General features: G+C 41.5%; 2 protein-coding genes across 5 annotated transcripts; one reads left to right on the top strand and one right to left on the bottom strand.

Annotated features, from left to right (window-relative positions):
* Positions 1–12578: 12578 nt before the first annotated feature.
* PIGT (phosphatidylinositol glycan anchor biosynthesis class T) lies at positions 12579–24356 on the bottom strand. Of its 4 annotated transcripts, none has more exons than XM_075177529.1 (12): positions 24087–24356; positions 22281–22458; positions 21210–21337; positions 19573–19673; positions 19413–19499; positions 18897–18984; positions 17925–18022; positions 16434–16605; positions 15662–15862; positions 15214–15379; positions 14004–14087; positions 12579–13875 (listed from the first exon to the last, which is right to left on the bottom strand). In XM_075177529.1, exons 1-12 carry the CDS (start codon positions 24307–24309, stop codon positions 13623–13625), a joined length of 1779 nt encoding a protein of 592 aa, XP_075033630.1. In that variant the 5' UTR covers positions 24310–24356; the 3' UTR covers positions 12579–13622. The 4 variants fall into 4 exon arrangements, with proteins under 4 accessions (XP_075033630.1, XP_075033631.1, XP_075033632.1 ...); XM_075177530.1 differs by having other exon boundaries at positions 16434–16602; XM_075177531.1 differs by having other exon boundaries at positions 24123–24356.
* A 29163-nt stretch (positions 24357–53519) lies between these two features.
* On the top strand, positions 53520–111203 carry SNTA1 (syntrophin alpha 1). The gene is made up of 8 exons (XM_075177536.1): positions 53520–53829; positions 67863–68048; positions 85345–85543; positions 104588–104774; positions 104889–105019; positions 107271–107467; positions 109463–109650; positions 109811–111203. Exons 1-8 carry the CDS (start codon positions 53574–53576, stop codon positions 109901–109903), a joined length of 1437 nt encoding a protein of 478 aa, XP_075033637.1. The 5' UTR covers positions 53520–53573; the 3' UTR covers positions 109904–111203.
* Positions 111204–144179: the final 32976 nt, after the last annotated feature.

Here is a 144179-nt window from a genome sequence, read left to right as displayed (position 1 = left end):
AAAAAAAATCGGAGCACTGAAAACCTTTTGGCTAAGATCAAGTGAGTACCTGTCTGAGTTAGGGGTAGTGAGGTCCCCCTAAAAGGGCAATGGTAAAGCTTGGTCTAATGCCAGTGGAGCTTGGAATTCGAGAAGCCTGTGCCTCCGGGGAACAGGGCCCGGAGGTGTCCTGAAAATGAAAATGGTGGTGGCAGTCACAATCACTGGGCACAGAGTAAGGCATGAGCACAATGCACTTGAGAACCCTGTATCACTGTTTTATTTCTCGGTGCTGGCCTTTTGGCTGGATCAGAAATTCTATTAACCCCCCCCCCCCTTCCCAGCCATTAGGCTGGGACTTGAGGGCACTTTTTTATTTTAAACATAAGCACTTATGACACAGCAGTTTTCTATGGGAATTTCAGTTAGTTTGATTTTCGTTTGCACGTTATGGGTTTGGGCATGACCCTTATGGGCTGCACTCTTCCTAGAAACACACCACATCTGGTCAAGCCACTTAGTCCTGAGAGGACTGATCGTAAGAAGTCAAAGGATTGGAGAAGGTAGAATAGTGATGGATGAAGCCAAAAGTCATCGGATTAGAGAAGGTAGAATAGTGGGGGTCGAAGGACTGGAGAAGTGCTGATTACAGGAATTGAGAGAAGGCATTTGTGGCTGTTATTGGGAACCATTTTCAGACAGCTGTCATCTGGAGCTAGTGCCACCACGTTTAGGAGCACACTCTGGATGCGACCCTCTAGGATTGCCAGAATGTAGCCTGTAGATTTTGGCGGGCAGTGCAATGAATGAAAATTGGTTTAATTAATCCAAGATCGGTCTTAAGGACTGAAGCCCTTCCAGATCTGCGAGAGTCAAGGATCGACTGAAAAATATATTCTTGGTGGCCCCCTACCTCCACTGCAGGAGAAGGAACCACCATTTATTTAGGAACTGGATCCTTCATCATCAGTATCAGAAGGTAAATGTGGAACACCGGACGGATATGAAAGGAAGGTGGCAGCCATAGCCTGTATGCTACTGAACTTATCTTTCCACTGATTGGGTATGGACTCATGTACTTAGGCCCCAGTTTGAACAAGGGTATCTTCAGGGTGATGTGTCGTGTGGAGAGCTATACTTTATCATCCACAGAGAACATGGATCCGTCTCCTCTGGCCCAAAAACTTTTTTGGTTAGCTACCACCATCTTCAACTGCTTCCACAGCCTTTTCCACAGACACTGCACATGTTTGTCTGCTGAAGGAATCCTAGAGGTGGCATATGAAGATGAAAAGACCACAGGATGGAAGCCGTGGTTGACATAGAAAGAAGATACCCACGTGGAGTCCTGCACCAGAAGAACTCTGCCCATGCAAACAATTGGGACTAATCATCCTGGACATCCAAGACAAAGCACCAAAGGAAATTTTCAATGGATTGGTTGCACCCTCCATCTGTTTATTCGACTACGGTTTGTACCAAGACAAGAAACGGAGTAAAATTCCTGGCCCCTTGTAAAAGGCCCTCTAAAACATCGTTACAACTGAACGAATCAGGTTGTAGTCTCCTCACAGGTCCAATTTGGTGAAGATTGTGGCTTTACAGAGCCTTTTGAAGAGGGCCAAGGTCAATAGGAGGGGGTTCCAATTCTTAATTTTTATTTAATGGAGCCCCTTGATAATCGATGCAGGGTCTAATGGAGCTGTACTATTTGCTACGAAAAGAAGCCTGCATTGTCAGGGATCTGGGTTCCATGATGAATTCTCACTCTACGTTTTCCTGTACATGGTGGTCATGTCCCTTGCTTTAGGTTCAGATAGCAAGCATTCTTGCCAGCCAGAGGTATGGAGCCGGGCAGTAAGTCGATCGGCCAGACCCATGTTCTGTGGATTGGGAGTGCCTCTGCCTGCTCTTTGCTGAATACTCTCATGAACTCTTGGTACTCCTTCGGCAGCCTGTTTGGTCCAGTCTTATTACTTTGGGTAGTTGTAAATAATGTTGCCAGTCTAGCTGGTTGTAGGAAAGTGTCCCTCCATCCTTGCATCTGTTTTTCCTTCAGTTGATCTCTCGGTTGTGTCTGGATGGCGCTGAATGAGATCAGCTTTAGGTGACTGGAGCCAGGAGGACACTTCAGCACCTTAATGACTCATCGGTTACCAAAGCTGGAGTTATGGGTTGTCCACCAACAGCTTCTTTGGCTATTGAAGAAATAAGCCTACGCTCGGTATATCCCATATTATATATGGTACCAGCAGCATGGCTCCAAGCCCGCGCTCAGTATATTCCACATTATAAATGGCACCAGCTGCATGGCAATATAAATGCCCGTATATTTATACAAAACAAAAAAGACAGTTGTTGTCGGTGCTTATCCTTAAAACTGCATATCTGTGTGTATCTAACAATATGAAAACATAAGGTATTCGTTCATATTTTAAAGCCTACATTCCAACTTCAAGAGCATCTCATTATATACAGGTCATACATTGACCTCTATGCTTCAAACACCATTAAAATGCAGTTAAAATCAGATGCACTCATCTCCCAGGTATAGGGGTTACATCTAGTAAAGGCTGAAAGCCACACCCAAATGAGCCTTATAGGCTTCATGGACATCTGCTAAGGCAACATAAGTCAATATTTTGAAACAAAACCAGAAAAGAAATAAGCCTGCACTCGGTATATCCCCATTTATAATGTGGGAAATACCGAGCATAGGCTTATTTCTTATAAGTATAAATAGCTGATGATGATCATGATCCTGTCACTGTACGCAAATATGGCACCCACATTCTGAGTACAGTATTTGAGAGATGTTTGTAGCTGTCATCTGATGCTAGTGTTGTGAATCCTGACACATTCCCAATAGTTACTCCTTGTCGTGTATTGTGACTCTTAGACATTTCCAAAACATTTTACTGTATGGGTTAAGCATGCATCAGTTTATGTTTATATTTTTATATCTTATGCTAGTCATTTACCAGGTCCCTCCAAGACACATTAGAAATGATCCAATACATTCATGAGAATCATGATACATTTAAAGAACTTATAGATTAGGGAAAGTAGAAGTTTTTTTAAGTTCTTTGACTTCTAAATTCAGCCCATTGAAGATTACAGTCTAATTTCCTAACACACACACACACACACACACACACACACACGCGCCGAGAGAGACTAGTGTCAATTTAATAACAGCCAATTAACCAAATTTACATCATTCTGCCACTATTGGATGGAGAAACATTAATAAAAAAATAATTTAGAAAACAATGGTATGAAGCTGTATTGAAGAGCTAAATAATAAACACCAAGGGGTAAATGTATCAAGCTGAGAGTTTTCTGGCGGGTTTGAAAAGTGGAGATGTTGCCTATAGCAACCAATCAAATTCTAGCTTTCATTTTGTAGAATGTACTAAATAAATGATAGCTAGAATCTGATTGGTTTTTCAAACACGCCGGAAAACTCTCAGCTTGATACATTTACCCCCAAGTGAATGAAGACCTTAAGCTAAAGAGTGGGAACATGAAAAAGTCAGAACAAACATCAAACACAACCTGACTGTTCCCTGGAGAATAAAACAGACAATCTGTTCTTACACCAGTATTTCCACAAAGAATGTTCATATTTCCATATGGTTATATTGCACTGTGTCTTACACTTGTGGCTTGTGGATTTGGATTCTTTTTTAGTCATGGTTCCCACATGTGAAAGATCGAGAACAGTCATTTCCGGATGCATGTTAATCTTTTCATCGTTGGAGTGCCATGTCATCATCAATATATAAATTCTTGGAATGTTTCATATCATCCTTCAGACATATCCCCATTACTAAGTATTATAAAGTTATGCATTGAACACTGTTCTTCTTTTAGGGGATTTCTCATTACATAAATCAGGAGTTCTTTACTTTTGTCGACCTTAAGTCTTGAAGTCAGCTTTGGGAGTCATGGTTCAGTTTGATTTAAAGGTGTATTTTATTTGAATGACATTAAGTATATGTTAATAGCAATAATAAATATAAAACATTTTCAGATTTTTACAAAATAATGTGCTAGAAAATTAGTTACTTGTACAAAATAGTGACCACCCACACCCCATTCATTGATAGCTATTGGACAAAGCATACCTCATTCACTGATAGCTAGTAGACAAAGCATATTCCATTCACTGGTGACTAGTGAGCAAGCAAACCCATTCATTGATGGCTGATACTCTGCTTCCTCTACTCATGAAATCATACTACTGGGTTCCAGACTTTCTATTAGCTTGGATTAGACAGGCAACTGTAGTCCGATTACAGTAACTTAGTGTTCATATAGTTGCGACCTGCACACAGAAGCATATACACCTGTCCCGAAAAGGTGTGTATATCTCTTACTGGCGTTGGAGGACTGTTACAACTATACGGAATGTTGATGATGATATTCAGCACCACTATCTAGCTGCTTCTGATTGGCTAATTACAGATTGACCTCTCCAGTTGAGTACTTCATTCATTAGTATGGCTGTTATATTGTACATAACATTATGGTTCCATTTGGACTGTGGCATTAAAAAATTTTTTTACAGGGGAGAATACAAGATGTCTTTAATTTGATTGCACTTCACTTTGGTATTTCATATTTGTGTTGGTATAAAATTAGATTTTTATAGTGGTAGAAATTAGCTCAAAGATAGCATGTGGTCAGTGGCTAGGGGTTTGGTGTGAAATGAAGTTCTCCACCCAGCAAATTCAGAAGTTAAACATACAAATACTTTATTTCTCAGTCAAATAAAAAACACTTGGCACCCATTTAGGTCAGTGTCTCACTTGTTGGCCATTCTCTAATCAGTGGGCAACTAGGTTATCGCTTATTTTCTTTAGTGGTTGCACAAAGGAATACAAAAAATCCTATATTTCTGAGGTTCCCTCCTCAGGCAGTTACTCGCTCTCTGTCTTCAGGCCTCTCTGCCTTTTGCAGGGCACACAATGGTCCCTCACGCAACTGTCTTGTGATCTCTCTCCAACAAGCCATCTCCTCAGCTCCTCTCTGAGCCATCTTCTCAGACCTTCCACAGAACACACAGCTTCTCACTGAGCCCTGTACAGATAGGTGTTGGTCACACACCTTTTCAATCCTTTGTGTGAGGATCTCAAACTTCAGGGCCTGAACAGTCAACAAACTAGCACCATCTACTAGCACTGCCTGCAACCATCACAATTGTTAATGGGCTTTCACATTTCTTGATAATACTGTCAAGATAAAATTCTCTGTTGTGTATATAGCATTTCATTACATAATTACATTGTATTGCAAATTTAGCATTTACTACTAACACTGTCAAACTACATCTCTACGCTTACACTATGCTATTGTGGCAAGTACATCCTGAGGTAAACTTGAAGCATATACTAGTATGGTACAGCTGGACTCATCGCGAGATGTGTCTGACTGAACATATACACGTGCACGTTTTCACACATGGATCTTTTCCTTCTAACGTTCAGGGCACAAATGCGTTCAACTCTACATGAGCTCCTTTGAGTTCACAGTAGTATAGGAAACAGAGGACATTCAGCCTACTGAAGCTCAGAATGATAGGTAGCCAGGGTTACATGACATCTTAATTCTGTTGTGTACAGGAGAGGAACAGGATAACAATTAATACTTCAATAAGCACGGTAGAAACACAGTAAATAAGTGTGACTGATAGTTGTCAGCTTTGTCCGGGTCACTACTTCACTGGATCTCAGTGGAATCTGGACAGGACTACACATAATGGATGCAGCCATTTTCTAGGCTGAATGTCATCTATTAACTAGGAATAAGTAACATCTCTGGGGTACTGCATGCCCATCAACATTAGTTTAGGGCTCCAAAGTACCATATTTACTATCCAGCAGCTTGGGAATTTAAATTCAATCTGCTAACGATGTGCATCAGTCTACAAGCACCTTAATTGCGTGCGGCTTAACCCAAACCACATGCAGTTTATTGGAAACCACACATGCCATGCTACTTAGCATCTGTCCCATTACTAAGTAGTATTGGCCCCCTCTGGCTATCTCTGGCCAGTGGGTACCAGGAAACATGTTTAAAAAAAAAAAAAGTGCCCCCTTATCTTCTAACATTATTGCCGCATTCCGACTATTAATACATTTAGTGTACCCCATTCTTACCTATCAATATTTATACTGTACATATTTCAGTTGTGTGCAATTTTAAACTGCTTCCGATCTGTCAACCCTGCATATATTATGTGCCGAGGCTATTAATTGCCTGTAATGTACGGAATCCTGGATTCGGCTCATTGTTCTAGATGCATACAGCCATTTTTTAAGGGCTGAATTATTTTCTAATCCTGAGTCAAATCCACCAATGCTTCCCCTGACAACAGATGTAATGGTCACACTTACCTGTCAGCTCTGCTATCACTTGCACTATGTTGTGGTCTTTAGGTCTTATGAACAGTAAGAGCTCATAGACCTGTATGCAGAGGCAGATCCAGATAAAAATGACAGGGAGGGTACCATAATACAAATATATTGCTACCAATGGACCAATTACCAATATAGTATAATGATAGGCTGGCACAGGCAAGAAAAGAGCAGAAAGGCCACAGACCGCAGCAGATATTAACAGGTTATCGGCATCTTAAATCAGCACTTTATTTAGTAAAATGCAATTTTGTGAAATAGGAACCATCTTTCACACTGTTCCTCTCCTTCATCACACTGCTCCCCCTATTTCATCACACTGTGTCAGGATCCCCAGTATGAATACTATGGAGAGTTGTGGTAGTGAAAACAGAATGTCTTTATTATAGAACACGGATCACACAGATAATAAATAGGAGCAGTCAATGGTTAACAGTATGTACAGACCATAGGAGCAGCAGGTACAAGACAGCAGGAATACCAGGTATAGTCTGGACTTTACAGATGCTGGATGCACAATGAGTGAAATGCAGATACAGGTTTCTGGATAACCAGGTTAGCTGGGAAGCTGGAGCAGGAAAGACTGGTGTCCAGGTATACAGATAAAGTGCAGGAGCAATGAGAATGAATTACCAGGTTAGCTAGGAGTCACAAGGCAGTGGCTGATCCATGGGAGAATCAGGCAAGTCAGGGATCAGAAGCCAAAAGATCCACAATTTACCAGAGAGTGAGCAGGAGCAAGATCAAATGAAGCCAGGGTCTCGGTTGCAGAAGCAGGAGTCAAATACCAGGGAGACTTCAGGATCCAAACAGCAGTTTTATAGGGAGACCAGCAGCAACAATAGACAATTGATGAACTGGCTCAGATTGCTGGAAAAGGCAGTCTCTTAAAGACCAGTCACAGGTGATTAGGCTCCAGGAGTGATGAAGACTTAACCCCTTGCAGGCAGGATCAAACAAAGGCTGTGCACTCTCTAGAGAGGAGATACTGAACTGCAGCCTGAAGCAGATCACGACACACTGTTCATCTGACTATGCTCTTTCATCACACTGTGTATACCTTCATCAATTTTTGTCCCCTTCATCACACCATGCCCCTTCCTCAAACTGTTCTCCTCTGTTCTTTGCTTACTTTCCTTTGACCTTTTCCTTTAGCTTTTTCTTTTCTGGCAGCAGCTCCTCACTGACAGCATCAGGACTGTCATGGAGTGTTTCAGACTGAAGATCACCTGCAGGTATTAGCAATGCTACACAGGGAGGCGCAGAGTCTAACACACCACTGATCTTCACCAGGGACCCCCGCAAGGGAGTTTGGGTTGCACTGCAAGTGGCGTGCAGGTCACAGCCCTTCCAGGAAGCTACCAGCGAGGTGAGTGGTGAATAATTGTAGTCGTACAGGCAGGAGTCATAACCGTGCGGGCAAGCGAGGTACCAGGGAGTGGATAAAGCGAAGTCAGAAGGCCAGGAGTCAAACCCAGGAAACACCAAACAGGACAGAGGGGGATGCAATGCAAAGTCAAGACAAGCCGGTTCGGTACACAGGAAATCAGGCAAGGAACTATAAAGGATACAGGAGTGCTGGAGCATAGGGAGACCTAGATACTCTGGCACCCTAATTGTGCCGAAGTCTCCCAGATATAGAGTTAGCTGTAATTTCATTGGTGGACAAGGGAATCGGCGGTCAGCCACGCTGACCGCCAACAGGAAGCCAAGGAAGCGCATCCCATTGCTGTAGCAACAGCCGCGCATGCGTCCAGCCGGAGTAAGCGTCCCATTGCCTGGCAACGGGGCGCACAGGAAGGAGAGAGCAGTGTCCATCCCCGGGAAGGGAGAAGCGGGGACGGCGCCTGACAAGGATGTGCTCGTGACGTCACTCCCGACAGTCACAATCAGTGAGACGGAGAGAGCAGGGTGCTGGAAAACAACGACAGGGGGACACGTGCCCCGCCCTCCTCCGGATCACCCACTGTATGACTCTGACAGCAGCACTGTGCTCCAGCAGCTTCACGTCGCTCTGAAGTTTATTTCAATAAAATAAACATTTCACTTTTTTTTTTTGTTTAGCCTCATACAACGCTTGCACCAGACTGTGGGTACTCTTTTTTTTTTTTTTTTTACAGGTGGCTCTTTTATGTGCAAAATGTACCTGCAAATGTGCTTAATAGTGCAACACAGAAGTGCAAAGCAATTCCAATTAAAAGTATAGGATAATGCCCAATCTCCAAGTAAGTGAAAAAAATTGCAGAGTTCAAATGGCCATGCAGCCCTCTATACACCCCTGAAAGTGCACCCTTCTCCACCCCCTGAATCTTATTACACTAATCTTGCAAAAGAGGAAGCACTAGAGCTCTTATTTCATACCTTTCAAGGAGCACCTTCTTTACTCAGTCCAACGCCTCACTTCTGCCTACGCAAACTGCTATTCCTTTGTAAATTCCAGGAGGTAATCTAGGGGTACTTTCACAAATCAAAGTGCATTGTGGAGTGGAAATTTTGCGCTTCATAAATGATGTCCACTATTTTTTTCAACAAGAGACATTTAAAACTTTTTGTTTTTTAGGTTAGCTAATTCTTGACTGCCACCTAGTGTTTGTACTCAGACTGTACATGTACACTGCTGGTGAAATCAACAGTATGCCACTTACCCACTGGCCTCGAAATCTTTCATGGATAATACCCGCTTGCGGTCGGGAGCTGTGGCATTTTTGAGACACTGCCTGCTCTAATTATTTGCATTCACTACAAGTAACACAAGGGGGTCATTGGAGTATCTTCGATTGTCCCTAACAATGTAGGATAATTGACAAGGAGCAGGGATGTCAACTAAACCCCTTTTCACTCAGTAGATATTTGTTCAACTTCCTTACATAGTACCGACATTCTGAAATTGCTAACTATATCAACCCAGTAAATGTGGCAGAAAGGAAAAGATTCTCTTTGTCTGCAGCATTTCAACTGCACTTATCTACATTAAGGTGCCAAAATTCCTCAAAAACCACATTTTATTTTACAGGACAGGATTATTTAAAAGAGCTACAGGGGTAGAAAGGATACAGTGGTGTTCCCAGATTTGTGAGGATAGGAGACTAATAGACCTTTCCATCAGACAAAAGGATTTGAATTATCTGCCACCGCAGAAGCTGGTGAGATCAGGTCTCATCCTTATAATTGGATGCACTTTGCATCTTCCATTGTAATAAAAAAATTCAAACATACAAAAGTGACATGTAATAAAAACTGTCCTGACATCTCTCCAATCTCATGATTAATTTAAGGCATAAATGAAGCTAAACCAATCAGGATATTAGGTAATAAATGGAAACGATGCATTTCCTAGGTCTAAACGACACGATTCTATTCTGCTTTTATTCCTACTTATTAAACCGTTCCATCAGTGTTCATTTATCTGGATACAACTCCTCTCAGTTGGAGTACCACAAGGCTCAGTCCTTGAACTACTGCTCTGCCATTATCTATTTATACCACTTGTAATAAACTCCTGTGGGTTTAACAGATATTCAGTTGACATTTGCTAACTGAATGTCTGTCATTGTAACTTGCCTGTCCTATTACCCTCAAACTCCATCTTTCAAAAACATACCTTACAATCTTTCACAGCACTACAGAAACTACTAAAATATCATCTCTATTTCTTTTGATCACACAAAAATAAATCCTACCCCTCAAGCTCTCTGCCTAGGTGTCTTCCTTGACTCAGAACGATCCTTTATTCCCCACCTTCAATTTGTATTTAAATCATGTTACGTACTGATGAACATGGTTAGAATACAAATGTATCTCACACGGCAAAAACCTTACGTCATGCACCAAGAGGGTCTCAGTTACAGTCAGGACCGGATTAAGCCGCCCCCCACTCCAAGCACTTACCTCTCGGTTTCCTGTCACTGTAGTCCTTCCACGGCACACCATAGTCTCAGTCTCACGAGATTACTGAGCGCCACAGAAGGACTACAGGGACAGGCTCAGCATCAATAATGCCGCTGAGCACTTTCCAGGGCCCCCTGGATGCCTGAGGCCCCTGGGCTGTAGCCCAGTTAGACCCAGGGTACAGTTAGGGGCAAAAAGGCACAAATTTGCACTGCACCTGGACAAACCATGTTGTGGTGCAAATGCAAATGTTGTTACATGCAAACACATTGCCTGTTTCCGCATGTAGCACACAGATACGGTGGCAGCTTTAATCGGAGTTGAGCTAGGACATGCTGTCCCCCTCATAACGTTAAATCTGTCCTTAATTTTCAATCTAGAACGTAAGCGCTCATCAGCAGGGCCCTCGCTCCTATCGTTTTCCTTATATGCAATTTTGCAGATTGTATTGAATACAAAAAAAATGTTATTTTGTTGTATGTCATACTTACCAACTCTTACGGAATGTCTGGGAGACTCCCGGATTCCAGGTAGGCCTCCCGCGAGTGTATGACAGTCTCCCGCATCTGCCAACTTCACTAGGAGGTGGGCAGAATTTGACCTCGCCCCCTGCTGTAAATTGACGCAATTTGCTGAGCCCTGATCTCCCCCCCCCCTTCCCCCCAAGCTTCCAGACACAGACTTCAAGAAGTTGGCAAGTATGTTGTATGTTCTATCCCCCTATGTACAGCACTGTGGAAGCCTTGTGGCACCTTATAAAAGATAACCAGACTTTTATCCCTACAGTCTTAGGAATATGAATATCCAATATAAAATTACTTCTATCAACATACAAAGCCATTTACAAAACTGCGCCAACATTCATCACTTTCCTTGTCTGAAAATATCTTCCAACTCAGCCCCCTCCACTCTACCCACAATCTGTGACTCAATACCTGCTCCTGACTACAGGACAATTTTTTTCCCCTCCCCTTCTTGTTTTGGGCTCAGGATGAATGCGTTATTCCCTCTCTTTATCCTCCTTCTATACTCAGATCATAAAGCCCCATACAGCACTTTCTCCACATTGTAATCTGATTGCCTATTCGTCCAGTCTCTGGCTCTAAACAACTTGTATCAAACCTTTAATTTTCCTATAGATTGTAAGCTTGGAAACAGGGCCCTCTTTGTCCGTTTCTTAATATCCAGTCCTGTTATATTACTGTGGTTGGTATCCAGTTGAAAAGCAAGAGGAACCAATATGTAGTGGTCCAAATCCCCATTTTATAAGTTTACTTTAAACGTATACAACATTTTTACAATAGAAATTTAAAACTTACAGCGTTCATGGGCAGGTATTATCCAGATGCCAGTACATTTTTCACCATTGGTGTTAAAAACGTATATTTATCTTAGTATGTTCTAAATGGTCTAACTTTAAAACCACTATTTTTGCTGTTAAAATTTCTAAAGTTTACAGTTTGACTTATAACAACATTATGAACATGGCATTCTAAAGAATCCCCTACCCTGGGAGATTAGGCCATTCACTCACTTCCTAGTGAAGTGGGCAGAATTTGGAGCCTCCATGACAAGATTCTCTGGTAATTGCATCATTTTGGCCCAGCACCCACAGTAAATAACATCATTACATTGCAGGGCAAACACCCATCTCCCACCAGGATATCTCAAGCCAAATTCCAATGCTCTTTACCCCACACCTGTTGGAAGCTGGATGCACATCAAGTCGGAGAACCCCCAACACCCCCAAGTAAAATGTCTGTTTAAGAGGTCTTCTAAAGTAGACTGGCCCACCTTGAATTAAATTACAATTTCTAAGTTACTACCAATTGCCAGAACACTAGTTTAAAAAGGTCTCCAACATTTTGAAAGTGTTGCAAAACATAAAATGATAAAAGTTCCTTTAAACACATAATACTTACTATTAAGGAGGTGCAAAACTATTTTTAGTAAAGACCCTGCTTAATCTTAGTGTAGTTGAACAGTTTTTCACGACATGACATAAGGAAAGTCTACCTCTTCCTAGTAAGAGAGCCAGATTGTTAAAATAAAATCTATTTAATTGTGTCTTATAGCAGAAAAGGCAAAATCAGGGAGAAAGCCAGTTCGTCTAATTACTGCTACCCCAAATATTTACCTCTTTATATAATCCCCCACATGAGCTGTTCATGCAAAAGTCACACACACAATGGCTGCTATGGGTCCATTAGACGCTAGGGAGCTATGGGACAGTTTTTCTGTCAGTTATTCTAAACATTTGATTGGTAAAGCAAGTAACACACTTCAAAGTAAATTTTCTTAAAACCTTTTATTTACAATACCATAAGTTATCCCAACCCAAGAACTGATGAAGCGTGCATCTTATTTATGAGAAAACAAAAATTGTATCCTGGGAAAAGAGATCCATGTTGTAACCTTGATTTTGCAGAAATCCATCTAATAACCACATTGTGTTTGCAGCCTGTTACTGGGCTGTCATATTTAGAACTGAACTGGATGTTAAACTGACCATGCAGCTGTTGTCTACACACAGGCTGCCAAAAAGGAGCATTGAGCCTTATTTTCCCCACACCATTCACCTTTAACAGTGGAACTCTGCAATAGGATTTGATCTTACTATAGTTAGTAACATGCAATCAGGCACATCCTCAGGAGGGTGGGGGGCACTTTTGCATCACACACCTTCCCATTTCTCCTTGAACTAGCGACATCACTGAAATCAAGAGAATGCAGACTAATCATTCACTGGGAATTAGTAGCAACTACCTCACTGTTTTCTAGTGAAAGCAAAGGCTGCAGTCTCATGAATAGAGAACTATTTCCACGGTATGCATGTGACAAGTGTTCTTCATCTAAAACATCGGTATGTCCTGTTGGACTTTAAAGTGTAAGTGAAAAATTATGTCAACTGTGTTAACTTAGAAATGTGAGTCCCAAAATGTACAGTATGCACTTTCCTACAGCTCTGCCCCATACACATCTATTTTTACTCTGTCTCGGGCAGTATGTTGGAGACGTACAGTGTGGTAGATACCACAAAGTTTGAGTTTGTAAAAAACTCAACATTCCCGATTACACTGAAACTTCACAGATCATGTAACAAATGAGGAATAAGACATAATGTTTACGCAAATTAAGGACCAGAAAACCCCCCCCAAAAAAACAACCTTAGACCACGTCTGTCGCAGTTAATCAGTGCAGAACTGGTGCACGGTATATAGCTGATGGTAGTCTGAACAACAAGGGAAACAAGGCTCTCTGTTTCTCAGCAATTACATCTTCATTCAATGAACTAAAATCAAGTACCCAGGATGATAAAACCCTGACTTAATATCACAGAGAGGGAACGCCGCGTAATCTGCGTATTATATTGGCTAGCTTCTTAACCAGTCCACCTTGCTGGTTGTCTTCCACTTGAAAGGTCCTTGTGAGAAGGTTGTAGAAAGAGCCATAGCCTACAGCCACCACTGTACAAGTCAGACAGATGACATTATAGGGCATACTGAAGTCAGGTGTTGGTAGATTTACCAATAAGGGCTCAGTGTATAGCCGGATGAAGTAACTGGAGCCGTCCGAGGATGGGAACCTGGCAGGCAGAAAACGGAACAGGTTTGTTATAAATGTTGACATTGGTAAATTCGGTAAATCTTCTTTAACAGTTCAACCTGATATTACTGCTAGCTGTAATGAACGTTTCTAAACAGACAAACTTACAATGTGGAAAATAGTGGGCTTTTCTCCATCTCATCCGTCCTCGTGTTAAGAAAACTAGGGATCAGGACACTCAGCACAGACGGACTACAAAGAGAAGAAAATGCGTTAGAATAAGGATTCTGTCTGATTATCCTGCAGGTGCAGCCAATTCAAATCCTGTGTTTATTGCAAGTATGCCTGTTTGCAGCCATTTCTTTTACACCAGCTACAGGGCAGGTGTAAATGACGGCCGATAACGAGAGCCGATCCGGCATAGTCCTAATTAAAAATTACACATTTATCTCAGTAGCTCCAAGATATGTATGCATTTAATATTTACTATAAAAAAAAAAAAACATTGTATGCACTGTATTCATTGAAGGGATCTTTAGTGAATATAAAATAATTTATGAAAATATAAAAATATGGCTCATTTGATTTTTTTATATTACGTTATTTTAATTTATCAAAAAATAATAATTTTGTGCATTTTGATGTGAGGTCATTGTATATACGCTCAAGTGTATATTTCAGTGTGTTATGTGCAGCTATGTACAGCAAGTACTGTTTTACAGAACAGATTTGCACCCATATTTAAATCGTAACATATCTTAAGATACGATTTGAATACGTGCGGAACCTTGCATGCTCTGTTTAAACACAGAAATTATGTCCAAGTGGCGTTCTGACTTAAATCAGGCCATTAGTGGTTGATGATCTAATCCATTTCAGACTTACCAGGCCAATGTCAAGTAACTCATTGTTAGACTAAAAGCCAATACAAAGATTTTATTTAAATAAACTAAAAAAAAACCACAAAAACAAAATCAAAACAAAGACCTTAAGGAAATTATTGCTCCATTTACTTTGCAAAACATTCAAAAGGACATGCTGCCATACGTCTCAAAAACTATCCCACATCACAACTCCCTGATCAACAAATAAAAGACTTTGCTTTATAGGTACATATTCTACAGCAGATTGTTTTAACCCCTTTACACAGAACAACACTCTTTCCTCTGCATTTGTCTTGTGCCTTTATCACTTGCTATCTGTAAAGGTTTCTGTATTTCATCCAAACAAAAGTAGGGAATTTGGCCAACGCTCAATATGAAGAGGGGAGAATGGGGGTTTGAATCAGTAGTTTGCAGAGCACAAGATCTAGGGATATCCAACTCATTTTATTCCTCCTTAGAAGCTGAACAATAGGGGGAGCAGCAGGGTACCTCACCTGATGTAGAAGCCGTGGTTGGGATCAGGTGGGTACTCCGTCCATTTTAGCAGTGCCCTCTCAAATTCTATGCTAATCTTGGTGATGGAGTTAGGAGGCAGCTGAATTAACATCTCTAACAAATGTGGGCGCTGGCGATCTTTTGCTGGCTCATAGTGGATGTAGCCTAGTGGTAGAGAGGGAAAGCACAATGAAAGAGTAGGGTGAAAACAAAATATTACAGTAGTGTCACATAAGGAGGGATACATTCAGGTTATATGGGCAGATTAGCCATGTACTGCTTTCTAACTGCAGTTTTCTAGATTATTTGAATTCATATAAGAATCTAAACCTCCAAAAACTTCACCTGTCGATCACAACTGACCAGTCTACTCTATTGGGTTTGCCAACACAAAAGGGTTTGTCACATCAAGCTGTAACAGCTGCTATTGTAGCCCCATGTACTCACTGGGTTTGTTTTCTTTGCCCTTGGTGATGATTTTCAGTGTGTGAACATACAGGCGGAGGTACCATGGAACAGTCTCCAGCAGCATGACAGGGAAGGCTCTGTATGGGTGGTTGTTATAAATCATGGTGTTAATCACTCCAGTCTGAAGACCATAGCCGCTAACATAACGTTCAGCATGGAAGACAGGGGACCGTGGCTGACCTAGCAGAGGCAAACAGAGTGGGAAATAGAACAAGTGCTCAAGTTAAAAGTAATAAATAAAATAACACACTTTAACCTACATTATTTACTTCAACAGAGTTTTGTACAATTCAGTAGTATGTAAATACCCAGTTACTTCTAAAAAACTAGCATATTGTTACGAGGCTTTCTAGGTCCACACTATGATATCCAATAGTCTCAATGCACCAGTGGCCATCAATCTGTTTCTTCTACATTTTAGCACAATTACCTACTAAGATCCATCTGCAATAAACGGTGGGTAAAGTGAGCAGGGTTTTAAAAAGAATTGAAAGCTCTTCTCTACATGAAATAGCAACCAGTGCTTCATTGGCTATACACTATGAATACTGGAACATTTCCTCATAACTTTATTGGAGAATATTGCCTTTTAGAGAATTTGAGTCAGTCCCTCTACCCACTAGTTATTTAATAAACAACCTGTAACTTCTCTATAGATGGACCATAGTAGTGCTTAGGAAGTGGACAGACTTAGCTATTAGTTATTCCATAAAACTACAGGTGCCTTTATGCGTTTTGCATGTTTGCTCACCTGAATCCGATGTGCCACCCTTCCACTTCAGTGCCACATTTAGGTTTCTAGATGTATTGAAGAGTTCTGGTTCTAGAAGGTCATACAGTGTATACACTCTCTGATCCCCATGGACAGGGACCTCAACATCCAAAGCCGAGGGAGGAGTCACCTCAAACAGGTCGACCTCCTGCTGTGTGGAAAGGGAAAGTCATGTAGTCTGCACCACCATACCAATAGCTACCTATAGTCCATATGGAAAAGAACAGTACAATTCTGTAATACAGCCTTGTAGGGATACCGCGTAGATAGTGTATGCAGCGCACAGTTTCTTGCTTTCTTCCTGGGCAGCATAACTATTCTACAGTAAAGAGTTCTCCTCACAACATTAGAAGTGCATTATAGCAGCCAACCAAAAGTGTCCAATATTTAAATTATATAGAACCCTCTTAATCATTTAGAAACAATGTTCATTTTTTGCTTTTTTAAAGGACACCCCCTTTTAATTGCTGGCCAGTGAAAATTGCCGACCACCAACAGTGTTAACATGTCCCGCCAGGCAATGTTTTGCTGACTGCAGTAGTGGCTGTGCAGTGTGTAGCACACTGCTGCTGGAACCAGGCTAAAAATGGACAGTCTCTGGTTCATGTGGTTCCCAGGCAACAGATTACCTGACCTTTTACTTTAACTATACATACTGTTCACCTCTTTATATGTTGGCCAGCTAGTCTGACATCGATTGCCCCAATAACACCAACCAACCCTTCTATTAAATTCAAATTCCACCCACTTCCCTTTTGGCCAATACTTCCTACATTCAAGCCACACTTGCGGTGGGAGTGATACTCCCTCCCTCTCAAATCATTTTTTCCACCTCATATGCGCTGTGTCACCATATGGTAAGTTTATAAGCTTCACTACTAAAATAAAAATCTGTAAAATAAAACAAAAAAGTTTCAGGGGTTGCCCTAACTACATTACAATAAGTAGGCGAACAATCATGGATAACTTATGTCCCTATTTTTCCTGCTCTCCTAAAGGTAATGCTTATAAATAATAATTGTACTAATAATATGCTACCAAATGAAAGCCCAACCTCCAAAAACAATGTAAAAAAAACACGAAGAAAAACCAAATATACAAACTTGGGTAAACCATAAGACAAGTTTAGTCCCATTTAAGCCGATGCACCCAAAACATGATGAAATTTGGCCCAGGCATGAAAGGGTGAAAATAGTCTGGTTAACAAGTGAATAATGGGGTTATTCATCTGCATTCTTGTGTTTAATACAAGTGACCATTTCCATTTGGCTTCTTTAAAATAGTGCATTGGTGGACTGCATTAGAACAGTGCCTCCACTGGCCAGAATAGGTTGCAGAATGCCTTGGGTAAACTTTATTAAAATCCTGCATGAATATCTACAAAATATCCCTTAAAGATAGGTATTTTTATTCACAAGGTCCCTTTAAGTACTCTGCTACAACATTACATGCTCAGTGGGTTTAGTCTACCTTGTCATATCCAGAAGAGTCCACATAGATTCTACTTTGTGTTGCAAGTGGACAAGGCTCGGTTACTGTTCTAGTGAACATCTTAAAAAGCGACCAATCTGAAAGACAAACAAGTATGCCACCAATTGATATAGGAATTAAAACCTTTATTATATATAAAAGACCAAGCTCTATAAGCCATCTAATAACCAAGTTCAATTAAGTACCTGAAGTAACATGAGTGTCTACTATGCCGTTTCAAACTGATATGTTAAGTACCATGCAAGGAGTTTGCCTTACATTACTCTGGAATGGGAAAGGACACAAGGCCATGCACATATAGACACACATACTGTTTCCTTGTGCTGTTCCATGTGTAGATACTGGTGATCACCTGGTGCGTGAATACAACAGAATTTAGAAAGCATTCTGTGCGTGATTACCCGTAAACTAAGTGTGTGTTTTTTTTTAGGCATGCCCGTAAATATTGAATGCAAGCTATGGGATGTGCCTGCCATATTAGATAGAAAATAGAAAAAAATATGTTTTAGGTAGAGCTGTTTAAAGTCCTGGGAGCTTTGAACATTGCATTGTCTAAGTACTCCTTCCCATATACGGCTTTACTCCACCAGACTCCCACTGTCAGCATTGGCAGACTCAATGTCCAAGCAGATAAAGCAGCTAGAATGCAGGTGTGCTGTACACAAGCTCCCGGTTTGAATGGGCTGCCTCTTCTGTTCGATCTGGAGTTGAATTTACTATATACATAGTTTTCATTGCTACCGGTCTCCTTTCCTTCCTGACAGCACAAGAGGAATGGGGTGGGGTAGGGGGGGGGGGGGGGGGGGTTCATTTCTTTTGTCTGCCAATCATGGGGACCCAGGATGACGGTTGTCATCTTAAAGCATATTGTCCCTTAACCGCCAAGTTACACATCTATAAAATACATTGATTGGCTTTGCCTTTTAATCTCAAATACTGTATTACATATACCTTTCTTCCCCATTCCATTGGTATACATATCGAACACCACAGTTAAGGTTTGCCTCAACTCCCAGGAAACGCTTGAGCAATCCACATCCTGAAAAAAGCATGATATAATGGCATTTAGATCAGGTTTACAAAACAATGAGCCAATTAGTGGGCCTACAGTAGAGTGTGTGGTTTTGCCAGTCCTAAATAGTATTTCATTTAAACGTAATCTTTTATATAGATCACATGGACACTGTTTGTATTGTGCAAACAGCATGAATTCTATATTTTGGACAGACCTTCCATCTACTTTCTGTTGGCCAATAATTGTAACTTTCTAGAGTGAATAAATTATATATAAAAAAAAGACTACAGAAAATGTAATATTACACTTTTCGCTCCGAACATTAGTTACACACAAACTACACAGATTAATGTCCCCTATTCGTACCAAATTTAAAAAAAACAAAACCAAACAAACAAACAAAAAAACAAAACAAACAAAACACATGCATGTAAACCATATATAGCCCTTACCCTACAAACTGGCCTGATATGCACAGACTGGGAGTGATAACTGCTGTAATACAGACGTTCTGCCTCGAGTAGGGAAGCCAGGCCCACCTGTGGAGGGAGGGATGGAGAGATATTAAACAGAGCTTTTGGAACAAGGAGGAAGAAAAATGTGAGAGGTTACCTTGGAACCACAGGGCAGCAGCTTCTTCCACGGAGTGAGATTTTCTGTGCATACAATCTCTCTAGGCAGAGTAGCATATCTTAAGAAACGGTGATCTGTAACTGCAATGTGGGGGAAAAAAAAAAAAGCAATGACCACATTGAGCTAGTGGTGGAGCGCCCATTACCAACTGGGGCATTAGCCGATTTTATCTGTCAATGGCAAAAAAAAGTAAAGATTCTATCTCATATTCTCTTAAGTAGGACTCTTTACAACAACATCTGCAACTGCCCTGTTTACCATGGAACTGTCCTGATAAGTACCCTGGCTTTTGCACAGAAGTTGACTTATGGTCTATCTACAGTTCTCAATAAAGGCAGGAAAACAATCCTTACATTAATGTGTACTCTTTCTGTAAAACAAACAAAAAAAAAAACAAACAAAAAACAAAGGGCCAGATGTAAACAATCACAATAAACAGTATTGGACAAATAATATAGTGGGTTCTTCAAATAGAACTGGTAGGGGATGTGAGAAAATAGAGGGGAGTGGGAGAAGGAAAGGAATAGGTACATGACAGGAAGGCAATAAACGAACGATATACAAAAAAATAACAATGCAGGTATAAAGATGAATATTAAGGTCTACTATTAAATGTGAATATATTTTATTAGTACTACTACTACTACCTTTTGCTATTTTGATTATTGCTTAAGTTTGACCACACTTCTGACAGGCTTTGACACTTTATAAATAACTATATATTGCTGACTGCCACCAACAACTTACAGGTTAGAGGATTTAAGGAAAGGTTATACAGGGGTTTAAACAGAGACTTTGTGTTAGTATATTCAATAATACATTTAGGCCCCATTTAAAAAAAAAAAAAAAAAAAAATGGAGCTCACAAATTACATTTCAGCTAGCATCGCAAGAAAAACTCAAGCTTTGAGCACTAGGGAGTATTTGGAGCCAAACATATCTAAAAGCTTGTATGGGAAAAACTGGTAATGTGCGCAGATCCCAGAGTTCCACTCTAGGAACTGCGGATCAGGTCAGTGAAAACTTTACGAATACATGGGATTGATGCTCTAATATTACATGTGATTTGCATAATTTATCAATTGAAACTGTACTTTAATTCTAAATGCCATCTTTTACAACTGTGTTATTTGTAAGGAGACAGAAGTATTGCAAAACTTGTCTCTGAACTGACTGCTGTCCAATGAGTAACAAATCTTGTTCTAATATTTTCCCTCCTTATTAAAAAGGAGCTGACCACCCCATCTTAATATAACCAGCTCCATATGTAGCTAGTATGGGCATGTTCTCCTGTAAGCCAGGATCACACTGCATTCAGCTAACTTACACTGCAGCATGTAGAAGTCAGGATGAGTCTTCTACAACACAGCTTTAGTGAAAAGACTGGACAGATTGAGATGCCCAGCACTGTAAATTCATGATGCAAGCAGGCTCACAGTTTTGGGTAGGGGGAACAGGGTACAGTTTTTATATGAATTATATTAAGAGGCTTAGCCAAAAGCACAAGCTTTTAAATACAGTAACTTAATAAATACAAAACACACTGTTTGTAGAAGAGGTCTATAATGGAGGGAGAGATAGGAATGCAAACTAATAGATTGGTAATACTATGCTCACCATTGGCTAATCCCAAAGGCTTGAAGGATGCAGTTGGAGTCACGGTGTTAGTTGAGTCAATGAAGTTTAACGAGGCACAGAAGATTCCTGACAAGATGTTTGTTAGTTCCTTCCAATTTTTGTCGACACTGGAAAAAAACAAACAAAAAGAAAAAAAGGTTAAATTATGATAACTCCAGAAAGCATACTAAAATGACAATCAAAATACAAAGATTTTGACTTCTAACTTCAGCCCTCAGTAGAAACTATCTATTAATAATTATTTCCCATGCAACAGCCCAAATAAAATGGTTTATAGTAAGTTCAAGAGCCTTCCTGTGGCTTCCAGCTCATTGACTAATTTAACACATTCCTAAAACACATACACCGTGCAGGAAGCCATTTTGCTGGATGAAAATAATTTAAGGCTTGATTCATTAAGGATCTTAACTTGAGAAACTTCTCATTTCAGCCTCCTGGACAAAACCATGTTAAAATGCAAGGGGTGCAAATTAGTATTCTGTTTTGCACATAAGTTAAATACGGACTGTTTTTTCATGTAGCACACAAATATCAACTTTAAATTTCAGTGTACAAATAAGCTATCAAGTATGTGTGCTACGTGAAAAAAGTCAGTATTTAACTTATGTGCAAAACAGAATACTAATTTGAACCCTTTGCATTGTAACATGGTTTTGTCCAGGAGACTGAAATAAGAAGTTTCTCAAGTTAAGATCCTTAATGAATCAGGCCCCAAGAGTGGAAATGATTAGTTCACCAAATACTGGTGAAAATACTGAAGGGATACACCAATTTTTTACTAGTATTATTAGAATGGAAACAAGACCGATGTTACATTTTTCTCCATTAAGTGAAAGTTAATAGGGGGTCTTATAAGATTCAGGTGCCCTCTCTTCTGCAGGTGGGGAATGGGGTATTCAGACCTGCATATATAACTATAAGCATGAAGTCTGGAACTATTAAAGATTTCTGGCTGTGTCTCTGGCGTTCTTTGCAAGCCACTGTAAACAAAGGCCAGTACCACGTGCAGTAAAATGTAGCTATAAAGTTCACACAGACATTAACACTTACTCTGTGACAGAATCCTGAAACCAGACCCAGAGTTCAGCTCCAGCAGGTGCTTGCAGGAGAGGTGGACCCCATGATCTTGTGTGCCAGAATCCCCGAGTGAAGGAAAGATGCAGCTCCTGAATGGAGTATTTTGAGATCACCTGGCCCAGAACCTTGGGAAATAACCTGTAGTGAGAAACTGAAAGAAAAAGAAGGTGATTAAAACAGACAAACAAATAAATCATTGAGAAACCATAAAAGAGCACAAATGCTCTTTTGCATACCTGCATTTTATGGGGAAGCGTATGAGTTTTCAGATAGTGATGGCTGCATCTGCAGGGTGCAAAAGTGTGCACCGGCTGATAGAAGATGGATTTTGAACAATTATTACCCCTGCACATTTAATGGATCATTCAGCAACACGCAAAGCTAGGGACACAGTGGTTTTATGGGGGCCTTTCACTGACACCCATTTAGTAACAAGTAGAAGCACTTGGACACAAACATTCATAATAGGTTCGCAGTTTTTGTGGTTCATAATTAACCTAATTGTAAAGTGCTATGGAATCTGCTGGCACTATATAAATAAAAGTTGATGATGATGAACCCTTACTAGTAACATTTGTTTAGAACATACAATATAGCCTACTTTAAAGGCAAGTTTCTATTCGCAATAAAATATAACTTACATGTTTGGCTACCGGCATACTGCTTTGTAAGGTCATAAGAATATGCAAGATACCCAAGCACAGAGTCAATAAATGAGAGGCAACAGAGAGATAGACAGAATGTAAGAGAAACCCTTATTTTAGTAGTGCATGTCTATTTCCAGAAAGGTCAGAAACTGACTAATAAAAGGTATCTGGTGTCAACATTAGTTGGGGGTCTTTCAGAAATTGACAATTAATATTTTAAGGGTATTGTATTCTGCAGCAAGAAGTTATGGTGTGGCCAAGGTAGGCCTGCCTGCAATGTTCACAGAAGTGTTCTGGTGCGGACCCTGTACCCATTGCATGCCAAATATCTCCCATATACACTGTTGGTAGAAGAAAGGATAGAGGTAACTGTTCTCTTCATGCCACTGGGATGGTACAGTATACTTTATGTAGCCCTGTTTTAGTGTAAACCTCAAGAAAATATGGACAATGACTGCGATCTGATAGTTTGTGCCATCACCAACCTACCAAACTAGTTATGCCTTATAGGATCATGCCATTCTGCAAGATCTATCAAATCTGTCAGCATATCCATTACACTTTTGTTGTCTTGTTTCAATACACACTCCATGGCTGTGAGCCATTTATGAAATGCAATGAGTTTCAAGATAGGGTTGGGGAATCAACATGAAAGGCATAGGAGGTGGTAGCATGAAAAGAAGCTGCATTAACTACTTTTTTTTAGTTATAACTATCAGAGGATAAATCATGACTGATTTGATAAAAGAATGAATGCTAAAGAAATATAATGCACTGTTTAGAGTTCACCAAAATATTTACAGCTGCCATATTACAATAGAAAAACAAGGACACTATGCTGAATCTATACAGACATAATTCTCAATTTAACCGCAATTACATTGTGCTTTAAACGTGCCCTATGATGACCAAGTTATATGCCATAAAAAAAAAAAGCTGATCCCTGTATGCAGTACACAGAACAGAATCTGTACAGTGCAAATGTTCTGTATTACAACTATGGTAATGCAGAACAAGGGACAGTAGTCAGATATGGATATGCCAATCAGTAGGAATGTGGGTGTGGGAGTCACTAATATACTATACAGTGCAATCTGTGCGATGAGCTCTCCCCCTGACCCAAGGGACGTGCTCTTACAGCCCATACTGGGCCTCCTCCTGCTGTCACCTTTCTCATGCCGCAAGTCGAAGTCCAGGCGCGTCCGGAACTGAAAAGTGGCGGCGATGTCTCCGGACCGCAGCGGTGTAAGGAGCAACTCCTCTCTGAACGAGTCCCCATAAGGTAAGTCTGCGGTACTCCCATCCCGCACTGCGAAGAACACAGAGATCAGAAGCAGCAGCCACACACCATCCATCTTTCACCTGCTCATTACTTCCGGTTTTCCCCTACCATCGCCTGAAACGGACCAATCAAGTTCAGCCTGCCTCACTACAGCTAATGAAATAAAACAAGGGCGTGGTTAACATACGTCATCCATCAACAGTTCATGTTGGAATTCAATTAAATGAATGACCGGAGCTTTTTGATCCGATCTCAGCGCGCCAGGTCCAATCAGAAAACAAGCTGGAGTTACTAGGCAAATTTGTTAGGAACATGCGCAAGAGGAGAGCGCTAATAGGACTGATGAATTTCACGCATGCGCAGTATAGCAATTTTTCCAAGGTCCCATTGGGAATATTTTTTACCTTACTGATTTACCAGCATTTCTGACCTAAAATGCAAATGACTTTGTATAAAGCAGTTTGCTTGTAACTGTGTTTACATTTTTAGTGGGATTTTTTTTCTGTTAGGACTCATACATATATTCTTCATCAATGTTTATTTGTAAGGCGCACAAATTCTGCAGCACCGTACTGTCAAAAAGCAAATCATGTGGATATGAGCTGTATGGAGGGAAAGTATTGGTGAGGGCTTCGTAGGTGAGGATGAACAGCTTGAATTGAATTGTGGAGGGAATGGGCCATCTTGACAACATTATGGGCCCCCGGGCAAAGCAGTGCACTGGGGCCCCTATATATCTATCTATCTATATATATATATATAGATGTATAGAGATACAGATATAGATGTATAGAGATATAGAGATAGATATATGTACTTGCTCAGTGACCCTTGAAGGTTTTTTTTGCAGGTTTTTTTTTTGCAGGATTTTTTATTCTAATTAAGAGCCATGCCTATGGGGCCCCCTTGCCCGTGGGGCCCCCGGGCACCTGCCCATCGTGCCCAATGGAAAAGATGGCCTTGGTAGCCAGAGATAAGTACTGGTCAAGGGAATGAATGTGTGGAATGAGTGGATGATGACACCAAGGCAGCGGACGTGAAGAACTGGGCAGAGCGTGATATAGTCAACACTAAGGGAGCTGAAATCAGGGGTAATGGCATTGGTAGGGGTAAAGATAATGAGCTCCCTTTTGGACATAGCTTGAGGTAGTGCTGAGACATCCATGTGGAGATGCGAAAAGGTTGATGGACATGCAGGATAGGAGAGAGGTCGAGGAAGGAAAGGTAGATTTCAGTGTTATCAAAATAGAGGTTGTAGTTGAGTCTGAAGGATCATTTAAGTTAACCAAGGGAAGACGTGTACAGTGAGAACAGCAGAGGGCCGTGAACAGAGCCTTGAGGGACACCTACATATAGAGGCAGAGGAGGGGAGTAGGAGGTAGAATTAGATGAGGTGAAGGAACAATCAGAAAGGTAAGAAGAGGGAGATCGACAGTGTCAAAAGCGGGGGAGAGGTCAAGAAGTATGAGCAGGAAGAAGTGTCACTTTGACTTGGCTGCAACAAGATCATTGCTCACTTTAGTGAGGACGGTTTCACTGGAGTGAAGAGGGCTGAAGCCGGATTGTAGAAGATAGAGTGGGTGTACAAAAAGTGGGAAAGGCAGTTGAAGACGAGCCGTTCAAGATGTTTGGAAGCAAAGTGGAGCAGAGAAGTGGGGTGGTAGTTGGAGAAAGAAATGATGTTTTGAGAATAGGCGAGATGAGAGCACATTTTGAAGGCAATGGAGAAGGCGGTGGTGGAGAGGGATAGGTTTAAGAGGTGAGCTAGATGCCTGAAGGCATCTGGGGAAAGGGAGCAGAGTTAGGGCTTCTATTTATACAGATGATTGATCTCCATGGTTAGAGCTTCCATCATTTTGACGGGACACCCATCTGTCATGAGCGCCTGTTTACCCCACTGCAAGTGCTTCTGATGGGTCGGTCATTTAGGTCCGATCCTCCTATTGTCGACCAGACATGGTGTGGAACATGGCACACAAAATCCTTGATGGGGAGGGATTGTGCGGACACCCCGATCTGGCATAATACTGCTTTACCTGAACTAAACAAACTAAGTAATGAGAACTTTTGGCGCCGTCTCGGGGGGTCTGCATTGGGCCACCTTTATGAAGCCAATGTGTTCAAATCTTTTGCGCAGCTCCAGCAAGATTTTCACATTCCCCATAATGCATTCTGTCATTACTTGCAACTTAGGCATGCCATACAGTCACAATTTGGCAGCTCCCCTCCCACACTTTCAGTATAAGAGATGCCACCTAATGTGACCGTTTTCAACAAATTCACCTCTATATACTACACAGGGTGTAGCACACCCTGACTTCATTGGTTAGAATCGGTAGGGGACAAAATACAGACTGGCCAAGGTGCGGCTAGTTGGGTTGTGACTTTTGGCACCTGTTGTGGGAGTGTCAGGGGGTATATGCCTTCTGGACTAAAGTGTGGGATTGTATTGATGACACAGTCTGGGGTCCCCCCTTTGACTCCTAAGGTTTGTTTTTTTTGGTATCTCCCTGGAAGATAGTTTGAATAGACCTCTATTTTTATCCTCACAACCTTAGCAAAAGTTGTTTTAGCGTGCACTTGTTTCGCAAAAGAAAACCCAGATTTGTATAAATGGAGAGCACTGGTAAATGATACTATGAATCATGAGAGAGACGGATGAATCACAAATATCACAAAATATGGTCTCCATGGTATGACTCAAGACACAGACTAAATATATCAAGGAATGACCGCAGTCAGCCCCCTTCACCCTAGATTTGTCCTCTTTTTCACTCTCCCCTCTGCGGCTCTTCCCAGCCTCGGAACCAGGACCCCCTGCGCTTGTTCAAACTCTGCTCCCACCTGTGTAATGAGGACTATTGTAATAACCAATGTCTGCTCATCGCATGTGTTGCCATAGCCTTGTAGGTTATTATGGTCTCTGACTCTGCATTTTGTATTTCGGTAACTGTATCCACGTATTCACCTAACTCACCTGATAGGATGATGATTGCTTTGTATTGACCCCACTGTAACTACGGCTAATCTCTGTTTGTATTTTTTTTTTCTTTTCTGTTTATTCAGTCTTGTGTATCTATGTCAGTCTTGTATGTTTTAAAAATCAATAAAAATTTGCTTGATAAAATAAAAATACAATAGTTATAGGAACCTATTTCTATTTATCCTGTTAATCTGGGTGCTTCAAGGGGAAATAACCATTGTGGGGTAAATATTTCAAGAGGTGACTGAGGAGACTGTCCTGCGAAACTCGAGACAAATGAAAGTCCTATCTATGTGTCCTTAGTGCTCCTGCGGAATGCACTATGTTCTATTTTGGTGCTATTCATTATGCTATTCAGTTAGTGGGAATATACATTTACCATACAAACCAATGATTTGCATAATAACTGTCTGGTTAGCTGCACCCACAGTGGCCTTATCTGACTTAACTGCATTTCCTAGTGATTATGGGCACATAGGCCAGTCAAAAATATATTAGATATATACATTTATATAAAAATAGATTTGGGGGTGACAGATAGGGTTTCTTATGTCATTTTTATATAAGTAAATATCTGTTATTGAATGAACACATTAGACTCAAATAAGGAAATACAACTTCCCATTAATGTACCGATGATTATTTTCACACTGTTAGTGTAACCTTAGGTATTTGCTATAACTCAAACTTTTTAATTAGCAAGTTCACTTTAAGGAAACACCTGAAATTCAAACCAAATTTTTTTTTTCCAACAGGAGATCCATGTTACCTGACATTTGCTCAGGCCGTAAAGTTCAATCGATACTTCCTTTTAGGTCCTACAGGAGGTAAGACAATTATAGAAAGCTATTCTCACCTATCTGTAAATTGGGTGCTTCACAAGTATCAGGTGGAAAAGAGGGGAGACTGCTGGTGAAACCATAATACATGGGGGCCCTAGCTGTGTCATGTGGATGGCAATAAAGCAATGGGTTACAGGACAAAAGCACAAATGCACCCAACTTTATGGGGCATTGTGTAGGTTTACAGACCAAGAAGGCGGCATGTGTTGAAGAAAGTTTGCAAGAAATGGCCAGATCAGGGCTTTCCTTGCTGAGTGCTCTTCCTTTTGCTCCCACATGGAAAAAGATGTTTTCTTCTAAAAACAAAACAAACAGATTTCTAGACACACTTCGAGTCAGTGGCGGATCCAGGGGGTGGGGGGGGGGGGGGGGGGGGGCGATCGGGGCAATCACCCCCCCTAGCAGGGGCTTGCTGCCGGCGGCTGCACAATATGTGCAGGTCCGCTCGGCAGTGACAGTGTGCTGCCCGGCTGCTCTGATTGTGTTTAAAAGCCGGGCAGCACATTGTCACTGCCGAGCGGACCTGCCCATATTGTGCAGCCGCCGGCAGCCTTGAAGTCAAAAAGGGGGCGGGGCCTAAATTGCCCCCCCTAAATCGCCCCGGGTAGGATACTTTTCTAGATCCCCCCCTGCTTCAAGCAATGTAATTGTAACATTCCTTGACACCTGTATTTCAGAGTGTCGTAGTTGAATATGAAGTGTGTGCTCTCTCAGTCTTCTCTGTAACTTTTGGTTATGTGGTAGATAGACACTTCTGTCGCGATCCTCTGAGAGGGACACAACCATGAGGTAGCATTGGCCACCTCCTAGTATCTCTGGCCAGTGGGTACCAGGGAAAATATTGAATAATGTACCACCTTTTCCTCTAATATTAAATGTATTTTGTCCCGTACCTACTTTAAATTAATGTAGTGTGCCCCACTCTTTTATTCCCTTTTGGCTAACCCGCCTACTGAGTAGATAGACAGCCAATCAGGAGCAGTCCCTCATTATTACAATGAGAGACTGCTCCTGATTGGCTGTCCAGCTATTCAGTAGAAATGTTAGCCAAAGTTCAACTCATTTCCGATGGGACTTAGTATGCAGCAGTTGCGTTGTTACTAATGTGTGTTTTAGTTTTTTTTTTTTTACAAGCCAAGGGATTATGTCGGATTCCCCTAGCGGATTGTGACAGTTGTCAAGTTGCACAGCTTGTGCTGTAAGGGGAGGGAGGACTGTTTTGCATTGCTTTTTTTTTATCACAATGCCAAGCAAGATAGCTCAAACTCCAGTGGTTTGATCAATCTTGTCTCTCAAAACCACCTCTTCTACTTTGAATGTTTTGCTGGCGGTTTTCCCAGAGATTTTGAAAACTGCAGCTTAGTAAATCTAGCTGTTTGCATTTTGATAATTGTAAAAATCGGGATGGAAATCTGTAGAGTGGTGTTTTTTTAAAACTGTTGTTTTCAGACGTTTTACTGGTGGTTTGACCTTTAGTAAATGCGGCGGTTTTGAAACAGTCAGAAAAACTGCAAAAATCCAGTGGTTTAAACAAACCGCCCTTTAGTAAATCTAGCCCTTACTGTTACTTAAAACACATATCCTGGAGTCTTGAAGAAGTCCAGTCCCCACCAGGGGGCAGCATGGTATACTAACATTACTATTTTAGGGCTGCACCCATTTAAACTATAACCTGACCATTTTTAAACCGTAGACACCATAATGAGCCAGAGAAGATGTATCTTAGGTTTAATGGACCTGCAAAACAATAAAAAAAAAAATCTATTATTGCTCTATCTTTTTGTTGCTATGTTTTCTTGTGTGAAATAGACCATTTATATGTTGTATACAAGCTTTTGGTAGAGAGCTTTTTATATTTATATTATGTAAGATTTTACTAGTCATTAGTGAAACAGATAAGATCATGTGGTAACATTGTTTTGCATTGTTACAATTTTATGGGAGTAGTCCAATTTAGGTATTTCCTGTGTTAAATAATTGTGGTTAATTATGTCTCTTTGCTGCCACTGTCATGCCCTGCTTACTTTGTACCCCTCCTGCATGATTTAAGTTAATTTACATGTGACTGGCACTCTCAAAACACAAGATACCTCTGTTTGCATGACATAGCAAGCTTAGGTAAACTTTATTCCTACAAGCAATGCAGATGCTTTCTAAGCATACATGCCCACTTTTAAGATTCCTCCCCCAGAGAAGTCACGTGACATGGGGCAGGAGGAGGGTGTGGTGACATTTCACGTTATAGCCCCGCCCCCACTACAAAAAGCCAAAATTCACGGCATTGACTGGTGGGGTGAGGCTTGATGACACGATTAAGCCCCGCCCCCTCCATTCACTGACCTTAATTTGCCACATTTTGGGAGTTTTGCCTACTCTTCCGGGAGTCTGAGGACTCCCCGAAATTCGGGAGTGTCCCGGGAATTCCGGGAGAGTAGGCAGGTGTGCTTCTAAGTCAAGCACAAAGTAAGACATGTGGATACCAAAACAATCTAATTTCTTTAGCTGAAAATATAGCGCAATGCCATACCTCCGATTTAGGTGGGACAGTCCCGATTTGAGGGCTCCTTGGCACTGCCCTGTTCAGGACAGGTTTGTCCATCAGGTCAGATGCTTAAAAGCTATGTCATTGTGACTGCTGAGCAGGTAAACGGGTGCAGTATCAGTATGTACCTACCACTGTTGATCGTGACAATGAAAGAGTGTTGGGCACTGGACAAATTCCCTGGATTTAGTCACGCACTCATTATGATATGCCCGAAACAACGTGATGTGGCCGCCTCCCTCTTTCCAGATTCCTGATGCTTCAAAGATGGGAGTTGAGGCAATGCTATTATAATGATGTCTGTATTATTTCTTTTAATATAATCTTTTAATAAGCAATGCAGCTCACACTCGTAATTGAACACAAATATGCAGAAAACTATAATTCTATATGCAGAATAAGCAATGTTCATTTACAGAATTTTTAATTAAAACAAGTTTATATAACATCATCATCATCATCATCATCATTTATTTATATGGCGCCAGCAAATTCCGTAGCGCTTTACAATTGGGAACAAACAGTCAGACAGAGGGGTAAGAGAGCCTATATTTTAAAATATTGCCTTTGCTACTATAGTAACCATGTAAGGGAATTTATGAGTTCTTAATCCATGGTGATGGAACTCTGCATGCAAGTTGTGTTCGCTATCATAAGGCTTTCCAAGAGGTTGTTGATGAGATTCATTACATGTGCTTCAATAAATTTGTTTAGTAAATGATTTTAATATGACTAGGAGTGGGAAAAGGGCGCATAGGGATAAGGGTAGAGGGGGGGGGGGGATTAAACCCGATATAATGGTATTTATATTGAGGTTGATAGAGCATGTGATGAGCATTCTCCTCCTGAAGCAGCTGACGAGCTGAAGGAGGAGAACTCTCATCTTATCCCCACACAACGCTGAGAGACCCCGGAATAAGGGGCTTAAAAGAAACCGCTACATGCACGTTTACACTTATGTGAGTTGTTTTTAGTCTGCTATTATTAAACCGTTTTTACGATGTAACACTATTGTTGTTCCTTTCTATTTTTTGCATGGCATGTTAACGGAGAAACAAAGCTGGACTAAGGAGAATATTGAAAAAGAGACTTTGTATTATGGACCCTTGTTTGTGCAGACATTGTCATTGGAGCCTCTTAGTATTAGTGAGGATTCAACTCTGATGTGATGTTATGTTGCACTCACCTATATAGTCATTAGTTCAACAGATATTCATTAGCCCCATAGGAAGATTGTGCTTTTCATCACATGCTCTATCAACCTTAATATGACTATCATTTTATCATGTTCAATCCCCCTTTCCCCCCCCACCTCTACCCTTATCCCTATGTGTCCTTTCCCCACTCCTAGTCATATTATATATTTTATACGGGTCGTGAGGCAACCCCAAGGGGTCTATGGCTGCATCTGAGTTCCCTTCCCAAACCTGGAGGAGCGCAAGTCCAGTTATTATATATATACAAGTTAACCCGTGCATGATACTCATGCATTCTAGTCAAATCAAGCTACTTAAGGTGTTAAAAAGGTTCTTGTCATGCATTTGGGCCATAGCCCAGGCCTCAACCACCAACCACTCCCTACTGTCACCCCCGGCAACCACCAACCACTCCCAACTGTCACTTCTCCTTCAAGAAATATATATATATATTTTTTAATTCTTTATAAACACTTTTAACAATTAACAAATTAAATTAACAAATTAAAAACATCTTAGTATACCAAATTTCAGCCCTTTCTGAATTTTTTTACCCACACACACACTAAGAATTTAGTAGGTCGGTGTATAACTCCGCCCAGCAGGTGGCACTGCAGCTTGGTTTTATTTTTTCCACACACACACACACACACACACACACACACACACACACACACACACACAGACAGACAGACTAACACACGCCACTAGACATTTATATATTATATATATATATATATATCTTTGTAAATGTTTTTGTATGCCACACTGTTTACAAAAATTTACATCAGGCTCAGTGAATGAAACGAATTTGTACAGTTTTCCAATTAATGAGCAGTTGAACGGCATATACAGTGACCATAAAAAGTATTCACCTGTTTTATATTTTCCACCTTTTATGTTCTTACAGCATTGAATTAAATAGATTTATTTAGGAATTCTTACTACTGATTAATGCACAATACTCTGAAGTGTCAAATAGAAAACAACAGCTTTTTTCTTAATTTGTTACAAATGATAAACTATACTAATTGATTGCTAAGGGTTTATGCCTTGGCTGAGCTATACCTTATTAAGCAATCCACTTTATTTGATTTTAGTTCACTTGTGTATAATATGAGTCTTTCAGTTCATTTAAAATAAATACACCTGTGAGGGTTCCCACAGTGGGATAGTGCATTTCCAAACCTGAGCTTCATCATGAATTTAAAACAATATTCAAAGCTAATTTGAGAAATTCTTGATGAAAAACACCTATCAGAGGTAACATATAAGAAGATTTAAAAGACTTTTAATCACTGTCAAGTCCATCAGAAAAATAGAAAGGATGTGACACAACTGTCAATTTGTCTAGTAGAGGCTGTCCTCTAAAATTAAGCATCTATGTGAGAAGAACATTTGTTAGGAAGGCCAAAGATATGCCTTCTATGGCAGAGAAAGGGCCCAGGATTGGAGACTTTCAAACTAAGTGGAGGAAGATTTCATGATCTAATGAGAACAACACTGAACTCTTTGGCCTTAACACGTGGTGCTATATTTAGCACACTAAACACCATCGCTAGAACAATATCCGTACCATAAAGAATGATGACAGGAGCATCATAAAAAGAGTTCCTCAGTGCAACTTCCAAAATATTGAGAGACAGAAAACAAAGTGTGTTCCAATTTTATGTGAAATAATGTATATGGTCACCTAATAGGATAATATCTGTCACTTTTCATGAAACAAGGTAGTTTTGTGGTTAGTAGATCAACTCCATTGTAGATCCCCTCCATATAGAGAAGTAGAAAAAGATATGTTACAGATGCAGAGCCGGATGCATCTTGAGATTGTATACGCATGGGCTAAAATACACAATTTTGCATGTGTATTTTTGGACTACAAATTACGACCAAGTTGCATTCAACTCTGCATCAAGACCATAGTGCTCTCTATGTTTCTCTTTGTAGCTAAAAACTGTATAGAAGTCAGATGCACTCACCTGGGTAGACCAGTTTTTTTCTGGTACAAGGAGGTATTGTGGATCAGGAGTCGGACAATATTTTCAATGGAAGGCCCTTTGTACTAACCTGGTGCACGTCATGTGGTAAAACTCCCTTACCCCTCAGGCAGAGTTTGCCCATGAGCCTTTGGTGCCGCATACACCACTCCCCCATACCAAGTGCCTACTCCGAAACATGCTCTGTTTAGAATGGAACTCGGAAGATAAGGGAGAAGATGTTTGTGCCAAAAAATTCCAGCGCTGGCTTGTAGGGTGCCCCAGGTTATCACGGTAGCGTCCTGCCATGTTTATTAGACTTACCATGTTTCGCTCTGCACAAGTGATAAGTGTTATAAAGACTGTCCCACTGTGCTATTACTCTCATGCATTATATAATGAGCTGTAATTAAGTGGGTGGACCAAAAGTGAATTTGTTTGTTTTATTTTGTCCAACATGTGCATTTCTATCTTGCATGCGATCCTGCTAATGGTCGCACAGTCCCCAAACCAAGAAGTAGGCACACACCTATGTATACACTCGGTAGGTAAATAGTGGCGTTATTGTTAGAATGGGTGGCATTCATTTAGACCTGTAATCAGATACGATTATACTATTGGCAGTTTGAGAAGCCAATACATTAAAGGTTGCTGCCTGTTAATATAACTATCATATAACGATCATACTTTTTTTGTTATAATAATGTGTTTATTGGTGGTTTGCTAAAAGGAAGCAAAATAACGTGTGAAAAATGTTAGTGTTGCCAACTAGCGCTACGACTACATTTTTGATAATTCCTACAACTTCTCTTCACCTCCTTACACTTACATCAGCACCACGGTAACTTCCCTTACTTTTAGTCACTTACTAAAACATTATCTTTTTTTCTTATCAAATTAAAATGTATCTTTGTTTGCAACAGAGAGTACTGGTGAAGAGTTTGTTTCAAAACGTTTAACTGATCTCCATGTAACTTAACGTCAACATGTGGCAGATCCAGGCCCGGCGCTCCCATTAGGCAAGGTTAGGCACTTGCCTAGGGCGCCGGGCTCTGGAGGGCGCCCTCCAGAATGAAAATTACTTTAAAACTGTACGGCGACCGCTGACCATACCTGTCACGGCCGCCACACAGCATTCAGATGCACGGGGGAGGGGGGAAGAGGCTATTGCTCACCACCGCCGCCTCTCTGCTCCGTCTCCTCCCCTCCACTCACTAGTGTCAGTGAGTGGAGGGGAGGAGACGGAGCAGAGAGGCGGCTGTGGTGAGGTAAGGAAAGCTGGGGTGAGGAGGGAGGAGGGCGCCGTTTTTGCGGGGGAGGGGGGGGGGGGGCGGCGCCAATTTTTTCAAAATGCCTAGGGCGCCATGGACCCTAGCACCGGCCCTGGGCAGATCACATGTATTTTCAGTTGCATTTCAGACAACTGACAGTCACTTTGAAGATGACTAATAATAGATTTAGTGAAAAGAAAGGGGAAGGTTCATTTGTGTAGGAAGACAAAGCAAAGACAAGAAATGGATATTTGAGAAATCATACAAGATGGATATTTGTAACTACTTCTCCAAACAAGCTGGCCTACTTTATTCTTTGTTCAAAGTTTTTTACGTGATATATATATTTTTTTAGTGTTTTGAGATTCAAGGTCAGAACTGTAGACAGTTTGGTGTTTTGCCAGGGATCATTAGTGTGTATGATATGAAACTTAGATATAGATGTTATGTACACATATTTGTACTAGGGATGAGCGCACTCGGATTTATGAAATCCGAGCCCACCCGAACGTTGCGGATCCGAGTCGGATCCGAGACAGATCCGGGTATTGGCGCCAAATTCAAAAGTGAAACTGAGGCTCTGACTCATAATCCCGTTGTCGGATCTCGCGATACTCGGATCCTATAAATTCCCCGCTAGTCGCCGCCATCTTCACTCGGGCATTGATCAGGGTAGAGGGAGGGTGTGTTAGGTGGTCCTCTGTGCTGTTTAGTTCTGTGCTGTTTAGTTCTGTGCTGTTTAGTTCTGTGCTGTTTAGTTCTGTGCTGTTTAGTTCTGTGCTGTGCTGTGCTGTGCTGTGCTGTGCTGTGTTCTGCAGTATCAGTCCAGTGGTGCTGTGTGCTGTGCTCTGTCCTTCTGAGGTCAGTGGTGCTGCTGGGTCCTGTGCTGTGTCCTGTTCAGTCCAGTGGTGCTGTGTCCTGTGCTCTGTGCTTCTAAGGGCATAGTTATTTCCCCATTATTCCCAAGTTTTTAAAAAATAAAAAAAAAGTAAAAAAAAATAAAAAATTAGAAATTAAAAAAAATATATATAATTATAACCAAATGTGCAAAACCAATCCAGCAGTATAAGTCCATTGGTACTGCAATATTACCAAGTTCACACATTCTGCAGTATCAGTCCAGTGGTGCTGTGTCCTGTGCTCTGTCCTGCTGAGTTCCGTAGTGCTGCTGGGTCCTGTGCCGTGTCCTGTTCAGTCCAGTGGTGCTGTGTCCTGTGCTCTGTGCTTCTAAGGGCATAGTTATTTCCCCATTATTCCCAAGTTTTTAAAAAAAAAAAAAAAATAAAAAAAAAAAAAAAAATTTAAAAAAAATAAAAAATATATAATAATTATAACCAAATGTGCAAAACCAATCCAGCAGTATAAGTCCATTGGTACTGCAATATTACCAAGTTCACACATTCTGCAGTATCAGTCCAGTGGTGCTGTGTCCTGTGCTCTGTCCTGCTGAGTTCCGTAGTGCTGCTGGGTCCTGTGCCGTGTCCTGTTCAGTCCAGTGGTGCTGTGTCCTGTGCTCTGTGCTTCTAAGGGCATAGTTTTTTCCCCACTATTCCCAAGTTTTTTAAAAATTAAAAAAAAGTAAAAAAAAATAAAAAATTTAAAAAAAAATAAAAATATATAATAATTATAACCAAATTTGCAAAACCAATCCAGCAGTATAAGTCCATTGGTACTGCAATATTACCAAGTTCACACATTCTGCAGTATCTTGTGCTACATATAATGGAGACCAAAAATTTGGAGGATAAAGTAGGGAAAGATCAAGACCCACTTCCTCCTAATGCTGAAGCTGCTGCCACTAGTCATGACATAGACGATGAAATGCCATCAACGTCGTCTTCCAAGCCCGATGCCCAATCTCGTAGTACCGGGCATGTAAAATCCAAAAAGCCCAAGTTAAGAAAAAGTAGCAAAAAGAGAAACTTTAAATCATCTGAGGAGAAACGTAAAGTTGCCAATATGCCATTTACGACACGGAGTGGCAAGGAACGGCTTAGGCCCTGGCCCGTGTTCATGACTAGTGGTTCAGCTTCACCCACGGATCTTAGCCCTCCTCCTCCTCCCCCCCCCTACAAAAAATTGAAGAGAGTTATGCTGTCAGCAACAAAACAGCAAACAACTCTGCCTTCTAAAGAGAAATTATCACAAATTCCCAAGGCGAGTCCAAGGGTGTTGGTGGTTGTCAAGCCTGACCTTCCCATCACTGTACGGGAAGAGGTGGCTCGGGAGGAGGCTATTGATGATGTAGCTGGCGCTGTGGAGGAACTTGATGATGAGGATGGTGATGTGGTTATTGTAAATGAGGCACCAGGGGGGGAAACAGCTGATGTCCATGGGATGAAAAAGCCCATCGTCATGCCTGGTCAGAAGACCAAAAAATGCACCTCTTCGGTCTGGAGTTATTTTTATCCAAATCCAGACAACCAATGTATGGCCATATGTAGCTTATGTAAAGCTCAAATAAGCAGGGGTAAGGATCTTGCCCACCTAGGAACATCCTCCCTTATACGTCACCTGAATAACCTTCATAGTTCAGTGGTTAGTTCAGGAACTGGGGCTAGGATCCTCATCGGTACAGGGACACCTAAATCCCGTGGTCCAGTTGGATACACACCAGCAACACCCTCCTCGTCAACTTCCTCCACAATCTCCATCAGATTCAGTCCTGCAGCCCAAGTCAGCAGCCAGACTGAGTCCTCCTCAATACGGGATTCATCCGAGGAATCCTGCAGCGGTACGCCTACTACTGCCACTGCTGCTGTTGCTGCTGTTAGTCGGTCATCTTCCCAGAGGGGAAGTCGTAAGACCGCTAAGTCTTTCACAAAACAATTGACCGTCCAACAGTCGTTTGCCATGACCACAAAATACGATAGTAGTCACCCTATTGCAAAGCGTATAACTGCGGCTGTAACTGCAATGTTGGTGTTAGACGTGCGCCCGGTGTCCGCCATCAGTGGAGTGGGATTTAGAGGGTTGATGGAGGTATTGTGTCCCCGGTACCAAATCCCCTCGAGATTCCACTTCACTAGGCAGGCGATACCAAAAATGTACAGAGAAGTACGATCAAGTGTCCTCAGTGCTCTTAAAAATGCGGTTGTACCCACTGTCCACTTAACCACGGACATGTGGACAAGTGGTTCTGGGCAAACGAAGGACTATATGACTGTGACAGCCCACTGGGTAGATGCATCCCCTTCCGCAGCAACAGCAACAGCTGCATCAGTAGCAGCATCTACAAAATGGCTGCTCATGCAAAGGCAGGCAACATTGTGCATTACAGGCTTTAATAAGAGGCACAACGCTGACAACATATTAGAGAAAATGAGGGAAATTATCTCCCAGTGGCTTACCCCACTTAGACTCTCATGGGGATTTGTGGTGTCAGACAATGCCAGTAACATTGTGCGGGCATTAAATATGGGCAATTTCCAGCACGTCCCATGTTTTGCCCACACCATTAATTTGGTGGTGCAGCATTACCTCAAGAGTGACAGGGGTGTGCAGGAGATGCTTGCGGTGGCGCGCAAAATTGCTGGACACTTTCGGCATTCAGCCAGTGCCTACCGCAGACTAGAGGCACATCAAAAAAGCATGAACCTGCCCTGCCATCACCTCAAACAAGAGGTTGTGACGCGCTGGAACTCCACCCTCTATATGCTGCAGAGGATGGAGGAGCAGCAAAAGGCCATTCAGGCCTACACAGCCACCTACGACATAGGCAAAGGAGTGGGGATGCGCCTCAGTCAAGCGCAGTGGAGACTGATTTCCGTGTTGTGCAAGGTTCTGCAGCCATTTGAACTTGCCACACGAGAAGTCAGTTCCGACACTGCCAGCTTGAGTCAGGTCATTCCCCTGATCAGGCTGTTGCAGAAGCAGCTGGAGAAAGTGAGGGAGGAGCTGGTAAGCCATTGCGATTACACCAAGCATGTAGCTCTTGTGGATGTAGCCCTTCGTACGCTTTGCCAGGATCCGAGGGTGGTCACTCTTTTAAAGTCAGAGGAATACATTCTGGCCACCGTGCTCGATCCTCGGTTTAAAGCGTATGTTGTGTCTCTGTTTCCGGCGGACACAAGTCTACAGCGGTGCAAAGACCTGCTGGTCAGGAGATTGTCCTCTGAAGAGGACCGTGACATGCCAACAGCTCCACCCTCATTTTCTTCCACATCTATGGCTGCGAGGAAAAAGCTCAGTTTTCCCAAAAGAGGCACTGGCGGGGATACTGATAACATCTGGTCCGGACTGAAGGACCTGCCAACCATTGCAGACATGTCTACTCTCGCTGCATTGGATGCTGTCACAATAGAAAAAATTGTGGATGATTACTTTGCTGACACCATCCAAGTAGACATGTCAGACAGTCCATATTGTTACTGGCAGGAAAAAAAGGCAGTTTGGAAGCCCCTGTACAAACTGGCTCTATTTTACCTGAGTTGTCCCCCCTCCAGTGTGTACTCGGAAAGAGTTTTTAGTGCAGCGGGGAACCTGGTCAGTGAGCGGCGAAGGAGGTTGCTTCCTCATAACGTTGAAAAAATGATGTTTATAAAAATGAATAATCAATTCCTCAATGAAGTACAGCACTGCCCTCCAGATATTACAGAGGGACCTGTGGTTGTGGAGTCCAGCGGGGACGAATTGATAATGTGTGATGAGGAGGAAGTACACACTGTAGGGGGAGAGGAATCAGAGGTTGAGGATGAGGACGACATCTTGCCTCAGTAGAGCCTGTTTAGTCTGTACAGGGAGAGATGAATAGCTTTTTTGGTGTGGGGGCCCAAACAAACCAATCATTTCAGCCAAAGTTGTTTGGTAGGCCCTGTCGCTGAAATGATTGGTTTGTTAAAGTGTGCATGTCCTATTTAAACAACATAAGGGTGGGTGTGAGGGCCCAAGGACAATTCCATCTTGGACCTTTTTTTTTTGCATTATATGACCAATCAGTCGTTTGCCATGTTCAAAAAGTAAAACCAAATTTAAAAAAATACAAGAAATTAAACCAAAAGTAAAATGCCGTGTCATAATTTAAAACAAGAGGTATTGACGTGCTCTAAAACTACTGTATTGTTGTTTATATTTTATAAACACTACACTTGACAGCTTGAGTCTTTCAATAAAAAAGTAACTGTCCATTGCACGAATATTTGCAACAGGGACAATTTTAGGGTTAAGAAAGTCAACTAATAACACTTCGACGCTGTCTGTCTTTATAAACACTACACTTGGAAGTTGGAGGAGGTATTGTGGCCCCGGCACCAAATTTACTACCGGGGCCACTCCACTGTGCAGTCCATATTTAGGTGTATCAGATATTAAACAACGGTGACAGTTGATGCCCAATTTTTTAATTATATTGTGGCCTCGGTACCAAATTGTGTACCGGGGCCACCACACTACGCAGTCCAGATACTTGTTTGGTGGAATTCAGACCAGTTGAGGGTTTTATTATTATATTGTGTGGACCACTCTATCTATACCACACTACAACTCTATACCACTCTATTTCATACTTTAATTCTATTTCATACTTTAATTCTATTTCATACTTTAATTCTATTTCATACTTTAATTCTATTACTAATTAATTACCATAAAGAGGAACAAAATAAACCAATTTTACCAAAAGTATAATATGACTTAGACTTACAAACACTACACTTGAAAGATCGTGCCTTTAAATGAAAAAGTCAGTCTTCATTGCACGACTATGTGCAACAGGGACAGTTTTTTGGGTTTACAAAGTCAAACAATAACACTTTGACCCTGTCTGTCTGGGATCTCAATGACGAATTGTCTGTACCATGTTTGGAGGAGGTATTGTGGCCCCGGTATCAAATTGGGTACCGGGGCCACCCCACTATGCAGTCCAGATACTTGTTTGGTGGAATTCTGACACGTGGAGGGTTTTATTATTATTATATTGTGTGGACCACTCTATCTATACCACACTACAACTCTATACCACTCTATTTCATACTTTAATTCTATTTCATACTTTAATTCTATTTCATACTTTAATTCTATTTCATACTTTAATTCTATTTCATACTTTAATTCTATTACTAATTAATTACCATAAAGAGGAACAAAATAAACCAATTTTACCAAAAGTATAATATGACTTAGACTTACAAACACTACACTTGAAAGATCGTGCCTTTAAATGAAAAAGTCAGTCTTCATTGCACGACTATGTGCAACAGGGACAGTTTTTTGGGTTTACAAAGTCAAACAATAACACTTTGACCCTGTCTGTCTGGGATCTCAATGACGAATTGTCTGTACCATGTTTGGAGGAGGTATTGTGGCCCCGGTATCAAATTGGGTACCGGGGCCACCCCACTATGCAGTCCAGATACTTGTTTGGTGGAATTCAGACACGTGGAGGGTTTTTTAATTATATTGTGGCCTCGGTACCAAATTGTGTACCGGGGCCACCACACTACGCAGTCAAGATAGATAGATGCGTATTGCGTATCATAGATAAAGTACATTCAGTGGTGTGGGGCAAATTGAAAAATATTCAAAATGCACTGACATTATCAAAAACAAGAGGTTGTCACACGCTAAAACTCCAACATGTATATGATGGAGAGGATGGAGGAGCAGCCGTATGTGTAGTGTAATGCAGATCTGTTGAAGGTTTTTTATATATTTTATTGTGGTGCCCAGTGCCCACTCCTCTACGCAGTCCAGGTACAATTATTGGTGCGAATCATAAAAGTTCAGGGTTTTTAATATATTGTGGTGACCCACTCCTCTACGCAGTCCAGGTACAATTATTGGTGCGAATCATAAAAGTTCAGGGTTTTTAATATATTGTGGTGACCCACTCCTCTACGCAGTCCAGGTACAATTATTGGTGCGAATCATAAAAGTTCAGGGTTTTTAAGATATTGTGGTGACCCACTCCTCTACGCAGTCCAGGTACAATTATTGGTGCGAATCATAAAAGTTCAGGGTTTTTAAGATATTGTGGTGACCCACTCCTCTACGCAGTCCAGGTACATTTATTGGTGCGATTCATAAAAGTTCAGGGTTTTTAAGATATTGTGGTGACCCACTCCTCTACGCAGTCCAGGTACAATTATTGGTGCGAATCATAAAAGTTCAGGGTTTTTAATATATTGTGGTGACCCACTCCTCTACGCAGTCCAGGTACAATTATTGGTGCGATTCATAAAAGTTCAGGGTTTTTAATTTATATTGTGGTGACCCACTCCTCTACGCAGTCCAGGTACAATTATTGGTGCGAATCATAAAAGTTCAGGGTTTTTAATATATTGTGGTGACCCACTCCTCTACGCAGTCCAGGTACAATTATTGGTGCGATTCATAAAAGTTCAGGGTTTTTAATTTATATTGTGGTGACCCACTCCTCTACGCAGTCCAGGTACAATTATTGGTGCGAATCATAAAAGTTCAGGGTTTTTAATATATTGTGGTGACCCACTCCTCTACGCAGTCCAGGTACAATTATTGGTGCGATTCATAAAAGTTCAGGGTTTTTAATTTATATTGTGGTGACCCACTCCTCTACGCACTCCAGGTACAATTATTGGTGCGAATCATAAAAGTTCAGGGTTTTTAATATATTGTGGTGACCCACTCCTCTACGCAGTCCAGGTACATTTATTGGTGCGATTCATAAAAGTTCGGGGTTTTTAAGATATTGTGGTGACCCACTCCTCTACGCAGTCCAGGTACATTTATTGGTGCAAATCATAAAAGTTCAGGGTTTTTAATATATATTGTGGTGACCCACTCCTCTACGCAGTCCAGGTACATTTATTGGTGCGAATCATAAAAGTTCAGGGTTTTTAATATATATTGTGGTGACCCACTCCTCTACGCAGTCCAGAAAGATACCTTGTTGCAACGTTTTGGACTAATAACTATATTGTGAGGTGTTCAGAATACACTGTAAATTAGTGGAAATGCTTGTTATTGAATGTTATTGAGGTTAATAATAGCCTAGGAGTGAAAATAAGCCCAAAAACTTGATTTTTAAACTTTTTATGTTTTTTTCAAAAAAAATCCGAATCCAATACCTTAAATCCGAACCGAGACCTTTCGTCAAGTGTTTTGTGAGACAAATCCGAACCTCAAAAATAACGAAAATCCGGATCCAAAACACAAAACACGAGACCTCAAAAGTCGCCGGTGCACATCCCTAATTTGTACACATGTTGCTTTCTTATAGTTATATATCATTGGTTATTGGTGTGCTTGCTAAATTTATGATGTACTGTGTACAAAGTGTACTATGTATGTAAGTAAATTGTATATACATACCTGTTTATTGATTCTTGAGATTTATCTAAACGACATAGGAACACTATGTCAGATTGCTTTAATTGCTTTAAGTTAATTAATTAATGTATGCTTTTTTATTAATAAAGGGATCTCTAATCATTTAGTATTCTAAGTGACTCTCATTTTTCTACAACAATTATTTGGTGTGAAAATTACTCTGTTTTGGTATGCTCTGCGTAAGGAAAAGATGTCTGTCCTCTTGCAAAGCAATCCATAAGGATTGGTGTAGTATTTCAATGCTTATTTGAATTTATGGCAGGTGTGGAGACTGGTTTTACATCTATATGAAGAGCACATGCTGCTGTATTGTGGATTCCATATTGTACTTCTAGGTGTGCATGGGCTGGATGTCAGGGCTGGTGAGGGTTTATAGGCAGGACCGGATTAACCTGAGGTCTAACTGGGCTACAGCCCAGGGGCCTCGGGCATCCAGGGGGCCCCTTGACAGTGCTCAGCGGCATTATTGATCGGGCCGGGGGCAGCCCTGGCCCGGTCAATGCTGCTGAGCACTGTCACTGTAGTCCTTCCGCGGCGCTTAGTGATCTCCTTACTGAGGAGATCACTGAGTGCCGCGGGAGGACTACAGTGACAGGAGGAGAACAGAAAAAGGTAAGTGCTTGGGGAAGGGCGGTGGGTGGCGTCTATCAGTGGCCCTCTATTGGTACCCAATATGGGCTTGCATCAATGCATATTGAGTAAATTGAGAACTAATAAGTATATATAGAGAGAGAGAGAGAGAGAGAGAGAGACCTTTCAGCTGGTTTTCCTTTTCCATTGTAATATTAATATATATTATTTTAATTATTCATTTTTTTAAATACACCATATTGAATGTTTAAAGCATGCTTCCATATACATACATGTAGTCACAGCAAAGGATAACATGAATATACAGTAATCCCTAATATCAGTTTTGTGCTTATAACAATGTGGTATCATAAATATTTAATATTACTGAAACAAATGATTAAGCAAGGAGGAAAGGGGGAAGGGAGGGTATTTAATGAAAGGATATCTCGGAAGGGAGGCTGGTGAATGAGGAAGCCAGGGAGGATGCACCTAGTACCAGATCCAACTGAGGGGGAGAAAAATATTTTTTTTTTTCTCGAAGACTCCATAAGAAGTTCTGTTTAATTTAAAATCTGTGGAAAGAGTTTCACAAATTTCAAACTTCAAGAGAGGCATCAAAATGGTCTACTTATGGCTTCCAGATTCTGGTGAAAGAGATCACTGAGTGTCAGAGGATACATATGATGTATTCCATTATTATTATTATTATTATTATTATCGTAGATCACTAAGGCGCCACAGTGCTCTGCAGTGCAGTACAGTAGGGAAAACAGGACATACATAAAACAGGGACATAAAAGGTAGACAAAATAAACGCAGACATGAAAACAAAGTGTATGGAGGACCCTGCTCATTAGAGAGCTTACATACTAAATGGAAGAGGGCACAGCTGAAACAAGAGGAGCTAGTATGGTTCAGAGTGAATATTGGGACAGTCGTGAGGGTGCATTAGTGTGATTAGTGTTATTGAGGATATGGGATTACAGCACTGGGTAGGAGTCAGCAGGAACAAATAGAAACAGCACTAAAGCAGCAATAGAATACAAAGCAACACTGGGGAAAGCTCTACAGAACACTTGTACCAGGAATGTAGTAGCAATGGGAAATAATGTAACTCTGGAGATAACACTGCAGGGAAACTTGTACGAGGAATGTAGCGACAATGGAATAATTTGGTACTGGATAGAACTCTGCAGGAACGCTTGTACCAGAAATGCAGCAATCTATTCCAACAATAGTGAGCCAGGAAGCAAGGCACTAATCAGAGATAAAAGTTCTAGCACCACCAGAGTGCACAGAGCAAGTTTAAAATGAGACAGTGATGAAGAGGGGGCAGTGAGGAGACCTATTTGCTCATGTGACCAAGTCTTTAAAGCAACAGCATGCACGTGCCCCCATACATGCAACATGAGAGCCGTCACGGGACGCCGCTGGGGGCAAAGACCCAGCAGCACCGCAAAGCCGAAAATAGATCAAACCATCGCAGAATAAATACTGTCGATATTTTGGTTGGCTCTTTAATGCCCAGTGGCTGCACAGCAAAAGAAAAGATGAGGGTAGAGGGGTGACTATAAGCTCCTTTAAAATAGGGTTGTACATTAAGCTCTTGGTTAGGTGAACCCCTGAGTCTATTTTTTTAAGATGTGTTAAGCCAAAAAAAGGCTCAGTTACCAATTCACCCAATTTATCAAAGGGTTAATACCTGATAAACCACAGATTAGCTTTTTGCTTCTTGGCCAGTGTCTCTTGGAAAGTTAACTCCATCTGTGGATGGTGTTAACCTGCTATTTGGCCACTTTCAGCCCCAGCAAAGAGGAGCATCAATGAAGAGAAACCCCTTCGTGATCCCTCCCAGGCAGGCTGCATAGTCCTCCCTTCCAGTCTTTTGCTGAGTGCTATAGGCCACACAGTGCTGCCCTTCAGCCAAGTACAAAGATGTACAATAGAGCAAGAAAGGACCTATCCACACACAATATGAAGTGGTTTTCAGTGTATGGATCTATACATGATGTGTGGACTATTGATGGCTAGGACCTGCAGGTTTAAACAACCCCCACCCCAACTCTGCCATGACAAACCAACCAGCTGGTACAGGAAAAGAGCTTAACATTATAATGGTATCCTCACAAGTGTGCATCTGCATATTCTGCATTTAGTAAATGAGCCTTGGGGGTATATTTGCTAAACGGTGGTTCCGACAAACCGCCGGTATACTTGTCATATTTTAAAATGCCAGTTTTAATGAAGACACAACCCGTCAGATTTTGTCTAATTAGTAAATATAAACACTAGTGTCCCTATCTCATCTTCTAGAATTGACCATATTTTAGAAAATACTTCTCTCCTGAACCGCCCTGAAACCTTTTACTCACTCGTTTTAATATTTCAACCATTTTAAAATGTTATCAATCAGCAGGTAAACATCCCATTCCCATTCCATTATTACTTTGTGGGAGAAATTGTAGGGTTAATGTTTATTTGCAGGAATAGCGGCAACCAATCAAAAGTGCTATTTCCAGAAACTGAAATTTTTGACATATCTATATTTCTTGGTCTATAATTATTTCGGGACAGGCTGCCCTCTTCATGAACAAGAATCACCAGTAGCAACCAAGAAATTATGTTAATAAATAGATGGTATCTGGTGGTCCCTCTTGCCCTTACTCCCTGCTTTGTGCCCTTTACATATAAGAAAGGGCTTATAATTTATTGCTATAATAAATACGTAACTTAGAAGCCAATGTTTTCATGAGCAAACTTCAAATGTTATATTGTTACCAGGGGAAGGGAGCATTACAATTTGGATTTTGATGATGCTTGAAACCAGGCAAACCTAAATAAAATAATTTCATCTTAGCTTCTCATAATATATAACTGAAAGATTATTCTCGTTTTGAAGTGATAGTAAATGCAAAAAAATTAAACACAAAAGCGAATTAAAGAATAATCTGTGCTAGACTAATCTACATGATTTCTACATTTGCAGCTTTTGATGAGCGGAACTTGCATGATCTCCATAAAAGCTGGCTGTACTAAATAAAGAAAATTGTAAACAAATGAGGTAAATAAAGGGCAGCTTTAATATACACTGTTGCTAACAAGAGCAATTTATATTGTTTTTCAAGTAAGTGACGGGATGTGGGACATAATTCCACAGAAATAAAGCACTGCATGTCAAAATGTATTATAAATACACAAATGTTCTTGTCATTGCCTAATTTCTTCCTTGTTGGTAGATAGATTAGTGATTATAGTGAAAAAGTTAATATTTTATAATGTACAGTACACTAATAAAAATGTTTATATTAATTTGTGTATGGGGGTGGGCATTTACATAGTAACATAATAACATAGTTGATGAGGTTGAAAAAAGACACCAGTCCATCAAGTTCAACCTATTTTGGATCTCCTGCGATCCTGCACTTATATTTGAAATTAATCCAGAGTAAGCAACCGCCAATCTGTTTCAATTGTGAAAATCCCCCCAGAACAATATTGCAGTCCTATTTTTACCCTAAATTCACTACTATCCTTCATTTTAAATTAACGGTCGTATCCCTGGATACATCTTTCCGCTAAAAATGTGTCTAACCCTTTCTTAAACATATCTATTGAATCTGCCATCACAACCTGCCCTGGCAATGAATTCCATATCTTGACTGCCCTTACTGTAAAGAACCCCTTCCTTTGCTGGTTGTAAAATGTCCTCTCCTCTAACCTTAGGGGATGACCACGTGTCCTGTGTATGGTCCTTGGGGTAAAAAGTTCCCATGAAAGCTCTCTGTATTGACCCCTAATGTATTTGTACATAGTAATCATATCTCCCCTTAGACGCCTCTTTTCTAAAGTAAACATGCCTAAACTGGCTAACCTTTCCTCATAACTTAATGACTCCATACCCTTTATCAATTTTGTCACCCTTCTCTGAACCCTTTCTAGTTCCAAATTATCTTTTTTATAGAGTGGTGCCCAGAACTGTACTGCATATTCAAGATGAGGTCTTACCAACGATTTATACAGTGGCAAAATTACACTGTCTTCCCTTGCATCTATGCCCCTTTTTATGCATGCCAATACTTTGTTTGCCCTTGCAGCTGCTGCTTGACATTGAGCACTATTGCTAAGACTACTGTCTACGAGCACTCCCAAATCCTTTTCCAATATAGATTCTCCTAAATTAATTCCATTTAATTTATAGATTGCGTTCTTGTTTTTGATCCCTGAATGCATAACCTTACATTTATCTGTGTTAAACCTCATATTCCATTTGGCCGCCCAATCCTCCAGTTTATTTAAGTCCCTCTGTAGAGAAGCTACATCTTGCTTTGATTTTATTACCTTACAGAGTTTAGTGTCATCTGCAAAATAGAAACTTTACTCTCTAAACCATCACCATTTAATTTGCTGCTTCAGGCAATATAATGAATAGGTCAGTGCATTCCAAACTTTCTCAGTTCTAGGCACCCTTATGGTCTCCATAATTTTTTCAAGGCACCCCTAAGCCAAAATAATTACTAAGTACCGCCCCCCTGCATTGCTTACCCAGCCGCAGCACCCCTGTGAGATCGCCGTGGCACCCCAGGGAGCCGCAGTGCACAGTTTGGGAACTGCTGGGTTAGGTCAACACCAGCTAGTACTATATGAGACAATAGGGTAGCAGGTACATAATATGGACACTAGAGGGAAGCACATTTTAAAGTATTGCTGGGCACAATTAAAAAGAAACCTCACAACCCAGTCTAATCTATTCAAGGCTTTTCTTTTTTGACAACCCCATAGCATAATTTGGAAAGGGGCATAGTTGGCACACTAGTCTCCCTGGACTACCCCCCCCCCCACCCTCTGTTTTGCAGGGACCATCTCTGAGCATACCTGGTCTGGCGCATGTGCCGACTCTGAAGAAGCATTTGCTCTTCTCTTTTGAGGCAGACCCGTAGCGACGCCACCTTTTGTAGCTCCACCACTGTGTATGTGTATATATATATATATATATATATATATATATTTATTTATTATTTATTATTAGGTTCAGGAGAGAGAGAGAGAGATTGAAGGGGACATTTAGAAGTGGAGGTATAGAAATTTAGGAGTGGCGCTATGAAAAATTTATTGGGAATATAGGTGAATATAATTTGATAGATTTACAATAATGGCAGTAGGAGAAGTAGCGGTATGGCCCCTGTATATATGAAGTATTTACAGTATGTGGTGTATATTGCTTTGTAGCATTAGAGCAGCAGTACATTTATAACTGCAGTGTAGAGGTTTGAGATTACGACTGGTTTTTATAGTATATGACTAATAAATAATAAATATATGACTGCTGGCTATGTGTTAGTGGTGTTAAATGAAATGAGGATAAGCGGTATTGCAGAACCAGTGGGAAAAGTAAGCGAGATGACAGTCTATGGGTATGGATGGCAGTATATTGATGTGATATAGTGGTGTTAAACGAAGAGTAAAATTCCAATATCCCTCGACTGAGGTCTATGCAGTAAGAGAGAGGGGGGTGTGGGTGAAAACCGGAATTGCCGGAATGATTTGGCTCCCTGCAACGCCCTCTGCTGCTTGGTGTCTTGAGTGAAGCTTGTTGTGTTTTCTCTCCCTATATAGAGCATTCTGTTCTGCTGCACAGATATGTACTCTGTAATATGTGGAACAACTATTCCACACATTATAGTGCACATATATTGTATTGTGTGTGTCTGTGTCTGTGTGTATATATATATATATATATATATATATATATATATATATATATATATATATATATATACACACACACACACACATATAAACATAATGCCTGAATGTATTAGGGATGTGCACCGGCCACTTTTGGTGTCTCGTGTTTTGTGGTTTGGATTCGGATTTGCTTGAGGTTTTGGGTTCGGATTTGTTTCGCAAAACACCTGACGAAAGGTTTTGGTTCGGATTTAAGGTTTTGGATTCGGATTTATTTTGAAAAAAACATAAAAAGTGTTAAAATCAAGTTTTTTTGGTTTGTTTTCACTCCTACGCTATTATTAACCTCAATAACATTCAATAACAATCATTTCCACTAATTCCCAGTCTATTCTGCAGAATCAGTGAACTTTGTAATATTGCAGTACCAATGGACTTATACTGCAGGATTGTTTTTGGATATTTTTTTTCAATTTCTTTTTTTTATAATTATTTTTTTTTTATAACTTTTTTTAAAAATTTTCGTGCTGTGCTGTGCTGTGCTGTGCCCTTCTAAGGGCATTGTTATTTCCCCAGCACATCACAGCACAGCACGAGATATAGCAGGACAGAGGACCACCTAACACAACCTCCCTCTACCCTGATCAATGCCCGAGTGAAGATGGCGGTGGCTAGCGGGGAATTTATAGGATCCGAGTATCGCGAAATCCGACAGCGGGATTATGACTCAGAGCCTCGGTTTCAGTTTTGCAATTGGCGGGACTACCCGGATCTGTCTCGGATCCGGCTCGGATCGGCAACGTTCGGGTGGGCTCGGATTTCAGATATCCGAGGATGCTCATCTCTAGAATGTATGTTGGAATGGAGAGCTGAGTGCATTACCCATCCATTCCAGCTGCCAGATTGCAGCCCCAAGTACCTTAACCACCATTCCGTCTGCCGGAATGGAGCTCTGAGGACCTTACCCATCCGTTCTGGCTACCAGAATAGGTCTACCAGTACATTAACCATCCACTCCAGCTGCCGGAAAGGGGTTTGTGAGTACCTTACCCATCCATTCCAGGTGCCAGAATGAGTCTGCGAGTACCTTACCCATCCATTCCGGGTATCCAAATTGGTCTGCGAGTACCTTACCCATCCATTCTGGGTGCCGGAATGAGTCTGGGAGTACCTTACCCATCCATTCTGGCTGCCGGAATGGAGCTCTGAGGACCTTAGCCATCCGTTCTGGCTACCAGAATGGGTCTGCCAGTTCCTTACCCATCCATTCCGGGTGTCCGAATGGGTCTGCAAGTACCTTACCCATCCATTCCGGCTGCCGGAATGGGTCTGCAAGTACCTTACCCATCCATTCCGGGTGCTGGAATGGGTCTGCGAGTACCTTACCCATCCATTCCGGCTGCCGGAATGGGTTTGCAAGTACTTTACCCATCCATTCCGGGTGTCCAAATGGGTCTGCGAGCACCTTACCCATCCATTCCGGGTGCCGGAATGAGTCTGGGAGCACCTTACCCATCCATTCCGGGTGCCAGAAAGAGTCTGGGAGTACCTTACCCATCCATTCCTGCTGCCGGAAAGGAGCTCCGAGGACCTTAGCCATCCGTTCTGACTACCAGAATGGGCCTGCCAGTACATTAGCCATCCATTCCGGCTGCCGGAACGGGTCTTTGAGTACCTTCCCCATCCATTCCGGCTGCCGGAACGGGTCTGTGAATACCTTACCCATCCATTCCGGGTTCCGGAATGGGTCTGCAAGTACCTTACCCATCCATTCCGGGTGTCCAAATGGGTCTGCGAGCTACTTACCCATCCATTCCGGGTGCCGGAATGAGTCTGTGAGTGCCTTACCCATCCATTCCGGCTGCCGGAACGGGTCTGTGAGTACCTTACCCATCCATTCCGGGTGTCCGAATGGAGCTCCAAGGACCTCTGTATTTCATAGCTATATATTCTAGTTATTCGTTCTACCTGCCTGAATGTATGTTGGAATGGAGCGCTGCATGCATTTCCCATCCATTCCAGCTGCCGGATTGCAGCCCCAAGGACCTTAACCACCATTCCGGCTGCCGGAATGGAGCTCCGAGGACCTTACCCATCCATTCTGGCTACCAGAATAGGTCTACCAGTACATTAGCCATCCAATCCAGCTGCCGGAACGGGTATGTGAGTACCTTACCTATCCATTCCAGGTGCCGGAATGAGTCTGCGAGTACCTTACCCATCCATTTTGGGTGTCCGAATGGGTCTGGGAGTACCTTACCCATCCATTCTGGCTGCCGGAATGGAGCTCCGAGGACCTTAGCCACCCGTTCTGGCTACCAGAATGGATCTGCGAGTACCTTACCCATCCATTCCGGCTGCCGGAACGGGTCTGTGAGTACCTTACCCATCCATTCCGGGTGCTGAAACGGGTCTGCGAGTACCTTACCCATCCATTCTGGGTGCCGGAATGGGTCTGCAAATACCTTACCCATCCATTCTGGGTGCCGGAATGGGTCTGCGAGTACCTTACCCATCCATTCCGGGTGCCGGAATGGAGCTCCAAGGACCTTAGCCATCCGTTCTGACTACCAGAATGGGTCTGACAATTTATTAGCCATCTATTCCGGCTGCCAGAATGATGGGTAAGGTACTCAGAACCCCAATCCAGGATCCAGAATGATTAGCGATGGAACTCTGAAATCCATTCCGGCACTTGGAATGGATGAGTAAGGTACTCGCAGTGCCTTACCCATCCATTGCGGGTGCCAGAATTGAGCTCCGAGGAGCTCTGTATTTCATAGCTATATATTCTAGTTATCCGTTCTACCTGCCTGAATGTGCTGAGTGCATTACCCATCTATTCCAGCTGCCGGAATGCAGCCCCGAGGACATCTATCTATCCATTCCGGCTGCAGAAATGGGTCTGCGAGTACCTTACCCATCATTCCGGCTGCCAGAATGGGTCTGCAAATACATTGTCCATCTATTCTGGCTTCCAAAATGGAGCTCAGAGGATCTTAACCATCCATTCTGGCACCTGGAATGGATAATTAATATAAACAAAACCTTATTCCGACACACAGAATGGATTGCTAAGATACTCAGACATCTATTCCGGCACCCGGAATGAATGGCTTAGGTACTCAGAGCCCCATTCCGGCAGCCGGAATGGATGGTTAGGGTACTCTGAGCCCCATTCAGACTGCCGAAATTTTTGAATAATATACGGTACTCAGAACCCCATTCCGGCACCTGAAATAATTGTCTAGGATACTGAGAGCCCAATTCTAGCAGCCGGAATGGATGGTTAAGGTGCTCGGGGCTGCATTCCGGAATGGATGGGTAATGCACTCAGCACTCCATTCTGACGTACATTCAGTCAGGAAGAACGGATAACTAAAATATATAGCTATGATATACAGAAGTATATATAAATATATTACGTATATATATATATATATATATATATATATATATATATATTTTATATATATATGTATATATGTATATATATATATATATATATATATATATATATATATATATATATATATAAAAAATAAATATATATATATATACACACACACACACACACACACACACACACTAAAATATATATATGCAATAAAATAAGTGTGACAGTTGTTCCACATATTACAGAGAACATATCTTTGTAGCAGAACAGAGGGCAGTATATAGGTGTTGTACAGAAGTAATATAACAACACCTGTATGCAGAAATTGGAAAGGCAATACTAGGTGGGTGGAATAACATTGTGCATGCATTTGGATGGGTGTAGGACTGTCAGTGTATATAGTACTATCTGGATATGGGAGGATAATAGGGCGGTTCTAGCTATGTGTAGCCCCAGCCCAAGGAGGTTTTCCTCATATACCCCTCCCTTCCCCACTCCCAGCTTGGAGAGGTTTTCCTCCTGCCGCCCCCCTTCAATCAATCCCTCTGCGGGCACACTAGCCATGGCTTCCCCTGCCAGGGCTCAGAGGAGTGGATTGCTGGAGCTGCGATGTCCCGGGGAACGCTGGACCCGGATACTTCTACTGCTTGGGGAAGAAACTCTGAGCTTCACCCCGGAGCCGGAGCCTGGGGCACCAGAGGAGAGAGCAGTGAATGGGGGGGAGACTACAGGGGGTGTCCCGGACTCAATTATCAACCTGCGGAGGACAGTCAGAGTGGTCAAGCAGGAGGCAGGGGGTCTGGGGGTCAGCATCAAGGGTAAGACATATATACACTATTCCTAATGTACTGCTCTAACCTCTCACATTCTATTTATAAACTACATGCAGTGTTCTTTAACGGAATTATTAATATCCATTACTCATATAGTAGATAGGGATATAATGTACACAATAGCTGCAGTAGAAACTAGCAGAAAAGTATCACTGTTTGCCTAAATATTTATGCAGCTCTTGTTAAAAAGTAGCAATAGTTTTGCACTGTGAATACCTGTGTTGTGGGCGAGTATTTGATGTATTGCTGCCAACTGTGGGACAGAATAAAGCCAACCACTCAGACATATGTACGTGTTAGCTGACAGCTAGAAGTTTTCAGGAAATCAAGACGTTTACTGGACTGAACTTTATGGCAGACTTGTTTTCTGTAAACAAGCTGGTATACACAGAAAGCGGAATATTAAGGAAACATTCCTGTGAAAAAAAGTGTCCAGTCACAATCACAAGGCTGCTGTTTATCAGGCATCCCATGGGGGAGGGTGGAGAGAGGGGAATGCTTCTTGATAAATCTTATGCAGTTTTGGGAGTGGAGGGGGGTCAATGTAAGCTTTGATAAACAGTCGCTACTAGAAGTTGCTTGGCTGTTGCAGAAACTGAACAACTCTCAAGGTGATGGGGACATAATAACAATTAACTTTCACTATCTTTTGTGACAATCATCGACACTAATCTATGCAAATACACCTCACTAGGGTGGATCGTGACAGACTGGTTAAAGTTACACTACACGCTACATTCAGTTTAAATAAGGGTCATGAGATGTCGCATTCAGTGTCTCTCCTTTCAGATCACCCTGTGCCATGAAGGGTAGCTCGCTCTCATTGGCTAAGGGACGTCCCACACTGTGATATTGGGTATCCAGGGGGGTGTGGCACTTTTCTACTAAAAAAAACTGGTCTTTCAACATGTTGAACAGCACTCCCTCCCTTCTTTACTCATCCTCCTCAAGTTCTTGGCAGAGAGAACCCTTGTGGGTAGTACTATGGTGGTGCCATTGATACTACGATGCCATCATTATGCTCTGCCACTTGTACTGGATGCTAATTAGTAACTTAATGTGAGCCCTTTTAGCTTATAGACCTGCAATACCCTCCAAAGGAATGGCTGAGGCATTTCTTCTGTAGTCTGTTATTTATTGTGCTTTTGACATGCTTGTACCAATACTTCCTTCCACATCTCCCTTGAACTGTGATTGCAAAGGTCTGTTTAGAGACATCTTGGGATAGATTTACTAAGCTGCAGGTTTGAAAAAGTGGGGATGTTGCCTATAGCAACCAATCAGATTCTAGCTTTCATTTATTTAGTACTTTCTACAAAATGACAGCTAGAATCTGATTGTTTGCTATAGGCAACATCCCCACTCTTTCAAACCCGCAGCTTAGTAAATCTAGCCCCTTGTATCTTAAATAAGTATTTGCTTCACTTCTCTTGCATTAATTATATTAAGAAATGTGCAAGAGGTTATTATTTAACACTGGGGGGTAAATGTATTAAGCTCCGGGTTCTTCAACACCCGCGAGTTCGGCGTCTTCGGCGTTTAAACTTAAAGCGGCGCTGCCTTGTAATTCCCTTTACAAGGCAGCTCCGCTTTAAATTTAAACGCCGAAGACGACGAACTCGCGGGTGTTGAAGAACCCGGAGCTTAATACATTTACCCCTGGAAGTCAGTTACGAAGCACAAAAGAAGGCAAGATGCCTGGCACAGGTGCGCATACAGATCTGCCGAAGGTCATGGGTTTGTGGGAAAAGATGGCAGCACAGTGGCTTAGTGGCTAGCACTTCTGCCTCACAGCACTGGGATCATGAGTTCGATTCCCGACCATGGCCTTATCTGTGTGGAGTTTGTATGTTCTCCCCGTGTTTGTGTGGGTTTCCTCCGGGTACTCTGGTTTCCTCCCACACTCCAAAAACATACTGGTAGGTTAATTGGCTGCTATCAAATTGACGCTAGTCTCTTTATCTGTCTGTCTGTGTGTATGTATGTTAGGGAATTTAGACTGTAACCTCAAATGGGACAGGGACTGATGTGAGTGAGTTCGTTGTACAGCGCTGCGGAATTAGTAGCGCTATATAAATAGCTGATGATGATGATGATTTATGGAGCAGAACTTTACACTGACCAATAGGTGCACCACTGTGAGTGAAATTATTAAAATAAGATAAAGGGATGAGGAGGGCACATTCCTTGCTTTGAAAAATTATGCACAGTCTTTGTTTATTCCACAATACACTGGAATCTTGGTCCTGCTCTGCGCTGACAGAGATTGAGCTCGTTCTATTCTTTCAATGGGATGAACTTTGCACCATCCGGTTTCACTTTGACCGAGAAGAACATTTTTAGGCGTATTTTTTTTCCAATGTTAAAAGCACTTTAAACACACAAAGGTGTCCTGATGTCCCCTTAGGCTGGGTACACACTACAGAAAATTTCTCCCCTTGTGATATCGTTAATGATTTTACCAACAGCTGAAAAAAAAAGTCCCGATCAGCATGCCGATTCATGTGTACACACTATACACGTTTTACAAGATTTACCTTCAGATCTGTGCTCTTCATCTGTCATAATAATCATCTGAAAAGACTGTGACTGCGCACTCCATGGAGATCTATGGACTCCGTCGGTCACAACTGCATACAGACTGCAGAATTGGTCATATATATCGCGTGAGTGCATACACACTGCTGAACGGACATTTATTGTGTGTCTGATAAACAGCTGAAGACCCTGTAGTGTGCACCCAGCCCTAGGCCTTAGGTTTTCAGTCAATTATCGAGCCAATCACACAATAATCAAACGCATACCTACCAACTTTGAATAGTTGGTTTCCGGGAGCCTGTCATGGGAGGTGGGCGTGACGGGGGCGGGGCTCCAAAATGTGCGTCATTTTGGACCCGCCCCGTGACGTCATGATGCAAACCGCGTCATTTGACAACAGGTGCGGGGCCAAACGCCGCGATTCCCCGGGAATCGCTGCGTTTGGTAGCTAATTCTGCCCATCCTAGTGAAGTGGGCATTATTCGGGAGATTGCCACACTCACCCGGGAGTCTCTCGCAAAATGCGGGAGTCTCCCAGACATTCCGGGAGAGTTGGCAAGTATGATCAAACGTTCTGTCTGATATTGCATTAGTGTGCATGCTCCAACGATGAGCGATTATCATTCTAAAGCACATCTTATTGTTTCATTTGATTTATAAACCGAACCAAAAATTTCGTTCAACAATGGAACAATGTCGTTCCAATTCTGCAGTGTGTATGCGCTCACAACCGACAGTGTCCATAGATCTCTATGGAGTGAGCAGAGTCATGATCTTTTCAGTCAGTTTTTTTTTTCCTCAGTTGTTGGTGAAATCTTTAACGATATCGGGAGAAATGTTCAGTAGTATGTACCCAGCCTTGCTAAATTCAGCAGTATTTTAGAAGAAAAAACTAAGGAGTTTTATTTCACAAAGGGGGTTGGATTTAGATGTTACGTTTACACTTTCGCTTAGTGTGATTCCATCTCCCTGCAAACCTGCGGCTGGCACACTTATCATCTGCAGAGGTGGCTGCTGAGAGCAGGAAGTAGGCCTGTACCTTGCAGTCCTCTGAGCAGACCATCTAGACACAGCAGCGCAAAACCAATGTGATTTGTGGTGCACATCCCTTGTACTTCCTAGATGAGATATATTCATTTGTCCCTGTATTGTCCTCTTCAGATATAGAAACATAGACATTTAAATGACCAGAGAAACACATTTAATTGTACTTAAATAACCAAATGAAGTTTTGTAGTGTTAATTTGGATTTGCAAATACTAGGCAATATACCATACTTACCAACCTTTTTAAAGTTCTTTCCGGGAGATCCCAGGAAGGGGTCATGGCGCGGTGAATCACGTCATTTGGCCCCGCCCCCCACAACAAAAACATAATTTTGTCATGGGGCGGGACAAAAATGACGCAATTCCCCCCGCGAATCGCGTCATTTTGACAGCAAGAGGCCGTTTGCGGGATATTTGCCTGCTCTCCCGGGAGTCCGGGAGATCTACCCGGATTTCCAGAGTCTCCCGGACATTTCGGGAGAGTTGGCAAGTATGCAATATACTCAACACACAATAATATACTAATTTTATCTATTTACCAAACTGCGATGAGCCAAATGTGTGGAGAAAACAAGTTGTTGAATGGCCATCACTGCTCTACTTTTAATTTATCAATGGGTTAAAGCAGGAGCAATCTGCCTTAATCTGTTTGACGTTGGACACTGCAGTCCCCATAGACTTCTAATGGGACAGCGATGTGACCCACTTTAACAGGCGTTGCAAAGCTTTAAAAAACGAACACCATCTCAAAATTGTGTTTGTTTCCCTTTTAATGGAGTCCATAGGACTCCACTGCCACTGGAAAAGCCTCACTGAGTCCAGCGCCAGGGTCCCATCACAATGCTTGGCTATGGTCAGACCATCCATTGACAGGTAGTGTTAGGCTGCCGGGGAAGGAGGGTTTAATTAATTTAGATTGGGGGGTTGACAGGGCTCGCCAATGAGTCCCTTCATAAGGTGATACAAAATGATTCTCAATGTTGCCCGCTAACCACCAATGATAAAATGACTTCGAACATTGCCAGTGTCCATTCAAGGCAAAGCAGACACATGGAATGGTTGCCATTAGCTTCAGTGAAGTCATTAACATCATTGATTGTAAGCTTGTGAGCAGGTTCCTCCTGCCTCTTTGTCTGTTTTACCCAGTTTTGTTTATTACTTTGTTTGTCCTCAGTTGTGAAGCGCTATGGAATTTTCTGGTGCTATATAAATAAATGTTGATGATGATTGTTTGTTAGACATTATTCCACTGATGGAGAAGGCGGGGCATCTGTGGGGTAAAAGGGAAGTGGGAGATTAACCTGACACCCAAAGAGTCTTTTTATAATTAATTAATCAATCATAGCACCAATATATATGAGGGTGACAGCCCCAGTGTCTTTGTTTTCATAAATGAAGTGAGATTTTAAATGACAATACGCTGTGTTGCTTTTTTTATTTGGCCACTCAGTTCAGTTTGTCAGAGAAATGCTGTGCCCAAAATAGCACAAGCTTGCATGTCGAATTTAGATGAAGCCTGTCGCTGTCCTTCTAAATAGTTCACTTCTATGACATGCTTTTAGAGGGCACCAGCCTCTCCCAGGACCAGCCGGAGACATGTTTAATATATGATCCTATCAAGATTTTAAAAAAGCCGACTTAGCCCATGGGAGACCAATGAAATTGCTTTTAAAATCCCAGGGACTGATTACCTGTGTCAAGAATGGTGGATAAAAATACATAGTGTCCCATATTTATTCAAGCAGAAATGTCGTCAAATTCTGCCTTGTTTGTGTTTTCTTAGTGTTTTTTTGGCTTAATTATAACATCTGAAAACTTATTTGCTCTTGGATTGTAGAATGATGATGATGGTCATCGTTTGTTTATAAGGCGGCACAAATTGCACAATGACTATTTTGCTGTTGCTTATTGATAATATCCTTGAAGCATTGCTCTATTTTAAACATTTACATGTTACAAAGGTCAATTAAGATACAAACCTTCATATATATATAGCGGTCTTTTTATCATTGAGGGACAGTAACTATACATAATGAAGTATCGGTGCTATATACCATTTTGTGGCTCCTCTCGGAACCCTGCCTAAGACCAACCTCCTCCATGATAATTATTTCCTATTCACTGGCAGCCTAACACAACCGGTGAAAGGAGGAAGTGCTATGCTCATGCGTGGCTAATATCGGCACATTCGCACCTTGCCCACGATGGATCCAGCGAAGCTGGATAGGCTTCAGCTGGATCCCATGTTAAAGTCAGGTAATGCCATCCTCACACCAATCTTTTTGTACACCGGTTTAACTAATTACTTATATGATCTTATATTACTTACATGATGTACAAATCTATGGCCTGATTCGTTAAGGATCTTAACTTGGGAAACTTCTTATTTCAGTCTCCTGGACAAAACCATGTTACAATGCAAGGGGTGCAAATTAGCATTCTGTTTTGCACATAAGTTAAATACTGACTGTTTTTCCATGTAGCACATGAATGTCAACTTTAAATTTCAGTGTACAAATAAGCTATCAAGTATTTGTGTGCTACATGGAGAAACAGTCAGTATTTAACTTATGTGCAAAACAGAATGCTAATTTGCACCCCTTGCATTGTAACATGGTTTTGTCCAGGAGACTGAAATAAGAAGTTTATCAAGTTAAGATCCTTAATGAATTAGGCCCCTAGTTGTTAAAAGTTATTTTCTGTTATAAATCTAGAGTGACGACTTGCACCCCCAGAAATGTTGTCTTCCACCCCCTATTAAGACCACTCTTAAACATACTTACCTACTTTCCACTTGCTTTTTCTGGGAGAGGGTGTGCCTGGAGGGCGTGAGGGGGTGGTGAGTGGGCGGGGCCAATCGTGCATATTGGCCCTGCCCCCACCAAATGAAATGCCGGTTTGTCGCGGGGGGCGGGGCCAAAATGGCGCAAATCGCGTCATTTTGGGGTGCCAGGTGCGAGATGTGGGAGATTTGCCAGCTCTCCCGGGAGTCCGTGAGACTGGCTCCAATTTTGGGAGTCTCCCGGACACTCCGGGAGAGTTGGCAAGTATGCTCTTAAAGATGCATTAAGTTGGATTGAAATGCTTTATGCAGAAAGCTGCTTATTTTTCAATAAGTTTTTTTTTGTGTGTTTGTTTGTTTCCACTCTTCATTTTTTAAGACTGAACAGCTTACATGCTTTTTGGAACTATGACTGTAAATCATCACATTTTCTAGCATACAGCAAAAAATAGTTTACATTTTTGCTTACAAAAAAAATACAATGATTGACTATGGGGTCTATTTATCAACCTATTTTTTTTCTTAAAATCCCCCAAAAACAGCATTTTTAAGTATCTCATTTATTTATCACTAGGGGATCACAGCTGATATCGGGGATAAATAGATTTTCAGCAATAAAATGTATTGTCAGCAAATGTGTATAATTAGAAAAAAAATTAGTTTTTAGTTGGCACTTGGAATGCAGCATACTGGCCTATGGGCACCAAAATGACTGTTTGCCATAACTCCCAAATTCTAAGACTTATGCACGTTTAACGATAATTCCACCCAAAACTATAATTATAGTTGTGGGCAGGGCCTGATTAAGGGTTTAGGATGCCCGAAGCAGTGCCGTCCATGCCAGGCTAATACGCTGTAGGTACAAATTAAGTTGTCCTTACTTTAAAATTTGGTTTTCTTCACTACAACACCCCCCCCCCCCCACCACCAATGTTTATTTTGACCTGTTTTCGAAACTGAGCTCCACTTGGCTTTTTAAAAAGTTCCCGTTATACTTTGTCACGCATTTTGTTTTCATTAACATCAGAAATTTATAGCGGAACAGAGGCATGAATGACGCTACTTGTGCCTGTCACCATTCTTATCCCCAAGCTCCATCCAAGGATGACTCGTTGTCTTGAGCCTTTATCATGGGGATACGTCAAGTCTGAAATCTTACTTAACTACCAAATCATTTTTTCAACATTAGTCAACATTTTTGAAATATTTTTTTCTTTCAAAATATTTGAATCCATACTTTTACAATTATTTATTCTTTTTTTAGTGGAACTGAAATCCCAAGGCTAGCACATATGCTCATATTGCCTGAGCTTGGTCTGGGGAAATGGTAAGCTAACCCTTACGGTTCTAAGCCAGTATTGCTGAGAGAGCTGAGTATCGCTTTGCCACCATTGATATTTCATTGATAAATTGCAGCAATACTTTTTTGCAGCATATTTTGCATTGTTGCCAATTATCCCGAATTTCCTGTGACTGTCCCAGGTTTTTAAGATTCCCAGCGTTCCCAGGGTTTTATAGCTTTGTCACAGGAAATGTCCCTATTTTTCAGAAGCGACAATTCCTTATATTCTGTGTATTAGACTGCAATTTTCACTCTAAGTTTTCATTTCTGAGGCTTAATTAATATTTCAGAGTTTAAAATGGCAAAAATACATGACTGTGTGACGTCAATTTCATTCTCCCCCACTCACACCAGAGCTGTATTAACACCCCATGGGGCCTTAGGCAACATCCTGGACTTTCCCCCTAAGTTTGTCCAAAAGAATCAAAGCATAAAAATAGATTAGTGTTATACGGGCCCCTCAGTGCCCACTGGGACCTAGGCAGGACCCTAGTGGATGATCCGGCCACGACTCACACGTTGACGTACTGCTTTTCAAGAAGTGAATTGAGCACACCATTTATTGTGTACACAAATGGAGAAACCAGTTAGCGCAACACGTGTGTATATATATATATGTGTGTATATATATATATATATATATATATATATACATACACACATATTCATATATACATATGTTATACTTGCCAACTTTTAATTATTAAACTCCGGAAGATCCCGATCATCAAATGATATTTTCATTGCGGGGGGCGAGGCCAAAATGACACGAATCGCGTCATTAAGGCTCCCATCCTGCCCACTTCACTAGGAAGTTGGCAGGCTGCAGGAAAATTGCCTGCTCTCCTGGGATTGCGGAAGACATACCTGGATTTCGGGAGTCTCCCGGACATTCCGGGAGAGTTGGCAAGTATGACATATATAGGTCCTTATTCCAATATTTAATTTACAAACAATCTTTATAATGATCTGGTTCCGAAACATTGGAATAAAGGCTTATTCTTTTTCATCTTTAATGGAAAGTGGCTGTTGCTGTGATTTTATCTACAATACTCCATCCGCTGGAAATTACAGACCAAACTGTTGATGGAAGTATTGAGCAATTTCCGCTCCGGGCTGGTAAAGTTCAGACAGCTGAGTGTCGCTCGTTAAATTTCAGCGAAAATTGGTTTCTTTTCATTGCACCTAAAATGAGCCTTATCCCTTTGACCGGGCTTTATTGATGAATAGGCAATATATTCATATATACCTTCTCAGCAGCAAAGTGTCTCTAAAAATAATTTTCAAATGTTGGAAACTATGTATTTGAAGGTCACTCTGTCAGAGAGAAGTGTAATCATAGAGGACTGCTGGTGGTTACTATTAAAGTAATTCTATCGTTTTCAAATAAGCATTGCATAGGCGATTGTGTTGTGTTTCCAACACACAAAGTGATTTATTTTAGCAGATGTAAATAGTTAACAATTCAATACATTATTATACTAAGATACAGTACAGTACAGCCAATACCAAAAGATACATACATACCGCTGCGCTAACCACGGGCACCAGTGGACAGTAATTCACCCTTGAATACTGTGCTCAGAGTAGAGGCTAGTGGGGGTGCAGCTATGATTATATATACAGTCAGTGTTACAGAGTGAACAATAGAGATGACGTGGCTTGCTTCTATAGGTCCAGACATCAGATGGGTCCAGGGTAAACAGGTCATAGGCTGGTTCAATCTAAGGAATCCAAAGGTTGGGGTTATCTCTCCAGGGGATGAGCTCTGTTCTTCCCGCCTGACTCTCCAGTTACAATTAGTCTATTAGCATATTATGGTCAGTATCATATTAAAGGTTTATTCCCTAACATCAATAACTAGAGTATGCAGTGTGCGATCTCTTCGCCGAATGCACCGGACAGCTGCTGGTGAAAAGGGGTTTAATATGATACTAGACATGACACCTTTCTTATAACCTGAACCTTAAATAACACTGAAGTGTACATTTAATCATATTATATAAACTAATAATAAACTAAATACTATCTGCTCATAAATTACAGTGTAACGGAACCAATATGAATATGAATTATATAAATAACTAAATGATGTAATGCGAGTGTGTATGTGCGTATTTTACCGTGCGATCGCACCATGCCACGCATTATGGGACGTATGGATCTGTGTTACGTGGCGTACGGATCGCAATCGCACGGCAAAAGTATATTAACCAATATACTTTCGTTCATCCAATTATACGACTTTGAATTTACAAATTGTCTAGCAGTTGCATACACCGCGGTTGCTGGGCAATATCATCAATGTAGCAGTGCCTTTACAATGACTTAAAGGATCAATCATCATCATCACCATTTATATAGCGCCACTGATTCCGCAGCGCTGTACAGAGAACTCATTCACATCAGTCCCTGCCCCATTGGAGCTTACAGTCTAAATTCCCTAATATACACAGAGAGACAGACAGAGAGAGAGGGGTCAATTTTGAAAGCAGCCAATTAACCTATCCTAAAATGTGCCCCTGTCCCCTGCCTATGCAGGGCTTCAGTCAGAATTCCTGACCAATAAACACAGTTTCTCCACAGCCATTTTTATGCTCATCTGATACAGCACATCCAAACATGGGGAAGCGGTGAGTGGAGAAGTTGGCTGAAGCCGTCATAGCTCAGGGGAGAAGGATACAAGGAGGAGGGGGCATTTTAAAGGAAATTTAGGTTTACTCAGCATTGCACTCTCCTCATGTGACTGGGAGCTACAGTATAATGATGACGTCTGTCAAAGTAAATGGTACTGTTCCTTATATATTTACATTAAAGGTAATCACATTAAAATTGAAATGATCTGCCCTGAGCTTCTATTTTTATGAAAGTGTGATATGTAAACAAGCAGAGCAGCAGAGGCAGTAAAAACCTGTCTCTAAATGTTGTGCTGTAGCCTGCATTAGTGCTAACAACTGCAGTGTACTCATTGATTAAATCAGTCACTAGGGATGCGGGATGGGCACTCACAGAAATGACAGCATGCAGCAAGTAACGTCTTGTTCATTTTCTGGTTAACCTCAGCTGTTCTGATATTCAAGGGAATTCAGCACAATATAGCTTACCCCCTTGAACAACATTTTCTTAATCTTTTTTCAGGGTAGTTTCACTTTAAGAGATCAGGGCATTACAGAACTGTAGTGTACTGGAGATACAGACATTTTTAAGAGGTCAGCTGCTCCTAAATAGCAATGATATGCTTAATGTTTAAGAGGTCTGGTCATGTGAGCTCCAGCGGGTACTGATAGCTATGATATGTTTAACAAGCCTCTGCTAAAATCAAGGCTATTTTAAATCTGGGCATACAATTTTTCTTTGGGACTTTACATGTATGTATATAAGTATATTGAACCGTACAATTGCTGAACAACTGTGGATTTTATATATATATATATATATATATATATATATATATATATATATATATATTAGGGATAATGCTTTCATATCTAATATCTCTAATTTGTACCACTGCCCTAGACCATACTTGCCAACACTCCTGGAATGTCAGGGAGACTCCCAGGATTCCAGGGAGGTCTCCTGGACTCCCGGAAGAGTATGGCAGCTTCTCGCATCTGCCCACTTCCTAGTGAAGTGGGCAGAGTTAGATCCAAAATGTGGGCATATGACCCTGCCCTCCGCTTTAAAGTGACGCATTTGCGTCATTATGTCGTGTGGGCTGGGGCAAAATGGCTCGATTTGCATAGCCACTCCCCGAAACGCCCACCTCCCCCAGAGAGCTCTTAAACGCTGACTTGAGGAAGTCGAAAAGTATGCCCTAGACTTTGGGCAGAAATGTGCCTCTATTACTGTTAATGGGAAAATAGTGTAAAGACAAGCAAAATTGTGATAAAATTTTGCGCAAATCACATTCCTCCCAACATTTGTCTTTCTGGCAGCGGGATGAGGGCATGGCCATGTCAAGATAGGGGTGTGGTCACAATGGGGGTGTGGCTACATCCCCAGGGTGTGCCTGGAACTTTGAAGTGCTAGGCTGCCCTGTACTCCTCTCTCCTCCAAACACCAGTAGCGTCACACACCTCCCACACTTCCAACCGCCTGAACATAGCTTTCCTGATCCGGATGGTGGGCAGAGCCCTCAAATCCGGACTGTCTCACCTAAATCGGGACAGTGGGAGGTATGAAATTGATTTTTGCTGTGGGATGGGCAAGGACAGGCTGGGTTTGGGGGCTTCTGCCACCCGTACCAGTCCCATAATGGGCTACCTTGGGACTGGGTCACTGGGCCCCCTGCATTTTTTTCCTTTAAAATGTTCCTAATAGGCTGCTGAGCTGAGTCTCATACCCGAGCTAAAATTTGCCAGCCCTCCCCTGGGGATAGACCATTTCACAGAGGTACAAAGTTCTGATCGTATTATCTTGAAGTTAAAATTTGGCTTTGCCATAACATGGAATTCCATTCTGTACATTTGTGAATTAATATTCTATGAATATAGTTGGGATGATGTTCAATTAATTCTGCTGTCTGGTGTGGTTAGGTAGAACTGAGAACATTTTGTAGAGTTGAATGCAGCGTGCAGTATGCTGCATATAATAAATATTTTACTCCTGTGCATACCCACAGAGCACTAGTAAGGGTTGTGGCCATATGTAGACTAAGCCGCATCTTGCACTTACGACTACTTGCGGCCCCTTACAGTAGAAGAGGTGGAACAGGGAAAGAGGAACTGTATAAGGACATGTTAGAGCAAATGTATATGAGATTCAGACCCACATGCGCCCATCAGGAGATGGGAAACTTGCGGGTGGTGTAAAGTATGAACTGATAATGATGATCATCAGCTTAGATTCGCCCAGCTCAACATGCCTGTACAGAATGTCTTTTTTTTTTTTGCATCCAACTCCACATGAGCCCCTTAGTGCCAAATTCCTCTGGCAACATCTGTAAAATTTGTGGCAAAATGCATCATGAGGAATATATTGTGTGTTTTTGAAAATTTGTGAATATTTTGCTAATCATCATCATCATCATCATTTATTTATATAGCGCCACTAATTCCGCAGCGCTGTACAGAGAACTCACTTACATCAGTCCCTGCCCCATTGGGGCTTACAGTCTAAATTCCTTAACACACACACACACACACACACACACACACACACATACACACACACACACACACACACACACACACACACACATACACACACAGACTAGGGTCAATTTGTTAGCAGCCAATTAACCTACCAGTATGTTTTTGGAGTGGGGGAGGAAACCGGAGCAGCCGGAGGAAACCCACGCAAACACAGGGAGAACATACAAACTCCTCACAGATAAGGCCATGGTTGGGAATTAAACTCATGGTCCCAGTGTTGTAAGGCAGAAGTGCTAAACACTTAGCCACTGTGCTGTCCAATCTCTAAATAGGTGACTGACCAATCCGCCAAAGAGAAAATAAAACAATTCAATGCTTCCCTCAGATATAGTTCTGCAACAGACATAAGCTTATAGATTTCCTAAAGATTTTCTAAAGACAAACCAGAATTGTGCCGTATACCCCATGTTGATAGTCCATGTCTGTTTTCTTGGTGCAGAAATCTGGACTGCCAAAGCAAGAAAGGGACTCTTGGAGGGGGGGGGGGGGAAGGTACCTAAATACTTAATTTTTATATTGATGAGTAGTATGGACACCTAACTTATAAAAATATTCAGAAATGGAGTTCTAGATGCAAATTAACATGTATCCATAGAAAAAAAAACAGGGTAGTCTGCTCAAACTCTTTAAAAGAACTTGTTACCTGACACTTGCTAGTGACAAGAGACAGGTGGACAGATACAAAATCTAAGGGACAGATTCAGTGCAGGGTGAAAGTTTTCACCTACAATAGGGCTTTTGTTCGTTTTGCTCATTAAACAATGGGTCGCCGTCATTGATAACACTACTATCGCGGACGATAAACCCGCCAGCGTAAGATTCAATAGAATTTGTATGGGAAAACCTATTCAATAAGTATTGAGGTGTTACTTGCAATACCTGTTCTGCTAGCGCCATCTCTGAATGGCAGCGATAAACGTTCATCCTTATGAGTTGGGGTTCTATTAAAAACGAACAAAAAATTGTGCCTTTCTGAAGAAATAACTAAAAAATAATTGGTGATGTAAGGGGGAAGAGGAAAAAAAAAATCTTAATTCTCTGCCAATGTCTTGGTCTAAAAGGAATTAAATGCAGTGTAAAAAATAATGATGCGTCAGTTGTTGTATGCCGAACACATATATTAGACATTTTATTCTTTGTCATTATTTTCACAGGCGGCAGGGAAAACAAGATGCCTATCCTCATCTCCAAGATTTTCAAGGGCTTAGCTGCCGATCTGACGGGTGCTCTCTATGTGGGGGACGCCATCTTGTCTGTCAATGGGGCTGACTTATCTGACGCCACTCACGATGACGCCGTGCAGGCTCTCAAGAAGACCGGTAAAGAGGTGGTGCTGGAAGGTAAGCCTTTAGGAATAAATGTCAAATTCATTCAGGTGGTTAAGGAAGTGATGACATAGACTTACATGGAAAGGGAGAAAGAGCTTTAGAAGTTGGATATAGGGAGCAGTGTAAGAATTGGTGTTGCTGGATATGTTTGTAGCTTAACTCTCCCACACTCGTATGCTGTGGCCAGGAATTCTTCCTGACTCTGATGATTCTCTCACAGCTGTTAAGGGGAACTTGCACATTCCAGGGATGTTGGGAGGGGATTGTGGGAGGCTTAGAACACAAACTCACAATGCTTCATGGAGAATAACTCAAGGGAAAACTACTGGTAGGGCCAGTTGTAGGTATAGTATATATATATATATATATATATATATATATATATATATATATATGTATGTATGTATGTACAGATATCATCATGCAGTACATACAGTATATAACACAGTATTAATCAATTGATACTGAATTATGAGCAGATGTGTATAAGCTTTTGGCAACATCATCCAATTTTAGGAAGTCTACCTGTCTTGAACAACGTTTCCTGATTGGCTCTGAATGATTACACACACAACTGCATGTGCTGTAGAAGTGATTAGCTTGAAAAATGAATGAGTCAGTTTTGTGATTTAATAAATAATTCCTTATTTCTATGTAAATAGGTTACAGTATACATACAGGCTTCAAACGTATATTTGTAATCACGTGAAAGACGACAGTTATTTAGCTGCCCTTAAAACCTGCAAAAAATGCCCTGTAAAGAATAAAATAATGATTCAAGCAGGTACTACTCTTGTAGTAAAAAAGAAGACATATTTATGAGATGTAAAAACACTAAAATTAGCTGCGACAATAATAACAGTGCTGTTAAACCTAATGCAAGTCAGCCCACAGCCAACAGATATTCCAGTTACTGTGTCTGAAAGTATAAAATGTCCTACTTACATTGTGTTCAGCTGTCATTTCTACAATGGTTTAGTCCCTATAATGGCTGTGATATCAGAAAGACTAAAACACTTTATGGGGCCCATTTATTAATTAATGGAGTTTTGCCCCATTAATTATAATCTGCCTTCACAACGATGACAGATGATTTTTCATAACCATTTCTTAAACAGTAATCCCGGGACAGCACATCAAATAGGAGACTTTACTCACCTTATAATTCCAGTCACTGTCGCAAAGGTCATAGGTCATAAGTCAGGTCAGAGGATTCAATGGCTGACACCATCTTCAGATGACATTAGCCATTGGGTACAAATTCCAAAAAGCTAAGCTTTTCGGAACTTGATACAATTCCCCACACCGCAGTCTATCATGGGGACTGCGGTTTAATGCAGTAATTTGCCTAATACATGTGTTAGGTTTTTTTTAAATGACAATTTTACTTAAAAATGCCTAAGCTATGTGGGAAAAAGCGGTTTCCGTATGGTTTAGGGCTTCATACATAAGACCCTATGTATCACACATCTCTATTTCTTATAAATAGCATAAGTGATCAGGAATAGGTAAACTTAAGCATTGTATAAAGATCGTATAGGCAGGGGAGGGCTGTCAAATTTTAGCCCGGGGGGCAAGACTTGACTCAGCAGCATATTAGGAGCATTGTAAAGGGAAAAAAATGTTGGTGGCCCAGTGACCAAGCCCAAGGAAGCCCACTATGGGACTGGCCCGGGGGCTAGATGCCCCCCTACCCCCAGCCCAGCCTGCCCCTGAGTGTAAGTGTGGCACAGCTGAGTTTTCCCTTATGTTAATAAATCTGAATGTTCTCCAATCCAATGCACTGACTGGTCAGTCAGATCCTCACAGGCACGAGACTAGGTAAGAGTAGCTGCCGCCAGGGCTAGTTCTGTTTTGGTTAGTTTATATCCTGCGCTGCATGCAGCGGGCGTGAGTGGAGGAGGGCAGTGCGCACCTGTCTATATATCCAACTGGAGGTGAAATTCCCAGAAATGGTTCTATATTTCTTCATTCTAATGCTGAATTTCAATGCAACTCAGTGATTAGGTTACTTTTGTTACAATACTTGTAATTAATTGGAGATTTGGAAAATAACCTGTCCTGTAACTGACTTTTTGAGATTTGTAGCTGTGATATGATTTTGCTCCTCACCTGTGCCCTGACCATCAAGCTCACCACCGCATAATGGCTCTGTATGTGGCAGGTCAGCCAATCCAAACTGAACACATTTTGCATACACATGCCTCTTGGCTACGTTACAAATTGTTGACTGGTATATTAGTAACAAGTGCGGTCATGCACTGTGCGCCTTATGCAGAGTTGAATGTACACCCGTTTATGGAGAATAAAGAGTGTGGTTTCACACTGTGCATGCTCACAGAATAATCCACAAATACCTAGGCCTAGGCAGCATTGCATGCATCACTGAGGAGCAGGGAAGGAGTGTTCTAACTAGAGATGGACGGGCTCGGTTCCCCGGGAACCGAACCCACCCGAACTTTGCCTATCCGAGTACCGAGCCGAGCAGGCTCGGTACTCTCCCGCCCGCTCGGATTCCAAATCGAGGCCGAACGTCATCGTGACCGAACGTCATCGTGACATCGTCGGATCTCGGGGCTCGGTTCTCGCGATACTTGAAAATTATAAATACCTGCCTCCACAGCAATCCATCGCCATTTGACAGAGGGAGAGAGCAGGGTGTAGTCACAGGCTGATTAGAGCAGGGATAGAGAATACAATTCTGATAACAATTCTGAGTACAATTCTGAGTACAATTCTGAGTACAATTCTGAGTACAATTCTGATAACAATTGATAGAGAAGAGAGGAGGATAGAGGAGTCTTTTTTTTCAATATTTGGCACTACAAGTGCTTTTGGGGTGTCCCCCATTTTTTTGCATTAATATTTCTGGCTGTCAAAAGTCATATTTGTCAGCAGTATCTAAAACAATTTGTAGCACTACAAGTGCTTTGGGCTCAGAATGGATTCAAAGCAGTCCACATATGAGCAGAATGAGCAACCAGGTTCTGTCACCAGTCCTGATGGTAGTGTTCCCACTACGTCATCTGGGGAAGGCGATGTCAAACTACACAGTGTTTTGAAATCAGTCAAAAAAACACACACCCCAAAAAAATTTACTGTGTTGAAGCGAAAAAGAAGTGTAACTGAGGAAAAGTTAAGTGCCGATTAAAAAAAAAAAAAATTGCCAACATGCCATTCTACACACACAGTGGCAAAGAGAGAATGAGGCCTTCACCTTTCTCTATTAGTGGCAGATCCAAAAATGTTACCGAGCCTACAAGTGGTGCACAACTACTGTTACGCGTCAAAGCCGAGCTGCAAGATAACAGTAAGGCATTAGAGGATAATGTTTGCTCTGAATCACAAATGACACCAATCCCTGTGGAGAGTTCATCCAACAGTGGGATGTCTAATCGTGAGCATTCTGTTAGTGTACCCATAAAGAGGGACCCTTTCAGCAGTTCTGCTGATGTGTGCCTGAACAGCCCAAGTGTAGCCGGTGATACACAAATTGAGGATGCCACTATGGAAATAGAAGAGGATGAGGGGGAGATTTGTGTAGGCGACGAGGGCGCTAATGAGGATGTTGATGAGGATGAGGTTGTTTGTGTAAGTCCAGCACCAGTGGCAGCAGTTCTGGCACGTGACAAGAAAAAGGGCATTGTCATGCCAGGCCATAAAACGAAAAAATCCACTTCATATGTGTGGAATTATTTCTACCCCAATCCAGACAACAACTATATAGCCATTTGTAGTGTATGTCAAGTCACAGTCAGTCGAGGGAGGGACCTTAACCATCTTGGAACCTCGTCTATGTTACGCCATTTGACGAGAGTTCATGGCAAAGGGTTGTGAAAAACTGAAAGTTCTTCCAAAAAAATTACAAGCACTTCATCATCAGCTAGGACCATCCGCTCACCGACATCCCGACGGCTACAAAATACACCCATCACACCATCCTCATCAATATCCTCAGTAGCGCTCGGAGTCAGCCCTGCATCACACTTATTAAGGCTGGATGACTCCTGCACTATTATTTATTCCTCTGAAGAAAGTGTTAGTCCCACTGTTGCTGCTGCTGGGGATGAATTGTCATCCCAGAGGCAGGTTAATAAAATGAACAGTCCTACATTTCAACAATTAACTGTGAAACAATCATTTGCGAGGGGAAGCAAATATGACAGCAGTCACCCAGTCGCCAAGCGAATCACAGACGCCATGGCTGCAATGTTAGTGTTAGATCTGCGTCCAATATCCACAATAAACGCAGCTGGTTTTTCACAGTTAATTGAGGTTTTGTGTCCGCGTTACAGAATTCCTTTGCGACACAATTTTTCCCGTAAAGCTATTCCACAACTATACCAAAAAGTGTGTACAAATGTAGAGATTGCGCTGAAAAATGCCATTCTGCCCACTGTCCACTTAACCACAGATATGTGGACAAGTGGAAGTGGTCAAACCAAAGACTATATGACTGTGACAGCCCACTGGGTTGGTCATTCACCTTCACCAGCAGGAACAGCAGCAGCATGTACACCACTATGTAACATTTGTCACAGGCAGGCCACTCTTTGTATCACCGGCTTCACTAACAGGCATACAGCTGACAATTTGTCATGCAAACTAAGAGATTTGATTGATACATGGCTTATACCACTTGGACTCTCCCCAGGATATGTAATTTCTGATAACGCCAACAATATAGTGCGAGCATTACAACTGGGTGATTTCCAGCACATTCCCTGTTTTGCTCACACCATCAAATTGGTGGTGCAGAGCTTCCTACGAAATAACCGTGAGGTGCAGGAGATGCTTTCGGTGGCCCGTAAGATTTCAGGCATTCGGCCACAGCATGTAGGAGATTGCAGCAGCTCCAAGAGCAGTTTAACTTGCCCTGCCACCAACTAAAGCAGGAGGTGGTAACTAGGTGGAATTCCACCCTGTACATGCTGCAGAGGATGGAGGAACAGCGCAAAGCCATCCAAGCGTATTGCACAAGCCATGACATTGGGAAAGGAGGGGGATGTATTTTTCTTCTTGCACAGTGGGGAATCCTTTCAGTCCTGTGCAAGGTGCTGAAACCATTTGAAGTTGTGATGTGTGAAGTGAGTGCAGATTCTGCTAGTTTGAGCCAAGTCATTCCTTTAATTAGACTATTGGAAAAGCAGCTTGAGAAACTGAAGGAAGAGATGAAATCAAGCAATTCCGCAAAGTATGTTGGCCTTGTCGATCAAGTACTTAATTCGCTTCACAATGATCCTCGAGTTATTAAGATCTTGAACTCGGATCAGTACGTTTTGGCCACTGTGCTTGATCCAAGGTTTAAGACCTACATTGAGTCTTTGCTTCAAAATGAACGAGATGTGCACTTTTGCAAGGAGCTATTGCTCCGCAAGTTGGCCACTGAACTGGGCGTCGGCTTGACAACGTGTCCTCCTTCACTTTCTCAAGCTACTGCTGCTCGTAAAAAATTTCCCAAAAAGAAGCAGGGAAGACGCAGGGGGCAGACCAGAACAATTTAACATCTGGGCTGGTTTGAAGGATTTTTCAAAAAAAACTGTCACCTTGCCCATAACTCCATCCAATACGAGTATAAACATGCAAAGTATGGTGGAGGATTATTTTCAAGAGGTAATTGATATGGAAATGTCAGACAGTCCCTTTCCTTACTGGGAGGAAAAGCAGGCCATTTGGAAACCCATGTACAAACTTGCTTTGCAATACCTAAGCTGCCCACCCTCCAGTGTGTACTCTGAGCGAGTGTTCAGCACAGCCGGGAACTTAGTCAGTGATCGCAGTAGAAGGTTACTTCCCAAAAATGTGGAGAAAATGATGTTTATAAAAATGAACTACATCTTCCACGAGGAAGGCCTTCACCATCCAAGACATCCAAGCACTGACTGTTCTCTAATGGCGGATTCAAGCGGCGATGAATTGATAGTCTGTGATGATGACGTACACACTGATGAGGGTGAGGATGAAGCTCCAGATGATAATGATAAAACTTTCTATTTAAGTCTAGGGTGCAATCGACCCCCAAAGAGGAAAGGGACTTGGGGCATTTCCATATCACGTACCGTCTTGAAAGGCTGCTGTTTGGGCAATTTATCCTTAAGGGTAGGGTGTCATACACACAGTGACCACAAAATGGCTTTGTCCATTTCTATTAATATTGTACAGTCTATAACGGCTGAATTTTTTGGCATTTTATACAAGTGGAGGGGGGCCTAGAGAGCAGGGCCCTCTTAAGAACATCTTGGGCCCCCGGGCACAGCAGTGCACCGGGGCCCCTATATGTACAAAAAAAAAAAGATTATATATATGGGCCCTGCAGCCCAGGGGGGCCCGTGGAAGGCAGAAAAAAACAAACAAACCTGAAAAAAAGAAGAAAATACTTACCTTGCGGTCAGCTGGCGTTCCGGCTCCCTCCCTGGTCTCCTCCTCCGTCGCGATCCGCAATGGATGTCGGGCGGGCGTGATGACCTCACGCCCGACATGCACTGCCCACTGCGAGTGCCGCACGGAGGAGACCATGGAGGGAGCCGGAACGCCAGCTGACCGCAAGGTAAGTATTTTCTTCTTCTTTTTTTCAGGTTTGTTTTTTTTTTCTGCCTTCGACGGGCCCCCCTGGGCTGCAGGGCCCCCGGGCACCTGCCCATTGTGCCCATTGGGAAAAACGGCCCTGCTAGAGATACAGAAACCAAACTGGCCTTCTCCATTTCAATTAATATTGTACAGTCTATAAGCCCTGCATTTTTGGGTATTTTCGACAAGTGGAGGGGGGCCTTGAGAGACAGAAACCAAACTGCCTTTGTCCATTTCTTTACATATTTAACTATAAGTGTAGGGTGTAATATACATCCAAAGACGTTGGCTGCATTGCCAATATGCATAGATGGAGAGGAAGACAATCTCGTTTGTGTGTAGAATTAATGAAGGCCTACCTACCAGGAATTAAACTGTTTTTTTGATAATTTATTAGCTTTACAATTACATTACTTATCCAAGAAACAGGTGGAGCACTAAATTTGGTTATTTTATGCCCAAAAACATTAATTTTCCAACAAAATAGCAAAACAAAACCAAACAAAACCAAAACCAAAACATGCAATGGTGGTTTTGCAAAACCAAAACCAAAACACGACTGTGTAATCAAGATCCAAAACCAAAACCAAAACACGGGGGTCAGTGACCATCTCTAGTTCTAACATAGACACATTGCGCCTGGTGCAAACACAAGCTGGTGATGACGACGATCTCCAGCACTAGCTAACTGCTTTTGATTGGCTGATTGCATAATCAGTTTTAATCTGAAGCTGCTGGGTGCTTTCTTCATTGATCGTGCATGTATTATAGGATTTTGTGTGTGTATTTACATAACAATTTTGTTACATTCATGCGTATGCATTTTTCCTATGAAAAAACATTTACTGTTCTGAATATGTGGGTGTAAGTACGCTTGCTGTAAATCTGGTGCACATGCTGTAGATGCAGAGCTGGACGCATCTTGAGATACCTGAAATAGGCTATTTTTGCGTGCACATTTTTGGACCATAAATTTTGCTCAAGTTGTGTTCAGTTCTGCATCAGACACAATGGGCCTGATTCATCAAGGCAGGCGTTCTGAACACAGCCCGCGTTTAGTATTATACACGCAAATTTAGGCTTTGCGTACTCCGTAATTCAACAAGGCACGGATCTCTAGATATGTCTGCTTTTGAAATCAGGGGCAGGTCGCTGTGCTCTACTACACAAGATGCTGCAGGATACGCCCAATACCTGTGGATTATAAATTCACAAAGGAAAGCACAGGAAAAAAAATACTTAATTAAAGTCACTTGTTATTAACATAGGCATTAATGATAAAACAGTTATAATTTTTCTTCTCCATAATATATATTTATTAGAATGTCCTTAATGTCTACTGAACATAAAATCCATTTTTACAGTTGCTCCTGATTGCAAACACATGTTATAGCAGGCATACGAGACTTCCAACACTACTGATCAAGACTTAGACTAGTCCTTTAGTTGGAGCAAGAGATACGGCAGAAAAACAAGTAACTTTGAGACGCTCAGAGCTGGATTTGGATGTGGCTGCCTGAACTTGGGTTTGGCACTCACCGACTGTAAATTCACTACGGCAAAATGCCCTTTCCCCACCTAGTTCACTCCATGAAATCGTACGCTTTAGTAAGTGTCCTTTGCATTCGAAGGAAGCTAAAATAAAATCACATTTAAAGTTATATATATTTTCTAAATGGTAAGGGCTTATTCTTGTTGGCCCAATTGAATTTGCTGTCTATTGTCACAGGAGACTTCACTCTGGTAAGAGCAATGGCAGCTCACTAATGGCTGCAGTACATTGTCTGCATCTAGAAATTGTTTTCTTTAAAATTAGACCTTGGAATTGAGACAATACTGATTGCTTTGCTTCATAAATACATGCTCAATGATAGAACCACCTGCTCTGTGATGTTTGCTGGTGGCTTGACCTTTTGTTAGTACATAAGTTTTTTTTTTAATTTAGTAGTTCATACCCTGCTGAGCACATTTCATGTTGGTATACCACCTGTCAGTTTCGTCACTGCACATTTAAGAGCTAGCAACTGGTGCTAGTACACTGGACCACAATCCCGCAATGGGGAGCTTGGCATTGTATTTTATTGGCTAGGTAATAAAATCAGGAGATACAAGTGCCCCATCACTACAAACATTGCACACGCTAGCTAATATTGTCGGAAGTTTTTTTTTGTGTGCATTAAGTCTTAAAGGCATTCAAACCCCATTTGTAGTTTTTCATATCCTTTTTCTAAATGGAGTTATAAAAAATGTAATTAGCTTACTACTTATTGGCTTGCCTTTGTAACAACTTGACCCATAGAATAGGCACAGGTGACCCTTTGGGTGGAGTACGCGTTCTCGGTGCGGAATATTCCGACACCGAGAAGTCCTCCAAATAAAAGACGAATCTGTAAAAAAACGATGTAAAGAAAAGCAGACTTACCTGTATACCGAAGTTGCAGATGTCCGATTGGCGCAGGATGCTGAGCGCAAATGAGTCCGACTACTGAGGTAGATTCTGCAGGATACTTTTGTCATGTGGACATGCACCTGGAAGTGAGTACTTTCTCTGCTGGACCTGAAAAACTTAAATGATATATACAGAGTATAAATTCATTTGTGAACAATTACATTTGAAAGGATCCCTATTTTTTCTGTTGTTAGCGGCCGTTGCAGAATATTATATGCATTGTAGACAAAAACATATTTTTTTACTTTTGTATTTGACTATGCAAATATTAGAGATAAATGCATAATATTCATGTTACGGGAACATCTATTGCAGAGTAGCTTAGAGAGCCATTGTTATGGTCTTTGTCCCATAATCCGCTCCCCTCCTTCTAAAGCCGCTCCGTTACTTGTTATGTATTCACACCCGCAGAAAAATGTTGGATTATCAAATTGTCAACCATTAATCAAGGCAATGTACATTGTACATCAGAATCCTTGGATATGATGCAGCAGGATTAAAATCAAGTTAGCCAACTGTTTTGCCAAATGTGGGATGTCATTTTTAGAACCATAAACAGCAGGGTAATGGGCATTGCCACATTCAGCTGCAGCATAATCATCCTGGAGCCTTACACTCAAGGTTTGTAAAATTTGACACTCCACGTGTATGACCTAATAGCTCACAGATCCGATTGGAATCCAGTGACTGGATTGTAAAGTGTTTAGTCAGCCTTAAGGTAGTCACACAAGTAAATATCTGGCAGTTTGAGATGCTACCAAACAGCTGGGTCTGTATCAAATGTTGCCACATGTCATCATCAGCTATTTATATAGCGCCACTAATTCCGCAGCGCTGTACAGAGAACTTACATCAGTCCCTAAACCCATAGGAGCTTACAGTCTAAATTCCCTAACACACACACACACATACACACACACACACACACACACACACACAGAGTAGGGTCAATTTGATAGCAGCCAATTGACCTACCAGTATGTTTTTTGGAGTATGGGAAGAAACCCACCCAAACACAGAGAGAACATACAAACCACACAGATAAGGCCATGGTCGGGAATTGAACTCATGACCCCAGTGTTGTGAGGCAGAAGTGCTAACCACTAAGCCACTGTGCTGCCCCATATGTTGTGGTTATATTGGACAGATCCAAAAGTTTGGTGGTCAGGACTCATGGTGCCCGTTAGTGCAGTTGTCCAATGAACGCACATACATAGCTGTCATCACTGAGTGAAATTTCATTAAGAGAAGAGTCTGGACAGATATGTGTTGTTCTTGGGTTTGGCCATCTATGGTAGTTGGTGGAGACACACACATATAGTTGTTTGGTCTAAAGTGGCCAAATTGGCTCAGAAAATTTGTTTTTGTGCCCTTTTTTGTGTTCGATAACTCAAAATACAAAACAATTGGCATGATATAGTTGTAGTCAGTGCAAGTAGTGGTAGTTAGTGATAGTAGTGGTACCTTCCACACCAAGGCCCACTGCGACCCTCTATATGCTATGCAGGCTCAGACCTGTACGGCTCTTTTCCTCTTATTATGACTGCAAAGAGATTTTTGAAATCAGAGTGCCTTTAATGATAGCTGCCCCTTTGGGTTATTGTATTGTGTGCTTATATATAGGTTATTAGCTAGTGGTTATGGTTGGTTTTAACCTCCATATACAGTATATTGAGAGTTTGACGATCAGCTGAGACACTAATCTTGAAACAGTCTTTCTGATGTTAGTAGACCAAAGTTGTCTGATAAAGGCTGAGATTTTGACTTAAGGAGAGTAGGCCTGTGACCAGGGGCAGCAGAGATTGGGGGATGGCTTTCATGCCATTCCCACCATCTAGACTCCCAAACTGTCCCTCCAGCGGTGACTGTAATTACATGAAGGTAAGATGGCAATTAACCCCACTGCATTCACCACCTGCCTCTTGTGTATACATTAAGGAGCTGTTTATAATGCGTTATGTAATAAGGTATTTCTGTAAGGTTCTTTACAGTAGTAACAAATTATATAATTGGTACTGTAAATATGTTTTAGCCCACTTTCTACCTCTTACCTCATCTATACTTCCCGGCATTAAAAGAAAGTATTCTGATGAATGTGTGAGAGTTCTTCTAATGTTAGAGACATGTATGATGTGCCAGGTTAACCACAATGTACTATTGCAGTGACCCAATTAAAGGTCAGATCCTTTAGGACCAAAGTGTGCTAAATATAGTGGCATATTTTAGAGGTCATTTCTTCCAGATTCATAAACACACCTTTAAAGACTAGCGGTATCTGAATGAAGATTCTTAGAACAAAATGAGGTGAATATTGCCCAGAACAGCTCTAAAATTTTGTTCATCTCTAACGGATGCACTTTTATTAAGTAAATAAAGTGAAGAATGTGTTGGCTGACAAGAATTTTCAAGTGTCCTTGCAGGGTCAAAATATCTCTCGTTTTCTGTTTTGCTGAACCCTCTGGTGATTAAATGGGACAGGTGATTACAGTAAATTCAGCCTTTACCTCATTTTAACTTTAGACCCAGAGTAGATTGTGTGTGGGAGACTGGGAGCCTTGACACTCTTGCCCAGTGAGCTGTGAACGGCTTAATGATGTGACTGCTTTTGGAAGAGCCTAGAGAATTCCAGGACTGGCAGAGACTAAGATTTAACTATTCAGCGGATTAGACTGTCTGCTCCGACTATTTCTCTATGTTCATTTTCTATTCATTCTATTGCTCCACGTACACTTCCTGTAAATCCTCCATGTGCTAGCACTCAATATGCGCTCACTGTACTGCTGCGTACAATTCCTCCACTTGTACCTTACACGCAGTCCTTACAACATAACCCATTTAATCCAGAAGAACATGTCCTGCTTCAATGTTCCACATTGATTGGCCATTCATGTAACCTAAAACAGGAACAGACAGTTTTGTTCAAAGTGTAGGTATATATGTATGGTAAATGGAACTGAATGACAAGGGGTCGCCTAGCCCCCAAAAGCTTTAAGGATTTTTATAGGTTTAAATTAATTTTAATCCTAATTTTAGATGCTTTCTAACTCTAATAAATTACAAAAACATATTGGGCATTATTTATCAAACATCAGGTTTTTTTTAAATTGCAGATGTTCTGTGATTTTTTTTCTCCCCAGCAAGAATTAAAACGTTAATTATATTAAAGGCAAACCTGGCGTGTTGGGTTGGAATATATATTAGCACCTGCTGGTGCAGGTTAAATAAGTGATATCTAGAATCTGATTGGTTGCTATAGGCAACATCTACACTTTGTCAAACCCACAGTTTATACCCCAGTTTAGCACATACTTGCCAACTTCTTGATGTCGGCGTCCGGGAGCTGCCAGGGGGAGGTGGGCGTGCGGGGGCAGGGCTCAGCAAATCAAGTAATTTTGGATTCCTGGAGAATCTTTGCGTTTTGGATCTTATTCTGCCTACTCGGAATCCGGGAGTCTCCCAGACATTCCGGGAGAGTTGTCAAGTATGCTTTAGCATTCGAATGAACTGGTCCAACTTGTTCATTCTTGAAAATATCTAAATAAATTTTTGGTTCAACTATCATGGTGTGTGTAATTTATAACTGCTAAGCTGTCATCTCAGATTTGAAGTGCATACTTCAAATACAAAGTTTTCAGCACACAGTTAAAAGGCATTTAAATAAAATAAAGCCAAATCCTATCTGTTTAAGCTTAAATAGCTACATTTTATAGTATTTTTTACTTTTCTTTTGTCATTTGAACAGCAAATATTACTGTGTTCGAACTTCAAGATTGAAGCTCAAACTCACTGTTCACATGCAAAAATACATTTACTAGATGGAAAAAATACTTTACTATGTGGCCATTTAATTATTTATTTATTCTCACCATGTTCAATCCGCTTCGACCATGGTGAAACCTGTTTGCCTTGCTCGAATTTAACACATTTTTTTTAGTCTAGCTAAAGTTTGCAAAAGTTCATCCAAACAGTTCAAGAACTACGTTGAGGCAATTATGTCCATACTAACTGACCGACTGTATAAGGACCAATAATGACTGAGTTCTAGTGGTCACAGAGTACCCCGGGACTCAGTCTGCAGAGAAAATGCACTGCTATTGGTAGAAGAGGTTACTTAACATGACGTGACTTAACAGGTGTATAAAAAATACTTGTTCGAGTGTATTAGAATAGAGAATAAATATTAAAATGTGGCGCAAGCACTAGTGCCAAAAGTGTACACTAAAAATGTTGCCCCTGTAATAAATTAAATAAATAGCAATTCCTCTTTATATAAATAGCAGTGCCCTGTTTATTTAAATAATAAATAGCAGTGCCACCATTATATAAATGATACATTATTATTGCCTCTTTAATATAAATAATACATCAATATTTCCCCCTTTATAAAAATAAATAATTAATATTAACACATTAATAATTATATTATTATTGTTCCAATCATTTTTAATCAAATGTTGTGCCCCTTGAAAAGGCTTACCTGAAATCTTGTTCCAATGTCAAACATACGGGGAATAAAAAGAAAACCCCATGGACCAAGCGGACTGCTTATGGGGAGCACCCAACGGAAAGAGTGAGTTAATCTCTGGTGAGCCTGCCTACTTAATAACTGGGCAACCAATCAGAAACGGTCTTTTATCCGTGATTGACTAAGTACTGAAAGAGCTTCTGATTGGCTGACTGTTTGTTTGGGTCCTCCCTAGAGGACCGAGCCAAATGCTGTGTATCACTGAAAAATAAAAATGTTTTTTGTCTTTTCTCTTTCTCTATTTCTTCTAATTCTGATAGCTTGTGGTTTGTGCCACCACGTCTGTGAACCACGTCTTTTTTTCTTAATTTGTTTTGTAACTAAAAGTGACGGTACGCCTCCCGACACTTAATACATGGGACGGATTATGTACCTCCAGTGTATAAAAAATCAGGATGCCTGTTTTAAATTTTGCGTTTTAACATTATGCACTTTGATGTGCAGTTTGGCCTTTAAGAAAATCTCTCAGTTTACAAACCGTACATCAAAGAGCAGGAAAACCCTTGGTTTGATCAAACCAGAGCTTAGTAAATCTCCCCCTAATTTTGAATGGGTTTTGATATATTTTAGCAGAATATTATGTGTGTCTGTATGTGTGTGTGTGTGTATATATATGTATGTATGTATATGTATGTATGTATGTGTGTGTGTGTGTATGTATATACATTTGTGTAAGCATTCTGTTTATAAAACTGCTGTATGTTTTGTAAATGTCTGCTACATTGCTAGTTAAAATATTTTGGGAAAAATATAAAGTACAGTCATACAATTCTTTGATCTTACCAGGGAGAGTGACTCCAAATAAAATAGTTTTGCAATGAGTAAGCGCAGTTATTACAACCAGATTGTGTGTGCCATAGTGATCCAGCTGTCCGCTGTTCAGAACACAATTTATGTTACGCCCTGAGCAGTTTTTATTTCCCAAAATGACATTCTAGATGCACACTGTAAGCCTCTATAACGGCACACCAGATTTTCATTAAGAATTTTTACTTTCAAAAAGCAACATTTCTTCACATATGTATAACATACATTTGATAAATACACAACAATGTATATTCCAAATACATTAAGGGTTATTTATTAATGTTACTCAAAAATCATCATCTATTTATATAGCGTTACTAATTCCGCAGCGCTGTACAGAGAACTCACTCACATCAGTCGCTGCCCCATTGGAGCTTACAGTCTAAATATCCTCACATACAAACACACAGACAGACAGACAGACAGAGAGAGAGACTAGGGTCAATTGGATAGCAGCCAGTTAACCTACCAGTTTGTTTTTGGAATGTGGGAGGAAACCGGAGCACCTGGAGGAAACCCACGCAAACACGGGGAGAACATACAAACTCCACACAGATAAGGCCATGGTCGGGAATCAAATTCATGACACCAGTGCTGTGAGGCAGAAATGCTAACCACTAATCCACCGTTCTGCCCAAAAATGTAAATCTACACTCAAAGCAAGTGCAACAAATCAGAAAATGTCTTACATTTCAAATTGCAGATAAAACATAGTTCCCAATAGTTCTGATACATGGAACCCCAAAGCCATGTGGTTTAGAAAGGGGCTGTGGCCTAAAATAAAATGTGATTGTGGTTGTGTGCGGATCATGATTGGGCTGGCTTGGAACCAGAGTTTGATAAGGCGTAGTCTGTCCGATTTTATACTTCCAATTGATGGACAGTATATGGATTAAATCTGATAAAATTGATTGGTTGCTACGATTTTAGTGCAGATTTGCATCTTTGATCAATGTTGGTATTTGCATTTGTATGAATGAAAATTTACCACATAACACATCTGACAACATTTCCAATTGTAAAATTGGGGCTCATTGAGCCATACCCCCAATCCATCCAAGCCCCAATTTGTTCATTTCAGGCAAGATCACACCGCTCAGGGGCGCACGGAGGATTTTTCAGGGGGGGGTTTCCTCCACCACCGAAAAAAAAAAAATCAGTTTCGGCTGCACTGTAGTATACAGCAGCCGCGGCGCTGTCAAAGAAGCATCCGTGGCGGTGCTGTATACAATACAGCACCGCCGCGGACGCTTCTTAGACAGCGCCGCGGCTGCTGTATACTACAGTGCCAATATCTAGGGCACTTTTTAGCAGAGGGGGGGGGGGTTCTGGAGACCTAGAAACCCCCCCTGCGTGCGCCACTGTCACTTTTAGGTGCTGAAAACCCAAAACCGTTCCAGAAAAATTGCAGGTCTTGGCAAGTTTACCTGTACACCTGTGCTACTTTACGGAGCAATGAACCCTATTATTTTTAGAAATCCTGCCCTATCCCTGCAAAACAACAATATGTGCTAAAATCCTGTGACTAACGGATAAGAGCTAATATTCTTAAATGACCCCTGGCTGTCCTGTGTTGCTGTGTGAGTCAGTTATCTGCCTGCTACCCTGCAGTCCTGATCCAAAGTAAGATCCAGCCACAGTCACCAGCAAATAGGTTCTGTGGGAACTACACATGCCACCAAAAGGGAAGCAATTCTAGGTGCTGTTGAAGGAGCCAGGTTGTGACGGTGACTATTCTTCTGCAACACCATGGTTGTATGCAGTTGACACTTTTGGTTGGTGAGTGGCTGAGTGGCACAAGTAGGAGTGGTTGGTAATGGCAAGTTCTGGCCGTAAGAGGGACCGCAAAACAAATCTGTAAAAAACTTCTTCCCCCCAACAGGGTGGCAGAATAAGGACACCCTGTTAGGAAATCAAAGGAATAAAGAGTTTATGTTGTAGTTAAAAAGATGTTATGGAATTTATTGCAGTATCAAGAGCAGACAGGAAAAGAACTAGTTATGAATTAATGCAGGGATAAGTAATTAATCATAATGTAATGGAGGAATTATGCAGTTGTTTAACAGTCTTTTGTGTTGCAACACAGATATAAACAATATCTCTGATGAAATACTGGTGCAGGTTCGCACAGTCTGAGGCTATAAAAGGATATGAACAATGGCTCTGAAGCAATGCTGGTACAGATTTACAAAGTAATCACTATTAAGCCTCACAAGAGAGCATTTGATAGTTACCGAAGTCCATGTCTGGGTATTCAGAGCAGAGTTATATATGAATAGCGTGTAGATGCTCATCGGAAAACAGTAGCCAGAAGACAAATCTAAGCAGAGTCAGGAACCAGCAGACTTGTATGGTATAATCCAGGTATCAGGGGTCCAATATAAGCTGAGACAGGTACCAGCAAACTTGTATTATGCATCCCAGGTATCAGGATACAAATGAATACAGAGCCAGGAACAACAGATGCAAGGTCATGAACAAGTAGAACACAGGTACAGGAACCAGGAAGCCAGCATGTCCAACGTTATCACTAACAATGAGTGCATGACAGGTGATGGTTTAAATAGTGGAGTTTTCTAATCAGCTCACAGAGGAAGAGATAGCTAAAGTGCATAACAGATATGATTATCCAGCAGGATGCCAGACAGATTTAAACCTCACACATCCTGTCACATATTTGCTATGTGCACATGTTTTCAACATACCATTTAAACATTAATATCAATGACCAGATAAAACATTTCACTTGGAAAGTAAATAAAATAAGCTAGTCTCACACGGATACTTTTGAATAGTAAAACCTTACTATAACCTGCCCTGTATGCGCAGACATTGGTATGATCTATTTACATTGTGATAAAACTTATTTCCCATTTCCCTATTGCTCTAAGCAATCCTGTTTTGAAGCAACTTTTATAGTCCATGTGCTTTTCATTTACACCTTGTTTTCTCTTTCACAGTTAAGTACATGAAGGAGATATCCCCCTTCTTCAAAGGCTCCAACAGTGGATCGGTGAACTGGGATCCCACTCCACCAGCCCTTCCACACAAGAGGGGCTCCCCTTCTCTGCAGCCTCGGGACATAAAGGATGGGAAGAGCATACCACTGAAGATGTGCTATGTGTCCCGCACTTTCTTACCTGCTGATCCAGAGCCCAGGTGAGGTAAAAAGTATAGAGCTTAACTGTAGTCTGAACCACAGAAATAGTCTGGGAAAGTGATAATCTAGGAAATAACACACAAACAACGGTTTTCTGTGCTACTTCAGTGAGTAACCATGATCCTCTGTTTTGTAAATCTATGTTGTACTCCCAGATAATTATGATTGTTTATCATATTGTTTTGTTTATGAAAAAGAGGAAACATATTCTTTCTCTTTCCAGTAACAACAGTAACATGATTAAAAGAGAGCCCATGAGCCCACTTGTTGTAGCTGGAAGCTGTATACTGTTCCATGTTAGCAGAGGAGGACTTAATCCATCCAGATCCCATCAATAAAACAATATCAATATAAGTGGTTCTATTCCTCTGTATTGAAAACAACTGTATGAATTGAACCCAGACCTGCTGCACACTTATAGTGCAATAAGTGTATATGTATATGTGTATATGTGTATATATATATATATATATATATTAGGGATGTGCACCGGCGACTTTTGAGGTCTCGTGTTTTGTGTTTTGGATCCGGATTTTCGTTATTTTTGAGGTTCGGATTTGTCTCGCAAAACACTTGACGAAAGGTCTCGGTTCGGATTTAAGGTATTGGATTCGGATTTTTTTTGAAAAAAACATAAAAAGTTTAAAAATCAAGTTTTTGGGCTTATTTTCACTCCTAGGCTATTATTAACCTCAATAACATTCAATAACAAGCATTTCCACTAATTTACAGTGTATTGTGAACACCTCACAATATAGTTATTAGTCCAAAACGTTGCAACAAGGTATCTTTCTGGACTGCGTAGAGGAGTGGGTCACCACAATATATATTAAAAACCCTGAACTTTTATGAATCGCACCAATAAATGTACCTGGACTGCGTAGAGGAGTGGGTCACCACAATATCTTAAAAACCCTGAACTTTTATGATTCGCACCAATAAATGTACCTGGACTGCGTAGAGGAGTGGGTCACCACAATATCTTAAAAACCCTGAACTTTTATGATTCGCACCAATAATTGTACCTGGACTGCGTAGAGGAGTGGGTCACCACAATATCTTAAAAACCCTGAACTTTTATGATTCGCGCCAATAAATGTACCTGGACTGCGTAGAGGAGTGGGTCACCACAAGATATATTAAAAACCCTGAACTTTTATGATTCGCACCAATAATTGTACCTGGACTGCGTAGAGGAGTGGGTCACCACAATATCTTAAAAACCCTGAACTTTTATGATTCGCACCAATAATTGTACCTGGACTGCGTAGAGGAGTGGGTCACCACAATATCTTAAAAACCCTGAACTTTTATGATTCGCACCAATAATTGTACCTGGACTGCGTAGAGGAGTGGGTCACCACAATATCTTAAAAACCCTGAACTTTTATGATTCGCACCAATAAATGTACCTGGACTGCGTAGAGGAGTGGGTCACCACAAGATATATTAAAAACCCTGAACTTTTATGATTCGCACCAATAATTGTACCTGGACTGCGTAGAGGAGTGGGTCACCACAATATCTTAAAAACCCTGAACTTTTATGATTCGCACCAATAATTGTACCTGGACTGCGTAGAGGAGTGGGTCACCACAATATCTTAAAAACCCTGAACTTTTATGATTCGCACCAATAATTGTACCTGGACTGCGTAGAGGAGTGGGTCACCACAATATCTTAAAAACCCTGAACTTTTATGATTCGCACCAATAATTGTACCTGGACTGCGTAGAGGAGTGGGTCACCACAATATCTTAAAAACCCTGAACTTTTATGATTCGCACCAATAATTGTACCTGGACTGCGTAGAGGAGTGGGTCACCACAATATCTTAAAAACCCTGAACTTTTATGATTCGCACCAATAATTGTACCTGGACTGCGTAGAGGAGTGGGTCACCACAATATCTTAAAAACCCTGAACTTTTATGATTCGCACCAATAATTGTACCTGGACTGCGTAGAGGAGTGGGTCACCACAATATCTTAAAAACCCTGAACTTTTATGATTCGCACCAATAATTGTACCTGGACTGCGTAGAGGAGTGGGTCACCACAATATCTTAAAAACCCTGAACTTTTATGATTCGCACCAATAAATGTACCTGGACTGCGTAGAGGAGTGGGTCACCACAAGATATATTAAAAACCCTGAACTTTTATGATTCGCACCAATAAATGTACCTGGACTGCGTAGAGGAGTGGGTCACCACAAGATATATTAAAAACCCTGAACTTTTATGATTCGCACCAATAAATGTACCTGGACTGCGTAGAGGAGTGGGTCACCACAATATCTATTAAAAACCCTGAACTTTTATGAATCGCACCAATAAATGTACCTGGACTGCGTATAGGAGTGGGTCACCACAAGATATCTTAAAAACCCTGAACTTTTATGAATCGCACCAATAAATGTACCTGGACTGCGTAGAGGAGTGGGTCACCACAATATATATTAAAAACCCTGAACTTTTATGATTCGCACCAATAAATGTATCTGGACTGCGTAGAGGAGTGGGCACTGGGCACCACAATAAAATATATAAAAAACCTTCAACAGATCTGCATTACACTACACATACGGCTGCTCCTCCATCCTCTCCATCATATACATGTTGGAGTTTTAGCGTGTGACAACCTCTTGTTTTTGATAATGTCAGTGCATTTGGAATATTTTTCAATTTGCCCCACACCACTGAATGTACTTTATCTATGATACGCAATACGCATCTATCTATCTTGACTGCGTAGTGTGGTGGCCCCGGTACACAATTTGGTACCGAGGCCACAATATAATTAAAAAACCCTCCACGTGTCTGAATTCCACCAAACAAGTATCTGGACTGCATAGTGGGGTGGCCCCGGTACCCAATTTGATACCGGGGCCACAATACCTCCTCCAAACATGGTACAGACAATTCGTCATTGAGAGACCCCAGACAGACAGGGTCGAAGTGTTATTGTTTGACTTTGTAAACCCAAAAAAATGTCCCTGTTGCACATAGTCGTGCAATGAAGACTGACTTTTTCATTTAAAGGCACGATCTTTAAAGTGTAGTGTTTGTAAGTCTAAGTCATATTATACTTTTGGTAAAATTGGTTTTTTTTGTTCCTCTTTATGGTAATTAATTAGTAATAGAATTAAAGTAGGAAATAGAATTAAATAGAATTAAAGTAGGAAATAGAGTGGTATAGAGTTGTAGTGTGGTATAGATAGAGTGGTCCACACAATATAATAATAAAACCCTCAACTGGTCTGAATTCCACCAAACAAGTATCTTGACTGCGTAGTGTGGTGGCCCCGGTACACAATTTGGTACCGGGGCCACAATACCTCCTCCAAACATGCTACAGACAATTCGTCATTGAGAGACCCCAGACAGACAGGGTCGAAGTGTTATTGTTTGACTTTGTAAACCCAAAAAAATGTCCCTGTTGCACATAGTCGTGCAATGAAGACTGACTTTTTCATTTAAAGGCACGATCTTTAAAGTGTAGTGTTTGTAAGTCTAAGTCATATTATACTTTTGGTAAAATTGGTTTTTTTTGTTCCTCTTTATGGTAATTAATTAGTAATAGAATTAAAGTAGGAAATAGAATTAAATAGAATTAAAGTAGGAAATAGAGTGGTATAGAGTTGTAGTGTGGTATAGATAGAGTGGTCCACACAATATAATAATAAAACCCTCAACTGGTCTGAATTCCACCAAACAAGTATCTTGACTGCGTAGTGTGGTGGCCCCGGTACACAATTTGGTACCGAGGCCACAATATAATTAAAAAACCCTCCACGTGTCGGAATTCCACCAAACAAGTATCTGGACTGCATAGTGGGGTGGCCCCGGTACCCAATTTGATACCGGGGCCACAATACCTCCTCCAAACATGCTACAGACAATTCGTCATTGAGAGACCCCAGACAGACAGGGTCGAAGTGTTATTGTTTGACTTTGTAAACCCAAAAAAATGTCCCTGTTGCACTTGCACATAGTCGTGCAATGAAGACTGACTTTTTCATTTAAAGGCACGATCTTTAAAGTGTCAGAAAGAGAGAGAAGACACAGGAGAGGAGAGTTGTAGCTGGGGACCTGGGGTGGAAGCTCCCAGGCTCCCCCAGCATTGCCTGGAAGTCTGAGCGTGGTGACTGAGCCAGGGCAAGGAATGTGTGCCCTGGATGAGGGGGAGAACTCCATGCCACTATAGTGAACCCAAGAGAGAGGGGGACACTGCACATGGAAGAGGCCCTGGAGTGAGGGCTGCTACAAGAGGCATGGTAGCTGTAGTGTCAGATCCTGAGGCTGAGAGTACACAGAGTGACGTGTCAGAGCACAGGAGACATTATCCCCGCAGAGGAGGGATGAGCTGCAGTTGAGAGGTATGTTGTTGAAATAGGACATGCACACTTTAACAAACCAATCATTTCAGCGACAGGGCCTACCAAACAACTTTGACTGAAATGATTGGTTTGTTTGGGCCCCCACACCAAAAAAGCTATTCATCTCTCCCTGTACAGACTAAACAGGCTCTACTGAGGCAAAATGTCGTCCTCATCCTCAACCTCTGATTCCTCTCCCCCTACAGTGTCTACTTCCTCCTCATCACACATTATCAATTCGTCCCCGCTGGACTCCACAACCACAGGTCCCTCTGTAGTATCTGGAGGGCAGTGCTGTACTTCATTGAGGAATTGATTATTCATTTTTATAAACATCATTTTTTCAACGTTGTGAGGAAGCAACCTCCTTCGCCGCTCACTGACCAGGTTCCCCGCTGCACTAAAAACTCTTTCCGAGTACACACTGGAGGGGGGACAACTCAGGTAAAATAGAGCCAGTTTGTACAGGGGCTTCCAAACTGCCTTTTTTTCCTGCCAGTAACAATATGGACTGTCTGACATGTCTACTTGGATGGTGTCAGCAAAGTAATCATCCACAATTTTTTCTATTGTCACAGCATCCAATGCAGCGAGAGTAGACATGTCTGCAATGGTTGGCAGGTCCTTCAGTCCGGACCAGATGTTATCAGCATCCCCGCCAGTGCCTCTTTTGGGAAAACTGAGCTTTTTCCTCGCAGCCATAGATGTGGAAGAAAATGAGGGTGGAGCTGTTGGCATGTCACGGTCCTCTTCAGAGGACAATCTCCTGACCAGCAGGTCTTTGCACCGCTGTAGACTTGTGTCCGCCGGAAACAGAGACACAACATACGCTTTAAACCGAGGATCGAGCACGGTGGCCAGAATGTATTCCTCTGACTTTAAAAGAGTGACCACCCTCGGATCCTGGCAAAGCGTACGAAGGGCTACATCCACAAGAGCTACATGCTTGCTGTAATCGCAATGGCTTACCAGCTCCTCCCTCACTTTCTCCAGCTGCTTCTGCAACAGCCTGATCAGGGGAATGACCTGACTCAAGCTGGCAGTGTCGGAACTGACTTCTCGTGTGGCAAGTTCAAATGGCTGCAGAACCTTGCACAACACGGAAATCAGTCTCCACTGCGCTTGACTCAGGCGCATCCCCACTCCTTTGCCTATGTCGTAGGTGGCTGTGTAGGCCTGAATGGCCTTTTGCTGCTCCTCCATCCTCTGCAGCATATAGAGGGTGGAGTTCCAGCGCGTCACAACCTCTTGTTTGAGGTGATGGCAGGGCAGGTTCAAGCTTTTTTGATGTGCCTCTAGTCTGCGGTAGGCACTGGCTGAATGCCGAAAGTGTCCAGCAATTTTGCGGGCCACCGCAAGCATCTCCTGCACACCCCTGTCACTCTTGAGGTAATGCTGCACCACCAAATTAATGGTGTGGGCAAAACATGGGACGTGCTGGAAATTGCCCATATTTAATGCCCGCACAATGTTACTGGCATTGTCTGACACCACAAATCCCCATGAGAGTCTAAGTGGGGTAAGCCACTGGGAGATAATTTCCCTCATTTTCTCTAATATGTTGTCAGCGTTGTGCCTCTTATTAAAGCCTGTAATGCACAATGTTGCCTGCCTTTGCATGAGCAGCCATTTTGTAGATGCTGCTACTGATGCAGCTGTTGCTGTTGCTGCGGAAGGGGATGCATCTACCCAGTGGGCTGTCACAGTCATATAGTCCTTTGTTTGCCCAGAACCACTTGTCCACATGTCCGTGGTTAAGTGGACAGTGGGTACAACCGCATTTTTAAGAGCACTGAGGACACTTGATCGTACTTCTCTGTACATTTTTGGTATCGCCTGCCTAGTGAAGTGGAATCTCGAGGGGATTTGGTACCGGGGACACAATACCTCCATCAACCCTCTAAATCCCACTCCACTGATGGCGGACACCGGGCGCACGTCTAACACCAACATTGCAGTTACAGCCGCAGTTATACGCTTTGCAATAGGGTGACTACTATCGTATTTGGTGGTCATGGCAAACGACTGTTGGACGGTCAATTGTTTGGTGAAAGACTTAGCGGTCTTACGACTTCCCCTCTGGGAAGATGACCGACTAACAGCAGCAACAGCAGCAGTGGCAGTAGTAGGCGTACCGCTGCAGGATTCCTCGGATGAATCCCGTATTGAGGAGGACTCAGTCTGGCTGCTGACTTGGGCTGCAGGACTGAATCTGATGGAGATTGTGGAGGAAGTTGACGAGGAGGGTGTTGCTGGTGTGTATCCAACTGGACCACGGGATTTAGGTGTCCCTGTACCGATGAGGGTCCTAGCCCCAGTTCCTGAACTAACCACTGAACTATGAAGGTTATTCAGGTGACGTATAAGGGAGGATGTTCCTAGGTGGGCAAGATCCTTACCCCTGCTTATTTGAGCTTTACATAAGCTACATATTGCCATACATTGGTTGTCTGGATTTGGATAAAAATAACTCCAGACCGAAGAGGTGCATTTTTTGGTCTTCTGACCAGGCATGACGATGGGCTTTTTCATCCCATGGACATCAGCTGTTTCCCCCCCTGGTGCCTCATTTACAATAACCACATCACCATCCTCATCATCAAGTTCCTCCACAGCGCCAGCTACATCATCAATAGCCTCCTCCCGAGCCACCTCTTCCCGTACAGTGATGGGAAGGTCAGGCTTGACAACCACCAACACCCTTGGACTCGCCTTGGGGATTTGTGATAATTTCTCTTTAGAAGGCAGAGTTGTTTGCTGTTTTGTTGCTGACAGCATAACTCTCTTCAATTTTTTGTAGGGGGGGGGAGGAGGAGGAGGGCTAAGATCCGTGGGTGAAGCTGAACCACTAGTCATGAACACGGGCCAGGGCCTAAGCCGTTCCTTGCCACTCCGTGTCGTAAATGGCATATTGGCAACTTTACGTTTCTCCTCAGATGATTTTAAGTTTCTCTTTTTGCTACTTTTTCTTAACTTGGGCTTTTTGGATTTTACATGCCCGGTACTACGAGATTGGGCATCGGGCTTGGAAGACGACGTTGATGGCATTTCATCGTCTATGTCATGACTAGTGGCAGCAGCTTCAGCATTAGGAGGAAGTGGGTCTTGATCTTTCCCTACTTTATCCTCCAAATTTTTGGTCTCCATTATATGTAGCACAAGATACTGCAGAATGTGTGAACTTGGTAATATTGCAGTACCAATGGACTTATACTGCTGGATTGGTTTTGCAAATTTGGTTATAATTATTATTTTTTATTTTTTTTTTAAATTTTTTATTTTTTTTTACTTTTTTCTTATTTTTAAAAAACTTGGGAATAGTGGGGAAATAACTATGCCCTTAGAAGCACAGAGCACAGGACACAGCACCACTGGACTGAACAGGACACGGCACAGGACCCAGCAGCACTACGGAACTCAGCAGGACAGAGCACAGGACACAGCACCACTGGACTGATACTGCAGAATGTGTGAACTTGGTAATATTGCAGTACCAATGGACTTATAATGCTGGATTGGTTTTGCAAATTTGGTTATAATTATTATTTTTTATTTTTTTGTTAAATTTTTTATTTTTTTTTACTTTTTTCTTATTTTTAAAAAACTTGGGAATAGTGGGGAAATAACTATGCCCTTAGAAGCACAGAGCACAGGACACAGCACCACTGGACTGAACAGGACACGGCACAGGACCCAGCAGCACTACGGAACTCAGCAGGACAGAGCACAGGACACAGCACCACTGGACTGATACTGCAGAATGTGTGAACTTGGTAATATTGCAGTACCAATGGACTTATAATGCTGGATTGGTTTTGCAAATTTGGTTATAATTATTATTTTTTATTTTTTTGTTAAATTTTTTATTTTTTTTTACTTTTTTCTTATTTTTAAAAAACTTGGGAATAGTGGGGAAATAACTATGCCCTTAGAAGCACAGAGCACAGGACACAGCACCACTGGACTGAACAGGACACGGCACAGGACCCAGCAGCACTACGGAACTCAGCAGGACAGAGCACAGGACACAGCACCACTGGACTGATACTGCAGAATGTGTGAACTTGATAATATTGCAGTACCAATGGACTTATAATGCTGGATTGGTTTTGCAAATTTGGTTATAATTATTATTTTTTATTTTTTTTTTAAATTTTTTATTTTTTTTTACTTTTTTCTTATTTTTAAAAAACTTGGGAATAGTGGGGAAATAACTATGCCCTTAGAAGCACAGAGCACAGGACACAGCACCACTGGACTGAACAGGACACGGCACAGGACCCAGCAGCACTACGGAACTCAGCAGGACAGAGCACAGGACACAGCACCACTGGACTGATACTGCAGAATGTGTGAACTTGGTAATATTGCAGTACCAATGGACTTATAATGCTGGATTGGTTTTGCAAATTTGGTTATAATTATTATATATTTTTTTTTTTTTTAAATTTTTTATTTTTTTTTACTTTTTTTTTATTTTTTAAAAACTTGGGAATAATGGGGAAATAACTATGCCCTTAGAAGCACAGAGCACAGGACACAGCACCACTGGACTGAACAGGACACGGCACAGGACCCAGCAGCACTACGGAACTCAGCAGGACAGAGCACAGGACACAGCACCACTGGACTGATACTGCAGAATGTGTAAACTTTGTAATATTGCAGTACCACTGGACTTTTACTGCTGAATGTGTGAACTTGGTAATATTGCAGTACCAATGGGCTTATACTGCAGGATTGGTTGTGAAAATTTTGTGGTAATTAAAAAATATTAAAGTAGTTTTTGGTATTTTTTTAAAAAAAAATTTTTTTATTTTTTTAAACACAGGGGAATATTGGGGAAATAACTATGCCCTTAGAAGCACAGAGCACAGGACACAGCACCACTGGACTGAACAGGACACAGCACAGGACCCAGCAGCACCACTGACCTCAGAAGGACAGAGCACAGCACACAGCACCACTGGACTGATACTGCAGAACACAGCACAGCACAGCACAGCACAGCACAGCACTAAACAGCACAGCACAGCACAGCACTAAACAGCACAGAACTAAACAGCACAGAACTAAACAGCACAGAACTAAACAGCACAGAGGACCACCTAACACACCCTCCCTCTACCCTGATCAATGCCCGAGTGAAGATGGCGGCGACTAGCGGGGAATTTATAGGATCCGAGTATCGCGAGATCCGACAACGGGATTATGAGTCAGAGCCTCAGTTTCACTTTTGAATTTGGCGCCTTTACCCGGATCTGTCTCGGATCCGACTCGGATCCGCAACGTTCGGGTGGGCTCGGATTTCAGAAATCCGAGTGCGCTCATCCCTAATATATATATATATATATATATATATATATATATATATATATATATATATATATATATATATATATATTTCTATTAACTCAGTATCAACACATGCCTGTGTTTATACAAGCCCACACTCAAACATGTACTCACCACCCTGTGCATACACAGATAAAATGAAAGAAGATCTCTAAAACACTTGCAGGTGTGGGATCCGTTACTTTGAATGCTCAGGATCACAACGTCTGAAGAATTCTAAATGCATACTTGCCAACTCTCCCGGAATGTTCGGGAGACTCCCGAAATTCGGATCGTTCTCACGGACTCCCGGGAGAGCTGGCAAGCCTCCCGCATACCGCAATTAAAATTCGCTGTGAATCGCGTCATTTTGGCCCCGCCCCCACTGCAAAATGGCATTTTTGTCGCGGGGGCGGGGCCAAAATGACGCATATGGCCGCCCCCGCCCTCTCCCTTCCATCTTCTAGACACGCCCCTCTCCCGGACAGACCTTGCCAGAAGTCGGCAAGTATGTTCTGAAGTATAAATTTCCATTAAATTACCTCTGTATTTCCCCTCACTGCAAAATCCTTTTGTAATAAATACTGCCTCCGACATATAGTAACTAGGGGTCCCTCCTGGTACCCTAATCGGCATTGCTTACAGTACTCAAGTACTCTGGCAGGTTGTCCATAAAGCTGTAGTGAGACGCTATGGCTGGCTTTCAATGTACATTCTTCATATTTGCTATATGTGGGGGGGGGGGGGGCAAGATTAATTAAGAAGGGAGCTGTTCAATGTGGACAACCCCTTTAACCTGCGAACCAGCACTTCTCATAGTGACTGTACAAAAAGACATGTAATGATTGTGTCTGCCTGTATGACATTATAACCTGACTAGAAGCCATTACTTTCATTTATTTATTTACTTTATTGTTTTGATAAAAGATCACATATATGTATAGATATTAAAATGTAGCATTATAATATCCATTTAAGTGATTTATAACTGTGCCAGTGGCTACATGTCTGTCACTGAGATAATCCTGCTGGTCCCTCAGGATATTTATGGCCTGTCCTGCGCAAAAAGCAGGATAAAAACTATGTTTTTGAATAACTGTTAAAAAAAAAATCACCATTTCAATCACATACAATTAGGGCCAAGGACAAAATTGACCATCTAGTCACGCTCATGTTTCACATCATACTTGTCTACTCTACCGAAATGTTCTGGAGCTTTACAAATTTCAGATCAATAGGTAGTGGGCAGAATGGGAGCCTTAATGTTGCGATTCACTGCAAATCTTGTAATTTTGGCCCCACACCCCAGGCATGCCCAAATCAATAAGCTCATCCTTTATTTGTCATTGTGAGATCCGGCATCACTCGATCATGTGCAGAGGAAGTAGAGAGCTCAGCCGGCCCCCGATTCATGATGGAAGTGGCGTAATGGAGGAGGCAAGAGGTAGGCCGCAGATGAAGTGGACAGCCAGGCACCTCTTGGCATGCCTGGAGCAGGTGCTCAGGGTTTGGGAGGAGGTGCCATATGGAATCCAGGCGAGTGGCAAGGTGAAAACACCCACAAATGTAGTTGTTTGTTTTTTTTATTAATAATTTCCTCCACTTTATAATAAGATTATTTGAAAATTATTGTTATTTATTTTCTGCAGCCGTTTTGGTGGGAAATAAAGCTGTTTGTATTCTACTAGTGATTTGTACATTTGAGTGACTGACACCAGCTTGAACAAACAGTAGTCTGAGCTCTCGTAGCCCCTCCCTTCCATATAACTATGACATATTTGCATACATGTGCCAGACTGTGTTACTTTATTGCAGCACTAAGTTGACCCTTAGGACTCTTACACACAGGCATTGTAATCAGGTATGCAACACACATGAACAAGACTTAGTGAACATCCTTTGATGCCAGTGTTATTAAAAATAATGTAAGTGAGTAGACCCTTATGCACATGCTTTCAGAAATCATTCCCTTTGTGTGGCATCAATGTTGAACATAGCTGCAGTGCTCATAAACATTAATGAATGGTAAAATATAATTGAGTTCTATGGGAACACCTGTCCAAGCACTATGTAAAGTATAGAGTACGCTGTATGGCAGTGCAGCTTTGAGACGTCTTAACGAGCGCTTCTCAAAGCTCCCCTGGAGCAAGGTCAAATTGCCCTTGCTTCAATGATTGTGGTTTTCCAAGACCCTTTTGTACATAGTCTTAGTGATGCCGACAAGTGGATTCTTCATTTTGAGTTCACCACAAGGGAGCAGGAAATGAATAACAATATTTGCAGAAATTAATTGAGACATATGAATAAAAGAAACAGTGTACAACTCTTTTAAGGTTATATAAATAGCACATCTTCATTTATACATATGACAGTCTCTTATTGTGGGTTAAAGGTGAAAAGCGGCGAGGTCTTGTTAGAGATGGGTATGATATGTCCATATCAGGACGTGGTTGGTTGGCCAATGTTGGGCAGTATGCAGTGATACTTGGTAGCATCATCATCCAGGACCACAACATTGCACGGTTATATGAAACCACCTTTCCTATAGCCAATAGCAGTGTGAATTGACCACAACCAATGGAAAAAAAATAGATCAAGATGAAGCACAATTTTCACACTTTTTTCTGAATGAACGATCTTATTTGTGTTTACATTATCATGACATATTATTATCATTTGCTTTTTAACTTTGGAGGTCAAAATATAATTTTTTTTGTAAAGCAGATACAACAGATTCCCCACAAAACAACCCAGATAAGCGGCGAGAGCCTGCAATCTTTATGAGGACCACCGGGTAGCCAACATGATAGGAAATGTTTAAGTGGCTTTTGTATATAGATTGGCTATTCTCAATCTCACTTATGTATTCATGCGACACTGGTTAGCTCTATAGATTTGTTATTGTTAAAAACATTCTACAGCTAGTGATAAAAGTGGTAACTCCTGGGCAGTGGTGGTAACAACCAGTTCTCTGCCCTAATGACCGTTTTAAGTATACAAAAAGATATACCAAAAGGTATCTTAATATTTCATGCATTTAATACTCAAATAAGAACAATAAAAGAGGTACCCTTTCACACTGTCCAGGCTGCATTTACCCCCCTTCACACTGTGCTATGCTGCTTTTGCCCCTTTTCACACTCTGCCATGCTGCTTTTGCCCCCCTTCACACTGTGCCATGCTGCTTTTACTCCTCTTCATACTGTGCCATGCTGCTTTTACCCCTCCTCACACTGTGCCATGCTGCTTTTGCCCCTCTTCACACACTGTGCCATGCTGCTTTTGCCCCCCTTCACATTGTGCTATTCTGATTTTGCCCCTTCACACCCTACCATGCTGCTTATGCCCCCCTTTACACTGTGTCATGCTGCTTTTACCCCCCCTTCACTGTACCATGATACTTTTGCCCCCTTCACACTGTGCCATGCTGCTTTTATCCCCCTTTACACTGTGCCATGCTACTTTTGCACCTTTACACACTGTGCCATGCTGCTTTTATCCCCCTTCACTGTGCCATTCTGCTTTTACCCCCTTCACACTGTGCCATGCTGCTTTTGCCCCTCTTCACACTCTGCCATGCTGCTTTTGCCCCCCTTCACACTGTGCCATGCTACTTTTGGGCCTTTACACACTGTGCCATGCTGCTTTTACCCCCCATTCACTGTACCATGCTGCTTTTACCCCTCTTCACACTGTGCTGTGCTGCTTTTGCGCCTTTACACACTGTGCCATGCTGCTTTTACCCCCCATTCACTGTACCATGCTGCTTTTACCCCTCTTCACACTGTGCTGTGCTGCTTTTGCCCCTCTTTACACACTGTACCATGCTGCTTTTTCTCCCCCTTGCTTCCGTTCCTTCACTTACCTTTTCTATCAGCTTATTTCTTCTCTTTTCTTCTCTTCTTGTCTTCTGTCTTCTCTCTTCTTTCTTGCTGACTCCTCTCTGTTCCGCTCCTCACTGAATGTTGGGCGTGATGACGTCACGCCCAACATTCAGTGCAGACGGAGCAGGGAGGAGGAGTGCCGATGCCACGAACAGGTCAGTCATTTTTTTTTTGCTCCCCCCACCAACGAAGAGGATGGGCTCAGTTTGGAGCCACGGGTTTGCTGAACTGACCTTAAAATTAGGTGAACCGGTACGAACCGGCAAAATCCCACCACTGCTCTTGGGGCCCTGGGAAAGATACTGATTTGGAACCCAACTGTTATCTGTCCATGCCAATATGTCCCTCCCATGATACCCCTGGTATCTTTCCATCATACCACTCTGTTTACAGTACTAGATTTAATTCAACATTGTTTCTCCTCCTTCCTCCTTGTATTTAACATTATGACACAAACACTATATGGACAAAAGTATTTGAACACTTAACCATTACACCAACAGGGACTGTAATGACTGTAATGTAAATACATATACTTTAATATGGAGTTGGTCCCCCTTTTGCAGTGATAACAGCTTCCACTCTTCTTGGAAGGCTTTTCACAGGATGTTGGAGTGTTTCTGTGTTTCCTTTTATTTTATTGCAGAAGGCAGTCAAGTCACAGACAGAACAGAAATGAATTCCCTACTGCCCCATAGCCCCACGTTCCAGTCAGTCAGATATTATATTCCCAAACAGAACTCCCCTCAAGTGAGATACAGATGCTTGCTGTGAGTCACTCAGTCACGTGAGGCCGAGCATCAAAATCCTGTCAGAGAAGTGTCTTCTGAGTTCTGATTGGAGGAGCTCAGCACGTAATAAGTCAGAAAATTAAATTAATAGCATTTACATTTAAAAAAACAGTTAAATTTCCCCCCCATCTAGCTCTCGTATGAAATTAATAACATCCACATTTAAAAAATAGGTTTACCCTCCCCCCAAACAGCCACAACATTAATTGAATAACTGTCACATTTAATTAATAAGCCTATTTCCCCTAATGAGCAATTAAAAATCCCACATTGCATTAATAGCTCTATATTACTAGCCCCACCAAATGCATATTCTATTAATAGCCTAAATATATAATTAAGAGCTACTACATAACATTACTTCTACCTTCATAACTCACATATAATAACCACCACAAAATATTAATGCACCACCACGTTATATTAGTTCCCTCAAGACACTTACCAATGGATGCTGTCACACTTGCATTGTTGAGGGATGCAGACTCACCAGGTATCACAACAATGGCGGGGCCGGTCGCAATAAGCTCGAGTCACTCAGACTAGGGTCATGGGTCCCCTACAGCCAAACCCCATCTTATTTTTTTGTGTTTGCACTGGCAGTTTGGGTAATCCAAGCAGTGAGCAGGCCACTCAAGACCTACTGGGCCTAGGTTGTTTGGTGGGTGATCCAGTCCTGAATATAGTGTATCTGTAAAATGCCTGTACAAACTGTAATTCTCCTAGAAAATTACAACAATTTAGGCCTAATAAGATGCAAATTGCTGCTTGTATGAGCTAAAAAAGGCCGACACTCCATATTAACATCAGATTGTCATCTTTCAAGTTTGATCAGGGATGGTGGGAAGTGTGGTTATTATTATTATCATCATTTTTGTAAGGCGTCACAGTGCTCCGCAGCGCCATACAGTAGGTAAAACAGGCCATACATAAAACCACAACAAAATAAATGCAGATTTGCAAACAAAGGGTATGGAGGGCCCTGCTCATTAGAGACCTTACATTCTAAGTGGAAGAGGGCACAGCTGAAACAAGAGGAATGAGTATAGTTTAGAGTAGAGAATGGAATAGTTGTGAGGGTGTATTATTGTGAATAGTATCATCAGTGATAAGGTAAACCTTAAAAAAGAGATGGGTTTTCAGAGAGTGTCTAAAGATTTGAAGGCTGCGGGAAAGCCCGATTGTGCGTTGTAGGGAATTCAATAAGTAGGTAGCAGCACAGAAGAAGTCTTGTAGGCAGGAGTGAAATGTGGTTACCAGAGACGAGACCAGACGCAGGTCAGAGGTAGCACTAAAAGCGCGGGAGGGAGAGTATTTTGATACAAGATTTGAAATCTATGAAGGGGTGGTGTTGTTGAGGGCTTTGTAGGTAAGAGTGAGCAATTTGAATCGGATTCTGGAGGACACAGGGAGCCAGTGTAGGGATTTTCAAAGTGGTGCAGCAGATGTGGAATGGTGAAAGAGGAAGATCAGTATTGCAGCAACATTTAGGATGGATTGAAGTGGGGATACCTGGGTGTTGGGAATGCCAAATATCAGGTGGTAGCAGTAGTCAAGACGGGAGGGGGTGAGACAATTTACAAAAGTTTTTGTAGGATGCTGGGTAAGAAAAGGGCGTATTCTGGTAAGGTGGAGTCAACAGGACTAGGAGAGAGTCTGCATGTGAGGAATAAAGGCTAGGACAGAGTCAAGTGTGACACCAAGGCAGCAGGCTTAGGAGACTGAGGAAATTGTGGTGTTATTGACATTAAGGGAGATTTGAGGGGAGGTGGTGACTCTGGGAGGACGGAAAATAATATGTTCTGATTTGGACATGCTGAACTTGTAGCATTGAGACATCCATATGGAGATAGCAGAAAGACAGTTGGTTACACAAGATAGTGCTGAAGAGGGGAGGCGAGGGAAGAGCCCTATATTTGGGTGTTGTCAGTGTAGAGGTTGTACTGGAGGTGTATTCGGCAAATTAGTTCCACAAGAGAAGAGGTTTACTGTGAAAAAGTAAAGGGCTAAGAACAGAGCCTTATGAGACCCCAACAGATAGTGGCTGTGGAGGGCACGAAGTGCCAGAGGTAGAAACAAACACAAAAGTAGCATTTCAATAGATAGGAAGTTAACCTGGAAAGAACTGTGCCACAAAAGTCAATGGACTAAAGGATGTGGTGTGTTGAAGAAGAGGGTGGTCAACAGTATCAGGTCCAGGAGAATGAGTATGGAGAAATGACCCTTAGACTTTGCAGTAAGTAGATCATTGATCACTTTTGAGAGCACTTTCATTGAAATATTGGTGGTGAAAGCCTGGTTGCAGAGAGTCAAGAATGGAGTGAGAGGAGAGAAAGTGAGACAGTCTGTTGTACACTAATCGCTCAAGTAGTTCGGAGACAAAGGGGAGGAGAGCAATAGGGTGGTAGTTGGAGAGAGCGGATGGATCGAGAGATAGTTTCTTTAGAATAGGTGAGATAGGGCATGTTTAAGGGAGGATGGAGGATGGAAATGTGCCAGTAGAGAGAGAAACAGGTTGAAGAGGTGAGTTAGAGGTGGGCATGCAGTGGAGGAGAGAGAGCAGAGAATTTGGGAGGGAATAGGTTAGAGTGGACAAATTGTAGGACAGGATGATGAGATGAGTCTTCATCTTCAGTTACTGAAGATAATGAATTAAGGGTGGATTGGGGAGTTTAGGTGAAGGTGGGTAGAGTGGGTTGAGTGGGTGGAATTTGGCCTGAGGAAATATCTTGTTGGATGGTGTCGATTTTATTTTTGAAGTAGGTGACAAAATCATGGGCAGTGAGGGAGGAAGGAGGAGCAGGTACAGGTGGGCAGAGAAGTGAGTTGAAGGTGGCAAAGAGGTGACATGGATTAGATGACTGGGTGGATGATCTGTTTTGTTTTGTTTTTTTTCTGATTTTTGTTTGGCAATTGAAAAGCCTGTGCTGTTCAATAAAAGGATAAATTTGTAGTGGAAGGAATTGGGACAGGAATTAGCTTTTCTCCAGTGCAAGAGCACTTTTGTAGATAGGTATGTTTGGTGTGCCATGGTTAGAGTTTGGATCATCAGAGACTGGAGCTGCATTATTTAGGGCTGAAGTGAGTGCTTTGTTGTAGAAAGTGGTAACCTTTACAATAGAAGAAAGTAGTTGTTTTAGTGAAAATGAGAAGTGTATCGGGTTAAGAGTACTTAAGTATTTGGGTGCAGGGGGGAGTGTATGAGGTAAGGTGAGGCTGAAGGAAAGGAAGTTGTGGTCAGATAGTGGGAAGTCTATGTTTGAGAAACTAGAGATGGAGCAGTTGAAGGAGAAGGCAAGGTCAAGGGAGTATCCTTCAAGTGGGTGGGAGATGAGGTCCACTGGGACAGACCAAAGGAGGATGTAAGTGAAAGACGTTTAGAGGCAGAAGATACAGTGGTATTATCAATGGGAATGTTGAAATCGCCTAGCATAAGAGTAGGCAGGTCAAAGGATAGGAAATAAGTGAGCCATGCTGCCAAGTTGTCAAGGAAGTGGGGAACTTAACCTTGGGGGTGATAAATTACAGCAACATGAAGGTGGAGAGGATAAAGTAAACAGATGGTGTGGATTTCAAGGAAGATAATGAGACGGAGGGTTCAGAGGGTTTGACTTGGAAGGTACAGCTTGGAGAAAGTAGAATGCCTACTCCACCACCTTGTCTGTTTCCGGGTCTGGGAGTGTGGCTGCGGGAGAGTTTGCTATAGGAGAGAGCTGCTGGGTTATAGTGTCAGAGGAGGTGAACCAGGTTTCCATAATGACAAGGAGATTGAGGGATTTAGACATGAATAGATCCTAAATGGATGCAAGTTTGTTACAAACAGATCTGACATTCCATAGTGCACAGGAGAAAGTGAATAGGAGAAAGAGAAGGTGTAATTTGAGTAGGTGCACGATGGAGAGATGTGGATGAATGTGTATTAGCTAGGGTCAGTAAATGAGAAAGAACAATTGATCCAAATTTTGCAGGGCAATGGAAAATGTGAAGGATACTTTATCGCCCCCTGGCTGGGGTTAATAGAGGAAACAGTTTCTGTAGCTCTGACACAATGAGGTCCAGGATGCTGGGGTGCAGAGGGTCCAGCAGCCAAACAGAGATGGCAACAGCAATAACATGTGAGCTCAATGGGCAGCTGAACAGATGTTGAAACAGCAATGACAGCTGAACAGACATAGTAGTTCAGTAGATCCTACAACAGTCTTGTTTTTGGTATGAACGATCCTCAGCACAACTGTAAAGTTTGGCAAAAGTATTCCGAAACATCCAATGCTTTATATTTGTGAGAATAAGAAAATGTGGGATCTTGAGCAAAGAGCCGAGTCAATCAATGTACAGCATATTCTAACTGCCCAGATGGAAGATAACCACATCTGACTGCTTGTAGTGTCATCATCAGAAGCACTAACGGTGAACATTTAATTAGTTCTCAACTAACAAACTAAATTGTGAATCTTATTGACACAAAAGTAAGAGAGACTTAAGAACAGAAATGTTAGAAGTCCAAGACTTGTACTATATCTGTGGCCCATCTTAGTCTTATCACCACGGTGCTCAGGCTGTGTGATTATACAACAGAAACCATTGGACATTTGATTTTAATTTGGTTTATGGCTTCTTTCAACCTCATGGTCTATATATATTTTTTCTCCTGCAGATACCTAGAGATCTGTTCAGCAGATGGAAGAGACGTTCTGTTTCTCAGAGCAAAGGATGAGGGTACAGCCCAGTCCTGGTTCAAAGCCATCCATGCCAATGTCAATGCTCTGACATTGCGTTACCAGGAGGAGGTCAAACAACTCCTGGGCAAGGAGGTCAAGCAGATGGGCTGGCTGACTGAGCAGGTATTGTATATTTCCTGAAGAAAGGTGGATTTGCGTTTATCACAATAGACATTTATTGTTTTCTCTATTATGGAAATATAAATTGAAGGTCTTTCTGTTTCTTGTGGCTTCCAGCTCACGCAAGATGGGAAGCGGAACTACTTGGCTGTTCTAACAGAAAAAGATCTTCTGTTGTACAACAGTCTCCCACACACCAGAGACGGTTTCGGTAAACCTGCGTTCTGCCACCCGCTCATTGCAACCAGGTAAGGGGCAAGCAATTCCATAAACATTTGTATAATAGATGCTCGTGTCACAAGGAGACCAATCATCACATTTGTAAAACACTTCTGCGTATGCTGGTGCTATATAAATACATTTCACTAAATCATAGTTGCCAACCTGTACAGGCTGGCCTCCGGGAGTCTCGGAGTAGAGGTCGGTGTGAGGGGGTGGGGCTTCGCGAATCGAATCATTTTAACATGGGGGGACGGGCAACAATGATGGCGATTCCATGAGAATCGCATCATGAAGGCTTCAAATCTGCCCACTTCACTAGGAAGTGGGCAGATGCGGGAGAATTGCCTGCTCTCCAGGGAGTCCGGGAGACTTACCAGGAATTCGGGAGTCTCCCGGGTATTCCAGGAGAGTTGGCAAGTATGCACTAAATAAAGTGTTAATAGTGAATGCAAATTAGTAAGGACTGGTGGTGTATGTCTTTACACTTTAAGTCCTTGGTGAGAGAGGCGCTCTTCCAAGTACAACTAGGAGTGCTAAGGAATGGGTGTGAACCATCTGTTTTTAATTATGAATCCCCTGCACCTTTCTTATGACATCACAATGTCAACATCACAAATGTTTTTATGTGTGCGACATTAAACCAAGAATTTATGTTTGGGACTTCAGCGTTTTCACAGCTGAAGTGCTTTGTATGACAGGGAACAACAACAACAACCACTGAGTACTTAATGAACTTTTCTATCCATAACTTTTTTGGCTGGAGAACGGAAACATTAAAGTAGCAAACATAAGGCTACAAAAAACGTGGGAAAAATCTTACTGATAGATATAAGCAAATGATTAATATTATACTACCATCTAGTGGCAAAAAGTATTACCACTAATATTGCAGTTCTTTAAAGCAGAATTGCACAGTTTGTAGGGTTCCGGAATCTGTTTCGGAGTTCTGTAATTGTCAGATGTGCAATTCATATTATAAGGAACCACCTCTATGGTCTCGAAACAATGGAACACTGATTTGGGCTTTCATCCAGTGGTCGAAGTGGAAATTAAGAAATGGTGGTGTGTAAAATAATAAGTGAATAGAATTTGATAGTTTGAAGGCAGTAGAACTGGTGGTGGTACCACCAAATACATGCCCACTTTGACCACTGGTTTTATCAAACAAAATGTTAAGCATCCTTTCACATACACACACTTTCATCACCAGACACATTTTGACACTAAATATTATGCATTTTTGCACAAAATATATATATATATTTTTACGTACATTACCCAAATTAATTTTACAGATGGCCTTACTGTAGTATGCTGTTGCCTTCCCCATTTGGGGATGGGGAAATACACCACTGTAAACATATTTGTTATCACAAAAGGGAGTGATGTCAAAATTATTCAAATAGCGAATATATTTATAGCAATGCAAATTATGCTCTTAATGTCGTCAACCTGGACTAATAACTGAATATGATTTTGTGATTATATAAGAGGCGTATGGTCAATAAACTGATCTGCAGCTTGTTGTTCCAGGTTTTATTTAAAGGTATTGCTAGAAGTAATTAAACTGCACATTTTCCACATTTACTGTAAATTCTCCTATGAATACTCATAAAACACATAAAATACTTATTCTACACACATATATTTGTTTTTTCCTATTTGCATGTATTAGTAAGTGTGAATGCTATCCTATTCATTTCAAAAATCCCTGATACCCGACAAAATGTTTGTTTGTCTTTAGGAAGCAATGTCAGAATAACTATCGTTTTTTAAACCATATTTGTCTGTAGAATGCCAATAAACTCTTCATACCACTTACCATTCTGTACATGTCAAGCAGTACTGTCAATCACTGTCACTGCATGTAGATGTCTTGTAGAGCTATTTCCATTGATTAAACCAAGGGTGATACCATGACTGTGTGATGCCTTTTTTTTTTTTTTTTTTTTAAAGTAGCAAGAAATTTGTAAATAAAATAATTATACTCTGCAGCTGTCAGTATATCTCCTGGTCAGATACACGCTATAAAAAACCTGAGGCACAAGCAAATAAATTCATAGTATATTTTCTAATGAAATACAAAGTTTTTTCATTTTTTTATTTTACACAACAGATTTCAAAAATCACATTTTGATAGTATCAGTTATTATTTTTATGTCTGAGACTGAACGTCATCTAGTGTACGATAAAAGAACTGGGAATTAGGTGCTCTAGTGGCTAGCTTACCAATCTGACGGAGCTAACATACTATCCTGCTTTCTCCTTCTCTCACAGGCTTGTACACTCTGGGCCTCCAAAAAGCTCCCCAATGTATGACACAGAGCTGGCATTCGCTCTCCGCTCTGGCACTCAGAAGGGTGTGGAGACTCATTTGTTTAGTGTAGAGACGCACCAAGATTTGGCAGAGTGGACACGGGCATTGGTAGATGGTTGCCACAATGCAGCTGAGCTCATACAAGAGGTGACCACAGGTAAGACGTGCCCAGATGATATATATATGATTTCCCCCCTGGTTACCTCCTCCCACGCACGTATCCAAGACTTCTCCCGCTCTGCCCCCCTCCACTGGAACCAGCTCCTCCGCTCCATCAGAACATCCCCCAATTTGTCAGGCTTCAAACGGGCTTTAAAAACCCACCTTTTTTAAAAGCCTTCCAGTCTCCCACTTAACCACCCACCTTGTCGTACTCCTTTTCCCCTTCCCTGACTCAGCCTCTGTTCTCCCCCTTTCCTCCTCTCACCCTTGCGTCTCTCTCTGTCCACCCCTCCCCTTAGATTGTACGCTCCTTCGAGCAGGGGCACCTCTCCTCTTGTTCTCCACTACTTATAACTCTGTTCTCCAGCTACTCAGCCTCCTCCTTGAGGACCTTCTGCCCTTCCACCCCTCTTTCTACTCACTTCACCCCTCTGTGGCTCTCACCTGTTATCTGTGCCCTCCCTTTTGGGCTCAGTCTACCAACGTATGCAAATTTTCCCTTCCCCCACCCCCTCTAGCTGTACTTTGAGCTTCCTGAGTTACTGTGCTTCTTGTTAACTGTACCGTGCTGTCTCACCCTGTACTGTGATACTGTCTGTCCCTGTACGGCGCTACAGATATCTTGTGGAACCCTATAAATAAAAATTAATAATAATAGTAATAACATATGCCATAGAGAATGAGTAAACAAGTGGAAGGCTATTACAAGTCTGTAACTGTTTGAAGCACTATACTGCATTTAAATATTTAGTTACATGTTTAATGCATGCCCAGGGTAATATAGCTAAAGTGTCTGTGCTGGCTCTAGTGTGAGATTGGGGAGCTCTGTCTGCCCGGTTTCTGTCCATAAGGTAAAGTCATGTCAGAAAACATTGAGCGAAATTGACATGATGTACTATGCAGGAAGTACTGTAACCAATAGCAACCATTACAGCAATATTATAGCAGTTTAGATTGTGAAAACTAACTTTTGATTGGTTGCTATGGGTTACGTTTGTTCATGTTGCACCATTTTGGTAAACAAGCCCCCTTTAGGGAAGCTCACTATGGTTAGAGAGCAGTGGGAGAGCGGTGTCTCAGACAGTAACAGTAGAGAGAAAAGCAAGTGAAAATAGAATCATTCCGGGAAGCAGTGTCAAATGAGTTTTGACTTTCAATTGAATCTTGAAAGCCAACAATTGAAGAGAAGCAAAAAAAGAACAGGACAACGTCTTCAGCATTTCAAACTGATTTGCAAGTGAGAGGCAAAGGAGATAGCGGTTTCAGTAATGTAGTGGCAAAACAAAGAGCTTAAATAAGAGATTCAGGGCTAGATTTACTAAGCTGCGGGTTTGAAAAAGTGGAGATGTTGCCTATAGCAACCAATCAGATTCTAGTTATCATTTGTTTAGTGCATTCTACAAAATGACAGCTAGAATCTGATTGGTTGCTATAGGCAACATCTCCACTTTTTCAAACCCGCAGCTTAGTAAATATACCCCTCAGTCTTGAAGCTAGAAAATTATTTTCTTTCTGTGTATTAGAAGATATAGTTGTCTTGCTGTATTTTAAATAAGCACTCCAATCTCTTAACAAATGTTTATTGCAGTACTTATCCTCAGTGAAAAAACTGTCAGTATTTAACTTATGTGCAAAACAAAAAACTAGTTTGCACCCCTTGCATTGTAGCATGGTTTTGTCCAGGAGACTGAAATAAGATACCTCTTCATTTATGATCCTTAATGAATCAGGCCCCTTATTCTTAATTTTTTTATAGTGTCCAACAAAATACCAGAACACATCAGTGAGTACTTGCAAGTGTGTATTAGCTGCAGTAGTGCAAATTTGAATGCACTTTGACATTGACATTGTAAAATTAGTAACCCTCACAGATACATATAAATGACAGAATGGATGTATAGAGATAGTGAAGTAATGCTTGTGTTCCTTAATGTCTGTAAGATGAATTCTCATCCTAAATATTAATTCATGTGTATTTTTCTTGGCACAGCATGTACGTGGGGTGGGAAAGAGTGTGCACTCTCCATACACATTGAGCAAGGATTCACTCTGTTCACGGAAGAGCCTGGACTAAACAAGGTAGTCCACCTCCATAAACCTTTTGAGAAGCTTCGGATGTCTTCCGACGATGGCACCAGAATGTTGTATCTGGACTTTGGAAATCCTGAGGGGGAACTTGTACGTAAGCCAAGAAATTAACATTCTCAACTCCTAACATTTTCTTCATGACATGACCCAGTACTGTCCACCAAGTATAGCTCAACACTTCCTTAAATGTTTTACCTTATTAGATTGATAAACCTGTGGTTCGTTAATATGTTTTTCTTCTTCCTTCCAGCAACTGGATCTTCATTCTTGCCCCAAAACCATCGTCTTCATCATTCACTCTTTCTTGTCAGCTAAGGTGTCTCGTCTTGGTCTTCTACCATAAAGAGGCTGGAGAGGTTAGAAACGAGAACCTATGTGGTCCATGCACTAACCAGACTTGGAAATGAGAAGAGCTTCACTGATTGCATAAGTAATCTACCAGAAACTCCGAATGTTGGAATAGCTGCAGATTGCCAAATTAACCACTCTGGTGTAAAACACGCATTAAATCTAAGTGGTAACTGGTGCTTAAACCTCTCTCTCTTTCAACAATATAGTGCCTTATATGTAGTTTCAGGTTGGAATCCAGATCTATAGAGAGAGGTATGTTCACGTTTGGCAGAGACGGGAGTTATTAGGTGCCTTCAGCTGATTTCTACTGTCAAACATCTCCAATACAACTGCAAAAATACATCATGTTCTACGCTGAATTCTTACTTCCATGTTTCACTTTAAATTTTGTGCATTTTATTATAATTATATATAAAAATATATATATATATGTATATTCATAAGAAGCTTTCAAAGCAGATATATTTAGTTTTTATTACAGTTTAAACAAATACTTTTTAAAAGATAGTGTCCATTTTGTTATGAAATCTGGATAGTCAAACATCCCTCTGTTCCTTATGATATGGCAGCTTTGTATTGGCTTGCAAGATTTGTTTGCCATTTTAATAGTTCTGGTTGTAATCTTGGCAAAAAGTGGTCCTGGTACTGATCTAATGGCAGACCTGTTCCCTACAAACAGTTTGTGGGCTGAACCAATCATTATTCATGAGAAAATGCTCCAGTGATGTCACTACTTCTTGTCATTTAACACATGGGGTAAATGTATCAAGCTGAGAGTTTTCTGACGGGGTTGATAAACCAATCAGATTCTAGTTTTCCTTTATTTAGTACATTCTACAAAATGAAAACTAGAATCTGATTGGTTGCTATAGGCAACATCTCCACTTTTCAAACCCGCCAGAAAACGCTCAGCTTGATACATTTACCCCCTGGTATTCTCACAAATATTGGTTCAGCCCATACAATGGCTGCCTCCATTGTGTGTAGCTGACTGGACACTGATCTTGCAATGTACTGCGATCAAGGAAACAGTCAGTTTTATATATATGTTCAGTAGGCTATTTTTACATTATAATATCTGAGTGTCAACACAGGACTGGGTTACTCAATATGTGGTGTAAAAGGGGGGATAAAGAGATCCCTTCGGCAAGATATTTTAAATTTACTTGACCTTGGCCCTAATCTAATGTCATTAATTCTGAACCAGATGATAACTGCACAATAATTTAATATTGGTTTCTTGTTTGTTAGAGGTATAAATAAACCAATAATAAAAAAATAAATTATAATCACTGCTGAGTTGGCATTTCTTATTCTACAGAATGTTCAGTGTAAGGATTTTATATTTGGCATACATACAACTCCGTGCACATAGCTCATTCTTACAGTATATCCCAATTTACAAACCTGTATCCCTAAAGTGACACTAAGGAACGTGGCTGGAAGATTGCCTATTAGTTTCTATACCAATCCATGCCCTTTAACCATCTGATGGTTTTTAGTCATAGAAATAACAATATATAATAGTTCCTAAGCACAGACTTCTACAAGAAACAAAGCAGTAAGCTCAATGCCAGCATAATCAGACCTTCGAACATACATGGAGGCATAGACGTAGCTACCAGGGTAGCAGGCATCTAAAATGTTCTGGGCCTTGCTCTCTACCATCTCAGAGGAGAATAGAGCAGTGTCCACAGTCAGCACAGAGCTTAATGAGAATTGGTAAGGCATTGATGTCTCAGAATACCGCACACATGACCTGGGGCCTCCAAAATTGTAATTATTATTAATGTTTATTTATAGGGTGCCACATGAGGTCCGTGCAGAGGGCACACAAAAAGACAATAAAAGTACATGGTATAACAGTACAGTACAGTAAACAAATAACACTACAACTCTCAGCACAGCTACTGGGGTGCAAGGGCTATATTCAGCACAGGCTGAAACCTGTGTCCATTAGCATGAGTGCAACTAACAGTTTTAAAACCACTGAAAGAGGTGCAAAGTCTATGGAGGAGTGGAGTCAATGGGCAGAAAGCCCAAGGAGGAGGTACACAGTGTAGCTGCTGACCAAAAGTTATAGGTAATGAGAACAGGAAGGAAGAAGGTACTGCTCACTAGCTTACAATCTATAGGGAAAGGGGCAGACAGACAGTTGACTCAAGGGGTGATCCAAAGTAAGGCGATCAGAGGGCAAGAAGCTAGAGTGGGAGAGATGGAGGATGAAAGAGGGTGAGGTATACTAAATGGTGAAATGGTTAAGTGTAAGACTGGTAAGCTTTTCTAAACAGGTGGGTTTTCAATGACCGTTTGAAGCTTTACATGCTAGGGGAGATCGCTCCAGTGGTGGGGGGCAGCATAGGAGAATTCTTGGATAAGGGAGTGAGATGTGGTCACCAGAGGGGGGAGGGGAGGCGATGGTCATTGGCTACTGGAGAGGACAGGAGGGAGTATATATGGAGATGAGTTTGGAGACGTAGGGAGCAGTGACGTTGGAGAGTTTAAAGAGGATTCTGTAGGGGAAGGGGAACCAGTGTAAGGTTTGGCAAAGAGGGAAGGCAGATGTGGAGCTGCAAGAGAGTGTGAAAAGTCTAGCTGCAGTATATATTGAAAATGAGCAAAATGGGAGTGGGGGAGGCCAGTAAGAAGTGGGTTGCTCTAGTCGAGACCAGAAATGACTAGTGAGTGGATGAGTTTTTATGGCATCCTGGGAGAGAAAGGGTCTGATACGGGCGATGCTGTGGAGCTGGAAGCAACAGGATTGGGCAAGAGATTGATAGCAAGGGGTTGAAGGAGAGGGAGAAGTCAAGAATGACACCCAGGCTGTGGAGTTGGAGTACAGAGCGGTGTTCTCAACAGTGATAGAGAGGTCGGAAGGGGAGGAGACTCTTGATGGAGGGAAAACAATGAGTTCACTTTTGGCATAGTTAAGTTAGAGAAAGTGTAAGGACATCCAGGTGGAGATGGGAGAGAGGCAACTGGACACCCGAGAGACGAGGGAAGGGGAGAGTCAGGAGATGAGTGGTAGAGTTGAGTGTCGTCAGCATAGAGGTGGTATTGGAGGCCCAAAGGAACTGATGAGTTCACCCAGGGAGGAGAGAAAAGTGCAGAGGGCCATGGACAGAGCCCTGTGGGACTCCTATAGGAAGAATGGATGGGGGAGGGGAGAAACTAGAGGTAGAAACAGAGAAGGAGCGATTGGCGAGGTAGGAGGTAACAGCAAAAGCATGGTGTCAGAAACCAGGGAGAAGTGGCCACTGGATTTGGTAGCTGCTGAGATGATTGTAAACAAGCTGCTCAAGTATTTTGGAGGCAAAAGAGAAGAGAAATGGGGCAGTAGTTCGAGAGTGAGTGGGGTCAATATTGTTTTTTTAAGAAAGCGTGAGATAAGAGCATGTTTAAAGGATGAGGGGAAGATTCCAGTGGGAAGGGACAGATTGAAGAGGTGATCAGGGTTGAGCAAGCAATGGGGAAGATTGAGTGAAAGAGGTGAGAGAGGATGGGATCCAGGGGGCAGATTGAGGGTGGAGAGGATAATATAAGAGAATGGACTTTGTCACCCATAGTGGGGCAGGACCACAAGAGGTGGTGGCCGAATGAAAAAATTAAATGAAAAATAAATTAAATTCTTCCCAGAACTCAGATGTTCCTTTAGTCTCTGAGCAGGAAGTCTAGAGCCACATGAAGTGGAGGCAGCCGGCCCAGAAAGGTAAGCAAGGATAGGAGCTTCATGTTTGAAAATTGTGTAAAATAAACTTCATATTGTATTAAAAAACCCTTCAATTTTATCTATAGCTTAGTTACACAAACTTGAGCATGCAGGCAAGTTAGCAAAAGCATTTGTGATTGTACATTACTCCAAAGTTAACTCCATTTTAAATTGTCTCAAAGAGGATGGCCATCATTAGTCACATCACAATACTTACCGTGATTGTCAAGAGAACTAGGTAGCACTGGGACATAACCTGACTGAGGAGGGCTAATAAATTAATCATTGATAATCAAGTTGTGTTCTCTTTTGCTAGATAGTGAAATATGGAAAAGCTATGGAGACATCTTCAGCAGCACATAGATATTTTTACTTCAATATTAAAATAAATGTTTCTATACAAAGAGTATTTGCATTATTAAAGTTTTGCTGTACATACTGTAATTTTGACCGGTTTAACTGTAGAATTATTCAGTGTCAATACTTTTCATTAACAAAAGCAGTTAAAAAAGGAAAAACAAGTGTAATCGCAGTGTTTATCACATGACCAGTTAAAATGTATCCATAATGTGGCCAGGATACATCAGCAGGAAATACAATATGGATATATAGCGAACATTCCACTGTATTCCAAGTCAAAAAAAAACTGGACAATAAGTAGCTGCCAGCAGGACAGTATATTTTAATATTTAATAAATACTGATATATTATTAGAACGTATACAGTATATTATACTTGTCTTAGGACATTGGACAGAGTTTGAGGTAGCTTATGTCATATATAGGTGGCCGCATCATTAATACAATATTGGTATATAGAACAATTTAAAAAATTCTCTGATGTAAGATCTTATACTAGTATATTATGTGTGAATAAAGAGTCCTATCTGACAAAAGTACATTGACCACATCAGAACATGTCCTTATGTTAAAATTGGTGCCAGAATCAGTGCCAGTCTGTCTTATATAGGCTATCCAATGATTATTACAGTGGTCAGTGACGTCACACTGACCACCAATATGTGTTTATAGGCTGTGTCCCGTCGCCTATCAACAAGGTTACCTTGTCTAACTGGCTGAAGATCTGGATGTCGCATCTTGTTGCTAGGCTGTGGGCGCGCACAGCTGGGAACCAAAGGCGTCTTTCTTCACAGCAGAGGAGGAGAGCAGACAGAAGCCCTATTGAACTAATACCGTGTTAGTAAATGATGAGGTAGCTTATGTCTTATATAAGCGGCCGTATCAATACAATAATGGTATATAGAACAATTAAAAAAATTCTCTGATGCAAGATCTTATACTAGTATATTATCATCATCATCAGCAATTATTTATATAGCGCCACTGATTCCACAGCGCTGTACAGAGAACTCATATAGAGCCCTATCTGACAAAAGTACATTGACCACATCAGAACATCTCCTTAGGATGTTAAAAGGTTCCTAGGTTCCGGTCCGTAGGTTGAAACAGAAAGGGGGGGGGGGGGAAATATGTGACACAAATGCTGGAAAAATCATTTATGGACTGTATGTAAGTCACAGAATTCTGAATTATGTGTTCTAAATTGCAGGGGAAATTGTTAGTATTGGAAAGACAACTTTGTAAAAGATTTGGGCTCAAGTAAGAGCCGGATCAAGGGTTTTATGGAGTGAATGGAAAGGTCCAGTTTGGGTCTTCTGACCTGACAGTCAGATAGTAAGCTAATTAATAGTTTCACTTGCACCATGTAGTTTAAAAGGGTGTAAGTTTACTCAGTCAGTCTCTCTCATTACCTGGAGAAAGAGGCTGGAATCCTCCATAGAGAGGGAAAACTGCTATTTCAAGTGAAATTAACTTGCCAACTGCTGTTTGTTTGTAAGCTGGACATTAGGTCCTTCCACACTTAGCCAGGGATTGTCAAATGTATTAGTTACTGCCGGACAGGACAGGGTTTATTTTGTTGTTTTATTTTATTTTTCTGCTTTAATAAAAATTCCCCTGGTGGTGATCACCACATTGTAGTGGTGCATACATGGGGACTTTTTAACAATGTTGAGAGGTAGTGCATAACTGCAAAGAGGTTCATATTCTCCTCCAGTAAATCTCCTTCAAGCCATACTATTTCCCAATTTGACCCTTGGACCAAATAAAGTTGTGTACTGCTGCTCTAGACAGATACAGTCTGATCGCTTGGCAGGTTTGCACCCTGGATCAATGTTAGTAAATTACCTTCAATATCTATTTAATAAAAAGCCATATACATTGCTGAACCATTGCTACGAATAGTGCTGCCCTTTACAGCCATGGAATACAAGCTTGAATGTGTTTATAGATTAATTATAACACAAAGACAGTGTCAGGCTACAGTTTATCACCATTAGTGCATAAGTATGGCATATAAAACCAACGTGGTTGCAAAGGGAAATTGCCCGAAGATTATTCATTATTAAGACCCCATCTGACATGTGGAAACATGGCTGAGAAAATGGGAAGCAAATGCTTGTCAGAATTTATAATTAAAAACAAATGTAATCATGTTTGCTCTTTATTGATACAGTCGCAAATAGTTGAACACATTTATGACATATATTATACTAAATGATTTACAATTTCTTTACAGGTGTTCCAAAGGCAAGAACAATTTGTTGCACCCTTCGAACCCATGAATAAAACACCCTAAATTGGAAGGTGTGCACATCTGTATTCAAAACCTTTTACTGCCTAGGTTACATTATAAAGGCAGCTAAAACTAATCAACCAAATAAACAAAAAGAAGCAAAGAAACAAGTGTAGAAAATTCACAAGGTGCTATTCTTCATCTGCGTCCAGGTAGATACAGCCCTAGAACATTACCTGTTTTGGCCCAATCCATTAGTCTGTCTTTATGTACTCCTTGAACACGCTTTATTTACACAACCATTCATCCTGATTATATGCTTCATGATGGGGATGGGGTGCCTAATAAAATCAATAAACACCTAGAAATGAGGATCTCATATGTAGGAAATACTTTGATTGATCCAATAAAGAAATCAGATACAAAAGTACATTCAAGTAAGACGTAAAATCAGTAATAATCACAGAAAAGTTGCGGATAGTGTACATACACATTAGTTTTTCATTAGTAATCAATTCCTTTATACTTGTTTTGTTTTTAATGCTTGCAACTTTGTATTGCTTGAAGGATAGAAATCAAAATGAAGCTCCATTTTGATGAAGGATATACTCCACCCAGAGAGAATAAACATACCTACTATTACCTCTATACTGTCACTCCCAATTCCTCACATTCTTCAGTCCTCCAGCTGCTGACTGCTATTTGTCCATAGAGGGTGTATAGCACTATTCCAGGGCCAAGGAAATATCCAAGTCACCTGATTGGTTGGCTGCAACATCTGTTCACTCAAGTGCTGCCAGGGCTTAATTATTTAAATTGACTACATTTGACTAACACTATACTTTTCCATGGACAAATGGTCGTTAACATCTGGACTGGCAAATGCTTGGAACAGAAATTGGTGGCATAAAAATAACAATGGGGGTCGCAAAGGGGTCTCACCTTTTAATTATCTGGGGTAATGACATGGTAACTTGGGAGTATTCTACATGGGTGGAGTTCTATTCTACTAAGGTGAATGCCCACTTTATTAATAAGGTGCACTTTAGTTTTGTATTGAGGAAGCGCCACTTTGGAAATAAGGTGCAGCTCTAATTTGTTATTATAGTGAAGGTTCACTCCAGTTAGTAAGGAGCAACCCCACTTTCATTTCCTTTTCCCTTTGCCACATTTTCCCCACATATCTGCTTTTGTTTAACACATGTGAAAGTCTCATGTCAAACGAAAGCAGCCTTTTAATAAGCTGTATTTGAAGACACTAGTGCAGTAGTGCCTGTTCTAAATACAGGGATTGCTGCACCGTGTCTGCAAAGTGTTTGAGATGTGCGGAATCCATTCTTAGTTCTTTCCACTGGAACGGTGGTCTAATATGTCCTGTTCTGATAAAGAAGAGACATGTCAAAAATCAGCACCAATCTATAACATTCAAATGTTTATTGTCTCACCAAGTAACTACTAGGTTTCTCAGTATTTGGGCTGGTCAAGCATCTCTCTATCTGACTCTGTAGTGCGGAGTAAATACTCATGTCTTGGTTTTCACTGGCCAAAAAATGCTGGATGACATCACAAGCTTGTCTGATCTCCTGAACATTGATGGACTGAATTGGGTCCTCAGACTTAACTACGACTGTAGCGCTCTGATGTCTATTTTTCAGTAGTGGATATGACTGTAAGCTTCTGAGCTCAGCCTGATCTTCACTGGATGAAAAGCCAACTTTTATTTTCTGGTTTGGACAAGGTAGTTTTTTACATATGGTTTCAAGTTTGAGGTGTTCATGCTCAACATCATTTTCTTCTTTAATAGTGATAGTTCTGTAAGACACCTGCTCTGTAGTTAAAGTGGTGTGATTATCAACATTACTAATGCTCTCTTGAGAATTACGGAAGGAAATGTCCTGATGAGTTCTTGCTTCTGATAAGTCATGCTTGGTAGAACAAAGAATTCTAATACCTTCTTGCTTCTGATAACAAGATTTTATAGTATGAGGTTTCACTCTCAACCACGCTTTATTCATAGTGTAACTTGCCTCCACAAGTGAAACCTCACGCATTTTCTGAAGTAAGGATATCTCCGTCCTACTGCTAAGGTTGGTATCTTCTTGCAATCTCTCACAAAGCAGTTGTCTGTAGGACGTACTGAATTCACTTATCAGCTCATGACCAAAGTGATTTTTTGAAGGAGCATGTTCTTTTGGGAAAATACACAATGAGATGTTTCTGAGTTTCACTTTTGGTCCAGCATTATGTGCTGTAAATACAAGTAATACTTTCCTTTCCTGTCTACCAAGTTTTGCATCCCAGTTCAAAAGCCATTCTATTAACAAACTATCAGTCAATTCTCCATTAACACTAGCTTTCAGGGATACAGGAGAAAGACAATGAGTTCCTAAAGATCTTGGCAGAAGGTTATGTGTAACTAACAGTTTCAGCTTTTCTGTCCCATTCATGTTGCAACAGAACCAGATGTTGACCACTTCTTTTGACTCAGTGGCCATTCCTTGTCTTGCCATGATTCTAAAATGAAAGGGAGAACCTACAGCACAAAAAATGTCTTCTAAATGGTAATCTTTAGCAATTCGAGCGAGCAGCACAGATCTACTTAAAGGGTCTCTTTGAGAATCTTGATCACGGAGTTCTGAAAACATGTGGGCATCCCTTTCTCCTCTGACCCATCTACTACTGTTCAAGTGACGGTCAGCAAATCTTTTATCGGTTGCACTATTTAGCTCCATTCTGACCATCTGTGTAGCTTTTGGAAGGATTTTAATATATTTATTTTGACCACCATGTCTCTTCTCCCCTGGTAGGACTTCTGCTCTATAGAAGAGTCGATACCTTTCTTTCCACCTCCATAACCATCCATTTGAAGGTTTAAATTGTGGGCATCCAATCTCATTTGCGATTGCCTCTGCCTGTCTCATAAGGATAGGTCCAGAAATAGGCAACTTATTGGCCTTGGCAAAGAGAAGCCACTCCAGTAGTGCCTCGTCCACCTTGGCATGTTTAAAAGGTCTGTTCCGTTTACGACTTGGGTTCTCATTGTGGTTCCAGCGCTCTAAGATCTCATCCCTTTTTTTCATTACACGGCTAATTGTTGACTGTGACAGGCCCATGTTCCTAGCCACGGATGATTGAGACGCTTTGGGCTGCTGCAGAAGTTCCAAGATCTTCACCTTTTCTGCCAGGGTTGAGTCTCGCCTCTTCTTGTAAGTCTGTACGTGACTAGTGCTATCCATCTCTAAGATAAAAAGGTAAAATAATAAATATCATATGATATACCATATGTCTAATATGTCAAATAAGGAGTTGTTGAAATGAAAGTGTGATAAAGCAGCAATCTCATGAAAAAATTTGGTTTGTTTATTTTTAACATAAATCACTGTGGCAGGCTTGAAGATAAATGTTGGTATTTACTATTTTCCCTGGTCAGACTGCTATTGATGAATTATGATTCTGGACTACCATGGCAGTCACATGGCACGAGATGTAGTGAGCAGAGAGGCTTTGAAACGCTAATCTGAGCTCTGTCTGTTACATTCTCCTTCTCCCCCCTCTGCAGTCACATGACATTCTGAGAGCTGTGAGACTATGTCTATGTAGCAGACTGACTGTGTTTGTGTGTGGTAGCCATTTTTGTTTGCCAAATAGAGAGCTTTTGAAAAGGAGATACTGATTTGTACGAGGATAGTGTAAATATATGACTTGCCAGTGCCTGGCAGGAAGTGAGGTCGTTGGCTATGCATGTTGGGAAGTTCCTGTTCTCTGTTCTGCATAGTTATGTTTGTCATGTTGAGTAAACACATAACAAAGGCATGATTAAAACTTGCTATTTAAAGAAGAAAAAAAAATATATGTGGGATTGCTGCTTTAAAAACAGAAGCTCTCAACTTTGTAAAGTTTACTCGCACTGAGGTTAGGAGAGTTAAAGCTAGTACTTCCCTAGCAATTTTATGGTGTACAACTCTTATCAGACAGATTGCTTGAGCTTTTGACAATGCTCCCGAATGCAACTGTCTGCAGGACCATAATGTCACGGTATAACAAAGCTGCAGCAGGCTGCAATTTTTTGTATTGCACCAGCTGCTTGTTGTCACAAATCACTTGCAAGAGAAATATAATTGAAGACAACAGGAAAAGCATGAGACAAATAGCGTGTTGCATGTGATTTTCCCATGTTATTTGTCGCATAGCATCTTGTCATGCAACTTCGCATAACAAAAATCACTGGTGCGTACCTAACCTTAGCACTTTACTAGCACTTTGTCATATGACTAGTGCTGCCGATTTAAACCACATGTTTATTTTGGATGCAGCACTCAGTCATATTCCACAGCCCTTTGGCTAATTCCCCCCCCCCCCCCCCCCTTTACATTTTTAGATTGCATGTGATTTATGACAAACCACATCTCCCATTAAAGCTGCACTACCACCTGCAAATATATTTTCCTAAGATGCCCCTCTCACCATTTAGAGACCCGAGGGCTGCTACATAAAATAGTTTTTCCTGAGGCTCTGACGATTCTGTAATACAGAACCAGCAAATTAATTTTGTTAACCATCCTTAAATGGCGATGGTAGTGGGTGTGTGAATGGGAGGACCAATCACAAGCTGCAATCTCTTGATTGTGGCGTGTGATAGTTCCTTCTGCTCATCCCCCCCCCCCCCCCCCAAGGTTTTCAGCTGTGTATGGGTTAGATTTAATGGAAAACCCTTTATAATACATTAGGAATAATCTTCTTGTATATAAATGAGAGTAGCAAAAATGTAATTCTAAAATACACCCACAAAATCATAGAATTTAAGCACAATCAAAGAAGAAAGCACTATCTGCCCGGGAGATTCCTGAAATAGTGGATGATATCTCAGACTCCCAGGAGAATATAATAATCTCACTTGAGCGGGGCCGCCAGAAAGCGTTGGGTAGAGCTAAAGAAGAGGAAACACTGGGGAGAAAAATTAGTTATAAATACATCTGCTATGCTGCAGAGTGGCTGACATTTTCTTGTAGCACATTTCCTGTTTATTTTATTTACCTGGAGGAGGTGGGCTACAAGACATGTAGTAATTAATAACTCTCTTCTCCTCAGTACGATACACAGAAAATTGGGAAAGGGGCTGAGAAATATAGAGAGTAGAGGTGGGAGAGAGAAATTAGGTGAGAGGAAAACTAGTGGGGGGAGGGTAGAAAGGGTTGAAGTGTAATGGAGGATGGAGAGAAAAACAGAAAAAGATGGGACGAGGGGGAATAAGAGGGTCTGTGGTGAGGGGGAGAGAGAAAGTGTGGAAAAAGTGGTGAGAAGGGACACACCATTCAGCGGCGTGTAGCGCGGCACCTGGTTGTACCTTGCACACTCCCTGGAAAAATGTTTTTACTAAAGTTGGCAGGTGTTCTTCGGAGGTCAATTCACAATCAGCCAATCCGAAGCGACTAGCTAATGCTGGCAACCTGTCATCATCATCAATATGTATTAACACTAGCCTTGAGGTACCCTAACCACAAGTAATACTGCTATTGACAGGTGTAACTGCATCTCTATGAGGGTCTACCTCAGTTCGCAATTTTGAGACTGACCTTACTGTACTCAGAGGGGGGGTCATGTGACAAATGCAGCAGGGGGGCATGGGGAAGCCATCGCGTCACACCCACTGCTATGAAATTTACAACATTTCATGAGGCCTGGGCTTAATGACGCGGATCCATCATTAAGCCCCGCCTCCACCAAGACCTGAGAGGATGCCTACTCTTCTGGGAGTTTAGGCACCTGTTATGGCCTATAAATTGATTTGAGCAGCTTCCACTTCTGTATTTGTCTGAGAGGCATGTTGGTGTCAGTAGCTGAGAGGGGGTACTGGCACTGAATTGCTGTTTGGAGGCTTCTGGGGTACCTCTTTGGTAAGTTGGCTCTCAATTTAAAAACACATATGTATGGCCCAAATATATGGGACTCTCATTGTTTAGAGTAGGACCATCCTATTAGCAAAAGCGCCTTGGCGTGGCGGATGGCTTAAACATACATTTGCAAATGTGTGCAACAAAGACTTTTGCATTTTTATCTACAGTAGAAATGGCAGATCTGTTGCTGGCTATAGCAGTGTGCTGGGGGAAAAAATGTTGTGTGTAAGTTCAGGAAGACTCCCTGAAATTCGGGAACCTCACAGAAATTCTGGGAGAGTAGTCAAGTATGCATTATACTCCCCTGCAATCACCCCTTTATGTACCCCTAAAAGCAGGTACAAATGCACAGAAATGCATGATGTCACAAAAAAAGAAGAAATTACATTTGTCTTTGCAGCCAGCTCTATATCACTCTAACATGCGGCCACCAAATTGTTAAATCGCTTACCCCTTACGGATGGCTATATTATTATGCAGCAATTGCAATTCAATTCTCTTAAAAAATAAAATAAAAATCTTTCAAATTAACATTTTTAAATGTATTTGGTTGATACTGGCTACATTATTTATTTAGATGTGATTTTCAAGGCATAGTTTCTTTAGAAACATAATATTTCACACTGATACGTACAAGTATTACATTTCATTATATTATAATTCACTACGTACAGAACACAGCAAGTACAGATATTGGTATGCAGTAATTATGGAACATTACAAATAGAAAACTTGATACGAGAACCTCTTCAGTTTCTGTAACAAATTTAATTCACATATTCATGCCTTTGTGTAGAGACGGAGACTAGTCTATACCTACCTGTCTGACCTGAGGACATGGCTCCTGGACTCTTTCTTGCTTGGTTAAAGAAATTCCTTTTGTAATAAAGCCCACAGCCGCTTAGAGAATTGCTCTTTTTTTTGGCAAGGTATTGAATGAACCTTTCCAAACAAGCATGGATCCGGAAGAGATTCCTCTGCAAGGGCTTATGGGAGAGTTAAAGTACAGCTGTACGGCTGTGGTCAAATTGTGAGACTGTTGCTGATCAATTTTAAAGGATTCTGGAAACCCCCTTAAATTACCCCCAACTCCTCCTTCCATCTCTTGTTGCAGTGCTTAACATGCTGTGAATCTGATCATTTATTTATTTTTAGGGAAAATGTGAACCATATTCACTGTAATTTCCCAGTGATGCAATGCTCCCAACAACACATCTGTATAAGTAATATGTTTTTAGTAAGAAAGATGCATCTTGTTTTAAAGAATATGCTTACAATAATACATAGCAGTCTAAATTAGAGATGCTCACTGACCCCCGTGAACTGGTTTTGGTTTTGAATCTGGATCAGCTTTGTGTTTTGGTTTTGGTTTTGATTTTGTATTTTTTCGAAAAAATTCTAAAATATGCTAAAATCACATAATTTTGCTTTTTTTTGTTCCTACTTTGTTATTAACCTCAATAATACTAATTTCAAGTCATTTGCAGTCAATTTTGGCCACCTCACAGGTCACAATATTATTTTCATACACTTTCGGACAAATACTGCAGCGACCTGGCTGGATGGTAAGCGACAGAGCAATGACACCAACACACGTCAGTTCCTAGCACATCTAGGACACATTGGCACACAGCAGTGGCAGAAAAGAAAAATGGTGCACCGACCCACCGTTATGTTGGATCTTAAAAATGAATCCAAAACTCGCGAGATCCAAGATCCGACCACGTAACAATGACGTTTTGCCTCCCTTTCAAATCCGAAAAAGTGCGAAAGTACCGAGCCAGCTCAACCCGGTACTCGTATCTGCTAAGTTCGGGTATTTTCGGTTCTCGTGGAACCGAGCCTGAGCATCTCTAGTCTAAATATAACTGAAGGCTACACTTTGGTATTGTAGCTGTGCCTCAATTATACCCACTATATATCCCATGATGCTTAAAGAGCTTATGGCAGTGGTTCCCAAACTTTTGTAGTTCGCGGCACCCTTAGAGTCTCCAAATTTTTTCAAGGCACCCCTCCAAAATAATTATTGAGCAGTCCTGTTTTAGGAGTAGTTGGGTCAAAAAAATGTAATAAGTATTTAGGTCAGGACAGAAATACTTATTTAGTTGCAAAAATGCCCCCTCTGCATCCAGACACTCTGTCCTCAGGCACTCTGCCCTCTCTGCATCCAGACACACTGCCCCCTCTGCATCCAGACACACTGCCCCCTCTGCATCCAGACACACTGCCCTCTCTCACACTGCTCCCTCTGCCCTCTGTCACGCTGTCTCCCCTCCTCTGCTCTCTGTCACGCTGTCCCCCCTCCTCTGCCCTCTCTCACGATGTCCCCCCTCTGCCCTCTGTCACGCTGTCCCCCTCCTCTGCCCTGTGTCCCCCTCCTCTGCCCCTCTCACGCTGTGTCCCCCTCCTCTGCCCCTCTCACGCTGTGTCCCCCTCCACTGCCCCTCTCACGATGTCCCCCTCCACTGCCCCTGTCACGATGTCCCCCCTCCACTGCTCCTCTCACGATGTCCCCCTCCTCTGCCCCTCTTTCTGCCCCGCTGTCTGCCCGCTGTCACACTCCACTGCCCCGCTGTCTGCCCGCTGTCACACTCCTCTGTCTGCCCCTCTGTCTGCCCGCTGTCACAGTCCTCTGTCTGCCCCTCTGTCTGCCCGCTGTCACAGTCCTCTGTCTGCCCCTTTGTCTGCCCGCTGTCACACTCCTCTGTCTGCCCCTCTGTCTGCCCGCTGTCACACTCCTCTGTCTGCCCCTCTGTCTGCCCGCTGTCACGCTCCTCTGTCTGCCCGCTGTCACACACCTCTATCTGCCCGCTGTCACGCTCCTCTGTCTGCCCCTCTGTCTTCTCGCTGTCACACTCCTCTGTCTGCCCCTCTGTCTGCCCGCTGTCACACTCTTCTGTCTGCCCCTCTGTCTGCCCGCTGTCACACTCCTCTGTCTGCCCCTCTGTCTGCCGCTGTCTGCCCCTCTGTTTGCCCGCTGTCACACTCTTCTGTCTGACCCTCTGTCTGCCCACTGTCACACTCCTCTGTCTACCCCTCTGTCTGCCCGCTGTCACGCTCCCTCTCACTCCTCTGCCGCGAGCCAGCCATAGGAAAAAACAAAGAGCACATAAACTTACCAATCCGCGCGGCGCCGGGACCCAGCAGACTCCTCTCTCCCGCAGCTGTCACTGACGTCGATATTTAGTGACAGCTGCTGGAGAGAGGAGTCTGCTGGGTCCCGGCGCCGCGCGGATTGGTAAGTTTATATGCTCTTTGTTTTTTCCTATGGCTGGCTCGCGGCACCCCAGTGACAGCGCTGCGGCACCCCTGGGAGCCGTGGCGCACAATTTGGGAACCGCCGACTAATGGTATGTTAGCAGTCCTTTTTTCCTTACTAGCCCACCAAATGTCAAATATTTTAAGAGATGTTCACTGACACCCGTGTTCTGGTTTTGGATCTGGATTAACTTCGTGTTTTGGTTTTGGCAAAACCGCCCTCGTGTGTTTTGGTTTTGGGTTTGGATCTGTATTTTTTAGAAAAATAGCTAAAATATGCTAAAATCACATAATTTTGCTTGTTTTTTTGTTCCTACATTATTATTGACCACCTCACAGGTCACAATATTATTTTCATACACTTTCCGACAAATACTGCAGCAACCTGGCTGGATGCTAAGTGACAGAGCAATGACTCAAACACACGGCAGTTCCTAGCACATCCAGGAAACATTGCCACACAGCAGTGTCAGTAAAGATAATTGTCCTTGGATCATGAAATCAGTTATGGTTCTTTTGATCGCTCCACCCGTTTCTTGGATAACTGTGGTAATTCTACAGCTAATACATGGACAGAGTGAAGCGGGCTGTCATGTACAAGGAGACCCTCAAAGGTAGGAAAGGGATCTCAGATATCCCCACCATGCTGCGCACCTTCTTTGTCTGCAACTGCATCCGCAGAACACTTATTGAAAAGAACATTTGCTCTGCTGGGAAGTCTTTTTCCTCCTGCTTCTTTGGAGGACCCTTGGTTGGGACAAGTGGGACAGCTCCTTCCTTTACAACTGGACTACACCTTGGTTTTACCTGGATGTTGGACAATTTGTGAGGGAGCACCATCTGGAGGGACTTAAACCAGACTTGTGGAAGCCAAAAACTGTCCACAAGCTCATCAGAGCTAAAGACATTATGGAGTCTGTTCCAGGGCTCTCTGCTGCAACAACAAAACATGTGTGGGAGAATGTGGCCTCTAAGAGGCTGACTAATAGACACAAAGACATTGCATGGATGGCTATCCAGGGGGGTCTGCCTCTCAGGACATTCATGCACTCCCAGCCTGTGCCGATATGTCCACTGCCCCTTCTGCATCACCAGAAGGGAAACAGCTCAGCATATTTTTTGGGACTGCCCCACTGCACAGGCACTGTTGGATGCCTTGGAACATGAACTTAAGGACAGTGTGCCCATAACTTGCTTTTCATACCATACAGTATTTTATGGATTATTTCCTGGGACCCACATCATTGAGGCAATCCAGGAGACTTGGAGCCTTATGAACTGATTTGAGGACGCTATTTGGCTTGCCAGGAATTGCCTCATCTTGAAAAGAGAGAAGATGACCATCCAGGACTGTCGCAGACTGATCCACAGCCTACTAAGAGACTATAACACCATTGACAGTCCTGAGGAAGAGGAAGATAATTAATTTTATGTCTCCCTCTTCTCCTTCTCCCCCTATGTGTCTGTTTTTTCAATAATACCTTGGGCTTGTCTCTCCCCCTCCCTTACCCCCTTAAAGCCATTCCCCCATCACTGTTTGAAGTTTTGTTGAATGTCTTGCCATAATTTATGCACACTTTCCTATATGTGTGTCTGTCTCAATAAAGCTTCGGTCTTCTGTGTACTGCTGTGAATCCATTTTGATAACACTGTACAATGTGACTGCAGATTTACACCAAGCCTGCCAGCCCTAGTATTTGTATTTCAGCAATGACAATTAGCAATGGAGCTCTTCTTTGTGTGTTACCTATATAACACCGTGCAATGTGTCTGCAGATTTACACCAAGCCTGCCAGCCCTAGTATTTGTATTTCAGCAATGACAATTAGCAATGAAGCTCTTCTTTGTGTGTTACCTATATAACACTGTACATGATGGGAGGAGGATATTTCAAGTCTGATGGCCTCGATTTTAGAGGAAAAATAGGAGGCAAAGTCAGTGGCAGTGAAGGAGGATGGGAGGGGTGAGGGAGGGGCAGGAGTGTGTTGAAGGTGGAGAAGAGGTGGCGGGGGTTAGAGGACTAGGTGGAGATGAGGGATTTAAAGAAGGATTGTTTAGCGAGTAAGAGAGCAGAACTATAAAATGAAAGGATAAACTTGAAGTGGAGGAAATCAGCTGGGGAGCAAGATTTCTTCCACTGCCGTTCAGTAGTACGGGTGCATATTTGGAGGAAGCGGGTAAATTTGGAGTGCCAGGGTTGGGGTGTGGAGCAGCAAAGATGGAATGGGCAGGGGCATATGCATCAAGAGCGGAGGTGAGGGTGAGGTTGTAGAGGGAGGCCGCCTGATTGGGGCAGGCCTGGGTGGAAAGGGGAGAGAGGAGTGTTTTGTGATAAGAGAACAGAACAACATGATCAAGGGCATCAAATCAAGTCTTGATTCGGGTGTGGGGAGGGGTGCAGGTAGAGGAGAGTGAGAGGATGAAAGGAGATGGTGATCAGATAGTGGAAACGGGGTGATGGAGAAGTCAGGCAGACTACATAGGTGGGATAAGATAAGGTCAAGGGAGTGACCAAAGCAGTGGGTAGAGGAAAAGGTCCATTGAGAGAGGCCAAGGAAGGAAGAAAGGATGAGCAGCTTAATGGAAGCAGGGTAGGCGGGGTTGTCTCTGGGGAAGTTGAAGTCGCCGAGGATGATGGAGGGGAGGTCAGGGGAGAGGTGATGGGGAATCTAGGCAGCAATATTGTCAAGCAAAATAAAGGAGGGACCAGGGGGGCTGTAGATGACAGAGATGCGGAGATGGATGGGGAAGAAGAGATGGATAGAGTAGACTTCAAAAGAGAAGAAGGAGAGGGAGGGTTTAGGAGGAATGACTCTGAAAGTGCAAGTGGAGAATAGGAGAATGCCCATTCCTCCGCTTAGACGGTCTCCAGGTCTGGCGGAGTGGGTAAAGGAGATGTCACCGTAGGAGAGAGCGGCAGGGGAGGCAGTGTCGGAATCGGAGAGCCAGGTGTCAGTAATGGCAAGGTTAAGAGAATTAGATAAGAAGAGGTCATGCATAGAGGGCAGTTTATTGCGGATGGATCTGGCATTCCAGAGGGCACAGGAGAAAGGGAGGGAGGGAAGAGGGGAGATGGGAATAAAGTTGGCAATGTTAGCGGTGCGTGGGGAAGTGCGGGGACTAAAGAGTGAAGTTGGGCAAGGGGAGAGTATGGGTATGGCATGTGAGCAGGGAGGCATGGTGATGGGAGAGAGAGGCAGGGAGGCGCAAAAGAGGCAGAGGGGACAGATAAGTGGTTATTAAAATTAAGGGATGGAGGGAAAGCGGAGAGGGGGAGGAAAGGTGTCAGAGGGGAAGAGAGGAGGTAGGTTAGAGAGTGGTGGCTGGAGGTAAGGAGACTGTGAGTGAGGGGGCTGTAGGGGGCCTGAGCAGGGGAAACAAGAAGGACAGAGGAAATATGAGAATCATCAGTTAACAGAGAGACGGCAGCAGAGAACAGGGGGAGTCAGAGAGATAGGCAAGATGATAGTGAAATAAAGTGTGTTAAGGTAGCCTGATATAAAAGTGAGAAAAGATGTGGCATAAAAGCATGGCAAGCAGTACAATATGAAATAGAATGGCATGAATGGAATGCCAAGTGACATGAAATGCAAAATGACAGAGAGTGAAAGAATGCAAATGATTAAATAAAATGCAACTAGAGTAGAATAAAAATGCAACTAGAGTAGAAAAAACAAATAGAGAAAAATTAAAAATGAGTGAAAAATAAAAAAAGTAAGGCATAGAAGGCAAGGCCTACAATAAAAACAGTGTAACAATAGATACAACTACCAGATGCATACGGTGACTTGGGGACAAAAGTATTATGCCAACCCGGGGATGAATCAAAGTCACTGGTAAAAAGTCTGTGAGGTGCATGGAGACTTCATAGGGGGAGCAGAGAGTCCATGGAAGAATGCTGGATGACCAGGAGAGAGGAGCGCTGGAAAGGACTGGGTGGAATGGGTTGGGGGACTCGGGACTAGTGAAAGGGAAGTAAGAGTCTAAGAACATCAGAGGAGGGGCAGCAGCAGCGTGGAGAAGAACATCCATGGGCGTCAGGAGGGGAACATCAATGGAGGGCAGCAACGTGGAAAAGAACAGCAGTGTTGAGAGGCGGAAGCAGTGAGGAGAGGAGCAGCACCCAAGACTGGGAATTCAGCCAGAAGTAGGACACGGTCATCAGGAGGACCCAAAGATTGCTGAAACCAGGGAAATCGCTGGGTAGAGGAGGTGAGGTCTCGGGAGTAGGCGGAGGCAGTGAGGAGTGAAGTGGCACCCGAAGTCAGGTTTACAGACCGGAAGTAGCTCACGACGTGGAGAGGAGCGACACTTGAGTCCGGCGATTCAACCGGAAGTAGGCCTCAAGCATGAACGGACCAGGCAGCAGAAGTACCAGGAGAAGTGCCGGATGGAAGACCTCAGGAGTGAGCACAGCAGAGCCAGGAGACGCTGGAGACCGAGGCTGGATTGATGGAGGAGAGTCAGGTAGGATCGGTGGATGCAGCTAGGCCGGAGCTGGGGGCTTCATTAGAAGAAAACCGCCGGAGAGACCCGTGGAGAAAAACGCCAACGGGCGCTGGAACTCAGCTGGCAGCAAGGTGAGTAGAGGTAAGCAGGCACAGAGTAGAGCCAGGTATACTCCACAGGAATTAGGAGCCCAGGACTTGGACCTCAGTGGAGAGCTCACACAGCACGTTCGTGCAGCATGGGAGCCAATTGGAAGTAAAACTTACGAGGAGGTTAACACAGACCTCCACACTCCACAATCTGCATGCCCAGATACGGACTATATGCCAGTGGATGAAAGAATATCCAATTCATCTTCAAGCAAAAGCGTCAGGACATTTAGGCTTTGGGCATCTCAAAGGTACATGCTTTTCTGTGTTATTACTTGCACCAGCTACAGGGCAGGTGTAAGTGCCGAGTGATAGTGATGATGGTTGCATATGCATGCTAGAATATGTGTTTGCAATATTTTATGTACAGGAGACATTAATAACATCAGGATAAAAGTATTTTATGTAGAAAAGTAACAACTTTTTTTTTAAAATGCTTTTTTCATTAATCAGTACATTGTTAACGGATGACATTAATTGAATGTTTTTGTTTTTTATGTGCGTACTCCTGGGACTTTATATTCCGCATATGTATTGGACGTATTCTGCAGTGTATTGTGTCTGTCAGAGCAGAGTGATCCTGGACCGTTATTCAACAATAGATTATTTTTCAGATCAGCTTGTAGTTGAATATGGATGTGTATATGCCCGATTTTATGTGCGTTTTTAAAAAATGCACAATACATTAGTTTTGCATGCCTTAATGAATCGGGCTCTGTATCTTTATATCTCCTCTTCCTTTGTCTCATTGAGAGCACTATGGTGTTGCTCTCCTAATATTGACAAGGGTGCACACCTTCCTGCAATGCAGTGAAGCACAAGTACTGAAGACAAATGTCCCAAATAGTCACTCATACAAGAAGCTAACCTAGGGGTATATTTACTAAACTGCGGGTTTGAAAAAGTGGAGATGTTGCCTATAGCAACCAATCAGATTCTAGCTGTCATTTAGTAGAATGCACTATATAAATGACAGCTAGAATCTGATTGGTTGCTATAGGCGACATCTCCACTTTTTCAAACCTGCCGTTTAGTAAATATACCCCCTAGCGTCTTTAACTAAACTATGAGTAACATGGTCTGAATGCTTTCACACTGGGATATCAGTAAAAGATTAGCCCGATTTCCATTCTTTCCAATAAAAAATGTATTCTCTGATGTTATTAATGGCAATCTGCACCTCCTAACTTTTAATGATCCCTAAGAGATCTCTGATACAGCAATCAAATCTCTGAATCCTCTGATAATATAACTGTGCCCCACAGATATTGTGTGCCCCGCACACATAGTCCCTACCAGTGCTCCTTTCTTCTGCTCCCTCAGATATTATATAGCTCTCCATCCCAGATACAGTAAGTCACCCATACCCAGTCTCTACCAGTGTTCCCTGGCTGCTCCCATATTGTGCCCTCCAAGTGTGCTTTACCAACCTAGCCACCTGAGTTATCAGAGAATTCTTTGGGTCAAGCCTAGGAAAAAGTTACAAAATCATTAAACAAACATGGTTGTTTTGTAGGTGAATTTATATTTACAGTATACACTATGTGTTCCACATTGAATTAAATATTTTGCATTCTAAAGTAGGCTCTTGCAACTGAAAATTGTGTCATATTGTAAAAAAAACCTGCAGATTATGCTGGTGCTATGTAAAAAACGTAATAATAATAGTAATTATGCTAGAAAAGTACAATATTCCAGGTACCATAAGTTAATAAAAAGACCACTAGAGGGCAGTGTTGTGATATCATTGTATATAGAGACTAAACACAGTAGTTACATGCACAGTACCCATTATTTGAAGCTATGATAGGGAGTGACAATGGCTCAATTGCTTTCTTACATAGAAGCATAGAATTTGACAGTAGAAAATAACCGATTGCACCAGTTGGCTTATTTTACTGTCTAATTTTGGCTCCCTGTTTTAAATTGTATTATTTTTACTTGTGTGTTTTTTTTATCAGCTTCTGTAAATTGTGTTTTAAGTTCCCACAATAGCCTTTTGTTTATTCCATACATTTTTAAATTCTTTAACGGTATAAATCCCGTCTCTGCCGGGAGATTATTTCATTGATCTACTCTTCCGGTAAAGATGTGATTCCTCGTGTTACACTTTACAGGATCTGAACTCAGGACCACTGGCTCTCAAAGCAAGACTCATAATCCCTGACCATACAGCCAGCATGCAGAGATAGTCACTTTGTCAAATTGGTATAAAGAACTTGAGGATGCAGACAAGGGTGTAAATAGACATTTGTGAGCCTCATAGCAAAATTTGATAAGGGCCCCCATGTAATGCCCAGTAATGACAAACTCACATACATGAAAGGTTTTGACAGAGAAGGCAGCCCACTCATCAGCTTTGGGCCTCAGCAGCAGCTGCACTACCTGCATTTGTGATATATGAGAACCAGATAGATAAATTCTTTAGGGTAACTGAGGCTGGTGTCCAAAGAAGTGAGTCCTTTAGTAATTTTTGTATTAGCGAAGTCATAACAGAAATATTGCACAGCCCCTAAGGTCACTTCAGCTGTGCTAAGGCCCTCTGAGAAAAACATAAAGACCACTGAGACGAACGGTTGATACAATCTCATAAAATAAATAGAACTCATTATTCTACATTGTTCTATAATAAATGTTAAAAAAGTTCATGACTCCCAACTGATCACTGAGACTAGAGTATACCAACTGGTGTACATAAATGGCTATAGGACACACTACTTTGGACACCAGCCTCAGTTACCCTAAAAAATAATTTATCTATCCGTTTCTCATATATCCCTAGCACATCATGTTATTAGAACTTCCATAATCGTGCAGGTGTGAGTTCATCTATTTCACTTGGTGAGTCACTTTCCTAATTATCCCTATGGTTCCGAAACTCTCCTCTAGGGCGCTAGCCTACAGAACTTTCAAGATATCCTACTATGTGATGTTAAATACTTTTGTGTCAAAAAAGACAAAAGTATTATAGGAGTGATACCTTTATTGGCTAACCAAAACATTATTATTATATTTGCTAGCTTTCAGAGCACAGAGGCCCCTTCATCAGGCAAGTTTACAAATGAATGACTAAGAAACAGGCACAATATTTAAGAGCTGTTATATCAAGAAATGTGAAAATGTGGGCTAATATATCATTAAGATAAGCTAAAGTAATAAAACTGAGGTTTTTGTTACGGATGGAAGCGTAAAGTCCTATGAGTTCAGAGATCTGGAGGTAAATGTATCAAGGTGCGATTTAGCAAATCCAGCGATTTTCTCGCAGATGTATGAAGCTGAGATTTCATGTAAAATCGCCAGAGTTGTGCTTCTGTCAAAATCGCGATTTCCAAAATCGCCAGAGATCAAACTCCCGACTGTTTGCCACTGCAGCTATACAAGTCTCATATGTATGAAGCTGCGATTAAGCAAACTCAGGAGAGTTTGCTTTCAAACACGCCAGATACAACACCTTGTACACTGTATCATGTATACCACATTGTAGGATGTACATGAGAATGTGTCAGTGATTTTATTGTCCCAGAGTTACCTCTCCTTTCATACAAACAGCCTCCAAATTTAAGAAATCTTCTCGTTAGAAGTGCCCTCTCATCACCATCAGAGACTGGCATCTTCTCTTGCAAAAACAAAAAATGCAAAACCTGCACCCATGTCCTACCAACAAACACAGTACACATACCCAACACACAACGGGACTATAAAATCACTGACATATTCTTGTGTACATCCTCCAATGTGGTGTACATGATACAGTGTACAAGGTGCCCTGAGGGAATTTGCATTGGAGAGACCAAGCAGAAACTACAATCCAGGATGATTCTACACAGACACACAATAAAGAAAAGTCTGGACACCCCCGTGGGTAAACACTTCTCTGGACCAGGACACAGTATGACAGATTTAAAAGTCCTAATACTGAAAGGTCTTTTCAAAAAATGACAGGGAGAGAAAAATCTGGGAATTTAAGCTGATAAGAACATTCCAGTCATTGACACAAGGGCTCAAGCTAACACCTGGATTTATGATCCACTACTTGGACACACTTCACACCGCACAGGGGGTAAATGTATCAAGCTGAGAGTTTTCCGTCTTCTTTGAAACGAAAGTATTTAACATCACATAGATTTTTCTGGCTAACACGGTACTGCAATAATAATTTTTTAAAATTTTTTTTTTTGCTACACATCAAGATTTCCTACTAAGCACTGCAAGTAAGCTTATTTTTCTGAGACACTATGCTAACAAAAAATACTATGTCAAGAGTTTTCTTACAACTGGGGAGACATTGACAATTAATATTAGTATATTAATATTGGCCAGAAGGACTATAACCAACTTCCCCCCAAAATTTGCTATTGTTTTTACATATTTGTTATTGCTGTTAGTAAAGTCTCAGAATTGTTCCTGCAGCACATTTCTAAACATGTTGTGCTGCATATAGGAAGTTGCTGTTTTCACACAATTCAAACTACTTTGCACCTAACTCACAATTGTAGATGTGCTCCTAATTGTTTGAATTTGTGTTCCACTGAAAAGGAAATATGGGTGGGGTGCATTTTATGGCCACAGCAAACGTAGGCTCTCGTTTATTTTAAAAAGTCCACCATGGATGATGTTTATAGTTACAGCAAAGTGTCCCTTAAAATTGTATTTAAATGCCGCTAATTGTGGCCAAGACAATTGATGAAACTCTGTATGAAAAGCAGGATGTGAGTTATCCAAGGGAAATTAGTTCACAGTATCGTTACAGTGTAAATATGGGGCTGTCGTCAGGTGGTCAATCTTACTGGCCTCTGCTATATAGTCTTGTTACATATCATGCTTAACAAAAGTGTTAAGTCTCTTACTAATTTAGTCCTCGTCTAAAGGTTCCCCAAAGTCCTTAGCACGTGTCTCATACAACATCAAAGCCAATTTCTAAGCACCTAGAGGCCACAAGTTCAAGTCCCAATATTTTGCCAACTTGGCATGGTCACTTTTCTGACATAAATGCAGGGTTTCTTATGCCACCTGCCAATGCAAGAGGAATCTGGTGTTGCAGGACTCAAACAGTGAGTTCTGCCTTTACACAGTGAGCCACAGGCTCAGTTAACAACTTACACACTTTTTTCTTTTCAACTGTTTAGATCATCATGATATTACCTAATGACCCATTACTTGACAGCACCCGCGACTTGTCTCAGGCCAATATAAGCAGTTTCCTGAGAACCACACATTGCCAGTTTATTGAACCTGTGCTCCTAAATACTGGATTATAACCAGTGTTTTAAAATTTGGCCTTGTACAACTCTACCCTTCTAGCTCTTGACCATGTTGGCTCTGGACCACTACCCTGCTGGCTCTAATCTCCTGGCGATTCTCTGAACGTTTCTACAGACTAAGTTCCGTTCTATTCTATGAAGAAAACATCTTGCTCCCAGTGCATTTCCTCTTGCTACTGGAATCCACCAGTTGAATTCTACAAAACAAAGTGTGTAGTGAAATAGAATCCTTTGTTTGTCCACATTCAATGCTTATATGTAGTGAATCAATACATTGTCTCATTTGAGAACATTTATCTCTTTTTATTTTAGAGACACATCAGTGAAAGGGAAAGAAATAATTACCTGTTCTTTTTTCCAATTCTATACCTTACTAATTATGGTTTTATTCAATATTTCATGAAACTGGATACATCACCCAGCAGATTGTCTATTAAGCCCTATGTCTGACTAAGTGCATGGATATTTAAAAGCTCATCTAATTCTATAAGGACATTTTCCTTCTTTGTGTAGTTATTAGAATAGATGCTGCTTCACAGCAAATACAGTCTATGCTAATTTATCAGTATGCCGGACAAGATTAGCCATGTCTGTGAGGCAAGTATTTATTAACAGACAAATAATACAAGGCCCTTCAGGATCACTACTTCATGTGCACCTTTTACTATTAGTGCACACCGGGAAGTTTGTTGTTTGCATCTTAGTGGATCTTCTGCTTTTATTTTGTTTGCAGCAACCTGCCACTTGGGGCCATACTTGCCTATCGTTTGGATCTTCCAACTGGGAGATTCTGGAGAAGAGGCCCAAGTACAGGGGGGCGTGATGATTTGCATAATCATGGCCCTGAACCCCACTGTTCCAATACTCAATATGCATCATTGAACAGTTGAGGGCGGGTCTGTGATGACGAGACTCACCTCAATTCATCAAGGACCCATCTACTTCAGACGAAAGTGAAACGGAGTGTGAGAGGATGACCTACTCTGTCGGGAGTCCTGGACATTCTGAGAGTAGGCAAAGTATACTTGAGGCTCCTGTACTTATGAGGATTCTCTGTATGTCCCATTTTAACGTTGCACTCTCTGAGAACAACAAGGTACAAGTGAGTACCCAATTGTGAATTTACTATCTTTTACTTATTACCCCTGGGCCTTTTCATCATGTCTGTATCCCAGTGTTGTTTAGTTTCTTGTGGCAGATTTCTGGATCCTGAAAAAACAAGCCTTCCAGAGGGTTGCAGGAGACTGAGTGGACATCTTTATTACTACTCCCTCTTTCTCGCGTCCCCTCTCACTCCCTCCTCTCCCCTTGGGGGTGTCCCTGTCATCCGTGCCTTCCCTCTTGGACTCCGTCGTTGGTGGACCTTCCCCTCTCCCCTCCTCCGCCCCTCTAGCTGTGCTTTGAGCTCACTGAGTTACTGTGCTTATTGTTTACTGTACTGTGCTGTCTCACCTCGTATTGTAATCTCGTTTGTCCCTGTACGGCGCTACAGACACTTAGTGGCGCCCTATAAATAAAAATTAATAATAATAATAATAATAATAATAATACTACACTGATAAATTCATCTGAGGAACTGATCACACAACAAACCGCTATATCATTTAACTTTGCAGAAGAGAACCTCTAACATTATCATTCAATTGATTATGTTGATTATTTTCAATTGACTTTGAATAAAATGCCATTTAATTTATTACATTTGTGTTTTTGTGGTATATATTATTTGATTTAATTATTTGATTACTGTGGTGAACAGAGGGCATCTCTTATTTTCCCTTTATTGTATAACAATGCAATTTCCCTCTATTTAATACGGTTTTTGAGGAGCACCTGCGCGTTTTTTTTCTGTATTCTATTCAGATTGCGTCTTATGCAATAAGTTGTAGCTGGGGACCCCATTTAATGATTTTTGTTTTATTGCATGTTTTTTGTCATTTAAATGTAACCCCCTGTCACTGTGTGTAGTATGAGGTGCACCGGGTACACAGTGCACCTCCTTCTCAAGCACTAGCTAGCTGATGGGCATGGGTGTAAATGATCAGGGGGTCCCTGCACATGCAGGTGTTTCTCTGTAGTTAGTAGGAGACAGGTGATGTCACTTTGTGGTGCAGTGTAATAAAAGTCACAATAATTTGGGCGCCAGACCATCTCTATGATAAACTGAACTTTTATTTACACTCCTCTTCCTCCAGCACGATAATCATAATGGTTGCAGCAATAAAGAAAAAAATATATACAGCTCCTCACTCTCTCCAACACAGTTCTTAATGAGCAATACGAACATGGTTGCAAATATCTTATTACTCCTCCTGCACAGTTCTTAATGTTATCCAGATGTTATATAACATAAATCATAGGTCTCTTACACTCCATACGTCACTGCAGATCACCCTCCTCTGCAGGGGCACTCACATGGATGCTTACAGACAGGCAGCTTCTTCTCCATGCAGCTCTGACACACGCTGTGTATGTCTCAACTGCAGCTCACCCCTCTCTGCGGGGATAATGTCTCCTGTGCTCTGACACATCACTCTGTGTTCTCTCAGCCTCAGGGTCTAACAATACAGCTACCATGCCTCTTGTTGCAACCCTACTCCAGGGTCCCTTCCATGCAAAGTGTCCCCTCTCTCTTGGGTTCTCTATAGTGACATGGAGTTCTCCCCCTCATCCAGGGCACACATTCCTTGCCCTGGCTCAGTCACCATGCTCAGACTTCCAGGTAATGCTGGGGGATCCTGGATTTTCCACCCCACTCTCTCCCAGGTCCCCAGCTACCATCTCTCCTTTCCTGTGTCTCCTCTGTCTCCTCTCTCCCTCTATCTCCTTTACCCCCCTTTCTGACAGCCCCTCCTTCTTCTCACTCAGTCTCACAGGCTCGGGTTATCATCATGGTAACCAGTTTATTTAACTTTCCATAAACTTCTAGCTTACCCTCTAGGTGACCCCTCCTGTACTCACTGAGGTGCAAGGTTTTACTTAAACGCCACTAGGGGACGTTACATAAAAGAAAAATAACAACAAAGCTAAGAGAAAAACATCAATTGCTCAACATTGCTCAAAAACTGTTGCAAAGGGTCTAGTTATCAGAGGCTAGTTAAGTAGGGGACAAAAAAATTGAAACACCAACACAAAGTCACTTAAAAGGGTATTGGACCACCACTTGCTGCGAGTCTAGTCAGTATTGAGTCTACCAATATCTGGAATTCTTCTAAAAGAAAGTCACCCAACTGACACCTGGGGGTAAATGTATCAAGCTGCGGGTTGGAAAAAGTGGAGATGTTGCCTATAGCAACCAATCAGATTCTAGCTGTTATTTTGTAGAATGTACTAAATAAATGATAACATGATCCTATTTCTTTTCATTTTTGATACAATTATAAAACCCTTACTCCAATGTTCAATATTTTGCCCAAAATACACAAGTCCTTGAAGCCTCCATGGAAAGACTGATTATTTTGGGTATTGGATCATAACATCCCATGTATCAAAATGTGTGGATTATTTTTTGCAACTGTTATTGCTTAATTTGAGGTTGTGTCATCAATATTGTTGCGCAATTGGGTGCATATCTGCCCATGCATTAATGTCATGGGATATTCAATGACTGTATATAGTCATTAGTCAACATAATTATTTTTTTACAAAAATAATATTTTCCATACTAATCTAGTAGTCAATCACATTAGATTTATTTTAAATTGTGTTGAGTTTGTGCTAAGACATAATTATTTAAAACATGAAGATACATTTTATATCAAGCACATGGGGGTAGCAATGGGAACTAACATGGCACCAGGTGTTGCCAATTTCCTATTCTATTTTTAGGGAGAAATATAAAATGTATGGGAATAAATTATTTGGGAACTTTATCATTGCTATCGATATATAAACAATATTTGCTTAGTATGGGTAGATGATTACAAATCCTTGGAAAACCTTATGTTGCATGATAACAATTTTGATCTAACATTTACCTTTACTGCTTATAGTTAGTTGATTTCTTGATTTAAATATATTTGTCAATGACTGTAAATTAAGTACCAAAACCTTTTTTTAAAAAAACCAAGACACATACATATTTACATGCCACTAGTCAACATAAAGATAGCTTGCTAAGAACTTTCCAGAAGAACCAGTTAACTAAAATAAAAAGTTGCTCTTTGAATAATGACTTTGATATTCAGGCTCATTTAATTATGAGCTATTTGGAATTTTTTAATTCTATAAAAGATGAAAATAGTGCGTTACATCGGGATGTATTACTTCATAGAACTGATGTAGACTTGAACCATAAAGTACAAAACGAAAGATCTGATTATAGTTTTATTACTGCTAGAAATTCTTACCTTAGAAAAGTTGAATATATTATATAAAAAACATTGGGGAATTCTTGATATTGACCTAATTTTAGGCCCTTCTCTTGACTCTAATCCTAATATTACGTATGGGAGGAATATTAACATTAAAAATCAGATAGCCCCTTCAATAAAATATAATGGTCATAATAACAACTCAAATTAGTGGTCTAGATGTATGACATGTAATATGTGTAGTTCTTCATCATCATCAACATTTATTTATGAAGCGCCAGCAAATTCCATAGCGCTTTACAATTGGATACAGTTTTGATTGGAATGAAGAGATAATAATTTTTAGGTGAAATGATACCGCTATCTTGAAATAATAAATGTTGCCCCATAAATAAATTCTTTTTGGCCCTGTTATAAATCAAATAGTATTGCCCCCATAATCAAATAATATATTTATATTCCCCATATTATACAATTATACATTAATATTACCCTATTATAAAATAATCAATTTATATTGGCCCCTTTTTAAAATAATATATTAATATTGACTGCTTAAAAAATAAATTATTGCCCCCCATAATTAATAAGACGATGATGATTCCCTAATAAATACTTACTATAATCTTTTTTCTGTTCTGATAGCCCAAATAGCTCAAACAGCTTTCAGTTGGGGCTATAGGCAGAACCTTGGTGTCTGTAAGGTATCAGCAGTGGTAGATAGGTATGTTCGTCCACACAGGTTTAAACTTAACCAAGCTGCTGGTTTATTTGAGAACTTGAATATAACAGTGATGCAGGTACTCACAGGGTTAATGGCTCCTGCATGATATAGATAGTACAGTTCTATGCAGGTTATGTAGTAAGCAGTATATTGCATACATATGCAGGTTTTGTGGTTAAACACTGCAGCTCCGTACAGTAGCATTGAACGCTGTTGGAACAGGTCACACATACGCAACAGGGACTACTACGGAGAACTCTAGGGAAATAAGATCACTTCTGTGGACTTCCCTAGTGTTGAGATGACTTGAGTTTATTTTGTTATAATTATTAGAATGAGTTTACTTTGCAGGGGAGGTGATTTTGCATCAGCTACCTGGGTTTTTGTTTTATTTGGATCACACTATCATGTAGGTGACCAATAATGTGTGTGTCATTTATTTGTATTAAAAAAACACTCACACCAATGTATGTAACAATTTTTATTTTTATTAACTAAAAGATCTGAAAGTAATAATAAAAAAATACAGATAACAGACACACAGGCAAGCCACAGAAATAAAAATAATAAAATTAAAAACAATGCAATGAAGCATGTGACAAACATTTGAAGATAGAGAAGCATTGTGGCTCAGAAAATAAAGACATTTTTAAACAAAATAAAATACATAAGACATACCTCTCAAGAGAAAAAAACAGGTAAATAAATGAATTTACTATTACATATATTATTTTACAACAACCACTTTAAACTCCCAACAATTGCAAATGTGTGAATCAATAAATCTCTTATGATGGTTTGTAATGAGAGAAATGTATGCAGGTGTATGGTCAACTGTGTTTTGGAAGTGCCGAGAGTGATAGAGCTGCCTTTATCCAGTGCTGCAAATATTGCAGCACGTATCCTGAGGTAAATGCCTACTTTGGGTATGTCCCAGTGTTGTCCGCCCATCTCAAGCCCCTTTTTACCCCCAAAGACGTAGTGTGTGGTAAGTGATCGTTGCGCTCGTTTCGCACGTACTTTGCTTCCTTGTGTGTACGTATCTCAATGTTTTTCATACGTTCTTCATGTGGTTTTGCGCACGATACGCACAAAATTTGCAGCTAAGTCCGCTAATGAATCATGTCCAATATGTATATATACACACACATACACATGGGGCACTGTTCCAGACTGCTTAGCTAAAGGATTTATGAACATATCAGGTCTATTAAAAAAAAAGGTTCAGATTCACATGAGATATACTATCACTTTTCCACAGTTCATGGCTACAATTTAATCAATTTATTGGTGTTGATTGGATGGAGTCCAACTAGGTATAAGCGATGGAGACTGCAGTAAGCAACTGTGGCAATGTGAGATCGACTGGATCAATATGCAATATGTAGCACTTAATCTCATGTATCAAACGCCCATAGTCCCATAGATTGTAAGCTTGCAAGCAGGGTCTTTTTACCTTTCTGTCTGTCTGTATTACCTAATATTGTTTTATCACTGTGTTTGTTCCCAGTTGTAAAGTGCTACGGAATTTGCTGGTGCTATATAAATAAATGTTGCTGTTGATGTTGAACAAATTTTTTAATTCTTGATATATGATACAGGATTACCATCTGCTTTTAGTGACAGATTTGATTTGTCTGTTTTCTTCTAGGGTAATAAAACATTTGTGTATTTTATAGCTAAGTTTTTTTAACATTCGCTGTTGATTGTGCCTCATTGGTTGTAAGGAGTATATATATTGTTGACATTTAATAATTGGATGAAAGTGATAATCAGCAATTTCTGTACACTAATATCAGTTGTCATGAGAGTAGTACACAATCAAACAATTATTTTTATCAAATAACAGCATGCAAATAAGTTTAATCTATTTCAGTTAATATAAAATATAATGTGGGGAAGAAGCTGATTAATGTTAATTACATCAAGTTTGGTCTCTTTCTGGTCATGCAATCACATGAGAACGGTATTCATGAAGTGTTCGCACATTGTGAATGCTAGTTTTAACTAATATTACTTTTCATTCACTAAATAGTAACTCAACAGATGTCATAAAAGAACCAGTTTATACAGGTCTAGATGCAGGAGTCTGAGGAAGGCCACCTGGCTACCTCAAGGAACAATGACCCGATGAATCAACCAATGGGGAGTTGAGTTCTTGGGAGGTCATGATCCATCGACCTATGAATGTGGACCTTAATACTCTAACAGTATATCTTTGTGATGTCACTGTCTTTTATGACAGGCCACACCTGTTAATTATTGAACTGAGGTGTTTCAATCAGACCCATTGCCAGAGGTGTAAAAAATCAAGCACCTAGCCATACAGTCTCCATTTGCAAACACTTCTGATACAAAATGTGTCGTTCTGAAGAGCTCAGTGACTTCAAGCCTGGTACTGTGATAGGATGCCACCTTTGCAATAAGACGGTTTGTGAAATTTCATCCCTGTTGGATATTCCACGTTCAACTGTGTGATATTATTAGAAAGTGGAAGCGTTTAGGAACAACAGAAACTCAGCCATGAAGTGGAAGACCACTCAAAATGACAGAGCGGGGTCAACGAGTGCTAAGGCGCATGGTGCGTAAAAGTCGCCAACGATCTGCTGATTCCATAGCTAAAGAGTTCCGAACCCCCACTGGCATTAATGTGAGCACAAAAACTGTGCGGCGGGAACTTAAGGGAATGGGTTTCCATGGTTGAGCAGCTGCATGCAAGCCTCACATCACTAAGACCAATGCCAAGCGTCGGATGGGTAAAAACCAGGTAAACCAGGTAAAAAACAATCCTAAATTGAGACATCTTTGGAAATCAAGTCTGCAGACATGGCGGTGAGGGGGGGAGTAGTATTGCAAGCTTATTAGGATTATTTTTAAGAAACACAAAGAATCTTAGGAGATACTGTTACATACTCCAAATTGGTGATTATCCAAACAGCTATGGATATGAACTATGTATGTTACTGTCCAAAGTCCACACAAGAAGAATTTGACTACTTGTATAATAGATTATCAAACCATTGCTGTATACTAACACATACTGAAAATCCATTAAACATTAGTAGACCAAATAGCTCTGGGATAATTTCCCTCCCGGCTAACCCACATTACATCACATTACATCACATGACTTAAATCTGCAAAAATATGTTCTGAACTTACAATACTACTCAGAAGACTCCATGCTTCCTTAAATTGGTAGAACTTTTTAATTAGGAGACCTATGTGGTTGATGTACATGCATTGTATACCTCAATCCCATGAAAAAATATATGGTGTATGTTAATATACAATTATTTCATGCTTGTTAATTTTACCATCAAAAACTAGGAACTGCAACGGGTTTGATGATTCATCCCAGCTATGTATACCCCTGTATAGTTGGCTGGAAGCTCCAGCACATTTATAATATCCTATATTTTGGACCTAAAATTACGTTTTATTGTAAAGATAACCTGCTACTAATGTTGTTACTGAAATAGAATTAAAAGATTTCATACTGAACCTTACTTCAAATAATTGTAATTTATAATTCACTTATGATACAGACAAAATCAAAATGCATTTTCTGTATCTAATTCTAGAAATAGAATAGTACAATTAAATTATTTCTATTATAGTCTCTAAAAAGGTTGATGCCAGTTTTATATTCTAGTTGTTACCTCGATAGGTAGAAAGAGGATATTCCTTATCTTCAGTTTATTCATCATAGAGCAATTGCAGTAGTGTTGCAATGTATGTACAAGTCAATTTTTTGAACCAATAATTTATGGAGAGGGGCTATTCTGAGACACGTATAGAGAACGCCTTTCAGAAAGCATGTAACCTTGAAAGACCTTCCTTATTGAACTATAAAAATGAAAAGTCGAAGTTCAGTGATAAGCTTGGTTCTCTGTATAAACCTTTTCTTACAAGA

This window comes from Mixophyes fleayi, chromosome 6, assembly GCF_038048845.1.
Source record: "Mixophyes fleayi isolate aMixFle1 chromosome 6, aMixFle1.hap1, whole genome shotgun sequence".
Lineage (NCBI taxonomy): Eukaryota > Metazoa > Chordata > Amphibia > Anura > Limnodynastidae > Mixophyes > Mixophyes fleayi.
The sequence above is the reverse complement of the archived record's forward strand: the minus strand, read 5'-3'. Positions and strand labels throughout refer to the sequence as shown.

What these genes read in the sequence shown, in the direction of transcription:
- PIGT (XM_075177529.1), bottom strand. Translation starts at nt 24,309, where the DNA reads ATGGATGGTGTGTGGCTGCTGCTTCTGATCTCTGTGTTCTTCGCAGTG. An exon ending in ATATCAGGCCAGTTTGTAGG is followed by an intron (nt 18,985 to 19,412) that starts GTAAGGGCTATA and finishes TGCTTTTTTCAG; the next exon opens with GATGTGGATTGCTCAAGCGT. An exon ending in GGGTGGCACATCGGATTCAG is followed by an intron (nt 15,863 to 16,433) that starts GTGAGCAAACAT and finishes TGCCTCTGCTAG; the next exon opens with GTCAGCCACGGTCCCCTGTC.
- SNTA1 (XM_075177536.1), top strand. Translation starts at nt 53,574, where the DNA reads ATGGCTTCCCCTGCCAGGGCTCAGAGGAGTGGATTGCTGGAGCTGCGA. An exon ending in CACCCGCTCATTGCAACCAG is followed by an intron (nt 105,020 to 107,270) that starts GTAAGGGGCAAG and finishes CTTCTCTCACAG; the next exon opens with GCTTGTACACTCTGGGCCTC. An exon ending in CATACAAGAGGTGACCACAG is followed by an intron (nt 107,468 to 109,462) that starts GTAAGACGTGCC and finishes TTCTTGGCACAG; the next exon opens with CATGTACGTGGGGTGGGAAA.